This window comes from Schistocerca gregaria, chromosome 2, assembly GCF_023897955.1.
Source record: "Schistocerca gregaria isolate iqSchGreg1 chromosome 2, iqSchGreg1.2, whole genome shotgun sequence".
Lineage (NCBI taxonomy): Eukaryota > Metazoa > Arthropoda > Insecta > Orthoptera > Acrididae > Schistocerca > Schistocerca gregaria.
The window spans coordinates 760,864,809-761,006,559 of record NC_064921.1 but is presented as its reverse complement, the minus strand read 5'-3'; the positions used below and the strand labels follow the sequence as shown (position 1 = coordinate 761,006,559).

The window sequence follows — 141,751 nt, the reverse complement described above, 5'->3', positions numbered from 1 at the left end:
AACACATTGCCCCCATTGTGATGCCAAATGACTGAGTGAGAAGCCATACCTCTCCATCGGTGTCAGCACTTTCTTCAAGGTCGGCTGAGTGAAGCACGCCCATAAGATAATGGTCAAAACGCGATGTCCAACATACATACATAACATTTTAAAAGAATCTCCGTCAGCCATAAAATTCTCAAACCCTGAACATTTCTGCAATTCCGGACACTTCCCCAGACAGTCAGGGCTAATTCCGGAATTATAGTAAGCCTATAGGAGGTTCGAGTCCTCCCTCGGGCATGGTTATGTGTGTTGTCCTTAGTTTAAGTTAGATTAAGTAGTGTGTGCGCCTAGGGCCCGATGACCTCAGCAGTTTGGTCCCATAGAAACTTACCACAAATTTCCAAATAGTAATTCTATACTTGGATCGTATCATTGGAGGAATTGGAGACGTTGTTTGGTATCACGTACGCCACAAGTGCTTTCTGCCAAACATGTTTCGTTGAATGTCCTTTGGTCGCGTTCTTGGGGATAAAACGGCGAGAAACGGATTCCGTAAACTTATCAGATTTCTCCGCTTCGTTGAGAAGTCATTTCGGGCTCAACGCATCCCAGCTGACATGTTCACACTTTTGAAGTATGGAAGAACATCGCTCAAAATGACCAGCATTGTTAACAACCTGGTGAAACTGTAACAACTGGTGAGTAGTTACTTTCAAGAAAAGCAAGGTCCAGGTTTGCCCACTTTATGCCAAACGAACATGACAAATGCGGATTCATGTTTCGGATAGCTGCAGATATGGTATCCAAATACATTTTCAATGCCTTCCCGTACCTTGGTGAGGCGGGAGGCCGCCCAGACCACCAGCAGTTGGGAAAGTGTGTCGTTCTTCGCCTCACATAATCGTTTATAATTCAAAGAAGGAACATGACAACAGACTACTTCTTTGCATCCTTCAGCTTTCCAAGAAAGTTCAACAGGAGAAAACGTTATCAGCTGGAACAATGACAAGATTCTGCGAGAAGTCCTCAACTGCGTGATGAAAACAATTCTGTCTTACATTCTATCATCATCTTGTAAAATACCGATAAGCCAAAGTACAACGTGAGAGTGTATCAAGAGGAGGAGGATAAAGATGTAATTATACTCAGCACAATACATCCTGAAGTATCAGCGAGCAAAGAAGGGGGGAAAAAGCAGAAACTCTTCTACAGCACCACAAAGTGTGATGTGACGTCATTGACCAAATGATTCGTAAATATTCAGCTAAGGTTGCTTGCAGGAGATGGCCGATTAATATATTTTACAATATCCTAGAAATATCTTAAACATGTAAGCAACAAATCCAAGGGTGATCTACAATTAAATAACCAAAAATAACCTGAAGAGGAAAGCTCCTATTTGCAGCTGGTAAATAAACTCACGAACTGTAAACAACAAAGAGTGAGACAGGAGCAACAAAACCAGTCGAACAAAGAAGCGGCTATAGGACTGCTCAACTGAAAAAAAGCGAAAGAAGTGGCACAATGGAATGTGACAAGAAACAAAACCAACGACGTATGTCAGAAATGCAAAAAAGCAGTCTGTAGAAAATGTGTACGAAATATACGAATAATCCTCTGAAACTATGATATCAATGTTTAGAAACAAACAAGTGAAACCTTATAAATACGCCACATTTCTGCGTAGAAATGAAACGTTTTGCTTCAAAAACAGTAATCTAAAAGTATGGGAACTGCGAGGTAAGGCTTTGACTGAAATGTGTGTATGACATGGAAATGAGTTAAAAAATAAATAAAGATCTCACTTTAACCCTACAGTAGAATTTCTAATGGAAATCTCATTAGGGGTCAAATGATTCTTTCCCGCTGTTTAAGGATGTCACATTTTCTGCTGTTCTAGTGTTTAAATTGCAACACCAGTAAACATAGCAACAAGACAAACAGAAAAGAAAGGAAACCGTGCTCCTCAGTTTGCATCACGAGGCCAAGTGTACCTCAGTCCAGTCCTTGCGCCAAGGAAAAATCCCAGGTAGCACTAGGAATCGAACTTGGGTCCTCCATATGAGAGTCTGTCATGTTGGCCATTCAGCCTCAGAGGCGGACCGGAAGGGTAACAAATAACAAAGCGGGAGAATACGTTATTAAATTTTTAGTGGATTTGGGGGTATATGCGTACTACATTTAGTGAAGAGAATTCTATTTCGGCCGGCCGGAGTGACCGAGCGGTTCTAGACGCTACAGTCTGGAACCGCGCGACCGCCACGGTCGCAGGTTCGAATCCTGCCCCGGGCATGGATGTGTGTGATGTCCTTAGGTTAGTTAGGTTTAAGTAGTTCTAAGTTCTAGGGGACTGATGACCTCAGAAGTTAAGTCCCATAGTGCTCAGAGCCATTTGAACCATTTGATTCTATTTCGAGGCACATAGACTCCCAGCAAGGCAGTACTGCGCCACGGGTTGCCTATCCCCGAGAGTGCAGATGTCACGACAACGCAAACAAAACAAAATGTTTAACCACGGCAGTCACAGCAACAAGCCATATTCTGGAGAACATTTCTGGTCGCTACCACTGCAGCTCCGGGCGTTTGTCTCTCCAGCAGACAGCAGCAAAACCACTCCTAGGAGGCACAGTTAGCGGAGATCTATTTGCCTCCGAAACGAGATTTGGCTGCAAATACACTGGACAACAAAATTAAAAAATCACTTTTTCGAAACTCTTTAACTATCTCCCATTGTCACCTATAAGTTTGAAATTTGGCTCAGAGGTGCCTACAATCCACTGCAATGGTACAAAAGCTTGGCGTCATGTGACGTCACCCTTGCTCTCGGCGACGATTCACAACACATGAGAAAAAAAGGTTATAGCTCAGAATGAACCCGTGGTCTAGGGGTGCCGGCACGGTAGCTCAGCGTGTTCGGTCAGAGGGCTGCTCACCCTCTGTAACAAAAAATTGAGTAAAGGAATCAACGATCAACTTGAACGGATGTCTTGTGACGTCCGCCCAGACCAAACGCAACGAACAATATCGAACAAAATGAAAGAAAGAAAAAAAAGGGGGTAGCGTCTATGATTCGGTCCCGAGTTTGAATCACGCCGCTACTTAAATTTTGGCGGACGAAGACTTCCGGCATAAGAAGTCACACTCATTCTGCCAACGGCCTTGTCAAAGAGGGCGGAGGAGCGGACAGAGGTTCAGGACACTCTCTTGTCCTGGGGGTGGGAAATTGCCCCTAAAGGTGGAAGAATCAGCAATGATCAACAGCATGACGATGCAGAGGGCAATGGAAACCATTGTATTAAAGACACGTAACTTGTATCCACAGGACATGTGGCCTGTAATTGAAGAAGTGTCATGATGATCTCACCATTGGTAAAAGATTCCGGTATAGTCCCCTATTCTCCGGAGGGGGCTGCCAAGGGGGAGGTTACCATGAGAAAAAGACTGAATAACCAACGAAAGGATAACGTTCTACGAGTTGGGGAGTGGAATGTCAGAAGCTTGGACGTGGTAGGGAAACTAGAAAATCTTAAAAGGAAAATGCAAAAGCTCAGTCTAGATATAGTACGGGTCAGTGACGTGAAGTGGAAAGAAGACAAGGATTTCTCTTCAGATTCGTATATGGTAATATCAACAACAGCAGAAAATGGTATAAAGGGAGTAGGATTCGTTATGAATAGGAAAGTAGGGCAGAGAGTGTGTTACAGTGAACAGTTCAGTGACAGGGTTGTTCTTATTAGAATCGAAAAACCAACACCGACAACGATAGTTCAGTTATACATGCCGGCGTCGCAAGCTGAAGATGAAGAGATAGAGAAAGTGTATGGCGATATTGAAAGGGTAATACCGTAGTGGGATGAAAATCTAATAGTGAATACTCTGTTCAAGAATCACAAGAGGAGGAGATATACTAGGAGAAGGCCGGGTGATACGGGAAGATTTCAGGTAGATTGCATCATGGCCAGACAGAGATTACGAAATCAGGTACTGGATTGCAAGGTATACCCAGGAGCAGATATAGCCTCAGATCAGAATATAGTAGTGATGAAGAGTAGGCTGAAGTTTAAGACATTAATCAGGAAGAATCAATACGCAAAGAAGTGGGATACGGAAGTGCTAAGGAATGACGAGATACGATTGAGATTCTCTAAGGCCATAGATACAGCAATAAGGAATAGCTCCGTAGGCAGTACATTTGAAGAGGAATGGACATCTCTAAAAGGCGCCATCTCAGAAGTTGGGAAGGAAAACATAGGAACAAATAAGGTAACTGCGAAGAAACCACGGTTAACAGAAGAAATACTTCAATTGATCGATGAAAGGAGGAAGTGCAAAAATGTTCCGGGCAACTCAGGAATACAGAAAGACAAATGGTTCAAATGGCTCTGAGCACTAAGGGACTTAACTTCTGAGGTCATCAGTCCCCTAGAACTTAGAACTACTTAAACCTAACTAACCGAAGGACATCACACACATCCATGCCCGAGGCAGGATTCGAACCTGCGACCGTAGCGGTCGCGCGGTTCCAGACTGTAGGACAGTCTCGTATCTGGTAGTTGCAGCCAGCCAACCTAGGATCGCCACCTTCTGGAGCCACATGGAGCTGCAAGAATTCATTGTCTTGGCTATGCCGAGACTTGGTCTCTGGACACTCACTCGTTACTGTGATTGGATTAAGAGACAGTCCTCCCACGATGAGGTCCATAAGACTTTGACGCTGTCATATAGTTCGTGACTTGGCAATTCTAGGCGAATAGTTAAACGTTGATTTAAACTATAACAAAGAGTTTAGTAAGACAGAAACTTAGACTGATAAACTATTTTTGTGTCCTTGTGAATTTATGCTCCAGGATAGAGAACAGTGAATTTGTGTTATTATTAATAAATCTATTGTTTATTGACTACCTGGTTGTTATTTTTCTGCACCAAATCCCGGCATGGCCACTTCACAGAGAATCAATGGTAGCAACAATAGCTGAGGATAGCTAGCCGTAGATTAGCTGTGAAGACAGCCAATCATTTCCTCTTATACAGTGAGCCATTTATTAATTGGAGCACTCATTTGCTCGGTTTCTCATTCTCCAAGATTTCTATGGTTTTCAGCAATGCCGGATCTTCCCTTTGTGCAACAGCAATGTCTTTTAGCGAAGTGGTGACTGAGATCTCATCCACAATACAATATTCTACAATCATTGGAGGAAGCGGTAACAAAACGACTATGTTGATGTGCCAAATATATGAGTCTGGCAAAATACCGTCAGACACCATCCACACAATTCCAAGACCCGACAAATACGAGAATCATCGCACAATTAGCTTAACAGTCATGCATCCAAATTGTTGACAAGAATAATATGCGGAAGAATGGAAAGAAAAATTGAGGAAGTGTTAGATGACCACCGGCTCGGCTTTAGGAAAGGCAAATGCTCCAGAGAGGCAGTTCTGAAGACTAAAGAAAAGTCAAGACACATCCATAGGATTAGTCAACCTGGAAAAAGCGTTTGACAATGCAAAACGGTGCAAGGTGTTCGAAATTCTGAGAAAAATATAAGTAAGATATGAGGAAAGACGGTTAATATACAATATACACAGGATTTAAAAGGTTATAATAAGAGTGGATGACCAAGAACGAAGTGCTCTGATTAAAAAGGGCGTAAGGGATGTAGTGTTTCACCCCTACTGTTCAATCTATACATCGCAGAAGCAATGACAGAAATAAAAGAAAGGTCGAATTAAAGTTGAAACTGAAAGGATATCCATGACAAAATTTGCTCATGACATTGCTTTTTTCTGTGAAAGTGAAGAAGAATTACTGGATCTGCTGATTGGAATGAACAATCTAATGAATACAGAATATGGGCTGAGGGTAAATCGAAGAAACACGAAAGTAAAGAGAAATAGCAGAAATGAAACAGTGAGAAACTGTGAGAAGCGAGTGATCACGAAGTACATGAAGTCAAGGAATTCGCCACCTAGGCAGCAAAATAACACATGATGGACGTTGCTAAATTACTGAAGAGTTGTGTCTGGCCCCACATGGACAATGCAATAAGAGTTTTCCCTGTAATCATAACATTGGTTAAGGCGTTATACCATGCCATAAGGATTATAGAAGTGGTGCTCCACAGTAATTTAAGTTGTTGTATTTACCTTTTTTGGCTTAAGATAATTTAAATCGCAAGTAAGCCTGTTAAGCAAAAATTCATTGGCATAACTTTATCTTAAGCTGCCCTTAGCCATCAGATAGCGCTGCACGATTTGTTTGGGTTATGATGTTTGGGCTGCTGCGACACGAATAAGTAAAGGCGTGGATTTGGAGAAGTCTTTTAAGTTTCGCACTGCTTTGGCTGGAAGGTAGTAGTTAAGGGACCGATTGTCGCATTGGATGCCAGGCACGGGCAATTGATATTTAGCAACCAATTCTGCGAGGCAGGTTTACAACACTGCTAGCTGCTGAGAAGCATGGCCTGGAGGACATTGTGTACAAGTGTGAAATAATCTGGGCAACACAGAGCACTGACATGCCATGAAGAACTCATACGTTGCAATTACAACAGTGCCTAGCACCCTGTGCGTAGGGGCCAAAGCGAGCCGAAGAAAGCTGACATTGTAATTACTAAGGAGCATTCCACTTGTCCCCTCCAGAGGAACTACATCACAGGCATAAATGAGTGAGTCCGGAGGCTCATATAAGGCAGTCATGTCACCATTCCATCTATATCTAGAACCAGTGAGAATGACGGTTATTGGAGGCCAACAATGTCAGCCTCTGGTGATGGATATCGGCAGCCAACTGGGCCACTCAGACTACCACCAACCTCCAATGCACAGATGCAACACAGCTGTGGAGGGGTGGGCCGCACCTCGGATCTGCACCGACACGAGGAGTGACAGGGCTGCAGTCATATGCCCCCTGGGTGACATCATCCAGCAGACTGCAAGCTGCCATCTGTAGGGACGAGGTTGGAGCATAAACTCACAGCCTCCTTGGTGCAGGGCTGTCTGCAGTCACTGACCGAGCTGCCCTGAGATGAAGGCCAGAGCTGCTAAGCCTCACTACAATGATGGCGGACGGCTGTCTCCCTTCAGCACTCTACATGGGGTTCACGAGTTGCACTTGGGGGAGCTATCAGCCATGTCTGGGCTACCGGCACAGTCAACACATGAGGCTGCCACTTACCCTTGGTGTGCGTAGGAGCACTATGTCTGCAAGACTGAGCCACATGACACCGATGCAGCAGATTCTGACACTGGCATTGACACTGATCCACACACACAAGCTGCGTGGCGCCGCCACTGGGAACAGCAGAATGCCAGCTGTGTACCTTCTCTGCATGCTTAGGTGTGACTTTCCCCTCTCCCCCACACCTTTCTGAGCTCAGGTGGAGGGGAAGGGTTGTAACAGGGTAGTAATGAGTTAAAGTGCAATGCTGAATGATAAGCCAGTGCAGTGCACATTAGTACTTGTGTTGTATGTGTGTGGTTTGTAGTGATTCATGTCCAGTGTGTGTATGTCCATTGTAATTGGGTCACATGTACTGTAATTCTTGTCCACAGGGCCAAAGTAATTAAATCCAGATTTTTCTCTGGTCAGTTTTATTAATGTTTTATTGAATAAAATTTTATTACTGAATGGATATACTTCAAAGATATCAGTCTGTCATGATATATGTTTTAAAATTTTCATATAAGTTATTGAGGGCTTAAAGAAAATTAAATTACTTCTGTTATTTGAACGTAATTTTAACTATCTGCAGTACTTTCATAGTTTTTCTGTATGATTGTTGGATTAACTACTCAATGCTTATGACTGGAGAAGCCACGGTGTATAGCGTGTCCCCCTGAACTGATGATGGTCCTGCAACAACTAGGCTGGCAGCCCTGTAGACACCTAAGAGAACTAGCTTCATCTAAGGGATGTTTTTGCTAATAAATGGTATTCATCTCAGTCTCATCATTTAATTGCCAACTGCAAAAAATCCTGCACACAACGTAAAATAAGTACGCTTCATAACAAAAATAGTTATAAGACCCGAAGACGACAGCAAACCAGTTGTCTCACATAAGTATTTAGGATTTCAAAGGGATTCATGTCGGGTGGTATATGTAGCCAAACCACTCACATGATTAGTCCAGAATGTTCTTCAAACCAGTCATGAACTATAGCCCTGTGACACGGTGTTTTGTCACCCATAAAAATTCCATTGTTTTTTGGGCGCAAGACATTCATGAAGAGGTGCAAAGGTACAGATGCTGCATATGATTCAACCTGATGACAGGTCAATGAGCAATTCTATTGCAATTGAGATCCAGAGTCACATTGACAGTGTCCCGGATGATCTGAAAGAGGGTGATGTTCAAGGAGAAAACTTGCTTTCCTGTGCCCAGTAAGGTAAACTGACACAATGTGAGGATTTTGGGCTCTGAGAAAGCCCACTTTAGCATGTGCAACAGTCCAAAGGTAAACGTGTGGTGTGTTCTGATTCACGACCATGTGGTCTGACTGTTATTATATGCAGAGGCATCAATAACCCTGACTGTTTATCGGGACATGTTGGAACACTTTGCAGTTCTGCAGCTCAAAGAACTGCAACTTGACATCATACTCCAATAGGACGGTGTCCCACCTTAGTGACTGATGCTCGTTAGGATGGCTTTGGATGACATATTTCCAGGTTGTTGGACTGGCACAGGAGGGCACATTTCATGGCCACAACGTCTCCAGGCATACCAGTGCCAGATTTTTTTCTCTGCAGCTTTGTGAAGGACCCTATCTACCAGGACCCAACACAGGACTTGGAGACATTATGAGCTCACATCAGAGCAGCAGTTGCACATGTAAATGAGGACATACCATTCCTGACATGGGTGGAAATACCAGAGGCGGCTTGTGATCATGCACTAATGCACTACAAATTATACCATTTACCTTTGAACGCTTGCCATAAATTGCATTAAAAGTAAGCCATTTCTCTTTGAATGCATGCTAATATGCAAGTAAAATGGACGAGAACATGTTTTGTAGTGCTCTTTCTGTGATACCTAGAAATCAGTGGCAATTACTGAAATGACTGTCTGTCACACTACAATCAGTCAGAGAAGGGATGCAGCTCTCTCTCTTTGACTGCATGTGCTCTGATGTGACATCATCCCTTCTAGCACTAAATGTTCTATGTTGTTCACAGCACTGGATCAGTATTTTTCTTTGAAAGTGCATTTAAATCTGATGAGGGAAGGATGTGGAACAGGCTCCCAGATTTGACTCAAACTATGTGAGTAGAAACAGATAGATGCCCCTTTCAAGTTCATCAAATATTTTGCCCGAGAGGACTGTAGGAACAGATAAAACTCTCTCTAAAGGTTAACAGGTAGAATATGAGGGATTTTTGAACAGTAGTTGATGGAACAGTGCTGTGGCTCAATAGCCAACCAAACATTTTTTTGAACTTTTTGGCAAGAACTGCTTTCTGTAAAGTAACTTAGCATTTTCTGAAGATATGTAAACTCTCAACATAACCTGCCCATATGGTCTTGTGTATTAAAGGCTGCTTCTGAATGGGGAAGAGCACTAGCTCCTGAGTGAATCACCATGGTGGATTAATGATGAAGGTCGGTGTACTGGCCAGCCTGGATGTAGTTTTCAAGCAGTTTCACACATCCCACTAGGTACCGAGCTGGTAACCAGGTCTCACATCAGTTAGATGACTCACAAACATTTAGAAAACTTTTATCCAGTTTCACATGAGTAACATTGCATGCAGACAATTGGTGTACACATATGCAATCCTGAGCGGGTAACAGGGTGGCGACAGGAAGTGTATCTGGTTACCCCTTGGCTAACCATGCCACATCCATTAATAACCATGGTGACACTGTGTTGAAGTGTGATAAAAGCTCAAGAAAAAGAAGAAGAAGTAAAAGTAGGAGAGATAGTGTTAAAATTGTCTCATTGTATATTTAGGGTTTCACATATCTTCAGAAAATGCAAAGTTAAATTATTAAAAGCTCGTCTGTCCAACAAGTTCAACAAAAGTTCCTGTTTTGTGCAGAGCAGCTGCAGCATACAAATTGCCATCAAAGCAACAACATAACAGGATTCTGACTCACATACCAACTCTGTGACACTCTAATTAGGGATACAGTGAAAATTAGATTATATCATAGCAACTTCAATAGCGATAAAGAAAGAGTGCAGAGGAAGACTTCTCATAGTTTACTGCCTAGTGTAAGTAGTGATGGTGGATAGCAAGCACAAATATAATATATGGATATATATGGCGCCATATCAGTGTGCACATCTCCTTGTGCATCTCTGGCCACAAAAGGGCAAGCATCACCAGTTTTACAACAGTCAGACTAAGCCTCTGATTTTGATGACAGAGGCAATCATCGAAAGGTTTGTAAATTTTACGAATTTTACATGGCAAGTGAACCAAGCAATTTTTATCCTATCCTGTGAAATTGCAAAGTTTCAAGAACCATCTTTGAGCAACGAATTTAGGAATACACTTCAACCCCCTACACATCACTCCCATAAGGATTACTAATACAAGATTAGAATACAATGCACACTGAGGCATTTAAGCAATCATTCTTCCAGCATTCCACATGTGAATGGAATGCATAGAAACCGTAATAAATGGTACAATGGGAAGTACCAGTAACACCTGTCATGCACTTCACAGGTGTTTGCAGTTTATAGCAGTAGATGTAGATCACCTGCTATGTTCCATGTTAGGAGAAGGCAAGTCCTAAAAGGTGGCAGCACTTAATTGTAGGCTGATAATTTTACCCCACAGGGAAATGGCAGCTAAAAATTTTGTGCAGTCACTGTGTATGTCTGGAGGCCAGATTCAGCATATTGAGGCAACATGATGCAACCAGCAGCAGTTTGTGTCAAACATTGGAATGAATGATGTTTGCAATCTGTCCTCAGAGATCATATATGGGTCATTCCAGTGTCTAACAGAAAAGATTGAGAGGATCAGCCTGGGTCATGAAATTTCAAAAAAGCTCACACACCACAGAATGGTCCACAGAAGTGACCATCTCTTCACAGTTCATAGTCAAATGGAAGGTTTGGACAATATACATTGAAGGTTCTGTGATGAGCCAGGTTTCGAATTTCTCAAGTTCCCCATGTGGTTCAGAACTTAAACATCCCCCTTCGTGGCTCAGAGTCTGTTACTCAGGTTGCTAACTCTGTAAGGTGTGCACACAAAGGATTTTTAGACTAGGCAACTCACAAACTAGTCCAGCTGTGAGAGTGTGAAGTATTTGTGTATGATGTGTCACCATTCATGAGATTATAAAAATCCCAGTGATTAACTGCCAAAGCATAACAAAGGGCAGGAGTTTGAAGTAATCCTAAAATGCAGCAAAGCTTGCATATTACTAGGTACTGAGAGCTTGCAAAACTCCAGAACTAACAACAGTTACATTTCTGTGGTTGAAATCAAAAGGATAGACTAATGAAAATGGTGGTTGTGTATTCAGTGTGGCAGACAAAAAACTTAAATCCACTGAGATGGCAACTGAATCTTAATGTAAGACTTTTGGGGCAAGGCTTGATATGAAGGGTAAGTATAAATTTGTAACTTACTCTGTAAACTGTTTCGAACAGATAGCTCCAAAGCCCACTCATGATAGGAATTTATGAGATCTACTGGCTCTAAATAGAGCTGAACTCTTCATCTTCATATCTCAAGAATGTAATTGAAGCATTTAGCTCATGGCAGAAGTAAATACACAACATTTACATGGAGTTCCAAAATCTGGTTGTTGTGAAACAATTTCTCTTCAGTGCACCTGGTTGGTCGTGTAAACATTCCAATACTGATTTGGCAATGTGGTTCTAATACTCAATTTCCTCTTCCACAGCCAACATTTGCCCACATGTAAACATTTCACCATTTGGAAACATATTTGGTTCTCAGGATCCTATTTGCTTTAAAAGTGTCAGATTGTCTTGATGGATAGAATTTTTGTGAAGCAAAGGAGAAGATATATTGGACTGAACAAGAAATTATCAATCTCATACATTTAATTGAAAAGAAAAAACTATTGTGTTAAATCATAATGTGGAACAACTGATTACCAGTCTGTAAAACAACTGAAGATCAAAAACTTGATGTTAGACTGAACTTGTGAGTAGATAAACCCATCAGTGAAAATCAGTTTTCAAAATTGGTTTTTGACTTCCACAACCTATGTTAACTGCGTGGGTAGTAGTAAAGTATGGAGGCTTAAGTTTAGAATATTATTTGACCAAGCTCTGAATATATACGTACATAGTAGAGCAGTTTATGGTAGGATGGTCCCTCCATGGTATTCAGTCTCTGTAAAGGAACTTTTAAGGAGACAGTAACTATTGCACAATAAGTGTAAAACAAAGGGTAGGGCTGCAGATAGAGAGATGCTAAGTGAAATATGTTCAGCTGTCAAAAGGCCAGTATGTGAAATTTGTCCAGGTACTCATGAACGAGATAGATACTGAGATTGAGGGTACCAAAGCAAAGGCACAAATGCTGAACTCTGTTCTCAAATGTGCCTTCAATGAGGAAAATCCAGGAATACTGCTTTAGTTCGAAAGTGAATGAAATAGATATTAGTGTCAGTGGCTATGAGGGATAGCAGAAATTGCTAAAACAGAACCTAGCTCCAAGGCCCTATGGAATCTCTATCACATTCTATACAGAATTTGCATCTGAGCTAGGTTTCCTTTAAACCATAACATATTCTAGATCTCTCTAACAGGAATCTATGCTCAGTAGTTGGAAGTGTGTGTAGGTAATGCACATCTATGACTACTGTACCTACTAGTAGTAAAGTGACATATAAAAGTAACATACAAATGTTGTATCTCAAATAGAATCGCTTACTCCATTGCAACCACCACTTATGCTGAAAATATCAGTTATACAGAACTGAACTCATCTTTTTCTTGCCAGATGTTCTGAAGATCAAAGATAAAAGAAATCAGGTTGACATAGTATTTGTTGACTTCCAAAAACCTTTGGACTCAGTAGGACACCAGTTATTATGAATGACACAATGTAAATTTTAAGTGGACTGAGGATTTCTGGGTAAGGATGAAGAGTCAGTGACAGATATAGACATAAATTCAGGCATACACCAGGAACTGTATTGCAACCCTTCCTGTTCATCTTGTATCAGTATATTAATGATTTACCAGCCAATATTAATAGTAACCTCAGATTTTTCAGAGATGATGCAATTACCTATGTGTAATGAAATACCATCAGATAAAAGTTTCAGAAATATTCAGTCAACTCTTTATAAGTTTTCAAAATGGAGCAAAGATTTACAATATGCTTAAAATGTTCCAAAATGTGAAATGGTGCTCTTAACAAAATCAGAAAAATGTAGTAACCTATGACTGTGCGGGGACATAGATCCATCGGTCTACCCCCCCCCCCCCCCCCAACCCCACCACCCCCCCCCTCAATAATATCACTGCTGTACCACAACAAGAACAACTGTATCTTTGCGAGATCAGTTGTCTGTAGTATGTACTCTATGCCACACACATTATGTATATGCTGCAAGAATAAAAGTATTCATACTAAGTGACAAGAGTGTGAGTTATTATTTATTGTTGTAATTACCCCACCCACTCCTCTCTACCTATGGTGGTGACCCCATTATTTTCTTTTCAACTGCGTCATGAAATACCGAGTATAACTCGGCATGCCACCAATCACCGTGGGTTAAAAACTTCATGCTATGAAGAATACACCCCACGACAGTGCTTGATCACATGGCATTTATTATTTATTATTATTATTATTTATTATTATCATTTGTGTATCTATTTGGTCTTCTTGCTAATTCCCAGACGATATAACCAGTGCAACTATGATTCTTGAACGGTCGATGATATTCCCATTGTTCCAACAACTGCTGAACCAGGACATCGTTACCTCTCACCAAAAGGATGTACATACTAAATCGCAAATCAAGTATGATGTTATGAATGAAGGTGATGAGATGAAGCTAGCCTCTTCTTTAATTAACTGTGCTACATCAACAGTGGTTTTGCACAGTGAACAATGGCTGCCTGCTGCTGTCCCCACCTCCCACCTAACCAGTGCTACTAATATACAAATCAGTGACAGTGCTAATGAACTACACCACACTCCTTTTCATTCAAATGACAGTGTGTATCGACATCCCATGTGCAACATACCAAATTACAGACACTTTCCAGAGTACTGCAATTGTTGACAAACAATCACCACCATATATGACTGGCTTCCACCAGTATTTATGGGTTATTGTGGACAAATCCATCCTACAAATGACTTTCTTGTGCCAGTCCATGTTTTTCCATAGCCTACACCTGAAATTTACATCCTGTGCGATACCATCCATCACCTGTGTGATGTCACATTTGTTAGAGCCACACCGTGACCCGTGTCACATCATCACAACGGCATCACATCGACAACAGCCCTGCAGTGCTACGGGCCACACTTGCCACGTGACATCACTCAACAAGCAGGCACACCATGTCTATTTGCAACTGCACAGGGTTTTCACATCTTGCGACCACAGCACACCAATATGGCGAGCCTAACTGCAACTACAATCCACGTATTGTGGGAGCACGAGGAGTAGCAACAACAGCCACCATACTGGGTGACATACACTGATGTGCCATTGGCCATGATTGCCACCAACCAGGATCTGTCCACCACACTGCATTTCTCGGTACCACACTACGATGCCATTCTCCGCGACACTGACACACCAGTACCACGTCTCATTATAATTGGTGATGACACCAACATTACTGACACACCTACTGTGACTACTGTGCCATGACACCAGCTGCTACCTCCATCAGTGCCACCGGACGAACCATGTACTTCGCATGATTACAACAACCTCATACTGGTCCTGGCCCCTTAGCACGAGGCAGATTACCACCAGCCACACACCAAGTTACATCCGGCACCACTAAAAGTTGATTCTCTGCAAATATGGTTCACACTCTGCAAGTGTATGAAGCATTCTGCCAAGATCACAGCTCGCAACAACAAGTTTTTGGTGTTTTTGAACCACTTCCATACCAACTGCGATCTTATTAGCGACTTCCTATTGCATGCACCAACCAATGACAGATATGAGACAGAGGAGATAGTCGTACTACAGCACCTGTGACATTCACCTGAACAACAAATCCACCTAGCCACGCTAAGATGTCATTGGGCCATGATACCCTGTCCGTGCTCTGGCACAGGTTACACCTCCGAATCAACACAAACCTCTTACCAGATCGTGCTCTCTGGTCAATATGGCTTCTCAAGCTGCTTGAAAATGGACAGTCAGCCATAATGATGATGATGATGATGATGATGATGATGATGTTTGGTTTTTTGGGGTGCTCAATTGTGCAGTCATCAGCATCCTACAGCCATGCTAATGCACAAGGACAAACCACTGGAAACCCAGTTATGCCTTGATGCCCCCGCACAATATCATGCCTCGATAAACACTCACATTAGCTCCAGTACTGACATCAACTCCAGTTGCATCTACAATCAGCTGAGGCCAGCCTGCATGCCAGCAGCACCCATGGAGACCACAACGCAGCATTCACTGTGCAGTGCCCAGTTAACCGAAGGTCACCGAGCTTGTTCAACCTCAGCTGACCCCTACCATGCTGCAACTGCACAAGCCTTGCAAGGCTCTGCTGCAGCAAGGCACCAACAATCAGATACGACAATGGACCCAGGTGCCGCATTTGTAGCAAAATGTAAACAACCATCTACCTCATTCACACCCAGCCATCAACCCGTGCCTTCCATCATAACAACTCACACAGCCAGGCTGCTGTGCGTACTTGGCACTGCACCTGCTGGTTCCACGCACACTTCAGTGCCGATGCATGCCGCTGCCATCCACCCTCAGCTACACAAACTAGTACAGCAGCCTGATACAGGTGCACCAGATCACTCTCCTGCTTCAAGCTGCCTCGCTACAAAACATGACTACACTCATCATATCCCGCATCTACATTCCAACAGCACATGGCTCTTTGTATATGACAACCATGTTAGAGCATACTTTCTAGTCAACACTGGCGCCAATATTAGCACAGTGCCTCCTCAGATGGCACCTGGAAAATGTACACCATCTGCTATACAACTACACACTGTGAACGATTCAGTGATTACCGTGATAGGCATGGCCTCTATCACAGTTCAACTGGACAACCGCACTCCTTGCCCACGGATGTTTTTTGTGGCCAACACCATAGAGCCAATGCTGGGCGCAGATTTTTTGAGGCATTATAATCATCTTATAGACTTGGGTAGGGCCTTACTACTACATCGTGATGGCTGCACACCAATCAGTGCAGTAAACAGTGACCACCTACCGATGGATGAGACTCCGCTGTGTGCTCCTCCTACTTCTGAAACAGCACTGGACCTTACACTAAACTTCCAGGTATTGCTCAAGGAGATAGAACCGTGACTACTGCATACACCAACCTCCACAGAACAAATGTCAGCTAACAAACACTTCCACAACCACTGCTCTGAGTTCACGGCACAACTACACATCACATGGCAAGAGATGTCATCATGCTAGTAACAATGAGAGCCACCCGCCTGATTTGCCGCCAGGCCCTCAGAACCACAGGTCAGTCCAGTGCCTCTTACTTCTGGTGATGATGCTCCCATGAGCGGGCCATCCAAAAAAAGTGATACTTCTCCACCACATCAGCCCCTTAAAAAGATTAACATCATACATGATGATACTGTACACAGAATTAAAACTACTCCTGGTCCACCAGTCTGATGACGGTCCCACCGCCTTCCCCCTCACAAACTAAAGGTGCCAATGACACAATTGAGGTACTGTTATGTGAGGGCACTTCAGGCCATCAGACCGTGCATCGGCCTCACCAATTACTATGAGAATGAAAAAATATAAAATGTAGCCCTGTGCGGGGACTATACACATTTGAGCATGCGCACTACCATTGATAGTTACCCCATGCCTAATATTAAGGACTGGCTGGTGCAACCATCTTTAGTGTGATCGACTGCAAAAGAACTTATTCTGAGATCCGAATGGCCAAGGAGGGCATTCTGAAGATGGTAATAACTACACCATTGAGCCTATTTGAATTCTTCTTTATGCCTTTCAGACTAAAGAACACAGTCCAGACTTGGCAATGGTTCATTGACGGCTTATTTTTTTTTACCATGCCCTTTTGCTATTGTTACTTGTATGATGTAATTATCTTCTCAGAAACAGCTCAAGATCATGACAAACACCTTCAAGTGTTATTCAACAGAACATGGTGTTCTGGTCAATAAGGACAATTGCCAACTCTGGCAATAATGTGTTACATTCATAGGCCACCTCGTTTGCTTCGGGCATCTGGCCCACCCCGGAAAATATAGACCAAATCCGCAACTTACCACTCCCAACAGACTCTCAAGAGTTGTGACATTTTTTAGGTGTAATTAATTTTTACCAACACAACGTCTGCTCCTCACAGAGTCACTCTGCAGCAAGAAAATGTCAGGCAAACATAAGTTCACTTGGACTGCTGATATGCAGGCAGCTTTCAAGAACATCAAAACCGAATTCACTCAGACCACCACCCTGGCATTCCCTTCATTAGACACCCATATGCTTATAATGGCCGATGCCAGTGACCATGCAACTGGGGCAGTACAACAACAGGAAGTCACTGGTGCAACCCAACCCCTACAGTTTTTCCCATGGAAACTTATAGACTCCCAGAAAATGTGGTCAACCTTTGACCATGAGCTTTTGGCAATACAAGGTGGTTTATACACCCCAAATGACATCGAGGGCTGGCCACTTACTAGCTACACAGTTCACCGCCCTCTGGCTGGCACTATTAAAAAACTGCCAGCCAATACCTCCCCTCAATGATTGTGCCACCTTGACTTGATTTCACAATATACTATGGACATCTGTTATGTACGGGGAGCAAAAAACACTGTGGCTGGCTACCTCTTAAGACTCACTACCAAATCGGCATGCCCTGACTTCAACCAATTAGCAGAAGCACAAGCAGCTGACACCGACCTTCGAAACCTGCTATCTCGACATACAATGGGCCTCCAGCTCAAGCAGTGCACCATCGTAGGCATGACCAAACTAGTTCGGTGCAATGTATCACATGGTAGGCAATGACCAGTCATCCCACAGAACTTCAGAAAAACAGTTTTCAGACTCCTCCACAACTTGCTTCACTCTGGAGTATGCCCGACACTCAAACTCATGATGGGACATTTTGCTTGGATGAACATCAAATGGAACTGCATTACGTAGATGAGAGCCTCCATCCAATGCCAACAGGCCAAGACAGGATGTCATGCCTAACTGGCCTTCAGGAAATTCATATCCTGAAGGGCCATTTACAACATGTCCACATACACCTGGTGGGGCACTCCGAGATTCAAATGGATTCATCTTGTCAGCCATAGACAGATGTGTGGAGATCACACCTCTGACTGATATCTTGGCCAACACTGTCATCCGAGCTTTCATCACACTATGGATTGCACGCTTTGTCTTCCCAGAGTCCATGACAATTCACCAGGGCTGGCAGTTTGAGTTGGCCCTGCTCTCTGAGCTCTGCCGCCTCTGTGGGTCCCACAGTTCCACATGATGACCTACCATCCTCAATCCAAGGAACTTGTGGAACAGTGGCATCCTACCCTGAAGACAGAGCTCATTTGCCATGACCAGAAGCAGTCTGAGACCCTACCCTATGGTGGGATTTTGAACTGTAACATTTCTCTCACCACGATGGGCCATAGTGCTTATCACTTCATTTCCCATACTCTCCACTGAGATGACACAAAAAGAGTAGAACAAGCTATACTGCTATTTGCTTATGGCAGAAAAATAAGGTCTGACATGCTGGATTTATGCGATTTCACCATATTCAACAGTTTTCAGTTTCTTTCAACAGGTTATCAATTTTTGTTAATTTTTAGATGAAAATAAAATTAAAATACTCTTAAAACTGCTTGCTTGTAGATGTGACTTATTGTGGTCAGGAAGTTTCATATCAGCAGACCCTCCGCTGCAGAGTGAAAATTTCATTCTGGAAACATCCCCCAGGCTGTGGCTAAGCCATGTCTCTGCAATATTCTTTCTTTCAGGAGTGCTAGTTCTGCAAGGTTTGCAGAAGAGCTTCTGTTAAGTTTGGAAGGTAGGAGATGAGGTACTGGCAGAAGTAAAGCTGTGAGGACGGGGTGTGAGTCATTCTTGGGTAGCTCTGTGGTAGAGCACTTGCCTGCGAAAGGCAAAGGTCCCGAGTTCGAATCTCGGTCTGACACACAGTTTTAATCTGCCAGGAAGTTTCATATCAGCACACACTCCGCTGCAGAGTGAAAATCTCATTCTGGAAATTTTGTTTTTGATTTATGTTTCATTTCAGTAATAGTACCAAAGGATGCTGATCCTTACCACAATAAGTCACATCTACAAGCAAGCAGTTTTAAGAGTATTTTAATTTTATGTGTTCCACATAAGCAAGAGTTCGAGTCTCAGTCTAGCACACAGTTTTAATCTGCCAGGAAGTTTCAAAAACAAAATTATTTATTTAGGTATACCAAACTATAAGATAGCTTTGTGGCCTGCCCTCTTCCCACACATGACAGGCCCTGTGGGCATGGTAATTACAACCATGTATAAGGGGTGATTAAAAAGTTTCCATCTGAGGACAATGCTGCAGTGAATATGCAATGTAGCACAACTCCAATGCAGGTATATACGAACCAACATATAGGATAGGGATTAGTGTGGCATTTATGTCTTTCCGACATGCTAAAATGTGAAGTATGGCAAGATTATTAACAAATGCATCCAAACAGTACAAACACACTGTTATTTTTTCTTTGCTGCCAAAGGGCAGACATCTGTAGACATCCATCATAGAAGAAGAACATGCATGGAGTAGCATGTCTGGCGAAAACCACCATTGTGGAATGGTGCAGCAATTTTCATGCTGGTCATGATTCAGCACCAACCTATCAGAACTCCGGAGATGGGAACTTGCCCTTCAACATATTCTCTCTTCCCGTTACCCACCAGGCCTCAACCTCCACTAATTTCAAGTTGCTTCCCCTCATACCTCACCTGTCATTCAACAACATCTTTGCCTCTGTACTTCCGCCTCGACTGACATCTCTGCCCAACCTCTTTTCATTTACATATGTCTGCCTGTGTGTATATGTGCGGATGGATATGTGTGTGTGTGTGTGTGTGTGTGTGTGTGTGTGTGTGTGTGTGTGTGTGTGTGTGGGTATATACCTGTCCTTTTTTCCCCCAAAGGTAAGTCTTTCCGCTCCCGGGATTGGAATGACTCCTTACCCTCTCCCTTAACCCACATCCTTTTGTCTTTACCTCTCCTTCCCTCTTTCCTGATGAAGCAACCTTGGGTTGCGAAAGCTCAAAATTTGTGTGTGTGTGTGTGTGTGTGTGTGTGTGTGTGTGTGTGTGTGTGTGTGTGTGTGTGTGTGTGGTTTTATTGTTTTTATTGTCTCTATCAACATACCAACTTACATAAGTTACAGCTTCTTTGTTTTTAGATATAATAACATATTTACTCTTTTATGATATAAATCACAAGCCAAGTGTTTTTGATGAATTGTGATCAATAGCCAAAGTACCCAGAAAAAATGTGAAGCAAACAATTTTTTGTTAATCTTATATTATGCATACTTGTCATTTATATGTGTCAAAGTACATGAATGTGTCAATGTATATGAATAAACTGTCAAAACTTTACATACCCAAAGAATTGATTTTATATAAGCAGCACACCTTTCTGTTGCAGAAAAAAGAAGGGAACCAGCAGAAAAATGCTCATTTTGGAGCACAGAAAATGTGAACATATTCCTCTTTAAAAGACTCTGACAGAGAAGTGGGGAAATGTCACTTCAGATGAACTAGACATTCAAACACAATCTCGGTCACACTAAGTACTGCAAACCCCTTCTTGCTATCCCTGTGACAAAATGTTTTAAAACTTCCTCAGATTCTGTTCATTGTTTAACCTCCATCGAAACAAACACATGCACAGTGATTGGTCAGTGACCCTAGGATACAGCCACTGGGTGTTGGTACGCTATCGGAAATAGGTCCAACTTACATGCTATTGTTATACCACTATGAATGAAAATCTGAAACACTCTAAAGTCTAAAATTTTAAAATACTTCAAGTTTTGGTAGTCACTATTTTATTTAAGCCTTGGTTCTTTTACTTCAAGTGTTAGTGATCCCAGACACCGTACTTCCACTTCATAGATATCAACAGAAGTCACTGTAAGTTCTTGATGCTAAGTTGCCATCTGATCTCTGAGGAGTGTGAGGTGTGGAGAAATCAGGAAGGAGAACTTTGTCACTATGTTAATGAGGGATGTAAGATGGAGAATATTATCCATGTCCTACACAATAATGCCACTTTAGGCATTCATGTGCACTCATAATCAGCAGCGATGATGTAAATTACACACAGAACTAACAGTGTCCTGTTAAAGAATATCATAGACTTCTTCATGATGAAACACTCTCATTATTGCTTCACTACAGTTGAGCCTCTTAACACATGTCATTTTCTTGCTTTTAACGAGAAAATGGGTGAATTGTAATCTAATCTAGACCTCAGGCTACACTACATATCAGTCTGCCACCACAGAAAGTTTTTCAACTGTTAGGTTCGTTGGTAGCTAGCTACCAAAACTTTGCATTTTTACCTAACCTAAACCACAGTTTCTGTTACAGATCAATCTGTCACCATAGAAAGCTTTTCTGCTTTCGCATTCATTGGATTTGCTACAGATCAGTGTGTCACCGCAGAAATCTTTCCTGCTGTCAGATTCATTGGCTTTGTCAGCTCACAACCAAACTGCTGGATTACAACCTAACCTAAACCTCAGGTATGTTACAGGTTAGTGTGTCACTACAGAAATCTCTACTGCTATCCGACTTGTTGGCTTCACCAGCTTACAAAGAAAAACTGTTGCATTCCAACCTAACCTAGGCCTCTTGCTGTGCTGCAGATTAGTCTATCACCTCCATTATTGTGACATTAAGCTGTTCTGTTGATTCATGAGGTATCTACTTTCTCGGAAATTCTGGACTTCTTCCATAATGCTAAAAAAAATACATCTCTCTTTTCACTCTTCCTCCCTCTTGACATGTGCTCAATTGCCATCTGCTGGTTGCAAACACTAACATCAAACAATCACCAACTTCAGCGCACAAGTCACTGTCAGACAAAACTGTATAGAAGCGGAAGTTATAATAATAGGGTATACACCAGTACTTACCAATAGCAGATTAATATCCCCAATAGGGTCACATCCAAGAAATCAAAGCCATATATGAACTCCAAAAAACATCCTAATACTTCAAAACCAAACTTGAAACAAAATTAACTGCAAAAATTAAAATAAAAAAACAAAAAATGCATCTCCATTCCAAAATAGAAACTTAACTCTCTTTATTTGACACTCACACCCTCACCACACCTTCCAAAAAGACCTCAAACAAGCACAAATTTTGTGGAAGATTCTTCCTCCAGACATACTAATCTAAATGATTTTATAATAGTGTTTTTTTGTTCCTTAATTAAAACAGAATGATTTACAGCCAAATGTATGCACACAATTTTGTCTAATCCGTTATAACTAGTCTGCTCAACTGACATAATTATTGACCCATCTGCTGTATAACTTTTTACTAACTTAAACATAGTACAAGCTATCCTCTCTTTAAATACCTTAAAAATCACGCCTGGAGAAGAGTGATTCCCTCAAACAACTGCCCCACATGCCCATGGTCCAAAAACATAATGCTCTCTCTCATCCTTTTTTCATTTTTTGAAATTGCAATTTGTCAATTTCTACAACAAACCCCATCCCACCAATTATGCCCCCTCTCATAACAAAATCTGAAATAACTTTCTGGCAAAATGAATACCAGTCTATAACAGTTTTATGGTCTGTTTCTGTCGCATAAGCAGGAAGCCAAATAGGAGATTTTTTTAAAGAAAAAAGATTGTAAGAAAATACTTTTCATAGGAAGCCTTGATATCTTAAACCATGTTCCTCTTGGAATAGACCACCACAAATGACATTTTGCACAGTGCCACATATACAAATCGCTCATGCATTTCTTCGAAACCTTGGACAATGTCATGTCATTGCCACAAACACTACACTTACAATAGCAAGCCATTAGATTGTACTGTCTGGCAAGACTAATGACACCCATTGGCTCCTTCAGTTCATCATCCAATTTCACAACATTGAGGAATATGTTGGATTCCCATTCCCACTATTTTCCACATCTTCAAAATATGAAGCAGAACTTTGCCCCACGATCACCTCCATATTTCATGATGCTAATAATAATTGAAAAGTAATTTCAAATCCCATGAAAAGATTAAAAAATTACTTTCTATATAAACCAATGAGATTAATATTAATAGGATGTAAGGCTACACAGAAATTCAATTCAAGATACGCATCAAAATGTGACATCATAGCAGCCATTACATCACAGGGCAAAGCCAACAGCTATTATCAAACATTCCTCTAGACTTGCCCCATCCAATAGCTACACCATCTCCATTGCCATTCAGTTAACATTCACATACAGAGAAACCCCATGTGCAACACAAATGTCCCACCTTATAAAACTACATTAAATAAATTTTCTTCAGCAGTTGATGATCATCATCAATTGGTCCTAAATACATTGTGGTACACACAACTCCAACAAAGTATCATCTTGCACTAAACCAGATATTTCTGATTGGATAGTGTTGAAGTGTTTTACTTTCCTGTCTGAAGTTTTATGTAAATGCTGGCTCACTCCTTGTAGCTGAAGCTGAGTCAGAACACTTCCTGATATCTGTCAGTCGAAATAACATCTGACATATTTATCTTTTTATTTTAATTTGGCCGTTGTAGCTGATTCTCTTCAAGTAGAGGTCCTGCTACTCAGTCCCTTTGAAATCCCATGTGTAGCCAAGGAAAGGTTTGACTTCTTTAAGTTCTGCAGCTGTTATTGGAGCAAATGGTTCAAATGGCTCTGAGCACTATGCGACTTAACTGCTGAGGTCATCAGTCGCCTAGAACTTAGAACTAATTAAACCTAACTAACCTAAGGACATCACACACATCCATTCCCGAGGCAGGATTTGAACCTGCGACCGGAGCGGTCGCTCGGCTCCAGACTGTAGTGCCTAGAACCATTATTGGAGCAAAAGAAGATAACTTCCACTCATATCACAAGAAAGCACGTCCACTGTTTTCCTTTCGCAAACAGATATTTCTTTAAGTGGTACAGATCATTAGTGTAACTCATGAATTTGAATAGAACACGCCTTTATATGACATACACCTTCAAGGCACAACATAACAAAACAGATTACAATATATTTCATTTGACACAAAACTATCTTGTCTTTTCTTTTCATTCTTGGAGAGTGTGGTTGCTCTTTGACAATCAAGCCACCACCAAGTCGCGATGCAAAAATGTAAAACACCCCACCCACAGCAGGTGAAGCCCTTTATTTGTCACTGCTTCTTGATGTTTTCTCATATTCCACACCTCTCATTTGATGTCAGCACATAAGAAAACAAACACCTGTGCATAGTATATGTTCTACAACTTACTCGCTAGTTAATATTATTCTGTCACTATCATGTTTCCTTGTACTACACAACAAGTGGAAATGTTGTTTGCCACAATGGCACGTAACACTTCAATGTGCACTACAGTACCCTAAATATCACTCTCCTAGGGACCCAGAATACAAAATGAGATCACTTAACAGCACACACAGAAGCATTTAGACCATTGTTCTTCCCAAACTCCATATGTCAACAGAACAGTAAGGAATCATGGCACCATTTTAAGTATTATCTACTATGTGCTCCACATCAATTTGCAGAGTTTGGATTTAGATATAGAGCATGCGACAATCAGTAAACACCCATCTCCAGTTCTTTAAAGAATCAAATATGCCAGTATAAAACATCATTTCTCCTTATTTGTAGTACAGTGATATAATTTTGCAGGTACATTAGTGGTATATGTGGATTCTGTCTTCAAAATGTGTTGCAAATAGAACTAGTAGTAAAGAAGTAATAAATTAAAATGTCATACCTGATGTTGCCGTTTTAATGCACAAACAGAACTTTTTTCCTACCATCATTTTGTAAAGTTAGTTTGTGTCATCAGTTGTAAATGAGAATCTCCATTTATTTTAAAGATATAGTTATGGTACACACACAATCACTCTACTCATACTAGTGATAACATTCATTTAACAAGTCATAGAGTCAGTAAATAAAATAGCAGTGTGAGGCACATCATGTTATTAATTTCTCTGCCCAGTCAAAGTAATTAGAACTCATTCAGGGAGAACATTCTTAAATACTGGACACAAACAGTCTGGGTAATTTTCACATTGTGGGTTATGCTGCCTCAAGATATATACAAAGTTTCTAATTGCAATACTCAATCTATTACGTGAAACCTTTAACATAAGACTATAGCTATTAATGAACTGACAATGACAGCAATTTAAATTTTTAAATTTGGTCAATAACTGTATGAAACATTGAAAATCAAATCTGGAAACCATTAGATAGGCTACCTGCAACTGGAAACATGCCTCAGGTTAGCCGTTTAATAAATATGGATGTGCCATTCCTCTGCAGACTGTCATCTTGCTGTTAAGTCAAACAATAGCTTGCAGCCGGAGGATGAGGACTGGCTGGTGGAGATGGGCAACAGGTTGTGGTCAGTCAAACCAACTGTTCAGTCTTAGCATACCTTACACCAGATACTCAGTGGGTTGCCAGACTAACTGTAAGATACCTGTGGCAGAAGATCACACCTACCTTCATATAGTTATTTTCAGCATTGCATTTACAAACAGGCCATCTACACTGCAGCCTAGTGACTTTGCCACAAAGGTGCCTGCACCACAAAAATTTAACATATAGAAAATTTCTTTTCATTAATACCATACTATAAATGTAAAAGGTGTAGATGTGGATGTAATTATTTTGTATGGCTTATTTCAGCTGTTTCAGATGACAGTTAGTGTGAATTAAGTTAGCATATACATTGCAAAATTCCTCAAATTCCCAATGGTACCATGATACTTCAATAGGCAAAGCCACTAAGACTTTTAAAAGAATGGTTGCCAGTTTGAAAATTAAATTCAAGTATCACTATAATAAAAATTTATGTTAAATTTGCCATAAGTTGGTCTCCATACATCAAGCAGCTAAATAAAAATAATGCTGGAGCAGTAGACTAGTGATGTTCTTCCTGAATAAGTTTTAATTATTTTTGACTGGGCAAAGAAATTAATTACAAGTTGCCTATGTCCCTCACACTGTCATGGCATTTACTAAGTCTCTGGCTTGTTATATGAATGTTCTCATTAGTATGGGTATAGTAATCGCGCATACAATTATATCTTCCAAATAGGTAGAGATTCTTATTTACTCATGATTCAGTCTCTAAGACTGGGGAAAGTCAATATTCCCAGTTCCTTGAAAATTGGCTTAGTCATTGCATGAGGTGGTGACTGTGTTGTGACTAGCCGATCATTCAAAGTGCCATCGCACAATTACGCGCGTCCTCTACATGTGGCACTGTCTGCCAGCCATGCAGCAGCCACACCACCTAAGCGGCCAGCCAGGCAGCGGCCACTAGATTTGTACTCAGTGCTCATTCGAATGTTACCGTGTTCACATGTCTTGCTTTGTCAACTTGCTCAGTGACTTATATGTGTTGTGTCATTTTGAAATATATGTGTTCAACTTGACGTTATAACAGACTGTGTCATAATCATCACTATCTGTTTTTTCCATGACAAATATTTTCTTGTATGTTGACCAATGGAAAGAAATGCCATATGAAAGGAATGCACTGGCCAGAGAAATGTACACAGTTCCTATGGTACTCAACTGAAACTTTCAATTCAGTTCTCTACAACCATATGAGAGACGGCCTAATTTGCTTAGCCATTTGTGTCTGTGAATATTTCTTTGTAGTATGTTATCCATCCAAACTCAAGGAATTTACTCTTAGTATACTATTCAATAGTTTTATTTTCAAATAACTATTGGTTCTTTAGATGATTTATGGTTACTTCATGGGCAGAAGTTCATATGAGAAAATTTACTGATTTATTGATTCATCCTATAAATCTTTCCAGATTGTGGGATACAGAAAACACACACACACACACACACACACACACGAATTTTAGCTTTTTCCACAAAGGTTCTTGCAGTAGCCGCACTGTCTTGTTTCAAGTCTTCTGTATTTTAAATGATCTAGAAATTCTGCTACTGAATAGAAGCAATGATGAAGAGATTAGCCAATTCAAGAGCCCTTCACTGCTATTGACTACATGAGAGAAATGTTATAAGAGAGGTGGTTTCCATTAACCATGTGTTGCCATAAAAGTCTAAGAACCACTAGATCACTGAAGAGTTTTCTGCAAGATGTTTCATTGTAGACATTACAAAATAAACTTACTGCATACTTCTCTAGAATAAACACTTTTTTGACCTTAGTTTTACAGATTCAAAATGTTATGGTATATGACAGCATTGAGTGAAAGTATGCTAGCAATCCTATCTGCAGAGAACCTAACTTATCCACATACTGGTGCCACCTCGATTTGTAATCCATCTGGTTGCTTAGGAATTTCACACATGTAGTTTTATCCAGTGTGTTCCCTTTGATCTCTGCTACTGGTGACTGTAAGTTGTCTTTAATGTTTTGAATTGCATAATATGAGTCTTTGTAAAATAAGGGTTAATTTGGTTACTATAAATGAATTTTATGATTTTTCATTTATTATGCTGGCTCAGTTTGATTTGGGTCCTTCATCCATATACTTGTGTTGCTAGCAAACATTACAGTTATGATCGGGCCTTCAATGAAAGTAGTCCTATTCCTATGGTATCATCTGTTACTTTGGGCCTCTGTTTTGCATTATTAATACACTGCCTGCCAAAAGGTGAAGCATCCAGGAGGAGAGGAGGAAACAAAATGAAACTTCATGGATTAAGAGGATATGGGATTATGTTAGTAATTAAAAATAAGTTAAATTTACAAAGAACTTGGCAGTATGAGGACACTTATCAGTATGGCATTGCACTCCCTCTGGCCTGGTCTTACGTACTGATTTTGATGGGAAAGGTGTCATACAGCTGTCGTATCCTTTCCTGAGGCACATCAGTCCACAACTGTTGCAACTGGTCCTTGATATCCTGGATACAGGCAATGGGATGGTGTTGGTATCTCAGGATTCACGTTCTATTCGGGACAGATATGGGGATCTTGCTCGCCATGGGAGTACCTCAACACAATACAGACAGTAAAAGAGTAGATGAGCATCCTGTTAAAAACTGACTTATGATATTGTCGCTTGAGAGGAAACACATGAGGCCGCATGAATTTTGTGACATACTATTGTGTAATCAGCATTTACTCAATCACTACCAGTCATGACCTGAAGTTGTACCTGATGACTCCCAGTATCATTGCCCTAGGAAAAAAGAAGGACTCGTTTGGAAGGAAGAAAGAGTAGAATTTAGTGTCAGTAGTTCAGTCATTAGAGATGAAGCACAAGCTCAATTTACAAAAGGATGAGAAAGGAAATTGGCCATGCCCTTTTTTTAAAAAGAACATCCTGGCATCCATGCTACCCTGCTTTGTCATGACCCTAGAGTAACACACCTGCACCTCTGCAAAACATCATTAGAAGGGGACCTCTCACCAGATCACCCCCATACTTGCTGACAATGGTCATCTGGGTAAATGCAGAACCATGATTCATCACTGATCAAATTGTGACATCCATGCTTCCTGCTCATATAACCAATCCAAATGGAGCTATTTGTGTTGTGGTGTTAATGGTAACCTACATAGTAGACAGTAATTCTTTAAGCTGGCTGCTGCTAGTCTCTGACAAATGGTGCTGGATGACAAACAATGTCACATGGAATCCTGAACTTTATTCTTAGATGGCAACATGAATGTAAAGGATTATAACGTGCTTAGTACTCAATGTGGTGATCCTCCCTTGTGGTTGTCAGATGTGGTCAACCTGAATCTTGATGATGAGGATGTCTGTCCTCACATTTCCATGCAATCCAGTATCAAAGGACTGTCACATCTGAATGCCCCCCAAAGCCAGATACTTACGATTCCATAAGCTGGTCAAATGAAGACACACAATGCACCCCCCTGATAGCACTGTCTTGCAAGAGTAGTGGCTTCTCCAAGTCCTTCAGTGATCATTCAACACCTGACACTGTTCATGCCCCATATATACCCTACCAGGGTTGAATATATTAAAAACAAAGATTCCAAGACTTACCAAATGGGAAAGCGCCGGCAGACAGGCACATGAACAAAACACACACATAGAATTACTAGCTTTCGCAACCGATGATTGCTTCTTCAGGAAGGAGAGGGAAAGACGAAAGGATGTGGGTTTTAAGGGAGAGGGTAAGGAGTCATTCCAATCCCGGGAGCGGAAAGACTTCCCTTAGGGGAAAAAAAGGACAGATGTACACTCGCACACACACACACACACACACACACACACACATATCCATCCGCACATACACAGACACAAGCAGACATATTTAAAGGCAAAGAGTCATTGCCTTTAAATATGTCTGCTTGTGTCTGTGTATGTGCGGATGGATATGTGTGTGTGTGTGCGAGTGTACATCTGTCCTTTTTTTCCCCTAAGGGAAGTCTTTCCGCTTCCGGGATTGGAATGACTCCTTACCCTCTCCCTTAAAACCCACATCCTTTCGTCTTTCCCTCTCCTTCCTGAAGAAGCAAACATCGGTTGCGAAAGCTAGTAATTCTGTGTGTGTGTTTGTGTGTTTTGTTCATGTGCCTGTCTGCCGGCACTTTCCCGCTTGGTAAGTCTTGGAATCTTTGTTTTTAATATATTTTTCCCATGTGGAAGTTTCTTTCTATTTTATTTACTACCAGGGTTGATAACAACACTAAACATAGACAGCACTAATGCAATCTGGTAGCCATTCTATACATCACAGAGAACTGCAGCTCTAATCAGTTAGATGTCAGTGGATGGTACATTCATGTATGAAGTTACATTGAGATCCAACCATGTCTTCTTTCTGGCTCCTTCACTTCTTTTATAAGGCAGTGTTTATGACTGTCATACAAGGGAATACCTGTAATACCATAACATTTTATTTTACATAGAGACTTTTATTGTGTGGTAACTTAAGGCATTTTTTCCCAATTCCACAAGAACTGGATTTGTCAGATCATTACTGTTTTCCAGTTGAGAAGTCTTTAAAGAAGTCAAAAGGTTATTTTTAGAAAGATGGTTTAATATTTGTGTAAGCTGTCTTCTCAAAAATGTTTGAGAATGAGTGAAGGAGGGAGATGCATCTATAATTTGAGATCTCTTTCTGATCTCCACTTTTATAAATGGGTGTTATTAACATGTATTTCAGTCTTCAGGAAATACACCTTGACTATAAGTTACAAAGACAACTCACAATACAAGGTTTTTGTACTTTTATTGAAATAGTTATTATTTTTCTGTGACCTGATAACTTTTGTGATCTCATTTACAGTTTATTTGCTAGAACTGATGTCTCCTGATGGAGTATGAAGTATCTGTCTAAGTCCTTGTATAAGGCCCATTTTGATTTGATTTGACTGTCAGTGATCTGAGTACAACACAATCTGTTTTGCTGCTATTGTAATCAGGGCATTGAATAAAATTTATCTCATCATATTTATTCTTTAGTGCCTAATAACACTCTAAACTGCCTTTGTTTCGCTCTTGTAATTTTGAATTTTTTATGCATAGTACATGGTTCTTGACACTTATCTGTGATATGGTGAAGAATCTTGCAGTACTGTTTGTAGCACATCTTTTAGTGTTGATTGTTTAGAAACAAATTCTTTCTTCACTGGAATAAGACAATTTCATACCAAATGTTAATCATCCTCCTATTGCAGCTTCACTATAATTGTGGCAGACAGGGAGAGAGAGAGAGAGAGAGAGAGAGAGAGAGAGAGAGAGAGAGAGCTGAGGGATTCTGTATCATAGGTGCAATATTTTGTAGTTATATGCCTTCCACATTTGATTATGAAATTTGGAACACTTTTCTGTCATACATGTAGAATGTGATACTTAAAATAATGACTTCTCTTTCTACAAACAATACACTGAATGGAAAGATGACACAAAGATTATGGAGACACAAGTCTGAATATTTATGTTTCTTTATTCTTCAGAAATTGTAACAAATTTTGTACTTATGACTGAAGTGACAAGTTAAAGGGTTCATCAGCCAGCCAATCTCTCTAATGAGTTTCAAATGGCAGCATCATTGTAAACTTGGCTTCAGTCAACAGAACAAATTTACGTATCACATTTCTTCTCTTTGAGACAGCATTTTTATACAACAGTTGCAAAATTGTTTAACTATTGTAAAAATTCACAGAATATGAACTGACTTATTAAAAAAAACATTCTTCATTATTTAGCATAGGACTTGAAATTTTCATCCTTCAACTACATGAATTGTGAACTCCAATTATAGGCAATATTCCTTCAACTACATGAACTGTGAATTCTTCTAAATTACTGATCTCTTACTGTGTTGTAGTTTTAACTTCTGTTGCCTGAGGTTTGGTTATCTCCTTTGAAGTCTTGTTACCTGGATGAAAGACAAAGAGGAAGCACTTTTAAACAAAATACAAGTAGTGTACATGTTATTGTATCATCATAATACTGAATGAATACCACAATTACAATGCTACCATAGGTACAAACTAAAACAACAGTGGCAGAGTGTTAAACAATTGTAATTCAGTATTATATAAATCGGAGACGTTTTGGTTTGATATGGTGTACAGTGTTGAATAGATTACAGTCGACAGTATGCAAACAGCCATTGCATTAAATTTACAACAAACTATAAATGGCTTTTGGCTACACAATTTCATAACTGCTTAAATTTATGATGGAGTGGTTATACTCTAGCGAATATAAAAACACAAAACTTGTTTATCATTATACACTAATCAGCCTGAACATTATGACCACTGACCTACTATTGGTATTAACATAGCCAGGTGATAGCAGCATCAGCTGGCAATGAATGACAGCTAGTCAGACACATTAATAGTATCAGTGAGTGTGCTGTTTGTGTGTAGAATGGGGAAGGCACACAATCTATCTGAGTTTGACCAAGAGTACATTTTAACAGCCCAGAGGCTCAGCACGAGCATTTCAGAAGCTGCACAACTTGTTGGGTGTTCAAGAGTGCTTTGATGAGTGCCTTCAACATGTGCTGGAACCAAGGTGAAGCCACATCCAGATGCCATGGGGCTGGATGAACACTCCTCACTACACATGTCTCACATCATAGGCTGGGCAGACTGGTAAATCAGAAAAAGACATCTGTTTGGTGGGATGGAGACTATCTGGTGGCTCTGGGGAACATTCACATGAGCATCCATCAGTCCAGGGGAGCTCGTACAAGGCTCCATGATAGCCAAGGAGTACATCTACATCTACATTTATACTCCGCAAGCCACCCAACGGTGTGTGGCGGAGGGCACTTCACGTGCCACTGTCATTACCTCTCTTTCCTGTTCCAGTCTCGTATGGTTCGCGGAAAGAACGACTGTCTGAAAGCCACCGTGCGCACTCTAATCTCTCTGATTTTACATTCGTGATCTCCTCGGGAGGTATAAGTAGTGGGAAGCAATATATTCGATACCTCGTCCAGAAACGCACCCTTTTGAAACCTGGCGAGCAACCTACACCGTGATGCAGAGCGCCTCTCTTGCAGAGTTTGCCACTTGAGTTTGTTAAACATCTCCGTAACGCTATCACGGTTACCAAATAACCCTATGACGAAACGCGCTGCTCTTCTTTGGATCTTCTCTATCTCCTCCGTCAACCCGATCTGGTACGGATCCCACACTGATGAGCAATACTCAAGTATAGGTCGAACGAGTGTTTTGTAAGCCACCTCCTTTGTTGATGGACTACATTTTCTAAGGACTCTCCCAATGAATCTCAACCTGGTACCCACCTTACCAACAATTAATTTTATATGATCATTCCACTTCAAATCGTTCCGCACACATACTCCCAGATATTTTACAGAAGTAACTGCTACCAGTGTTTGTTCCGCTATCATATAATCATACAATAAAGGATCCTTCCTTCTATGTATTCGCAATACATTACATTTGTCTATGTTAAGGGTCAGTTGCCACTCCCTGCACCAAGTGCCTATCCGCTGCAGATCTTCCTGCATTTCGCTACAATTTTCTAATGCTGCAACTTCTCTGTATACTACAGCATCATCCGCGAAAAGCTGCATGGAACTTCCGAGACTATCTACTAGGTCATTTATATATATCGTGAAAAGCAATGGTCCCATAACACTCCCCTGTGGCACACCAGAGGTTACTTTAACGTCTGTAGACGTCTCTCCATTGATAACAACATGCTGTGTTCTGTTTGCTAAAAACTCTTCAATCTAGCCACACAGCTGGTCTGATATTCTGTACGCTCTTACTTTGTTTATCAGGCGACAGTGCGAAACTGTATTGAACGCCTTCCGGAAGTCACGAAAAATAGCATCTACCTGGGAGCCTGTATCTAATATTTTCTGGGTCTCATGAACAAATAAAGCGAGTTGGGTCTCACACAATCGCTGTTCCTGGAATCCATGTTGATTCCTACAGAGTAGATTCTGGGTTTCCAAAAACGACATGATACTCGAGCAAAAAACATGTTCTAAAATTCTACAACAGATCGACGTCAGAGATATAGGTCTATAGTTTTGCGCATCTTCTCGACGACCCTTCTTGAAGACTGGGACTACCAGTGCTCTTTTCCAATCATTTGGAACCTTCCGTTCCTCTAGAGACTTGCGGTACACGGCTGTTAGAAAGGGGGCAAGTTCTTTCGTGTACTCTGTGTAGAATCGAATTGGTATCCCGTCAGGTCCAGTGGACTTTCCTCTGTTGAGTGATTCCAGTTGCTTTTCTATTCCTTGTACACTTATTTCGATGTCAGCCATTTTTTCATTTGTGCGAGGATTTAGAGAAGGAACTGCAGAGCGGTCTTCCTTTGTGAAACAGCTTTGGAAAAAGGTGTTTAGTATTTCAGCTTTACATGTGTCATCCTCTGTTTCAGTGCCATCATCATCCCAGAGTGTCTGGATATGCTGTTTCGAGCCACTTACTGATTTAATGTAAGACCAGAATTTCCCAGGATTTTCTGTCAAGTCAGTACATAGAATTTTACTTTCGAATTCATTGAACGCGTCACACGTAGCCCTCCTTATGCTAACTTTGACATCGTTTAGCTTCTATTTGTCTGAGAGGTTTTGGCTGCGTTTAAACTTGGAGTGAAGCTCTCTTTGCTTTCACAGTAGTTTCCTAAATTTGTTGTTGTACCACGGTGGGTTTATCCCGTCCCTCACAGTTTTACTCAGCAGGTACCTGTCTAAAACGCATTTTACGATTGCCTTGAACTTTTTCCATAAACACTCAACATTGTCAGTGTCGGAACAGAAATTATCGTTTTGATCTGTTAGGTAGTCTGAAATCTGCCTTCTATTACTCTTGCTAAACAGATAAACCTTCCTCCCTTTTTTTATATTCCTATTAACTTCCACATTCAGGGATGCTGCAACGGCCTTATGATCACTGATTCCCTGTTCTGCACATAAGAGTCGAAAAGTTTGGGTCTGTTTGTTATCAGTCGGTCCAAGATGTTATCTCCACGAGTCGGTGGTTCTAGACCAGTACACCCTCTCATGACAATTGTGTTTCCTGATGGCAGTGGCATTTTGAACAAGATAATGCACCATGCCACAAGGCCAGGAGTGTGATGGAGTGGTTTAAGAAACACAGTGGCAAGTTACAGTTGAAGTGCTGGCCTCCCAACTTGCCAGATCTGAACCCGATCAACCACATCTGAGCTGCAATTGAGTGTAGCATCAGAACTCATCATCCTGCTCCCCAGAATTTATGGTGATTAGGTGACTTTTGTGTGTGCAGATGTGTTACTAACTCCCACCAGTGACCTACCAAGATCTTATTGCTTCCATGTTATGATGTGTTGTCACTTATCCATGCCAAAGGTGGACGTACTCACTGTTAAATAGGTGGTCATAATATTAGGGCTGATCAGTGTAAGTATTATTGGTAAATATTACCAATATCATTTGTAGACAGTAAGTATTATAGGCACAGACAAGTTTGGATAGTAAAAAAAGAAAAATCAGTAAAATCAGCAAATAAAAACATGTATGTGTAAAAATTGTTTTGAAAAAATACTATTCAGATGGAAATCCCATAAGCTATTCATCTAAATGTTCTGTAAGTTTTTGAGGTAACTGTACCACTTATGAGAGAGCTTTCCTGCCTGACACCACTTTGCATAAGTAGTTACATGATTTAAATCAAAAAACATAAATACTGTATCAAAAATAATTTTATATTCAACCATACACATACTCATTACAAAGACAAACGAATTTTTTTTTTACTTTTCTTTTCCTTTGATAGCTGATCCTTGTAGATTTTTATGAGATGAATCCATATCTAGCCTTAGTTTTTTGTATCACCCAGAGTTTTCGAGCAATACACTTTTTATTATATAGTATAAAAATCCTATGCTATATGGTAAATGGGGAAATTAATGAAACACTTTGTTACAACATAAGCATGGCTTGTATTTACAGTAAGCTGCTTAAAACAATGATATGTGTTAATAGAGGTTTCACTTGTCTGCTGGAATTGGTTTGTATTTTCTTTCTCTTTTTTCTTTGAAGCTTCTTGTGTAGCTTTTTCTACAATGAGTCGCTTGCTGAACTATTCGGCGAAGTGACCAACAGTAGTCCCCCATCATGTTGGTGTTCCAGTGGCCTTGGTAGCATTTTTCCATCACTTTAATGTCCTGGTAAAAATGATCTCCTTTCTCCTCACTAACATCTCCCATATTATCTGGGAAGTAATCAAGGTGACTGTTCAAAAAGTTAACTTTCAGGCTCATTAAACATCCTAAAGTTTTAAACTTCTTTAACATTGTAGCTATAATAGAAACATATTCTTGGTCTTTTTCATGTCCTAAGAACTTTTTAATGACTTGCTTGAATGATACACATGCTTCTTTCTCATTTAAGGTCATTGTAGATTCAAAGTTAACATAAAACATCAATTTTCAAATGTCAGGTCCGACAAAGATGCCTTCTGAAAGGAGTGGAAGCTTTTGGTAGAGATACTTAAAACATGGCCCATCTTTAGACAAATCCTTTACAAACTGTTTCATTAGGGCTAACTTTATATGTAGAGATGGTAGGACTATGTTTTTTGGATCTACAAGGTTTTTGCGTAGAATGTTCATGTTGTTGTTGTTGTTGTTGTGGTCTTCAGTCCTGAGACTGGTTTGATGCAGCTCTCCATGCTACTCTATCCTGTACAAGCTTCTTCATCTCCGAGTACTTACTGCTACCTACAGCCTTCTGAGTCTGCTTAGTTTATTCAGCTCTTGATCTCCCTCCATGATTTTTACCCTCCATGCTGCCCTCCAATGCTAAATTTATGATCCCTTGATACCTGAGAACATGTCCTACCAACCGGTCCCTTCTTCTTTTCAAGTTGAGCCACAAACTCTTCTTCTCCCCAATTCTATTCAATACCTCCTCATTAGTTATGTGATCTACCCATCTAATCTTCAACATTCTTCTGTAGCACCACATTTCGAAACCTTCTATTCTCCTCTTGTCCAAACTACTTATCATTCATGTTTCTCTTCCATACATGGCTACACTCCATACAAATACTTTCAGAAATGACTTCCTGACACTTAAATCTATACTCGATGTTAACAAATTTCTCTTCTTCAGAGGTCTCGCGGTTAAGACACTCAGTCCGGAACCGCGCGACTGCTACGGTCCCAGGTTCGAATCCTGCCTCGGGCATGGATGTGTGTGATGTCCTTAAGTTAGTTAGGTTAGGTTAGTTAGGTTTAAGTAGTTCTAAGTTCTAGGGGACTGATGACCACAGATGTTAAGTCCCATAGTGCTCAGAGCCATTTGAACCATTTTTGTCTTCTTCAGAAACGCTTTCCTTGCCATTGCCAGTCTACATTTTATATCCTCTCTACTTTGACCATTGTCAGTTATTTTGCTTGTCAAATAGCAAAACTCATTTACTTCTTTAAGTATCTCATTTCCTAATCTAATACCCTCAGCATCACCTGACTTAATTCGACTACATTCCATTATCCTCGTTTTGCTTTTGTTGATGTTCATCTTATATCCTCCTTTCAAGACACTGTCCATTCCGTTCAACTGCTCTTCCAAGTCCTTTGCTGTCTCTGACAGAATTACAATGTCATCGATGAATCTCAAAGTTTTTATTTCTGCTCTATGGATTTTAATACCTACTCCGAATTTTTCTTTTGTTTCCTTTACTGCTTGCTCAATATACAGATTGAATAACATTGGGGATTGGCTACAACCCTGTCTCACTCCCTTCCCAACCGCTGTTTCCCTTACATGCCCCTTGATTCTTATAACTGCCATCTGGTTTCTGTACAAATTGTAAATAGACTTTCGCTCCCTGTATTTTACCCCTGCCACCTTTAGAATTTGAAAGAGAGTATTCCAGTCAACATTGTCAAAAGCTTTCTCTAAGTCTACAAACACTAGAAATGTAGGTTTGCCTTTCTTTCATTCATATGTACAGAATGTCCAACAGGTATAGAAGCATACATGTTATCATTGTATAATAAAACAGCATTTAAACTAGTTTTGGATGAATCAATAAACAGCCTCCAGTCTTCCTTTTTGTATTCAATAACAAACTCATTCATCAGACCAGGAATGTCTGAGCAGTACACTAAATCACCTTGAAAAAACTTGGAAAATTGCTGCTCTCTCTTTCTATACATGTATATGCTGGTTCCACTGCCAATAAGTTCTTTTCTTTTAATCTAGAGCCAAGCAATTCGGCTTTTTCTTTCATTAAGCCCAGATCCCTAACAAAATTGTTAAGCTCAGCCTGAGTAAACAATTTGGGCTCTAGACTTTCTGTATTACAATGGAATTCATCATCATCTGGTTCATATAAATCAGATTGTACATCAGAAAATACTTCTGTTGGAACAGAAATTAAATCATGTGGTGGTTCAGGAACCGGCAAATCTACATCATGCCCTACTGGTCGGATGGTGATCGGAAGGTTAGGGTAACTTATTACCTTCGTTTTTTTCGAATTATGACCAGCAATATCAACACCACAACAATAGCAATCATTGGAATAATTTCTTGGCTCCCTCCATATCATAGGAACAGAAAATCTAAAGGCTTTTTCCTCCTTTTTGGACCATTTTCTCAAATCTTCAACACACACATAACATACCTTATGTGGTGCCCGAGATTTATCTTGATCACCAAATTTAGGTCCAAAGTATGACAGATAAACCTTTTTCACAAAGTCTGTAATGTTTCTTTGGTGCTTTTTAATCACAAATTCACCACAAATATAACAAAAACTGACAGCAGAGTATTTACAATCATGATTAGACATTGTACTCAGCACATGTAAAGGAAATGGGAAAGTGAGGCTAGGTTAACTGTAAACAAAGCACCATCAGTGCTACTAATGTCAACCACATTCATTACACCTCCTTTTTAAATTATTTTAACTATATGAAAGCTGTTAAATTCTTTAAAAACCGCTTAATTTAATAAATTTAACTGTAAAATGTGAAGAAATGGTGGGTGATACAGTTTTTAAGTATCATATTTAGATTCCCCACCCTAAGAAACATAAGAATAAACTATTTTCAGCAAAAAAGTTTTTCCATCATTCGCCTGTATTATTTTTCTTAAAAAAAAAAAAAAGAGTAAATTTGAGTAATATTCATCTAATGAAAAATCATCAAGGAAAATGTTTTAAGTACAGAACAATTAGTATGATACTTATGAGTGCAGTATTGACAAGAAAAACTGTACTTATAAACACCAAACACCAGGGTTGCAGTCAGTACAGATCAATTACCTTTTAAATCCCCTAAATCTTTTTAATGAATTATTAACAAGAATGGCACAGACAAGAAGCACACAGCAGGAGGAGGAAGCCTAAATCATTATTTCACTAAAGCCTGGTCTCACTTATCACTATGGCAGTCCAAGAAAAGCTTATGAAAATTATCAGTATGATCAGTACCATTTAAAAAATCTGTTATTTTTACAGTAATACTGTGGAATTCCTGTATTAGTATCTATCTTCGAAATAAAAATCTTGAAGTCTATATTTTAGATAAACAATTCATATCACACCACTAAAGAAAAGGAACAGTATACATTTCCCTCCAAATGCCTTTGTCATACAACCAAACATGCAGAAGACAATGGATCGCTACTCACCATACTCACCAACTAGGGGAGGCAGTAAGCTGCAAGCACGCATGTAAAAAAAAATTTGAAGTCTTACAACAAAATTCTTTGGCAGAGCTAGCAAAAAATTGCTGACTAGGGTAATTACTGATTGTAGACTGGATGGGCGGTGGTGATATGGAGGGAGTAGGGGTATGGAGTCAGGGAAAGGACTGGATGAGATAAGGAGATTCAGAGGCTCGTGTTTGGATGGGAAAGTGGATGGATGAGGGGGGTGGGAGGTGGGGGGAGGAGGGTTGTCAGATTTTTGCTTCAAGTGTAGTGTGTACATTAAGATCACATGTAAGGGAGAGTAATCACAATACTTAGGTCGTATGCTTCCACATTTTCTTTTTCTGACCTGTGAGAAAGGATTTTCTGCTCTAAATATAGGTTAATGACTCACAATTCTTTGTTGTATGAAACTAAATTTTGTATAGAATCCAGAGAAATATTCTATAACATAAAAATCACTTACGTGCACATCCCACGTACTCTGTTGCCTGAGTAGATGCATCCTGTGACTAATAACTTCAAGAATTATTCAGGAGAACCCTAATACAGCAGGTCAAAAAAAATTGTATCCAGAGTCATTCCAGAATTGACAGAGCCTTTAGTTATACCTTCCACCTGGCTGCCCACCATTAGACTCCAGTCAGTCCTGGGGATAGTACCATAAGCTGAGAAACTGTAGTTGCCTTCACTATTTCTCACCAAGTGAGGTGTAACAGTGTTAAGGAGAACGCCATGATGAGTCCTTTCAAACGGACACAGCAAATTTCATTCCCTACCCTCCCCAGTCTGAGCTAGTGCTCGCCATAAATGGGATGTTAAATGTAACTCTTTTTTCTTTTAAAGCCACTGAGGAAAACGAGCCAAGCAAGATCTCTAAATGCAGATGAAAAGCAGCAGCCAGAAGAGCCCTACATCTCAGATGAAACATGCTGCATCCTATACTCTCTGACTGATGTTTACCTTCACCTCAGAGATACTTAATCCATGAAAAGTTTGCCATTCACCCCTATGTCATGACAAATCCAGTGAGATCAGAAACAATGGACAATGTAGAAGCATCAATGGTGATATCAGCAGCCATCCTCTCAAAAACTAGACTGCTGCCATATTCCACCAGTTAGCTGGTCATGGTCAATGCTGCTTCCAGCTGCTCACATACAATGGTGAGTGTCCACTACATACACACACATCAATCACCATCACTAAGCATCTGTCACTATCAGATACAACTAATGCAGCAAGGGAATTTGAAAGCTCTACATCAGTCTCATATGAAATAAGAAACTGACAGGTGATTTACCAGTGAGCACAAAAACAGTCTAACTAAGGCTAAAGTTGCTAAGTACCTGTGCTCACCTAAGATTTTAACGTACAACCTAGCCATCATAAACACAAAACAAGTAAATAAGAGGTAATAAGTTGAACAATGGAAAACAAGAAACAATCTCAAATGCACTCACAATGAGCTACCCTACAAAATAAGAAAACTAAATTGGATTCAGAGAATACATTATTCCATTATCCACTTGTTTTCCCTATCTTGCATCAACCAGAAACCTTAGAGTTAGCAGTGCAGATACACATATTTGTACCTGACTAAAACAATGTCTGGATTTATACAAACCATTTTTATTATAACATTTATTTTATTTATAAAACAATTATGCAAAAAATCAAAAAGTTCAAAAGAACAAGAAAAAATAAAATAGGAAAAAGGACAAAGAGGAACAAGATGTAAGGAGTTAAAAACTCTGATTCCGCTTACCATCAATTCTACAATTTTTTGGTTGGTTTGTGGAGGTATGTGGCATCAGATGTCTGCACAAAAGTCATGTAATTCCCATAATAATGGGCTGCTGATTTGTGTACAAAGTGATAGCACCAAATAGTGAGATCCAGAACGGTTCCATTGAATTCACATCAGGCAAATTTGGTGGTCAAGACATCAGCATGACTTCACTACCATGGTCTTCAAACCACTGTCGCATGATTCTGGCTCCAAGATATGGACAATTATACTGCTGAAAAATGATATGACCATCTGGGAAGACATCAAGCATGAAGGGATGCAGGAGGTCCACAGATGAAATGTCTTCAATTACCACCACAAGTGCAGGAGAATGTTTTCCATAGTACAATACTGTTCCCACCAGCCTGTGACCATGGCACAGTGCATGTTTGAGCCACCATTCACCTTGATGATGGCGTTTGTGGAGATAACCATCAACCTGCTGTAGCAATAAACATGATTCATCTGAAGAGCTGATATGTTTCTAAAGATCCACAGTCAAATCTTGATGTTCCCGTGCCCACTGCAATCTTAATTGTCAAAGTCATTGGGTCAGCATGTGAACATTCAGAGGTCATCTGCTGTGGAGTTTCATGTTCAACAATGTACCATGAACAGTGTGCTCCAGAACACTTGTGCGTGCCACAGCATTGTGGTCTTTCAGCAGATAGACCACAGATCACCACCTATCCCACTTTACAGAGCAGACAAGCCTTCAAACTCCACATTCTGTGGATAATCATGGACCTCCAGTCATTTACAGCCTAGTGGCAGTTTCACTGTCCTTCTGCCTCTTTCCATAAATGTTCATGACATTCGCCCAGTTTCACCATTTTCGAGATAATTGTTAACAGGCTCTGCATAATAATAATCTGTCCTTTGTCAGAGTCACATGTCTCAATCAATTTCTGCATTTACAGCCCTTATCTCTGCCAAAGTGATCCCCCATCTGTCAGCTCTGCTTACATACTTTCCGTACTGCATCACGTGCCCATAGTGCCACCAGATGGCATCCAACATCGTAGTGAACAGTGGTCATAATTTTTCGGCTGTTCAGTTCATATAGATCAACTGAAGTACAGGATATAGATTTTACATTTTTTGCCTTCACTAGTACAAGTATTCTATTCTTCAGATGACCTATATAGGTCAACTGAAGTACAGGATACAAGTTTTATGTTGCCTTTTCTGACATTCACAAGTACTACTATCCTATTCTTCTTTTTATTTGCTTTCACGGGCATTAGTATCCCACCTTTCAGTTGATGTATATATGTCAACTGAAGTACAAGATACAAATTTTATGTGTATTACTTTTTCTTACTTTTAGCAGTACTAGCATCCTAGTCTTCTGTTGATACTTGATACTAGTACTAGATAAGGTAAAAAAAAAAAAACTGACATACATAAAATTTGTATCCTGTACTTCATTTTTGCTAGCACTAGTATCCTGTCCTTCAGTTGACCTATGTAGATCAACTGAGGAACAGGATACTAGTACATTCTACTGTGAAAAAAAGTGATATGTGTAAAATTATGTTCGAATTATGGATATATGAATAGTACCCTAGTACCTATACGGATAAGTCTCAGATACATTTCCCACTCTTCATTTGTGATCCTGTATATCTATTACTTATAAACATCTTAAGTTTTCAGTAGTATATTTTCTGTATGTACGCGTATAGAGTCTGTAATACTTAACTTTGTATCATTTATTTTTTTGTGATTTTAATTTGTAATGTTAATCTAAGCCATATAATTTTAATATGAATAATAGCAATACTTACAAAATACCATAAAAAGTTTGTAAAACTGACACGTTCCTTATCCTGTGATGTATTCACAACATGGATCACCAGAACACGAAATAAATAAATAAAATAAATAAATAAATACGTCTATGATCCGTTTTCTCTGTACTACATTCCTTTGTTTCTCAACACTCATCTGTCTTTGTAATCCATGATATGTGGTAACTTGTGACATCATTTTCCAGAGTTGACGGGTTGTATCCCATTCTTCAGTATTTCCCAAATTTTTGTATGGGAAAAAAAATTGTGAACGAACCTATGTTGACTTATTAGTGCATCATGTAATAATTAAACACACACCCAATAAAGGTGTTTGATGCACAGGCAATGAAATTCTGCTCTAGAAGAAGCATTAACAGGAGCAAAACCTTTGAAATGTGAGATGCAGCACACCACAATTTTGAGGAAACCAGTGAATCTTTTGTAAAACTACTTAAAATGTTGAAAGCAGCAAAGCAAAATTTTCACAAAAGCAAGGTGGAGTCTGTATAACAGCGTTCCCATTCACACCACAGCAAGTGTGATCTAACTCATCAGGTTCACTTTTATATCCTACTCTGCATAGGTAGAATACAGTTTTGGTCACGTGCAGATGTGGGAGACCACACATTAATAAGGCTGTGTGCATGGGTGGTGGGCCCACTAAGCCAGGTGTAAAATTTCAGCCAACCTACATCCATATACAGGGATGAACTGATACCTGGTGAGAACAGAGTTGGCTCTTGCCATTACTTTGTGCATCTACATTTTGAAGGTCCTGACCATTTGCTCAGCTTCCAAATTGGTTGCAGGATGGAAAGGGGCAGTGGTTGGGTGCTTCATGTGATTGTGTTGATAGAAATTCTGAAACACAGATGCCTTGAACTGAGGGCCATTGCTGAAAACAGGGAAAGAAGATGCCACTGCCCCATCTATTGAAAATATTATGAATAGGGTGACAGCCATCTGTGTCACACAGGGAAAGTTAGAGAGGGCACTGATAACTAGCAACTCCTCAGAACAGTCCAGTGATATCAACATGCACTCTTTGACAGGTGCAGTCATGGCACAGCCATAGTTTAAACACTGTAGTGGGATTGATTGAGCATGAACACATGCCCAGCAAGTCTGGATGGTATGTTGTGACGTAAACACCAAGTCAGTATACATGACTCCACATTATTGTCTTCATTATGCACATTCCTGAATGAACATTGTGGAGGAGTTTCAGTATGTGGAGGAACTACCATCTGGCATTCAGGATCATCTGTAGCCAACAATATGACACAATCAGTGATGTTAAGCCTGTACCATAATGAAAATTGTGTGTGCCAGGCAGATGTTGTGGACAGCTCCACTATACAGCAGACAGTACCATGTGGAGTAGTGGATCATGGCCTATTTCTCCTAACATGTCATAATTGGGAATTGATTGAGGGTACCGTATATTGTTGACTGGCTTCCAAGACAAAACACTATGTGCCTGTCAAGCTCCACATATGGGCCACACAACAAGCAGGAAAGTGTGTCTGCATTTCAAAGCTTTGTAGTGAGCTGATAATTGGCCTTTCAGGTATTATTGCTCTGAACAATGGCCACCACTACAATCACCATGTCATCATATCAGAAAGTTTTGAACGGAGTCCAAAAATCAAAATAAGAGCCTTCTGATTGGCAATCAGGTGAAACTTAGTACCATAGAGATACACACAAAACTTCCCAACACTGTACAATACCCAACAGCCAACCCTTCCATCTAAATTTTCAAATAATTTCTCTGTGTTACATTTAACACTTTAGATGCAAATGTCATCAGCTTATCTGAAGGATAGCATGGCACCAACACCACAAACTCATGTACCACTGGCAAATGCTAAACATGTGCCAGCGTGGTATGTTGCAAAACAAGGTGCCACCCTAAAGCACTTTATAAATTACACAGAAGCTTCCTGTCACATCTCTGAATTAACACATTTTTTTTATAATTTAACACCTTTTTCTGCAAATTATTAAGCAGGTGGGAAATCTGGACCACATTGGGAATAAATTTCACATAATAATTGGAGTTATTCGAAGTTTTTAAGGAGCCTGTAAATTAGTCATTGCATCCACATAATCTTGTGTGGGCATAAGCCCTTCTTTGCACAAGACATTTCCCAAGCATTTGACACTTGGCTCAGAGAAATTGCATTTGTCAATGTGATAATGAAGACCATGGTCTTGGTGATGCTCAAGCAACATCTGTAGAATGAGCTGCTGTGTGGCTCTGGTAATGAGAAAGTCATTTAAATAATTAACACAACTGGAGATACCTTGGACGAGTTGATCAAGATATCTCTGAACTATTGCATGAGCACTTGTGACCCTAAAAGGCAACATGTTATAATGATTCATGCTGGATGTCATAATAATAACTAAAAACTGTTTCTTCTGATCATCTACAGGTAACTGAAAGTAGGCATCAATATCTATCTTTGAAAAATAATGATCCCCTGCTAATTGTGCCAACAATTCCTCCAGCCTAAGAAATTAGCATTAATGGCAGACTTAAAATCACCACAAATTCAAAGTGGCACATTTGGTCTCTTAACTACTGACCATGAGGATAGCCTGTTGGGTAGATAATGCTGGGAATATAGGTATCATACTCTGTAATCTATTGAGTTCAGCTTTAACTTGCCCGCACATGGCAAAAGGCACTAAATGAGCTCTACAAAACAGGCATTGCCAATTTGATTTGCAGCTCCCTGTATTAGCCGTGTTCGCACATCCAACAATTGCCAATACCTTTAAGGGTAGGTGGTCCTGGAACCTTGTTGTGTGACCTGCTGCAGGTGCAAACAGCTGTTTATACTGCACACATAAAATGTCCAGTTGTGTGTCAGTTACAACAGCTGAAAATAGTTTCACTTAGTCCTGAATCTGAAAACCAAAAAGTGTAAAAGGTCTAAGCCAAAAATGTTAGTTGTTGTCAAAGAACAGACTATTAGCAGGATTAGTTGCTGAGCTACATTTTTATACTTCACTTGACTACGATCTCACACAACAATGGGTTCAACAGGACATTGCACATCACCACTCTACACTGAGGGGACCTCAGCAGTGGGGAACCAATGTGCCAGTGTGTGTCCTCATTAATCAGAGATACTGGTGCACCTGTCTCCAGCTGGAAATCCACTGCTTCTCCATTAATATCAACTTGCAACATGAGCCTATCCATTCCATCTGCTGCTGCTGTGGGCAGTGGCAGGATAGCATGCAGTGCACTGACAGGCTACATTTCTGTTACCAGCCAGCTGGCACTGACACTCAGTAGAAGCCCCAGTCTGTAGTGTGCAAAACAGGTGGTGTCACAGAAAGGGCAGTGATGCTGTGGGCCACTACCTAGATATGGTTTGACAGCACAAACTGTTTGGCAAACCTTTGGCACTGACGGTGAGGAAACCATTGTCTGAGCCTCTGCTTGCTTTACAACATGCCAATGGCAAACAAAGCAATTCTGTTTTTTGCACACCTACCAATGATGAGGTGGTGGATTTTTAACTACTGCACTAAATCCCATGTCACTGGACTGGCAGATGAATGGGTGCTTGGTAAATTGATTATAAGTCATGAGCTGATCATAGGGCACAACAACAGCACCAGAAGAATTGTGAAAAAGAACTGTGAAACACTGCTTGTGCTGACACAGTTACTTTGTGAGCTTTGACATGTTTTAACACATCACTCTGGGTTGGATCAAATGACGCTCAAGTCTTCCCACTAACTTCTCTATCAGGAGAAAGACATGTGATAACACCACAGACTAATGAGGTGGCATACAATGTACCACACTGCTCGCAGTAAAAAGATCACATTTGTGTGCTAAGCCTTGCATGTCAGCAGCCCATATTGTGATACGTCTGTTGCATTGTTTTGAGGCAACTTGCAACTACGAAGGTTTGGTGACTGTAATAATCATTCAGCAAATCATAAGCATAAGGAAAGCTCAAACTGCTGGAGTCCAAGAGTGGACATAGTTTTTGCACATATAGTTTATTGCTAAAGTCAGTAAGAGTGCACACTGATGTTTTGGAACAGTTACTTGATTTGACTTGAAGTGAAGAACAAAATGATGTAAATTGCCCTCCCAACTGTCATCTGTCTGTAGACCCATTCCTCCACCCCAGCTACAAACAATCACATGAGTAACCTTGGCAGTTATAACAGCAATTTCTGCTGCTTCCCATGGAAGTCTCACTGCTGTTCTTATTACTAATGTTCCCACTGTTTTTGAGCTGTTGTTGTTTTTGCTGCTGTTGCAGCTGTAACTGATGTTGTAAGAACTTTACAAACTCAGGATCCACGCCTTACAGGAGTAGTTGCACGTGGTGAGAAAGTATATGTCACCACTTTTCTGTCCTACTCTGCATAAACAGAACACAGTTCCTGATCACTCGCACTGGTGGTAATGCAGAGAGTGGTAGAACAACACACACAACATGCAGTTTCAGAGGTCAGTGATGACAGAGTTCATGATGTGAACAGCTAACTAAAAACAGGTCCTAAGGGTAGCAAAGTCATATTAACCATACAGAACAGACCAGAGAGCAATTCAAATCACAAACGTAGCACAAATAAGGTCAAAACTCTACTGTTCAATGGCACATATCTAAAGGCCTCAAAGACTAGTGAGAGTCTGACTGGCTAGTGCTGGCCACAGTATTTACAGTTAGCCTCACATCAAGGGTTGGCTCTATGTGACACACTTGCCACAATGGTGCCTCATGTTGTAGCAAGCCACAGCTGGAGTATGTAGCCCGAGTACCTCTGACTTGTTCTCCATGCCAATAACTGGGCTGGGCAGGGAATCTGAATCACCGTCAGATACTAAATTCATCTTTGTCATCCAACTCAGAATTGAAACCCAAACATCCTTTTAGTGACAAAGCCCAAACAACAGATCAGTAGCAGCACACATTTGAATCACAAGCTTCATGCAGCCACTCTCCAACAAAACCTCACCACTCCAACAGCAGGAAGTGGTATCCATGGTGTCCAGATTGTTTTACCAAACATATGTGCATTCAATGCTGAATAAAGGATGTCTGCAAAAGTGGTACCTTGTTGCACTGACTGTGCCCAACCAGCGTAAACATTTTATAGTCATAGTTGAACACTTCCACAAGATAACTTCAAAAGTTTTCTCTCATACTAATGATCAATAATCATAAAGGTTACTATTCTATAGCAAGCACCACATACTTTTGTGCAGTAAATGCATTGTAATTGCATTGCACAAAAAAAGAAAAGGATAATCAGCTGTCAGGGTCCTTTCTCAGTTGTGCCACCACATCAGTCACTACACATTTTTTGGATGGATGCTTTATCAACTTTTAGGTTTGAAATAGTAGATGACACCACCACCTACATAGCAGTTGTCCCATTTGATGATATTGATTCAATGTGCAAAGAATTTTCAGATCTATTTTCAACAGGCTTAGGGCATACAAATAATTATGTAGTTCAAATTCAGTTAAAGTCTCCTGCAGCAACTTGCAACTTTAGAGCTAGACCAGTGCCAGTAGCACTGAAAAATGACCTCATGTCCAAAATAGATTGTTTGGTGCACACCCATCATGTACAGTTGATGGGATCACCACCGATGGTATTATGAAATGGAAATGGCACTCTATGTGTAAGTGATGGCTTTACATCAACTATAAATGCACAGTCACAGATTGACATCTATTCTGTTCCTAGGGCAGAAGATCTCATGCTGAGACTTTCAGGTAGACAGCTCTTATGTACAATGGATCTATCTGAAGCTTATTTACAAGTGCCGGTAGACAAACAATCCCATCAGTTCATTGTCATCAACACTCCATTTGGACTGCACAGGTACAACAGGTTGCCTTTCAGAACTGCTAAAGTACCAGCAATTTTCCAATCTTTTTTGTTATTATGGTTTAACTTCCCAGCCATTTATGCCAGCTTGTGCTTGATAATGGTCATTTGACTCAAACTAGTAGCAAATTTAATTTTGGAAAATAAAGGACAGCTGAAGGTTCACAATGAATTTTAACTATTTTTTGGAGCACCTTACTCTAATTATTCTGAACACAGTCAGTTATCTGAACAATATATTAGTAAGTGGCTTTACAAAAGAACAACATCTTATGAACTTATGTCTACTGTTCCAGACACTAAAGCAAAATGAACTAAATTGCAAGCTACAAAAGTGTGACTTCTTTCAAGAGCACCATCCAAAAATTCTATACATTTCTTTATGGCACATAATTTCACCACACAACAAACCATAAACCATTAATTGCCTCGTTCAGTTCTAAGAGTCCCCTTCCAGAAAAACTGCACAAAGTCTACAATGCTGGGACCTCTTTCTCAGCAATTACAGTTACTTAATTTATTATTAACTCACAGCATAACATACCAATGCCACTACCCTGTCCGGATTAGCTGTAGGACCAGATGCCACTTTTGTTTCTCAAGAAACATTATGCTTTCAAATGGATTACCCCTTACAATACCATCTACAAGGGTTTGCAGTCACTGCATCCATAATTGCAAAGGCTACAGCTGAGGACCTTATCCTAAACCAAGTTATGAAATACACTGACCAAGGTTGGCCGGAATTCCTCCCACCCCACTCTCTCTTTCAACTCTCTGCACATATATTCCCCAACAAAACAGGATCCAATTAGTACAGAGAGTACACAGGATGATGATGATTGCTGGCTGGTCATCCTGCTGCCACTGCATCAGTGTGCCATAAACCTACCACATACTGACGACTGTAAGATGGCACCTATAAAGGCACCCACATGGCGGTATGCCTTCTGGCCCGGTATCATACAGGATATCAAAAGAGCCCACTCATGCAAGAACTCATGCCCATCCATACTGCACCCATGCAATGGTTACATGCCTAGGCAATGTAACATTGCCCTTGAGAGTGTGTCCAAATGTACTTTGCTGGCCCCTTCCTCAGAGAGGAAGTCATAAACTCATTTTCCAGTTTTAATGTAGTTTGAATCTCAAAGGCCACAGCAAGGGAAACAATAAGTGTCTTGCAGAATATATTCACCATTGAAGGGTACCAGAAACAATCACTTCAGACAGTGGCCCTCCATTTTCATTCAGCCCCAGTGGTGATTCCAAATGGTTCATCCTCACCTCTAAGGTGTACATGCAAAGGATGCTGTTAACTGCACCCAGAGCCGAGGCTCTGACCCAGCTCCTCTCCTCCTACAGCACCACACCAATACAGGGTCACAGTACTGCATGGCCCCTGACAGCAGACCCTCTGGGGCCTCCTGAGGCATACAACATGCCTACACCAGCCCAACTTTCACCCTCTCTACTGCTGGACACATAGGTTTGATCCTACAGGATGGTCACAACATGAGTACCATGTGTCATCAGAACCAATTGGGAACAACAAATATTCACAGTGGATACCAATGTTGCCTTGTTGGTATGATATGTCAGCCAGCTGCCTCCACACTTAGAAGTTTCCACCTGGAGACTATAATTCCTGTCCCTAGAGCTCGTTCAATATGACTTCAGACACCTAGCAAACTCACATACCCAAGTTCAATGCCACTGGAGTTGGTCCCCAAAGTAATGATATCATTATCCCCTTCCATGCCTGCTGACTTACTGCAAGGATCCAGAGTCTGGAACATTAGCTCCAGCATCAGCACCACACTACTGCCACAGCAGAGGATCGATAGTGAACTTCTAGCTGGCTTGCTCATTCACACCTCCCCCCTATCAGTCAGCGATCACATTACCAACAGGAACACTTCCAGCCCTATATGCCAGTGGGTGGAAGAGAGGAGGAGGAACCTGTATCTGACGAGGTCAACAACCAGTGATGTCTATTTTCAATGGCTCCTTTGGTGGCCAGCAAGAGATCTCAGTGGGGCATCCTATGGGCGTGGCTGCTGACATCAAGCTGGAGTGTCGTGGAATAAAGACTCATGGCATCTGTTGGAGTTGTGTTAAGACTGTAGATTGTGCTGCCCTCTCTAGTGGATATATAACTTCTTCACTGTAAATGGACGTTGTGAAAATAAATGTGTGTGAGCAGAAGTTTTACTGTGTTGATTCCTTGATTTCACTAGGGTATAGTAACTTTTTGGTGCTGAAAACCAGGAGTAAATTTGGTCCCTTCTCAAGAGCATCATTCCACGATAGAGACTCTGGCTCATGTGAGGATGCATTGAAGACTGTTCTGTAATTCACACTTCCACCGCTGTGTTTCTTCACGATCTGTTGTGGCAGGTAGAATGTGTTTCCAGCAGTACAGTCCTCAGGTGCTAACTCTACCTTATCATTCTTAATATACTTTGACATGGTCTCATTGTAAATTACCTTCAGCTCCTCATTCCTTTGCAGCTTGTTTTGTAAGGAGTGAAGGCGCACTTCAGCAGTTGTGCAGTTGTCTTCTTTTGGGCTGATATTCCACACAGTATGACTCTTGGAATTCTTGATAAATAGGGTGGTCCATGAGTGTTAATGCCTGTTCTTGACATTCTGTAATCCTGATTGTCTCCAGGTCCCAAAATCGGTGCACTGACTCATCAAACATATCACTGAAGCTTCCCTGAATAAAGTTGGTGGTTGCTCTGCTGATGGTGGTACTAGATCTGTTTCTGCTGAGAACATATCCGAATATTGTTGGTAGAAGAACCAATCATGGTGATACCTGGATTGGTTGTTCCAAAGTCACAATTCTCCAGTAATAATCAGCTCCAACCAGGATCTCAATAGGTAGATTCTCAGTGTCTCCTCTAGGATCTGCCAGCAGTGTACCACCCCTTAAGGCCACATCTCCTACATCTTGTGGCATTCTTGATTGCGGTGAACAATTATTTGTGCTTTCAAAGGTTGTCACTGATATGTGGGAATTAGTGGAGCATCCCATATATTAAACTGCACCTTCCTCCTTGAGAGAGATGAACTGTAAGTGGATTCGAAAGTTGTTATCTCCAAAGTAGTGCTTCCAATAACACTTAGTTGGAGAGATTCAGTCAGTGAATGGTGAATGAAACTCAATTGACTCCCTGTGTCCAGGATAGCACATGTTTGTCTGCTCTTACCAGTTGGTCCTATGATAGTCACACAAGCAGTCTGCAGGTATGTGAAGTTACAAGTCATAGTTTCAATTTTACTTACTGTTGCAGTATGGCTACTACAGATGGAAATGTATTGCTCACCCTTACATTTTTCACAGGACACCTTTCCCCAACAACAACAACAACACCAACAACAACAACCATTCCCCATTTGAAACACTGGTTTTTGTTGTGGCCACATCTAAGGCATAGAAAGCAACAGTTCATTGTCTTGGGGTCATCTATTCTTGCCTGCAAGCTTGCACTCTTTAGGCAGTCTTGGCCCCAGTGCCCTCTTTTGTAGGAATACACACAGAAGGGCTCTGAATTTTGTTGTTTCTTCTTCTTGTCCCCCTTTGTTTTAACCTTTATATGGAAGGTAGATGCTGTTGGTGCATAATTTTCATGTTGAACAGTATCTCCACTAATTTTGTGCGTGCTGATAGCTCCTTCCATCCCTTCATTTAAGAACTCCATAAGGCATGTGAGGTTCCCTTCTTCAATCTTTTGCCTTTGGGCATCCACAAGACAATTTTTGCAAATTTCTTCAGGAAAGGCTCAAAGAAGTTTGGGTGCAAGCACTTTCCCATAAGAGTCCACATTTTCTCCTAGTGCTCATAGTGCTTGATGCACTTATGGCACTCACTGTAGGTGGAATTAAGATCATCTGGACTGCCTGAGGTTGAAGTGTTAAGATTCTCCAAGAAATCCAAGTGACTATCCCCATATTTGGGTTACAAAATTTGCTTAGTCTGCTCATATGTGTCAGTTGTAACCACAATGCTGTGCCCAACATGGAATCACTTGGAAATTCATACCACCATGTGCAGCTTGGTGGGGAGGCTGGTGGGAACACATGATAGCCTCTGTCAAGTGCTGCTTGAGGAAAGGACTTGGTCACTCCCAGGTTGATGAAGAGAGCCTGAATACCACCTTGATCAGCATAGAAGCTGCAATAAACTCACAACCCATCACTCAAGGAGAGAGCAATACTGCATTGACACCAGCCCACTTACTAAATTGTGGGAAATTAGTAACAATTCCATGTGGGCCAGAGCCAGCACCTAGAGGGGAATCTGCCAAGGAGTTCTGACTTAGATGAAAGGTCAATGAGGATATTTAGCATAGGTGGAAGACCAAATACCTCCTGCTGCTAAGACAATACCAGAGGTGAAGGGATAGCCTTTGCAAAGGAAACCGAGAATTGGAGAGGTTGTTCTGCTCCAAGAAGACAGCAAACCATGGCACTTGTGGAAGAGGGCTGTGGTGGAAGAAGTGCCGCATGGCAGAGACAATAAAATATGGTGCATTGTCCTCCACCAGCCAGATGGTATGAAAATATGTCAACCAGTCCAGCTGGTCATCCCGCTTGAGATGGACCAGGGTGGGGAGGATGTCAGGGAATAAAAACTCTTACACCATCTGTTGCAGTTGTGTTAAGACTATAGATTATACTGCCCTCGGCAGCAGATATATAACTTCTTAACTGTAAACAGACGTTGTGAAAATAAATGTGTGTGAGCAGAAGTTTTACTGTGTCAATTGCTTGACTTCACTAGTGTGTAGCAACATTTTGTTCTTCCTTGCTTAGGTAATACTTTCATGACTTAGCTTTTTACTGGATTTCAACTGGGCTATATTTTGAACTGCTGTGCTACAGATTGTGGATGGATTTGCTTGACCCTGGCTTCCTGTATTATTTTCTTGGTGTGTTCTATAATTTACAATGACCTAGCATGGACTGGAATTGTGAATTATCAAGTAATTACAGTGTATCAGTATTTTCTGTGTAATAAAGTGTGTGTTCAACCATAGTAGGTGTTTTTATTAGTTATACTGGGGGCTCTATTTTGTCTTAGGTGGAACTCCAATATGGCATGGACTGGATTTTTTTTTGCTTTGGTATACAGACTTAAAATAACTTGTACTGTCTCCATGGAGGATCTTGTTGTTCATTAACTGTTGAGAGTCCCCACTAGTTTCGTGTGTAATTCACCTTTTACAAAACTAATCAAATAAGGTAACAGTTGCATAAGTACTACAGTGATATTTTTATGTTGTATAGCAGATGATGCTTTAGGAAAAATAGCTTTTCTGACAAAAAGGATATCTATCATATCTGTTGTCTATATATAGCAGTGTGTGCCTGTATACGAGTATGTGCATGTTCGGGCTCTCCTGGCAAACCCCTGGATCAATTTCAACCAAATTTGGTAGAAACTGTAGGCATTACATGTATCAGCAATGTGGGGCCTATAACCTCCTAGTCCAATAGGAGCAGAGATACAGGCAAAAATGTGTTTTTTCAGCCTCTGGTATATAGGCTGCCCTGCACAAAGGCGTATTGTGTGGGAACATGAGCATGTCAAAACAACCTAATTAGGAGGACAGCCTACAATCAGGGGCAAGGAATTGGGTTTTATTTTATTTTGTTTTATTTTATTTTATTTTATTTATTTATTTATTTTCTCCGAGCCCTGACATGTAGGCTGCTTTGCATGACATGATGCCTTGGAGTAGTATCGGCCTTCCTCATCAACCGGCTTTGTAGAGCAGCCAGTATGTCAGTGCCAAATAAATGTTTTTCAACCCCCTGATGTACAGCCAGCTCTGCATGATATATGTGTTGTGATGAGAATGGCTGGGGACAGGTTGAGACGGACAGAGGAGGGGACTGACTGAAAAGGGAGGAGGAGGAAATGGGCAGAGAGAGGGGAGAAGGGGGAGAGGCATGAGGCAGGTGGAGGATGTAGAGGGCTAGTTGGCTGGTGCAAAAGGAAGAGGGGATGACAGAGATGGAAGAGAGAGAGGGAGGTGAATATGGTCAGAGGGAGGGAGAGGAAGATATGGTCAGAGAGAGGGAGCTGGAGGAAATTGGCAAACAGAGGTGGAGAAGGAGAAGATACAGAGATAGTGAGGAGGAGGAGATAGACAGATAGAGGTGAGAGGATGAGGTGGACAAACAGAGGGAGGAAGAGGTGGACAGAGAGAATGAGAGGAGGAAGAGTTCAATATACATGTTGAATGTGTACACAGGCAAAGCTGCTAGCTCCCATTGAGGTTGGGGGTGACACAGGAGACGGACAGAGAGAGGAGGATGAGTAGGTGGACAGACATGAGAACAGGCAGGAGGAGATGGTGAGAGGGAGGGAGGGACAAAGTGGAGACAGAGAAAGAAGTGGAGTATGAGATGCAGAGAGAGATTGGGGGTAGGGTGAGGAGATGGACATACAGAAGGGGAGGAAGAGATGAACAGACAGAGAGGAGGGAAGAGTATATGGGTAGATAGAAACAGGCTGGAGAAGGAGATGGGCACCACAGAAAGGGGAGGGAGGAAGAGATGGACAGATAGAGGGGTAAGTGGAAATTGACCAGGAGAGGGAGGAGCATGAGTGTCATAGAGAGAGGGACAGAAAGAGCAGGGGCAGGAAGAGATGGGTAGGAAGAGGGGAGGAACGGACAAGAAAATTGATCGAGAAAGATAGGAGGTGTTGGACAGAGGGAGGAGACAAGAGGAGATGGACAGAGAAAATGACAGGAGAAGAGGGCAGAGGAGAAGATGGACTGGAAGGGGGGGGGGAGGAGAAAGGATGACATGGATGAGAGAGGGGTGAGGAAGAGATGAGCAGAACAAAGGGGATAAGGAGACGGACAGTGAGAGGGGAAGAAGGAGGTGGGCAGAGAGAGGGAGAGGAGGAGGATGTTTACTGAGAGAGGGAGGGAAGAGCAGATGGACAGAAACAAGGGGATGTGTAGAGAGGAGGAGGAGGAGGAGGAGGAGGAGGAGGAGGAGGAGATAGGTGGGAGGATGAGGTGGACAGAGAATGGAGGAGGAGGAGGAGGAGGAGGAGGAGGAGGAGGAGGAGGAGGTGAAGAGAGAGGGGGTAGGAGGAGGAGGAGGAGGACAGAGAAGGGAGGAGGAGGAAGTTGACAAAGAAAGGAGGAAGTAGGAGATGGACTAGTAGAAGATTTGAATAAATAAATACCTGGGCAATATCAGCTAGTAATAAAATATATATGGAGCAAATCACATGGATGTTCTTATATTCTGATATAACAGTCCTTGTGAAACATAACTGCATCTAATTCATATGATCTAGTAATGTACCACATATCTAAACTGAAAACTTGTACCACACTAATGGAAATACTATTGTGAGGCTACTTTAGTGCCTTCAAATGTGTATCTGGCCGCGTACTGATTTTGTGTATTATCTCATCCTTTCATTCAATGATAACTATAACGTTGAGCACTCATAAAACAAAACAACAACACAAACACATGCAAACTTATAAAGTCCATTAATCGTAAATCATTCTGAAGCCATGAGGTGGGTAATAGATGCAAGCACTCACTAACAGTTCTATTTTTCTCTGTTTGTAGTACAAAATCCTGGCCATAAAACCAAACAAACAGAGTCCATTTTCTGTAAATGTCTTAAACTTCTGACAGAATGTAAGCCATTCTCATGAGTTATGTGAGGATTTTTTATTTTCATTTCTATTTTTCTTGGATGTAATTATTAAATTTCTCTCTAGAAAATGTTACATGCAACACTTTCATTCTTACATTCATATAGATTCCTTGTGAAACAAAGTATCACTGAACCCAACACATACAAGACTCTTGTTACATATAACTGAGACGAAAACACAATGAAATTTACATCACTCAGCTTCAATGAATTTTCAGACTGTTTAAAATATTTGTGAGTATTTACCTCTGTATTTCTTTTTTTTTTAATAAAAGATAAGTAAAGTACTTGATTGCATCACACACAGCTATTATCAATCACTGCAATAAATCTAAAGTCAATTTTGTAACCAATAGTTTGCCAGTACACTGTAAAAGGAGCATTAATTAATCACAATCTCACTTACTCTCAAGTGGAATAAACTTCAAGGAGTGACTGAATATTCAGAAACGTGATCCACCATCCTCTCTGTCTTTTTGAAATTCATGGCCCAGACTGTTTCCACATTTACCACATGATACCTGAGAAGAAGACAATTGTGAGTCAAAGTAATTAAATATAATGTAATTAAAATACATATAATATAATTAAAATACAATTACATATTTTCAAATTTCTTTCCCATATCTACAGTAGACATAAACATGAAAAGAGTAAAAAATTCTGTTAAAGGGGGGAAGCTATACTTAGATTTTGGACTTATCATTCACCATGTAAAAATGCTGTAATTTCCTTAAAATATGAATAAAATTTCATACAAGACATTTAACACTGGCTTCAAAAAAGGCATTCCAAATACACTGCTGGAAATTGAAATAAGAACACCATGAATTCATTGTCCCAGGAAGGGGAAAATTTATTGGCACATTCCTGGGGTCAGACACATCACATGATCACACTGACAGAACCACAGGCACATAGACACAGGCAACAGAGCATGCACAATGTCGGCACTAGTACAGTGTATATCCACCTTTCGCAGCAATGCAGGCTGCTATTCTCCCATGGAGACGATCGTAGAGATGCTGGATGTAGTCCTGTGGAACAACTTGCCATGCCATTTCCACCTGGCGCCTCAGTTGGACCAGCGTTCGTGCTGGATGTGCAGACTGCGTGAGATGACGCTTCATCCAGTCCCAAACATGCTCAATGGGGGACAGATCCGGAGATCTTGCTGACCAGGGTAGTTGACTTACACCTTCTAGAGCATGTTGAGTGGCATGGGATACATGCGGACATGTATTGTCCTGTTGGAACAGCAAGTTCCCTTGCCGGTCTAGGAATGGTAGAACGATGGGTTCGATGACAGTTTGGATGTACCGTGCACTATTCAGTGTCCCCTCGACGATCACCAGAGGTGTACGGCCAGTGTAGGAGATCGCTCCCCTCACCATAATGCCGGGTGTTGGCCCTGTGTGCCTCGGTCGTATGCAGTCCTGATTGTGGCGCTCACCTGCACGGCACCAAACATGCATACGACCATCATTGGCACCAAGGCAGAAGCGACTCTCATCGCTGAAGACGACACGTCTCCATTCGTCCCTCCATTCACGCCTGTCGCGACACCACTGGAGGCGGGCTGCACGATGTTGGGGCGTGAGCGGAAGCCGGCCTAACGGTGTGTGGGACCGTAGCCCAGCTTCATGGAGACAGTTGCGAATGGTCCTCGCTGATACCCCAGGAGCAACAGTGTCCCTAATTTGCTGGGAAGTGGCGGTGCGGTCCCCTACGGCACTGCGTAGAATCCTACGGTCTTGGCGTGCATCCGTGCGTCGCTGCGGTCCGGTCCCACGTCGACAGGCACATGCACCTTCCACCGACCACTGGCGACAACATCGATGTTCTGTGGAGACCTCACGCCCCACGTGTTGAGCAATTCGGCGGTACATCCACCCGGCCTCCCGCATGCCCACTGTACGCCCTCGCTCAAAGTCCGTCAACTGCACATACAGTTCACGTCCACACTGTCGCGGCATGCTACCATTGTTAAAGACTGCGATGGAGCTCCGTATGCCACGGCAAACTGGCTGACACTGACGGCGGCGGTGCACAAATGCTGCGCAGCTAGCACCATTCGACGGCCAACACCGCTGTTCCTGGTGTGTCCGCTGTGCCGTGCGTGTGATCATTGCTTGTACAGCCCTCTCGCAGTGTCCGGAGCAAGTATGGTGGGTCTGACACACCGGTGTCAATGTGTTCTTTTTTCCATTTCCAGGAGTGTAGCTAGTATTGTTTCCTTGGCACATGCCCTAATCAGAAAAGAATAACAAATGCTTATATTCATTAACCAAATAATTCACACATCTACAACAGAAATATTTCCATGAAACTAACCAGTGAATAGAGAAGAATTCAGTTGATTGTATACAAGCAACCACCTCAGTATGCAACTGAAGAGCTCTATAGAAACTAGAGAAGAACTGAGTCTACAAGGTCAGATCAGAACAGAATAATAAAAGCACTTTTATCATACTTGAAGGATAATTACATTTTCCATGGCCACTATTGACAATTATATTAATGGAAGGAAATTACAAATAACTGTGGGCCACAGAAAAGATGACCACAAAGGCTATATTACAACTGCAGGTTAAGGGAACAAAACTTGATTATATCACTTAGACAATGTTCTTCACCAGCATTGCCTCTATTTTCTTTGGAGTAAGTTTATTTCATCTAGTTTTTTGTTGTTGTTGTTGTTGTACAGGGTCTCTACACTGATATGTTACAGACTTGATTATGATTCTTGGCCTAAGTTATGAAACACTTGTCTACAAACGGCTTTGTTAAAATGGTAAGACCAACTTTAACAATACACTGTAGATGTTGTAAAGCTCCTCAGAGGGTACATCCCTGTAATCATGACTAGAAACTAAAAACAGATGCAGCCAAGTGTGTGCATACTGTTGTGCTGTCATGAGCAGGTGCGGCAAGGCCTGTGTGTGTTTTGACAGCTAAAGGGGCTTGGAGGCTAAGCCGGGCGCAGCTCAGTAGTAACAAGAGTCTCAAAGTGTCATCAATAGGTGGCAGCATACTTTCAGCTTCAGTAATTGGCAGACACTTGGTGTATGAGAATTACCTAGGCCATAGGACGACGGTAAGGTAAAAGCATGCTCCGGGCTACGTGGTCGGAAAAACCAAAGTACTAGGCTGTTGGTGAGAAACTTTGAGAGGAGAATCACTATGACTGACTAGTTACAGAGAAGCCAGTAACATGATTATGAATATAAAAATAAGACAATTTATTGGGTGAAAATATGATCTCAGTCTAAAGACTAGTTTTTAAGTTAGTTCATGTAAAAATGTTTTATGTAAAAAATGAACTTGAAAATTGATAAGCGATTTTCACAAACAAAGAGTCTACAGTTCTGATACTGTGCCACATGTCATTTTCAACCAATGGTTTACTACAACACTCTACAGAAAAGCCGCACTTTCCTATCTACATCCTCTTTGGTGATAATGACTATTACACAGGAGATATTTCACAGAGTACTTAAGCAGGGGAAGTAAGAGTCCTTTTCCAATAACATTGAGAAACTATCAGCCAAAAATATTTACAGTAATAGTGAGAAACTATCTTCAAAAATTTACAATTGACCTGATAGTATAATAAGTGATTATCTAGTAGTCTAGTACCTTATCTTCAGCAAATTACAAAGTATATATAAGCAATGTTCTCTTGAAAATAATTAGGTTTTTCCTTTACTTCTCCATCCCAGTGAGAAAGTTCAGACTATTTCTTGCATAAATTTATTTATGTTGTAACATAGTTCTGTCAGTTCATTTGTTGACTTTAAAAGTGTCATATAAGCACATAAGGAAATGTCTGGCCAAATTATCAATAAACTGCCAAATTAAAATTATTTGGGGTAATCTAAACTGAATATACATCAGAATGAGAATCAGAATTTTATTGTCTCATTACATATGTACAGGATGCGGCACATAAAAATGGATAGATTTCAATTTGAATTTCCCACTATATCGTAGTTCCACCAGAGGTCGCGATTGGCATTCTTGAAAGTCATAGGCATCTAGTAAACAGCCAGAACCTCAAAATGGCCACTATGTTATGGACAAGTGAAGAGTATAACTGAAGAGCAAGGATTATTGAAAGTCTTTGCGCTGGGCATTCACCAACTGCAGTAGTTCGATTCTTCAGGTACCCAAGATCAACTGTTTACGAAATTGTGGAGAAGTATAATGCTTCAGAGAAGTCTGGGGTTCATGTCCTAGGTGTTGTGTCCAGTGAGGGTGATATCATGCCACCAAATTTCTTTGAAAAGGAACAAACTGTCATAAAAGAAGTTTATCTGCAAATTTTGACAAATTTTGGGAAACCGTGAATGGTAACTGTGACCTCAAGGAAACAATATGTCTTTCAACAGGATGGTGCACTGACTCATACAACCCATTTAGTCCAAAACTGGCTCTTTGATAACGTTGACATGTTCTAGTCAAAGGAACTCCGGCCCCCGACTAGCCTGGATTTGAACCCCCTCGACCAGTATGTTTGGAGCAAAGTCAAAAGAGCTACCAATAATATGAGGCACCCTAATGTGACATCTCTATGCACCACTACCAAAGTAGCATTCAGAAATATGGACAGCACTAGATTAAAGAGTGTGTGTGATCGCTTGAGGAGAAGACTGGAGGTGGTCATTGTTGCAGAAGGGAGTTACATAGAGAAATGTTACTCTTAAAAAACTATCTCTACTTATATGTAAAAGGATTTTCATTTGTATTTTGTTTTAATAAATTTGCTTTGAAAAGAAGTTTCATTTGTCCAGATTTAAGTACTGCATCCTGTATATAAATCATTGGTTTAATGTGCAGGAGACTCATCTATGTAATATAATTGAGACATATACAAAATGTAGTTAGTCTTGATTCACAACCTTAGAGGTACAAGGAAAATGCCCCCTCAAAGATAATGAAACAGTTGGGCATACCCTGAGCAATGGCTGAATCTTCCACCACTAAAGACACAACAATGGTGCACTTAAAATGGCACTAATAACAGTCTCCATTAATACTGAATTGATTTCAGCATAGAAGGAAGCACCAATGTCTGACATTTGCATGAAACATAACTGTGACGTGTTAGTGGTCCAACAAACACACAGAGGAACAAGCAACCATTGACCGAGCGTGAATGGAATGTATACACCATAGAGAGGCTTAATGAGCAATATGGGAATGCAATTTTTACAAAACTGGATACTAATGTACTGTCTGCATATATGAACTGTGTAGACCATATCGAGATACTAACAGTAGAAATTCGATCTTGCACTATTACATCTGTCTCATCACACATCAGAAATGCAAATTTACAAAAGCTTGCAATTTTGACTCTCAGCCAACTCTTTTATTTTAATCCAGGGGAAGGGATAGCAGAGTAGGGGTTGGTGGGTGGTAAAATGCTGCTTGTGGGACTAGGTGCAGTCAGGAGGTTAGACAGAGGGTGGGGCGGAGTGGAAAAGGAGAGAGGAGAGAAGTAAACAAGGAAGGAGTTAGGTGGGTCAGGACAATGACTAATGAAGGTTGAGTGCAGGAGGTTTACAGGAACATAGTATATATTGCAGGGAGAGTTTGCACCTGCACAGTTCAGAACCACTGGTGTTGTTGGGAAGGATCCAGATGGCACAGGCTGAGAAGCAATCATTGAAATGAACACTGTTGTTTTGGGCAGAGTCCTCAGCAATGGGCTGGTCCAGCTGTTTCTACATCTACATCTACATATACACTCCGCAATCCACCATACGGTGTGTGGCGGAGGGTAGCTCGTAGCACAACTAGCATCTTCTCCCCCTGTTCCACTCCCAAACAGTTTATCAGTGGCCATTCATGAGGACAGACAGCTTGTTGGTCATCATGCCTACATAGAATGCACCACAGTGGTTGCAGTAATGCCCATTTAAAATGCAGCACAGTGGTTGCAGCTTAGCTTGTAAATCTCTTGACTGGTTTCACATATAGCCCCACCTTTGATGGGATAGGTGTTGTTTGTGACTGGACTGGAGTACGTGGTGGTGGGAGGATGTATGGGACAGGTCTTGCATCTCCGTCTCTTACAAGGATATGAGCCATGAGGCAAGGGGTTGGGAGCAGGGGTTGTGTAGTGTTGGACAAGGATACTGTGTAGGTTTGGTGACTGGAGGAATACCACTGTGGGAGGGGTGCGAAGTGTAGTGGGTAGAAGATTTCTCACTTCAGGGCATGAGGAGAGGTAGTCAAAAACTTGGTGGAGAATGTGATTCAGCTGCTTCAGTCCTGGGTAGTAGTGAGTCATGAAGAGAATTCTCTTCTGTAGCCGGATGGTGAGACTTTGGGAGATGGTGGTTGACTGGAGAAATAGGGCATGGGAGATATGATTTTGTCCAAGGTTGGGAAGGTAATTACAGTCTGCGAAGGCCTCAATAAGACATTCAGTATATTTTGAGGGGGTGCTCATCACTACAGATGCAACAGCCATGGATAGCTAGGCTCTATGGTAGGGAGTTCTTGGTGTGGACTGGGTGGCAGCTGTCAAAGTGGAGGTATTGCTAGTGGTTAGTAGGTTTGATATGGACAGAGATACTGTTGTAACCATCTTTGAGGAGGATGTCAACATCAAGAAAGGTGGCTTGTTGGGTTGAACAAGACCAGGTGAAGCAAATGAGGGAGAAAGAGTTGAGGTTCTGCAGGAATGTGGATAAGGTGTCCTCACCCTCGATCCAGACCACGAAGACAACATCAATGAATCTGAACTAGGTGAGGGGTTTAGGATTGTGGGTGTTTAGGAAGAATTTCTCTAGATGGCCCAGAAGAGGATGACATAGGATGGTGCCTTGTGGATGCCCATAGCTGTATACAGGATTTGTTTGTAGGTAATGCCCTCAAAGGAGAAGTAATTGAGGGGGAGGATGTATTTACTCATAGCGACTAGGAAGGTTGATTGGGAATCCATCAAGTATTGAGCAAAGTAGTGTTCAATAACAGCAAGGCCATGGGCATTAGGGATGTTAGTGTAAAGGGAGGTGGCATCAATAGTAACAATCAGAGCACCATGTGCAAAAGGAACAGGAACTGTGGAGAGTCAGTGGAGAAAATGTTTGGTATCTTTTGTATAGGAGGGTTGGCTGTGGGTAATAGACTGAAGATGTTGGTCTATAAGAGCAGAGGCTATCTCAGTGGCGGCACAGTAACTGGCCACAATGGGGTGTCCTGGGTGGTACGGTTTATGGACTTTAGGAAGCATGTAGAAGGAAGGAGTGTGGGGAGTGGTAGAAGTGAGGACAGAGATGGACTCCATGGAGAGATTCTGGGATGTGCCTAAGGTTTTGAGGAGAGACTGGAGATCCTACTGGATTTCTGCAATGGGGTTACTGTGGCAGAGTTTTTAGATGGATGAATCTGACAGCTGGCACAGTCCTGCTGCCATGTAATCATTGGGGTTCAAAACAACAATAGAGGAACCTATGTCAGCAGATAGGATTATAAGGTTGGGATACATTTTTAGGTGGTGGATTGCAGTTCTTTCTGTGGCTGTAAGGTTGGTTTGCATGTTGAGGGATTTTGGGAATTATGGTGAGGTAAGGTTTGATATTAAGAAATTCTGGAAAATTAAAAGGGGGTGATTTGGGGGCAGTGGAGGTGGATTACAGTTGGACTGAGGTGTGAACTGAGTCAGGCAGGGTTCAAAATTGATCTTTGGTTGAGCCTGATTGCTAGGACTGGTGGTGAAATAGTGTTTCCACTGTAGGGACTGGGAGAAGGAGAGAAAGTCTTTAACAGTCCTGCACAATTGAATTTGGGAGTGGGGAAGGTGAGGCCTTTGGAAAAGACTGAAACTTCTGTGGGGTTAAGTCTTTCGGAGGAAAGGTTCATGATTGTGTTTTGGGTCTGTTTAGGTTATGGATTCTGTAATGTGGTGAAGAGAGTTTTTGAGGGTGGAGTAAATGTATTAGGTCTGCAAGACAGGTTTTATCAGCTATGAAGGGATGAGGGGGAGGTTTGGAATTTGTAGAGGAGGTGGATAGTGGCAGTCCAAGGTTAGATTAGGAAGTGAACACAGGGGAGAGTTTTTTGAGGTGGCATTGTGCATGTTGCTCTAGTTCCTGGAGGCCAAGAGTTTCAATGTGTGATATGGAATCCAGGAATTTGGGATTGCATAGCAGGAAAATTTTATGAGTGGAGAGAAGGTATTGCAAGGAGGTTTGAGCCTGACTGATATGGATTTAAAGGAATATGTTGGTTAGGATTAAGGATTGGCAGAATCTGAACAGATGGAAGTCCCTGTGGAAGGAAGGGTGGCAGCCGAAGATGGGTAATTTGATGGCAAGGCCAACTGGGGGATTCCATGAGCCAAGCAACGATGCAGGGACAATATGTGGAAGTGGGTTATGGCTAGGGATAAAGAAACTTTTCTATATTGACACAGATTTAAGGAGCAATGGTCCATGGTAGTGGACAAAACACACAAAAATATGTAAATAACATAAAATTATGTCCAAAAAAATATGTCCAAACACTTGGGAAAACTCAAGAAAAGAATGAAATGGATGAAGTAAGGGGAAACAAGATGAGATCTGAGGGAGGAGGCCGATAGTGAAAGGCGAAAACCAACTGAAATTGATGTGAAGACGCAATGAGATCAAAGGAAACATAAATAAAAAGGTCTGTGGGTGGACAAGTGTGAAAAGGGGGATGGCAAAGGTGACTAGTATTGTTGATATTCCAACCTGGAGTTCCCACTGTTTGATTTTGAATCAAAGCTGCCCTATTCCTTTACTAGTGGATGACAGAGGAGGGGCTACAACCCACATAATATTTTGGCATCTGAATATATTGCTCACCAAATCAAGAAGCACACTGCAAAACCATTTCCAAGAACACAACACAGAGCTCTTACATGTACTGTGGAAGTAGTAGTTACATGAGAAAAAGTTGTATTCAGAAGACAAGTCCAACTTCAGAAAAGTTCAGTGGGATCAATTTTCTCAGAAGTGGATGAAGAATCCAGGTCTGATCCAGAAAATTATGGTGGCTTTTTGCAGCTAGTGAAGACCATTTCTTGTAAACACATTCCACGATGATGTAGAGCTGTGTAGTTACCTGGACTTGATAAAGACTTAAATATGCTTCTTACGAGGTACGTACAGCTTTTCAAAAATGATCCTTTCTCAGAAGAGACAGTACAAACAGGAAAAACAACTTATCCAAGCCATACCCACATCACAAACAGAAAAAAATGTAATCTCCTTGAACATTTGGATATCAAATGTAGTAGTTGACAAGCCTGGAAATTATTGAGAAACCTTAAAGTGATCCTACAGTTTTACCCTCATGAGTGAGCAAGATCACACCTGACCAAATAGCGCACCGATTGCTGCTGAATGGTGAAACCACAAAAGAGCAAAAGTAACAAAACTTGAAACATGTGAAGAGGAGAATGATCATCTTGGCACTCAACATATGAAAAACTGAGGAATGCTATTCATTGGATGAAAAGTAACAAAGATGTAGGTTTGGATGACATAAGATCAGAGCAAATAAAGCACTTTGGCCTTGTAACTATATATTGGATCCTGAAAATTATGGACACTTGTGTTGCTGGAATGATAATCCCAAAGATCTGCTACCTGGTGCAAGGCAAAAGTGGTGGCACTGTTAAAACCAGGCAAAGAATTCAATAACCCCAAAACTTCAGACCTGTATCACTTCTTTGCCATCTGTTTAATGTTCTGGAGAGAATAGTTTTGAATCAAATTTCTGAGCCTGTCAACAAGAAGACAATTAAAGAATAGTCAGGTTTCAGACCAGAAAAGTCAAGTACCAGTCATATACTTAATTTAACCCAGCACATTGAAGAAGAGTATGAAAGAAATCAGACAACTTGAGTTGCCTTTATTGAACTTACAGCTGCTTACGACATCATGAATCATAAGAAACTAACAAAGACACTGCACAAAACAACTAAGGACTGCATTCTGACATATTTTATTGACTGTCTGCTGCAGAACAGATGGTTTTTCGACACACTAACTAACAAAAAGAGTCAATGGATAACACAGAAGAATGGTCTTTCCCAGGGAAGTTTGCTGGTTCCAATATCATATACCATAAGTAACAATGATCAGCCACTCAATGCTAGAACCCAGTCCATAGTCTATGCAGATGACACAGCTGTTACTTCTCAGGGAGTGACATTTGAAGAAGCAGTAGCCAATCTAACATCTACTCTTGAAGGACTTGCCATCTACTATGATAACCAACTGAAACCCAACCCAGATAAATTCATGTGTGTGTTTCACCTACACAGTAAGAAAGCAAGAAGTTGTTGTCGTAATTGCCATCTGCTTCACATCTCCTGTGCAGCAAGCTACATAAATTTAAGTGTTAACTAAGTTTTTCTTACTTGTCACTTCTTTTTCCATGTGTTTTTGCTTTTAGGGATCTTTAATTTTTTAGTACTAGTAATAGTGTTCTATAGATTTTGTGTTTGTTTTGAATACTGTCAGAGAGAGTCCCTTTAGTCAGCTGTAGTGCCAGTACTGCCAGTGTCAATGTAACTGCCATCTGCTTCACATCTCCTATGCACCAAGCTACGTAAATTTAAGTATTAATTGTGTTTTTCTTACATTTCACTTCTTTTTCTGTGTGTTTTGGCGTTTACGAAGCTTTAATTTTTTAGTACTAGTAATAGTGTTCAATAGATTTTGTGTTTGTTTTGAATACAGTCCAGAGACAGTTAGTGCTTATTTTCATTGTTTCCAACAAGAAGTGTCTAGTAACCACAGATTAGTCAGCTATCAGCTGCCTTTAGTGAATTAGCAGTCTAGTTAAAAGTTGATTTCTTAACTCTCTAGAGTAAATTGTTGATTTCTTAGGATGGATAGGATGTGTGACTGCTGTGTATGGATCCAGGAGGAGTTGGCAACTGTTCGCGAACAGCTGAATGTGCTGATGGCCACGGCCAGCTGTCTTCAGGTTGTTGCCTCGGAGTGTAGCGGCAGTGGGGAGTCTGCTGCGTCGCATGTCACACCCCAAGTGTTACATGCTTCACCCACGATCCCTGCTGTCGAGACACCTTCAGGGGGTATCAGGTGCGGTTGGACCACGCTCTCCCCAAGGAGAGTGGCACTAGGAGGGTCAATGTGGAGGCTGGCTGTGTGGTATTGCTCGCTCTGCCTGTCAGTGGACATGAGGCTACTCCTTCAGCAAGGTCCAAGCAGGCACATGGGGGGAGGAGTTTATTAGTGATTGGGAGCTCCAATGTTAGGCACGTGATGTGGAGCCCCTTGGGGAAATAGCGGAAAGGTTGGGGAAGAATGCCAGTGTTCACTCTGTCTGCTTGCTGGGGGTTCTCACCCAAAATGTGGAGGAGGCCCTGCCGGTGGCGATAGAGAGCACTGGGTGCACCCGACTGCAAATTGTTGCTCATGTCGGCACCAATGACTCCTGCTGTCTGGGTTCAGAGGCCATCCTCAGTTCGTACAGGCGGTTGGCAGAGTTGGTGAAGGCAGAAAGCCTCGCTTGCAGTGTGGAATCTGAGCTAACTATTTGTAGTGTCATTCCCAAAACTGATCGCGGTCCTCTGGTTTGGAGCCGAGTGGAAGGCTTAAACCAGAGGCTCAGACGATTCTGCGGAGATCTTGGGTGCAAATTTCTCGACCTCCGCTATCGGGTGGAGAAGTGTAGGGTCCCCCTGAATAGGTCAGGCGTGCGCTACATGCTGGAAGTGGCTACAAGGGTAGCGGAGTATGTGTGGAGTGCACATGTGGGTTTTTTAGGTTAGAGAATTCCCTCTCTAGGCCAAACAAGATGCCTCCTGAGACACAACAAGGTAGCAGTAGGCAGAATGAAACAGAGAATGACAATAGTAATGTGGTAATAGTAAACTGCAGGAGCATCTGTAGAAAGGTCCCAGAACTGCTCTCATTAATAAACGGTCACAATGCCCACATAGTACTAGGGGCAGAAAGTTAGCTGAAACCGGATGTAAACAGTAATGAAATTTTAAACTGAGATTGGAATGTATACCACAGAGACAGGCTGGACAATGAAGGGGGGAGGTGTGTTTATAGTGATAAAAAGTGCAATAGTATCAAAGGAAATTGACGGAGATCCAAAATATGAAATAATTTGGGAGAAGGTCATGGTTAAAGCAGGCTCAGACATGGTAACTGGATGTCTCTATAGACCCCCTGGCTCAGCAGCTGTTGGGGCAGAACACCTGAAGGAAAATTTTGAAAATATTTTGAGTAGATTACCCAATCATGTTATAGTTTTCGGTGGAGATTTTAATTTACCAGATATAGACTGGGAGATTCAAACGTTTATAACAGGTGGCAAGGACAAAGAATCCAGTGAAATTTTTTTAAGAGCATTATCTGAATACTATCTTGAGCAGTTAAACAGAGAACCAACTCGTGCTGATACCATATTAGATCTTCTGGTGACAAATAGACCCAAACTATTTGAAACAGTTAACACAGAACAGGGAATCAGCGATCATAAAGCAGTTACAGCATTGGTGATTTCAGCCGTAAATAGAAATTTTAAAAAAGGTAGGAAGATTTTTCTGTTTAGCAAAAGTGACAAAAAGCAGATTACAGAGTACCTGACGGCTCAACACAAAAGTTTTGTCTCAAGTACAGATAGTGTTGAGGATCAGTGGACAAAGTTCAAAACCATCGTAAAATGTGCATCAGATGAGTATGTGCCAAGCAAGATTGTAAGAGATGGGAAAGAGCCACCATGGTACAACAACAGAGTTAGAAAACTGCTACGGAAGCAAAGGGAACTTCACAGCAAATATAAACATAGCCAAAGCCTTGCAGACAAACAAAAATTACATGAAGCGAAATGTAGTGTGAGGAGGGCTATGCGAGAGGCATTCAACGAACTCAAAAGTAAAGTTCTATGTACTGACTTAGCAGAAAATCCTAAGAAATTTTGGTCTTATCTCAAAGTATTAGGTGGATCAAAACAAAATGTCCAGATACTCTGAGACCAAAATGGTACTGAAACAGAGGATGACAGACTAAAGGCCGAAATACTAAATGTCTTTTTCCTAAGCTGTTTCACAGAGGAAGACTGCACTTCTCCAGATGACAAAATGGTAGATATCAAAATAGATGACAGAGGGATAGAAAAACAACTAAAATCGCTCAAAAGAGGAAAGGCCGCTGGACCTGATGGGATACCAGTTCGATTTTACACAAAGTACGCGAAGGAACTTGCCCCCCTACTATGTAGGAATCAGCATGGATTTCAAAAAAGATGATCGCGTGAAACCCAGCTCACGCTATTCATCCACGAGACTCAGAGGTCCATAGACACAGGTTCCCAGGTAGATGCCGTGTTTCTTGACTTACGCAAGGCATTTGATACAGTTCCCCACATAAATTTTATGAACATGGTTGGGTGTGGGATTGAAGGGACCAGACTGCTAAGGTCATCGGTCCCTTGTTCCACGATAAAATCACATGAAATAAAAACTGTCAGTCGTTAAAAACGGAGAACTGAGACAAGGGACAACACAATACAAGAAAGACAGACAAAGACCAGACAAACGGAACTAAAATCACACCGAGTGTGAAGGTGGTTGGCCGACCATGAAAATAAGGAAAAGCCAACCACCAAATGACATTAAAACCCACAGTTTAAAACCACAGGCCAAAGGCCCAAGTCAATACAGGAAATAAAAGGACAAACACTCAAATCATACGATAAAAACCCCGTGCCCGAATAAAACTCAACACGAGGTCCGCCATAGCAACGTCATCACATGAAAGGGCAGGGAGGGTATCAGGCAGCGCAAACGTCTGCCTGAGTCCTGTCAAAAGCGGGCAGTCCACCAAAATGTGGACCACCGTCAGAGCTGCCCCGCAGCGACATAGTGGTGGGTCCTCCCGGCGCAACAAATGGCCGTGCGTCAGCCACGTGTGGCCAACGCGCAGCCGGCAGAGGACGACAGAGTCCTTCCGAGAGGCCCGCATGGAGGAGTGCCACACACCGGTCGTCTCCTTCACCGCCTGAAGTTTATTGGGCGTGGGCAGGGTGCGCCACTCGTCACCCCAGGCACCAAGCACTTTCTGGCGCAAAAGCGACAGGAGATCACTCTCCATAAGGCCGAGTTCCAGAGCCGGTGAACTCACTGCCTGTTTAGCCAGCGTGTCAACCTGCTCATTGCCCGGGATGCCGACATGACCTGGGGTCCAAACAAAGACCACGGAGCGGCCGCAACGGGCAAGAGCATGGAGCGACTCGTGGATGGCCATCACCAGACGGGAACGAGGAAAGCACTGGTCAAGAGCTCGTAAACCACTCAGGGAGTCACTACAGATGACAAAGGACTCACCTGAGTGGGAGCGGATATACTCTAGGGCGCGATAGATGGCAAACAACTCGGCAGTGTATACACTGTTCCCGGGTGCCAGCGACCGTTGCTCACAATGATCCTCTAGAGTAAGAGCGTAACCAGTGCGACCAGAGACCATTGAACCGTCGGTATAGGCCACGGCAGATCCGGGAAACTCGGCAAGGAGAGAAACAAAGCGGCGGCGGAGGGCCGGAGGAGGGACCGAGTCTTTCAGACCCTGTGCCAAATCCAGCCGAATGCATGGTCGGCGCACACACCAAGGGGGCAGACGGAGATTGGCCCAGAAAACAGGCAGGAGAGGAAAAAACTCAATCCCACACAGTAGAGCCCGGATGCGAACCACGATCGTACACCCTGACTGGGGCCGCCTGTCTGGAAGATGGACGATCGAGTGCGGGAACAGGAGACGGTAGTTGGGATGCCCTGGCAAGTTACAAACGTGGGCAGCATAAGCGGCCAGAAGTCGGTCACGGCGGATCCGCAATGGAGGAACACCAGCCTCCACAAGTAAGCTGTCAACAGGGCTTGTCCGAAATGCTCCTGTGGCAAGTCGGATCCCGCAGTGATGGATGGGATCCAGCAATTGCAACGCTGATGGCGATGCCGAACCATAAGCCACACACCCATAATCAAGGCGGGACTGGATCAGCGCTTGATACAGCCGGAGAAGGGTGGACCGATCGGCACCCCATCCGGTGTGGCTAAGGCAACGGAGAGCATTTAAATGCCGCCAGCATGTTTGTTTAAGCTGCCTAATATGAGGCAGCCAAGTCAACCAGGCATCAAATACCAGTCCCAAGAACCGATGCGTCTCTACCACAGCAAGAGGTTCACCGTCAAGGTAAAGGCGTGGCTCAGGGTGAACCGTGCGACGCCGGCAGAAATGCATAACGCAGGTCTTTGCGGCCGAAAACTGGAAGCCGTGCGCTACAGCCCATGACTGCGCCTTGCGGATAGCGCCCTGCAGCTGGCGCTCAGCAACTGCAATGCCAGCGAAGCTGTAGTAGAGGCAGAAGTCGTCTGCATACAACGAAGCTGCGACGGACGATCCCACCGCCTCAGCGAGCCCATTGATCGCAATTAAAAACAGGGAGACACTGAGGACAGACCCCTGTGGGACCCCGTTCTCCTGGACCCGGGAGGAACTATGGGACGCAGCAACTTGCACGCGGAAGGAACGAGACGACAGAAAATTCTGAATAAAAATCGGGAGCGGGCCCCTAAGACCCCACCCATGAAGTGTGGCCAGGATGTGATATCGCCAAGTTGTATCGTATGCCTTCCGCATGTTGAAGAAGACGGCAACCAGATGTTGGCGGCGTGCAAAGGCTGTACGGACGGCAGACTCTAGGGAGACCAGATTATCGACGGCAGAGCGGCCTTTACGGAACCCACCCTGAGATGGAGCCAGAAGGCCTTGAGACTCGAGGAGCCAACTCAACCTCCGGCTCACCATACGTTCTAGCAACTTGCAAAGAACGTTGGTGAGGCTTATGGGGCGGTAGCTGTCCACCTCCAGCGGGTTCTTGCCAGGTTTCAACACGGGGAGGACGATGCTTTCTCGCCATTGAGACGGGAACACATCCTCAACCCATATGCGGTTGAAAACATCTAGGAGGCGTCGCTGGCAATTCACAGAGAGGTGTTGCAGCATCTGGCTGTGGATGCGGTCTGGCCCAGGAGCCGTATCAGGGCAAGCAGATAGTGCACTCTGGAATTCCCAGTCGCTGAAACGAGCATTGTACACCCCCCATGGCGCGTGTGAAAGGAAAGCCTCCAACTTTCCAACTGCTCTTTCCGGGAGCGGAAGGCCAGTGGGTAATTCGTAGATGCGGAACACTGAGCAAAATGCGCTGCTAACCGGTCCGCAATCTCGTCGGAGTCAGTACACACCACTCCATTCAGCGAAAGTCCAGGGACAGAGACAGGCGGCCGATAGCCATGGAGTCGCCTAATCTTAGCCCAAACCTGCGATGCAGAGGTACGGACACCAATGGTGGATACATACCGTTCCCAGCACTCCTGCTTCCGTTGGCGAATAAGGCGTCAGGCACGTGCACGGAGCTGTTTAAAAACGATGAGGTTCTCCAAGGACGGGTGTCGCTTATGGCGTTGAAGAGCCCGCCGGCGATCTCTAATCGCCTCTGCGATCTTGGGCGCCCACCAAGGCACAGTCCTCCGCCGAGGGGACCCGGATGAACAGGGAATCGCAGATGCCGCCGCAGAAACGATGCCGGTGGTGACCGACTGAACCACCACATCAATGGTGTCAGGGGAAGGAGGTGCGATAGTGGCGAGAGAGGAGAACAAGCCCCAATCAGCCTTATTCAGAGCCCATCTGGAGGGGCGTTCAGAAAAGTGACACTGTGGTAGTGACAGAAAGATGGGGAAATGGTCACTACCACATAAGTCGTCATGGACACTCCATTGGATGGATGGTGAAAGTCCGGGGCTGCAGATAGAAAGGTCCATCGCCGAAAATGTGCAATGGACTACGCTGAAATGTGTCGGCTCTCCCGTGTTTAAGAGGCAGAGGTCAAGCTGCGAGAGAAGAGTCTCGACATCTCTACCCCGGCCAGTAATCGCGGCGCTACCCCACAGGGGGTTATGGGCGTTAAAGTCGCCCAGTAACACAAAAGGAGGAGGCAGTTGTGCTATCAATGCAGCCAACACATGACGCGAAACATCACCATCTGGCGGAAGATACAAACTGCAGACAGTAATAGGCTGAGGCGTCCACATCCTTACAGCGACAGCCTCTAAAGGTGTGTGAAGAGGTACCCATTCGCTGTAGACAGAGTTAAGGATGTAGACGCAGACTCCACCAGATACCCTCTCATAAGCTGCCCGGTTCTTGTAATAACCCCGATACCCACATAGGGCAGGGGTCCGCATTGCCGGAAACCAAGTTTCCTGTAGGGCAATGCAGAGGAAAGGGTGACTGCTGATGAGTTGGCGAAGCTCAGCAAGGTGGTGGAAAAAAGCGCTGCAGTTCCACTGGAGTATCGCTTTGTCCATGTCCGAAAAAGGCGTGAAGGGGCCGAGGAGGCAGATCACGCCACTGGGTCACCTGCTGCCACCGATGGAGGACCAGTACAATCTGCTTCCATGGTGTCTGAGGGTCTGGCGAGATCCAGGTCCTCAGCGGACGCCCGGATCTCCACCTTATCCTCGGACGCAGAGCCTGTAGGGAGCAGTGGGGTGGATGCCACCGCGTGGTCCTTGGCCTTAGAGGTCTTCTTCTTCGCCTTGTCTCTCTGGTCCTTGGGTTTCATTGGCTGGGAGGGCTCCAGCGAGTCAGTCTCCGGGACGGAGGAGGAGCGGGAAGCCCTGCGACCAGCCGCTGGTCTGCTTTTCTTCCATTGGCTGACGTCACCCTTCCCAGAGGCGGAAACCTGGGAAGGAAGGGACCCAAGGGACCCTTTCCGTGCTATTCAAGCCGGGGAAGTTTGAGGCTTCCCCAGCTTAGAAGTGGGGACTGATGTCCCCGATGGTTGGGGGGTTGCTGCTCCTGAGGCAGGTAGTGCAGGAGCAGCAGGGAGTGAAGTGCCCCCCACCATCAAGGGGGCAGGTGTAGCATTCCGGCTCTGAGAGGTGGCAGTCTGAGGGAGAGCTAATGGGGCCATAACAGTAGTAGCCACGGCGTAAGAGGCAGTCATTCGAACAGGATGGAGGCGTTCGAACTTCTGCCTGGCCTCAGTGTATGTCAGGCGGTCCAGGGTCTTATACTCCATGATTTTGCGCTCTTTCTGGAAGATCCTGCAGTCCGGCGAGCAAGGCGAGTGGTGCTCTCTGCAGTTTACACAGATGGGAGGCGGAGCACATGGAGTATTGGGATGTGATGGGCGTCCACAATCTCGACATGTGAGGCTGGAAGTACAGCGGGAAGACATATGCCCGAACTTCCAGCACTTAAAGCACCGCATCGGGGGAGGGATATATGGCTTGACGTCACAACGATAGACCATCACCTGACCTTCTCAGGTAAGGTATCACCCTCGAAGGCCAAGTTGAAGGCACCGGTGGCAACCTGCTTATCCCTTGGACCACGATGTACGCGCCGGACGAAGTGAACACCTCGCCGCTCTAAATTGGCTCGGACTGCAATAGAAGGTCCCGATGGAATATTATGCCCTGGACCATATTAAGACTCTTATGGGGCGTGATTGTAACCGGAACATCCCCCAGCTTGTTACAATCGAGTAACCGGCGGGACTGGGCGGAGGACGCCGATTTGATCAAAACCAAGCCCGAGCACATTTCGGACAAGCCCTCCACCTCCCCGAACTTGTCCTCTAAGTGCTTGACGAAGAACTGAGGCTTCATGGATGTAAAGGATTCACCATCAGCTCTCGTACACACCAGGTAGCGGGGCGAGTATGGTTCGCTGGCATCCTTAGTCTTTCGTTCCTCCCATGGTGTAGCCAGGGAGGGGAACGATTTGGGATCATATGTAGCTGCGTTGTATTGAGCCCTGGAACGCTTAGAGACTGTTGGTGGCTGGCCGCCAGCAAGAGATAATGTACCACGCTTCATTGCGGCTCATCCGCCCTGATGCCACCTACTCCGACCAAGGGCCCTCCCCACGGGCGCCACCCAGCCTCAGCAACGACCACCTGGCAGGATGGCCATTGCCGGGAGTCCCAATGCCCCAAGGAGATAGGCATCTACTCCTTGGCATACGTGGGGAGTTAACGGCGCTGGCATCAGCAGAGCGATCCCTGTGTAGTCAGGGGGCTACAACCAACAGGGTACATGGTGGCCCCACCACAACGGACTGGCTACCGTGCTGGATTTCAGGTGATGTAGTCCAATATCGTCATTGGCGCATAAAGCGATACAGCATAGCAGACTGCAATAAACTGCACCCAAGAACAAATCCACGCCCAAGAGATGGTAGGTGAGCGGGACTGCTAAGCGATGACGACAAACCTGGCTAGAGATGGTAATGCATGATGGACACATCGCTCCTTGTAAGGCGCCCTTCCCCAATCGGCTCGCTCTTCGGAAAATTTAGAAGGATGGAGGTCAAACCCGTTAGGGGACCATCTCACAAGGCCAAAACGTTTGAGACTCCTTTTAGTCGCCTCTTACGACAGGCAGGAATACCGTGGGCCTATTCTTACCCCCGAACCCACAGGGGGGAATTTTATGAACAAAGTAAGAGCATATGGACTATCAGACCAATTGTGTGATGGGATTGAAGAGTTCCTGGATAACAGAACACAGCATGTCATTCTCATTGGAGGGAAGTCTTCCAAAGTAAGAGTGAGTTTAGGTGTCTCACAAGGGAGTGTCGTAGGACCATTGCTATTCACAATATATATATACACATAAATATGAACTTGTGGATAACATCGGAAGTTCACTGATGATTTTTGCAGATGATGCTGTAGGATATCGAGAGGTTGTAACAATGGAAAATTGTACTGAAAGGCAGGGGGATCTGCAACGAATTGACACATGGTGCAGGGAATGTCAACTGAATCTCAATGTAGACAGGTGTAATGTGCTGCAAATACATAGAAAGAAAGATCCTTTATCATTTAGCTACAATATAGCAGGTCAGCAACTGGAAGCAGTTAATTCCACAAACTATCTTGGAGTAGGCATTAGGATTGATTTAAAATGGAATGACCATATAAAATTAATTGTCAGTAAAGCAGATGCCAGACTGAGATTCATTGGAAGAATACTTAGGAAATGCAGACCGAAAAAAAAAAGGAAGTAGGTTACAGTACGCTTGTTCAACCCCTCCTTGAATACTGCTCACCAGTGTGGGATCCATACCAGATATGGTTGATAGAAGAGAGAGAGAAGATCCAACGGAGAGCAGCACACTTCGTTACAGGATCATTTCGTAATCGCAAAAGCATTAATGAGATGACAGATAAACTCCAGTGGAAGACTCTGCAAGAGAGATGCTCAGTAGCTTGGTATGGGCTTTTGTTGAATTTTCGAGAACATACCTTCACCGAGGAGTCAAGCAATATATTGCTCCCTCCTAAGTATATCTTGGGAAGAGACCATGAGGATAAAATCACAGAGATAAGAGCTGACAAAGAGGCATACCGATAATCTTTCTTTCCATGAACAATACGAGACTGGAATAATAGTGAGAACCGACAGAGGTACTCCAGGTACCCTCCGCCACACACTGTCAGGTGGCTTGCGGAGTGTGGGTGTAGATGTAGATGTAGAAATTGAACATCACCTAGACAGAACACAATCTAAATCACTGTACCAAACCCCAATACCAGTGTTAAAGTTGGATCATGCCTTAACCTACTAACAACAATCTATAGACACCAGACAAATGGTATGCACCATGAACAACCTTATCCGCATGGTGGCAAACACCACATGGAGAGTGCAGCCCATCATTCTCCACACATCCACACTTTCTCTGTGTTTCTGTGCTGTGGAGTACACCACATCAGTATGGAAAAACTCTGCACATGTTAACCATGAGGCAGACGTCATAGTCACAGCATGCCTACAACCAAAACCAATCAATAACTCATAATAGTAGCAACTCGAGATGAAAGAAGACAGGTAGTAGCAGAAATGAAGAGAAAAATCAAGAATAAGAATCCAAGGCATCCATTGTTCAGAATTCATATCTATCCAGTATGACTGAAATCAAGAAGCAGCTCTCTGCTTACAACTGCACCAGTTCTAAGTTCAGCACAAGGCCACTGAGATGAGCTGTGGAGAACAAAGTGTCCTGGAGGATTCTGGACAGCAAAAGAGAAGCTACCATCAGGCAGCCATCTCCAATAGGGGACCTGGAAGATCCTCAACAGGTTGGTGACAGAGGTGACTAAGTGCAACACCAATTTGAAGAAGTGGAATATTGTTATGATCAGTGTTCTATATGTGGTGCATGGAAGAACTCTTGAACACTTGTTGGTCTGAGTCAGTCCTGTGACATGGAAGATTTGTTTGTTGTGAATAAACATGCTATTCTTGTTGCTTAACACTGGACTCAAAAAGTGTGAAATTCTCTGTGATTAACATTAGGTTGTAATTTTTATTATATTGTATTTTAGTGTCCTTTGGACACAAATAAATAAATAAATAAATAAATAAATTTACAGTCATCAGTAAAAGTTTGTGACATCACTTCACAAAGATAGCTCTAATACAATTTAAAAATTCTATGAGTTACTAACAACATTTCTGAACAAGAATGGCATGTAATTTTGTCTTCAGCAAACTTTCATAACCAAGTACAAAAGAGTCTAGGAACAGAGTTTTCACCTACAATATCTTAACATGAAATGTTCTTATTTTATAGTATCCTATATCTTTTGAAAATGGTTCCTTCTAAATAATTCTGATTTTTATGCATAGAGATAATACATGAAAAGAAGGCGTTGGCTGAAAGTTAATGTCTGTGTGTCTTTTCCTTGTGTCTGTCTGCAGCTCAACGCGCCATCTTTATGGTGAGCAGCAATCTATCTTTCCCTTACACTACTGAAATAGTTAAAATATTAAAATTCTTAAATAGCATGTAGCAAAGGCTCAGGTGAGGACGATCCAGGTAAAATGATTGAAACCACGAATGTAGAATTGCTGTTGTTGTTGTGGTGGTCCTCAGTCCTGAGACTGGTTTGATGCAGCTCTCCATGCTACCCTATATTGTGCAAGCTTCTTCATCTCCCAGTAATTACTGCATCCTACATCCTTCTGAATCTGCTTAGAGTATTCATCTCTTGGTCTCCCTCTACGATTATCATCCATGTTTCACTTTCATACATGGCTACACTCCATACAAATACTTTCAGAAATGACTTCCTGACACTTAAATCTATACTAGATGTTAACAAATTTCTTTGCCAGTCTTCATTTTATACCCTCTCTACTTCAACCATCATCAGTTATTTTGCTCCCCAAACAGCAAAACACATTTACTACTTTAAGCGTCTCATTTCCTAATCGAATTCCCTCAGCATCAACCAACTTAATTCGACTACATTCCATTATCTTTGTTTTGCTTTTGTTTATGTTCATCTTATATCCTCCTTTCAAGACACTGTCCATTCCATTCAGCTGCTCTTCCAGGTCCTTTGCTGTCTCTGACAGAATTACTATGCCATCGGCAAACCTCACAGTTTTTATTTCTTCTCCATGGATTTTAATACCTACTGTAAATTTTTCTTTTGTTTCCTTTACTGCTTGCTCAATATACAGATTGAATAATATCGGGGAGAGGCTACAACACTGTCACTCTCCCCTCCCAAACACTACATCCCTTTCATGCCCCTCAACTCTTATAGCTGCCATCTAGTTTCTGTACAAATTGCAAATAGGCTTTTGCTCCCTTTATTTTACCCCTGCCACATTTAGAATTTGAAAGAGAGTATTCCAGTCAACATTGTCAAACGCTTGCTCTAAGTCTACAAATGCTAGAAACGTAGGTTTGCATTTCCTTAATCTAGTTTCTAAGATAAGTCATAAGGTCAATATTGCCTCACGTGTTCCAATATTTCTAAGGAATCCAAACTGATCTTCCCCAAGGTCAGCTTCTACCAGTTTTTCCATTCGTCTGTAAAGAATTCATGTTAGCATTTTGCAACCGTGACTTATTAAACTGGTAGTTTGGTAATTTTCACATCTGTCAATGCCTGCTTTCTTTGTGATTGGAATTATTATATTCTTCTTGATGTCCAAGGGTATTTCACCTGTCTCATACATCTTGCTCACCAGATGGTAGAGTTTTGTCAGGACTGGCTCTCCCAAGGCTGTCAGAAGTTCTAATGGAATGTTGTCTACTCCCGGGGCCTTGTTTCGACTCACGTCTTTCAGTGCTCCTTCGAACTCTTCTCGCAGTATCGTATCTCCCATTTCATCTTCATTTACATCCTCTTCCATTTCCATAATATTGTCTTGAAGTACATCGCCCTTGTATAGACCCTCTATATACCCCTTCCACCTTTCTGCTTTCCCTTCTTTGCTTAGAACTGGGTTTCCATCTGAGCTCTTGATATTCATACAAGTGGTTCTCTTCTGTTGAAAGGTCTCTTTAATTTTCCTATAGGCAGTATCTATCTTACTCCTTGTGAGATAAGCCTCTACATCCTTACCTTTGTCCTCTACCCATCCCTGCTTAGCCATATTGCACTTTCTCTCAATCTCATTTTTGAGACATGCATGCTCCATTTTTATATTTTCTCCTTTCATCAATTAAATTCAATATTCCTTCTGTTACCCAAGGATTTCTTCTAGTCCTCGTCTTTTTACCTGCTTGATTCTCTGCTGCCTTCACTACTTCATCCCTCAGAGCTATCCATTCTTCTTCTATTGTACTCCTTTTCCCCCATTCCTGTCAATTGTTCCCTTATGCTCTCCCTGAAACTCTGCACTACCTCTGGTTTAGTCAGTTTATCCAAGCCCCATTTCCTTAAATTCCCACCTTTTTGCAGTTTCTTCAGTTTTAATCTATAGTTCATAACCAATAGATTGTGGTCAGAGTCCACACCTGCCCCTGGAAATGTCTTACAATTTAAAACCTGGTTCCTAAATCTCTGTCTTACCATTATATAATCTATCTGATACCTTTTAGTATCTCCAGGGTTCTTCCATGTATACAACCTCCTTTTATGATTCTTGAACCAAGTGTTAACTATGATTAAATTATGCTCTGTGCAAAATTCTACCAGACAGCTTCCTCTTTCATTTCTTACACCCAATCCATATTCACCTACTATGTTTCCTTCTCTCCCTTTTCCTACTATCAAATTCCAGTCACCCATGACTATTAAATTTTTGTCTCCCTTCACTACCTGAATAATTTCTTTTATCTCATCATACATTTCATCTATTTCTTCATCATCTGCAGAGCTAGTTGGCATATAAACTTGTACTACTGTAGTAGGTGTGGACTTCGTGTCTATCTTGGCCACAATAATGGGTTCACTATGCTATGCTTTGTTTGTAGTAGCTTACTCGTTCTCCTATTTTTTTTATTCATTATTAAACCTACTCATGCATTACCCCTATTTGATTTTGTATTTATAACCCTGTATTCACCTGACCGAAAGTCTTGTTCCTCCTGCCACCAAACTTCACTAATTCCCACTATATCTAACTTTAACGTATCCATTTCCCTTTTTAAATTTTCTAACCTACCTGCCCGATTAAGGGATCTGACATTCCACACTCTGATCCATAGAATGCCAGTTTTCTTTCTCCTGATAACGACGTCCTTCTGAGTAGTCCCTGCCCGGAGATCTGAATGGAGGACTATTTTACCTCCAGAATATTTTACCCAAGAGGACACCATCATCATTTAACCATACAGTAAAGCTGCATGCCCTCAGGAAAATTATGGCTGTAGTTTCCCCTTGCTTTCAGCCGTTCGCAGTGCCAGCACAGCAAGGCCATTTTGATTAGTGTTGGAAGGCCAGATCAGTCAATCATCCAGACTGTTGCCCCTGCAACTACTGAAAAGGCTGCTGCCCTTTCCCTTCAGGTCCCTTCAGGACCCACGGTCAGTCTGGCCTCTCAACAGATATTCCTCTGTTGTAGTTGCACCTACAGTACGGCCATCTGTATCGCTAAGGCACGCAAGACTCCCCACCAGTGGCTGGGTCCATGGTTCATGGGGGGCGGGGAGAACGTAGAAAATTGGAAACAATACATTAAATCTCATGCTCATACGACAATAGCTCATTCATTCCAAAGATCATTCTGCCACAGAGCTGCACTGCAGATGCAGTGTGTTTTCTACATCAGCCAATATAATCACTGTTGGGCTGTCACAACTGTTAGGCATGAAACCGTAGGTGTAATATTACATATTGTAATGTGCCAATCTGTACAATTTGTTAATTTATACTTGATTATTACTTGCTATATTCTGGCTGCTTTTACTTTCATAAGTAGAAAGTTCTGAAGTGTGAACTCACTCTAAAGGTATATGTGGTGCTAACTAGAGTTCTGGCCACTGCCTATGATGCATGCCCTATTTATTTTCCCACACTGTTCTACAATTCAGTGCCTTCCAAAATAATGTAGGAAAATTTTTGTATGACTCAGTTAATTTATTTCAGTTCAGTTTCAAGTATCACATACCTACTAGTACTGATCCCACTCGCACTACAATTAGACACTCATTTATCACTTGTGTATATGAGTTTACCATTGTTGATTTCTGACAGTATGGTGTCTTTTAATTATATAACAAGTTTCTCAGTACAAAATTAATCCTGTGCTTCAAAATTATTACTTTAACCATGATGATTTTTTTCAAATGTATACGTGTTCTACTCACACAACGGGTTTAGCATGGCTTCCTCACTCCCTTGCACCAAACTATTTCCAGGTGCCAACCTGCCCTTCTAAAACTATTTGACATCCCCATCAATGATGCCACTGTGCTGTACCAAAGAAGCTTAAGAATAGCTTCAATCTGTAAAGTACAGGATCAACACCTCTACCCTTACAACATAATTCTCATAATGATGTTTGTATTAATAATATCCTATTTACACTAATGGTATTCCCCCAAAAGATTATTCCATATCTTACAACAAATTCAAAGCAGTTGCATATGACACTTGCATATAACAGTACTGTCACTACAAAAGCAATAGTGCTTAATATCTTTGCCGACTAGCTTATGTGAGAAACCCGTGACAGTTTATTTATTTTTTCTGCAAATATCCTTAGCAATTTGACAGTATCTGCTCCAGTAAGTTCCTGATTTTTGTAGAAGTTATTTGATTTTGACTGTTTAGTTTTAATCTGTGTCAGTTGGGTCTTTGTCATGTTTAATTTTAATCTATTTAGAAGCAACTAATTTTTTATGCTTACTAGGCTACAAATGCCTCTTCAAGGAATGTGTTTTGTGATTTCAGTTTCATGAATACAGATTTGTTAGCTGCAAAAAACATTATATTAAGAGAAAATCATTCATATAAATTAAAAAACAGCACTGGCTTAAAATGTTGTTGTTGTTGTTGTTGTTGTTGTTGTTGTCTTCAGTCCTGAGACTGGTTTGATGCAGCTGTCCATGCTACCCTATCCTGTGCAAGCTTCTTCATCTCCCAGTACCTACTGCAACCTACATCCTTCTGAATCTATTTAGTGTATTCATCTCTTGGTCTCTCTCTATGATTTTTACCCTCCACACTGCCCTCCAACACTAAATTGCTGATCCCTTGATGCCTCAGAACATGTCCTACCAACCGATCCCTTCTTCTAGTCAAGTTGTGCCACAAATTTCTCTTCTCCCCAATCCTATTCAATACCTCCTCATTAGTTATGTGATATACCCATCTAATCTTCAGCATTCTTCTGTAGCACCACATTTCAAAAGCTTCTACTCTCTTCTTGTCCAAACTATTTATCGTCCATGTTTCACTTCCATACATGGCTATACTCCATACAAATACTTGCAGAAACGACTTCCTGACACTTAGATCTATACTCGATGTTAACAAATTTCTCTTCTTCAGAAACGCTTTCCTTGCCATTGCCAGTCTACATTTTATATCCTCTCTACTTCGACCATCATCAGTAATTTTGCTCCCCAAATAGCAAAACTCCTTTACTACTTTAAGTGTCTCATTTCCTAATCTAATTCCCTCAGCATCACCCGACTTAATTCTACTACATTCCATTATCCTCATTTTGTATTTGTTGATGTTCATCTTATATCCTCCTTTCAAGACACTGTCCATTCCATTCAGCTGCTCTTCCAGGTCCTTTGCTGTCTCTGACAGAATTACTATGTCATCGTCAAACCTCAAAGTTTTTATTTCTTCTCCATGGATTTTAATACCTACTCCAAATTTTTCTTTTGTTTCCTTCACTGCTTAAAATGATACCTAGTGTGAATCCCTATTAAATAATTTTCCAGTTAGAGAAAAATTTGCCATACCTAATGGTACAACAAACCTTTGCTTTATCTCTGTTAAACATGCTTTTAACCATTTTAAAGCACTGCCATTAATTCCATATCTTTCTCATTTATGGGGCAGCCACGAGTGGTTTACTACCATTACACAAAATTCCTGTGACTTTTTGGGACTTGTCCAAAGATAGGTAAATTTTCTCATCAAATTTGGTCTTGGCACATGTTGTAAAATGAATTATCTACGCACATGATTGCAGTAGGAATATCATTCCAGACATTTGTGATAAATGGTGTCACATTTCTCCCACCTGCTGATCTTGTGTTTTGCACTTTCACCCCTTAAATCATTTAGTAATCATCTCTGTCCTCAAATCTGAACTGCCTACACATAAAGCTGCATGAAAATATGTTGCAATGCTCACAGAAGGATACACCATTCTACATGAATTACGGAATGTCTCACCATGCTACTACCCACAAAACTTGTGTTTTGCACATTCTATATATCAAACTGTGTCTCTTTATCATTTTCCTGATGTCGTTCACTACAGAATCCATCTTTTGTGTGTCACAACATCTAAATTTATCCTTGTTTCTTAGCTTTGTCTTATCTGTAATATGAACAAGCACAAAAAGCCCACTACTGTATATAATAATTACATTTCTGCACTATTTCTAAATTGATCCACTTTGCTCCTATAAACTCAGTGTTGGACTTCATTATGTCTTTCATGTCTACTATTTTGTGACAGTCTTTTTGTTGCACTTAGCCTGCGACTCAGCATCTCTGCTACATGGTGAGTAGCAACTACCCATTTTATGATATTGTTACATTCCAGCCTGGGTTTTCCATTGTTTGATTTTGTCTCCATTTTGGTCTATTATTCTCAGGTTGGGAACCCAATATTTCCCTTATTCATTTCTCTGCCTCCCCTCCCCCCCCCCCCCCCCACATGTTCTTAACACCACAGTCTAAATGATACTACTCTGATTTAAATACTTACAGATGAATATCATGCTCCTCACCCCTGCAACCCACCTAAAAATGAAAAGAGCAAGAAACTAACATGTAATCAATGTGTTCTTACCTTCAAGGCCAATGGACGTCCAATTTCTGGAGTTTTTGATAGAGAGTTTTCATGAATAGGCTGGGTAAATGCTGGCCAGGGTGTTTCATGTTCATACTTTGACAGACTTGTGAAAAGTTCATACCCACATTCTGAGCAAACATAAGTTCCTGTGCAACAAAAAGTATTTAGAAAACATTAGAATTCTAGCATTTGAGAAACAATTAGCCATGAAAAAGTCGTAACTTTTAAATAAAATCATAAGTTCAAGGAATTAAATTTAATAATAAAATAAAATCTGATATGAGAGAATTTTTATGACATATGCTATAAGAAGTGACAAAAAAGTAAGAGAGACTGATTTCATTGTCTGACACTCATGCTTTAAGTTATTTGCTGGACTGGAACTGACACTGAAACTGGATCACTGTCTCTCAGTGCAGCATACAGATAACAGCCTCCTGCATGAATGTACTTCCTACACCATGTTTGCCCATACTAAAACATGTAATGTTGATATCTCCTTATCTGGTGCTTTAAAAGTATTTCATAGTTGAGTACCACTTCAATAAAAGGTCTTAATGTCTTTCCTTCAGGGACTAAAGTAGACAAAAGTAAAAAGATTGAGATTATGTTTAATGATGCAAAATATTTTTCACTCAATTTTTGACTTGAGGGCATAATGTGGGCAATAATTGTCCTGATAAATTTTTAACTGGCTGGACTATGAGTTCTTGATGGTATGTTATGACACAGGCATACATATGTAAAATTTACATATGTAAAATTTACATATGTGTTCCTGTGGCTGTATATGTGCGGATGGATATGTGTGTGTGGCTGAGTGTATACCTGTCCTTTTTTCCCCCCTACGGTAAGTCTTTACGCTCCCGGGATTGGAATGACTCCTTAGCCTCTCCCTTAAAACCCACCTCCTTTCATCTTTCCTTCTCCTTCCCTCTTTCCTGATGAAGCAACCTTGGGTTGCAAAAGCTTGAAATTTGTGTGTGTGTTTGAGTGTTTTTTATTATCTCTTTCTGGTAAGTTACAGCATCTTTTTTTATATATATTTTTCCCACGTGGAATGTTTCCCTTTATTATATTCATATTTAAACTAAATGAATGTTAGAAATGAATGACAAAAATTAAATTCAACAAATTACTTGCATCCCATAAACCTAATATAGGTTGTTGGACATACATGCATATTTTAATATTTTATAAGAATTGTCTGCCTGAACTTGGAATTGACAGTTACATGGTTTTTTGTCAAGTTTCAAATTCAGGAAGCACTAGTGCAGAAATTTCATTGCCTTGGTTCTAGTTTGACATGTCAAGGGGATGAGTAGTGAAGGGCTACTGCATTCTGCCTTTGATGATTCCTCATGCCAATTATTATGCTTATGTCTGCTGGAGTTAGGCAAGGATATGGACCCGTAATAGGTCATCCAAGCAGATGTTACAGAAAGGTTGTAAAAAGACAGTTATATTAATTTTTTGGAATAGCAATTGAAACTGTGTTCTAGTTGAGTAACTGAACTCTAGTGTGATTCAGGACAGTCAAGATTAATTGTGATGCATTCAAGTCAATGAACCAATGAATTCATTTGAAATGAGTGGGTATGCAATTATGTGTAGACAGTGTGGAACAGTGATGCATAAACAGTGATTATGCGTGTATCATGAACTTTATGTAGATGTGTCATGAGAACAGTGTGAGTGACACAAGTATGAACTGCTGTGTGGACTGAACCAGATTTTGATCTTAAAGATACTATCTTGCAATTTTGAAATTCTCTTGATGATAGTTACTGTGAATTGAACAGTATCATTCACAAATACCTCTGCTGTGTATTAATCCATTCCCTTGCACTGCTGCAAATTGATTTTATTTTGTAATTGTAACATTTGAAGGCTTCATGTACTTTGCCATCATCTGCTGGATGACGCCTTTCTGAGCCAGTTTCTTCATCTCTGAGGATGTTTGCTGACTGCCTCACCTCATAGCTTTGGCTGATACTCACTTCGCTTATCCCAATACTCCACATACTGTCTCATCATTCACTGCACCATCAATATTGCTGACACTATTTTTATGTCACAGTTGGGCTACTATTGTCTCCAAGATCAGAAGAATAATACAATAATACGAAAGATGGTTTTTTTTTTTTTTTTTTTTTTTTTTTCTTCCATGCTGCCAGCAAATGTACTCAAACTTTACTAATCTTCCACTTATATCAAGACAAAATGAACATAATACATAACACTCATGCACATGTGTTATGCGCTGAAAGCAATAATTATGTTATTATGTTACTAAGTTTTTCAGTTTCATGAAATACCTGAAACAAAGTGCATCTACAATAAGTGTTGATAGGCAACCAAAATTAGTTGCAATGTTTTGATAATATGTTCACTGCTTCACCTGACAATATTTAATTTTTTTATTTACTATATTCAAAACAAGTGTAAACACAAATTATTATAGCAATAATGTAACTCAGGGCTGTAGACTCAGTGCTTTACCATGAACTTCCCTTGAGATATGCCTGAAGGGGTAAGCAAGTTGTAAGATTCCAGAAAGTGAAGGTATCCAGTCTTGAGCAATGTAATTGTGTGTAAAGGAATTGTTGTCAATGTCAAAGTATATAATATTGAATGAAAACAACATCAAATGATCTGTACACAACAACAAATAGATCTATATAGCAAAACATGCAAACTCTTTAAGATCAGATGTATACAGGATATGTCACAAAAGTCCCCAGAAATTTTTTAAAACTATTTATTCATTATCAGTTTGCAATCTTTTCAGTGCCTTTCAAAGTATTCTCCCCCTTGATTTGATGCACCATTGCCAAGGCTTCAATGATTGAAGGTGCCCTCGGAGTTGTCAATGGGAATCTCCTTCACAGCATTGTCGAAACTGCTTTTACTGCCTCCGGCATCCTATGCTGAGTTCCTTTCAGCTTTCTTTTGATACTTGGGAACAAAAAGAAGTCCATTGGTGCCAGATTGGGGCTGTATGGTGTGTGAGGCAGCATTGCCATACCCATTTTGGCCAGCATTTCAGAGGCAATAAGCGCAGTGTCAATTAACATGTTGTCATGGTGCACAATCCAAAGATCATGAATTTCCTTTTGGAAACGCTGAATCCTGAAGTGCAACAACTCCAGTGCTTCACAGTGGAACTCCTTGTTGACTGTTTGTTCTTGTGACATGAATTAACTGTGAACCACACTTTTCCAGTCAAAAATTTAGTATTGCCTTAATTTATGATTTGCTCACCCTTGCTTTTTTTCAAGTGAGGGGACTGCTTAGTGTGCCACTCACTGCTCTGATGTTTTGTTTTGGAAAATGCTCAAAAATCCATGTCTTGTACCCTGTGATCACTCTGTCCAAAAATTCTGAGTCCATTTTGTAACACTCATGCAAATCCTGGCACTTCAACAAACGCTGCTCCTTCATTTCACTCATCAGGACTTTTGGCACCATTTTTGTGCATACTGCAATCATCTGAACAATTAATTGTTAGACCTCATTCACAATATGATGCACTTTCTGCACCAAGTCATCCATTTGTGGTGTCAATTTGCATCCCATGTGGGTGTTGTCATTGAAGGACTCCTAACCTTCCCAGAACTTCTTGTCCCATATGAAAGTTTGGCTTTGTTTCATTGCCCCATCACCATATGGCATATCATGTTTATATTATGAGTTTACTGTTCTCCAGAGTAGCTATTGTCTGTGCGGTAGCAGTCTTCTGCGCTCAGTGCATATTGTTCTCTCTGCCGCTCATCATTTGGTCAGAGCCCATTATGGCATTAATAACTGAATTATGATATATTCTGCTCTGGTTCGATCAAGAAGTGGGGCATGTGCATTCTTACAGCACTGAGATCACCATTTTGACCATTAAGAATATTGTAATGATATTTGTGGATTATTGGGAAGATACTAATAAATGTCTCCACCATCAAAGCGCAAGGCTTAAGCTTCTATTTACATGCTCGAGCAATTATTCTCACACAGTATAATTATCTGTTTTTTCCCATCAGAGAATATTTCTTTTATGGAAGCTCAAAATTTAGTGCAGACTTCAATGTGAGATGCTTATAATAGTTTCCACACCAAAACTTTGTCCCAAAAACTAACAGAAAATCCAAAGAGATTCTGGTCATATGTGAAGTATGTTAGTGGCAAGACACAATCAATGCCTTCTTGGTGCGACAGCAATGGAGATACTATCGAAGAAAGTGCTGCCAAACCACAGCTACTAAACACAGCCTTCTGAAATGCCTTCGCAAAAGAAAATGAAGTAAATATTCCAGAATTTGAATCAAGAACAGTTGCCAACATGAGTAACATAGAAGTAGGTATCCTCAGAGTAGTGAAGCAGCTTAAATCACTTATTAATTAAGCAAGTCTTCTGTTCCATTCTGGTTCCAATTAGGCTTCTTTTGGAGTATGCTGATGCAATAGGTCCATACTTAAAAATCATATGCAACAGTTCACTCAACGGAAGATCCATACCCAAATACTGGAAAGTTGCACAGATCACACCAATATTCAAGAAAGGTAGTAGGAGTAATCCACTGAATTGCAGGCCCATACTATTAACATATATGAAACAGGATTTTGGGACATATATTGTGTTCAAACATTATGAATCACCTAAGAGAAAATGGTCTATTGACACACAGTCAACATGGATTTAGAAAATATCATTCTTGTGAAACAAAACTAGTTCTTTACTCACTTGAAGTTTTGAGTGCTATTGACAGGGGATTCCGTATTGATTGCATATTTCTAGATTTTCAGAAGGCTTCTGACATTGTACACAGGAGCAGCTTGTAGTGAAATTGCGTGCTTATGGAATATCTTTTGTTTTGTGACAGGATTCGTCATTTCCTGTCAGAGAGGTCACAGTTCATAGTAACTGACGGAAAGTCATCGAGTAAAACAGAAATGATTTCTGGCATTCCACAAGGTAGTGTTATAGGCCCCTTGCTGTTCCTCATTTATATAAACAATTTGGGAGACAATCTGAGCAACTGTCTTAGGTTACTGACTAGTGAAGTCATCAGAAGATCAAAACAAATTGCAAAATGGTTTAGAAGAGATATCTGTATGGTGCAAAAATTGGCAACTGACCCTAAATAACAAAAAGTGTGAGGTCATCCACATAAGTGCTAAAAGGAATTCATTAAACTTCAGTTACATGACAAATCAGTCAAATCTACAGGCTGTAAATTGAACTAAATACCTAGGAATTACAATTATGAATAACTTAAATTGAAAGGAACACTTAGAGAATGTTGCAGCAAAGGCTAACCAAAGACTTTGTTTTATTGGCAAGACACTTAGAAAGTGTTACAGATCCACTAAGGAGACTGCCTACACTGCGATTATCCACCATCTTTTAAAATACTGCTGCATGGTGTGGGATCTTTACCAGATAGGATTGAGAGAGTACATCGAAAAAGTTCAAAGCAGGGCAGCAAGTTTTGTATTATTGCAGAATGTCACTGAAATTATACAGGATTTTTGATGGACATCACTAAAACACAGGCGTTTTTTATTGCAGAGAAATCTTCTCATGATATTCCAATCACCAGCTTTTCCTCCAAATGCAAAAATATTTTGCTGGTGCTGACCTACATAAGGATAAATGATACCATGATAAAACAGGGGAAATCCGAGCTTGTATAGTGCAGGGAAAGAACTAACACCTATATCTTTCTATACAAGATTGGAATAATAGAAAATTGTGAAGATTGTTCAATGAACAAGCACTTAAATGTGATTTGCAGAGTATCCATACAGATGTAGATGTAGACATGGTATGGTGGATATTACCAGTTTACTGTCTGGAATCACACAGCATGCAGTTTGGTGATGAATTTATTTCAGTCTTTACTGTTGAGTATTTCAAAATTTATCCGTGCTAACCATCATCTGTACAATTAAGCACACATTGCGCCATGTGTAGCTCCATACCAACTACTCAAAAGAGAAAAACTGCTACAATGAAAGTAGGGAAAAGGGGTTCATTCAAATATAAATATTAAATTCTTTGTTAGTAATATATTTTTATACATCTTGAATGTCCCTTCAGTGTTATCCAGTCTGTACTTTTAGCACACAGTAAAAGAAACGAAGAAGAAATTCAGAATAGGAATTAAATGAGAAAAAATTACTTAAAGGTTAAGAGGATATAAAATGCAAACTGAAAACAGCAAGAAAAGAATTTATGAAGACAAGAATTTGTTAACATTTAATACAAAAAAAAGTGTTGCCAGTAATAAGTATTTTCTGAAGGTGTTTGTCTAGCTGGCAGGCTTGCAAGGAAGTGAAATGTGGATGATAAGAAGTTTAGGAAACTAAATGTAATGCTATACTAGATGTGTAGCTCAAATACCTAAAGATGAGGTACTGAACCAGATTGTGGAGAAAAGAAATTTATGGCACAACTTGATTAAAAAATGGGATTGTTTGCTAGGATGCATGCTGAGGCATCACAGACTAGTCAATTTGGTAATGGAGACAAATTTGGGTGTGAAAAATTGAAAAATTGTAAAGGGAGACCAAAACTGAATACAGTAAATAGGTTTCAACAGATGTATTTTGCAGTAGTTATTCAGAGATGAAGATCCTTCCACAGGATAGACTAGTTTAGTGTGCTGCATCAAACTAGTCACTGGAGGAAGGATGCAAAAATGAATTAATAATTGACTTGGCTCTGATCAATTGAATGCTGCCTTACAATACAGTAAACCACCAAAAACTATTACTCACACACTATGATATTACTAGGGATCATCAGTGAGTAAAAATTATAGAATCTTTACTGCACAACCAACAATTCTACATCACTCTGGAAGGAGAAAAAAAGTCTCTGGAGAAAGTAGCAAATGGTCTTGCTCAAGGAATTCTTCTAGCTCCCATCCTGTTCAGAATATATACAAATGATCAGCCAATACCCAAAGATATGAGACATTTTCTCTATGCTGACAATTTGGGTATCACAGAATGCGAAGAACCTTTGAAGAAATAGAGGCACAGTTGGAGAATACCTAAAGTGTGTCAACATATTACAATGATACCTCCCTCAAATCAAATCCCACTAAAATGGAAGTTTGTGCTTTTCACTCGCACACAAGCCTAGCAAATAGAAGGCTGCACATTAACTGCAAATGATCTACCCTTGAACCAACATATCTCAGAGTGATGCTTGACAGGTCCCTCACATACAAACATCATTGTGAAAAATAAAACAAAAAAACGGTAACTGCAAGGAATAATATCCTTAAAAACCTAACTGGCAGTATTGTGCTAAGAACCACTGCTTCAGGACTTTGGTTTTCCACAGCTGAGTATGTGTGCTCTGTCTGGTCTAGATCAGTGCATGCAAAAAAATTCAGCATAATTCTTAATGAAACCTGTAGGCTAGTAACAGGGTGCATGAAGCCCACTCCAATGAAAAGCTCCACAAAGTTTCAGGTTTCAGCAGTCGCAAGTCTTTTAAGGTAGCTCATGAACATAACAAGTAGCTCAAAGAGATAGTTTATGAGCATCATTCACTAGACGGTAGTCTTTATGGATTAAAAAGCTAAAATCAAGATATCAGTTCCTTAGTTACACCTTGGATGAAACCCCATGCGCGGCCACTCCATTTCAGAACATCCAACAAGTTGTGCTGAATTAAGCTACAGTTTATGGAAAATGCTTAACTGTATCAGTACGGTGTCGGTGCTGTAAAAATTAATCTGACAAAATGGGGTCTACTAGAACCTGATGAAAATAAGTACAAATGTGGAGAAATACAAAACATGGAGCATTTTCCAACATGCCAAAATTGTCCTGCACGTTGCTTCCTAGATGATCTCTGGCTAAGTAGGCCTGAAGCTTTTAACTTAGCACATTATTGGGCCGAAAAAGTAACAGCTCCAGACACAAAAAAGTAAAATAAGTATTGGACTAAAGACCACTGTGGAAACAACAGAAGATTATGGGTACCTTGGCTCTCTTTCTAAACTCCCAAATCAAATCTAGCATTATACAGGGTGGGGCAAATGAAAATGGCCCAGGAAAAGGAGTCCCAGGGGGAAAAAACGCAGCAGAGGAAAGGAAATACAGTACTAGCCATATTTTTAAAGTGGCCATCATTCATTTCTTAGCAGTTCTGGGCATGTTTCGAATGCCTTTGATTTGTTCAAAACAGATTCTTTCTGATACCATTTTTGGACTAAGTGTTGCACAGCAGTCTTTGCTGGCACTGACTCCATTAAATTTCTCAGCAAACAACTGACCATACCATTTCCATGACTTTGTTGTCACATAACTTTCCACAATGAACATCTGCTGCTCCACCATGAGTACTATTATCTCCTTTGCACCGCTCCACTCACATTGACATAAACCACACTATGTTCTGAACTGGTATGGATCACATTGCAGGCATACATGTGGTGTGCACATCATGGAATGTTGTTATATGCATACATTCACGTCCAATCGTATCCACTCCTTCAGGCCACTTTTATTTTCCTGACCCTGTATTTATACTTTGTGCCCAAATTAATAAAACTTTTCTAAGTTATAATCTTCCATTCTTATTTGTCTACACATTTTCATACTTTGGCATGTTGTAATGGATGGTCTTCTTATCTAAATAATTTGTTTACTTAAGATCAAAGTGCTATTATGGTTTCATTTACCTAATTTTCTCTCTTTCCAATATTTCAGCATTTTATTAAGGCATTTTGTAACAAATAACGAAAAAAGACCACTGTTAAATGACCTTACAAGTAAGTAGAAATATTGCAACAAGAAGTTGCACACACACAATGCTTTAAATTCTTTGTTGTAACATTACCTGATTCAAAATGATCTCGATAATATTCTTCACCCCTCCATGAGCAAAATGCCATTTTTGATTATATCTGAAAACAGCAACAAATTTTAAATTACAATCATGATCATCATTGGTGGAACAAATTTTAAAGACATGATGACTGCCATACAACAGCAAAAACGATTACTTAAAACAATAATGCTAAGGTCACAACACTCTTCCAATACTCTTAAATTGGCCCACAATGGTTTGATTATTAATGTGTTTGCTTGCAGAGTATAATTGTCCTGGTTTTGAAGCTAATTTAGCGCCTATCCTGATTGAGTGACTCATCCACAAGGCAAATTGTTCATAAAAATTTGAAATATGTGTACTGCAACAATTACAACAAGGAAGCATATGCATCAGGCTGAAATATTACACAACAAATAAAGAGTAAAACACAAACATACAGGATCTTGGAAACAATATCACATAATTTTCAATTCAGTAAAATGACAGAGTAAAATGAGGCATATCATATTCAAGCCATTTTTCCTTTTACTGTGTATCATTTAAAGATTTATTCAACATTGTATAGTTTTGATCATTGACTAAATGGTAAGCAATATTAAATCTACATCTACATAGATATTTCACAAGCCACCACATGGTGCATGGTGGAAGGTACCCTGTACCACTACTAGACATTTCCTTTCATATTCCACTCGTTAATAGAGCAAGAGAAAAACAACTGTCTATATGCCTCCGTATAAGCCCTAATTCCACGTATCTTATCTTCATGGTCCTTATGCTCAAAGCATGTTGGCAGCAGTAGAATTGTTTGGCAATCAGCTTCAAATGTGGTTCTCTAAATTTTCTCAACAGTGTTTCTTGAAAAGAATGTCACCTCCCCTCCAGGTACTCCCATTTGAGTTCCTGAAGCATGTCTGTAACACTTACAAGTTGTTGAAACCTACTAGTAACAAATCTAGCAACCCGCCTCTGAATTGCTTCGATGTTTTCCTTCAATCCGACCTGGTACTGATGCCAAACACTCGAACAGTACTCAAGAGTAGTTCACACCAGTGACATATATGCGGTCTCCTTTAAAAGTGAATCACACTTTCCTAAAATTCTCCCAATGAAATGAAGTTGACCATTGACCTTCTCCAATACAGTTCTCACACTGTCATTCCATCTCATATCACTTTGCAACATTACGCTCGGATATTTAAATGATTTGACTGTGTCAAGCAAGACATTAATAATACTGTATCCAAACATTACTGGTTTGTTCTTCCTACTCATCTGCATTACCTTATATTTTTCCACATTTAGGGCTAGCTGCCATTCATCACACCAACTGGAAATTTTGTTTACATCTCTTGCATCTTCCTATAGTCACTCAACTTCAACACCTTACTATAGGCCATGGTATTATCAGCAAACAACTGCAGATTGCTGCTCACCCCATCCACAAAATCATTTATTATATAGAGAACAACATCGATCCTATCACACTTCCCTAGCGCACTTATGACGATACCCTTGTGTACGATGAACGCTCAATGTCGAAGACAACATACTGGGTTCTATTACTTAAGAAGTCTTTGAGCCACTCACATAACTGTGAATGTATTCTACATTCTCATATATTCATTAGCAGCCTGCAATGGGGCATCATGTCAAATGTTTTCACGAAATCTAGAAATATGGAATCTGCCTGTTGCCCTTCATCCATAGTTTACAGTATATCATGACTGAAAAGAGCAAGTTGAGTTTTGCACGAGCGATGCTTTCTAGAACCATGCGGATTCATGGACACAAGCTTCTCAATCTTAAGAAAGTTTATTGTGTTCGAACTGAGAATATGTTCAAGGATTCTGCATCAAACAGAAGGGGGGATATTGGTTTGTAATTTTTATGGTCCTTCCCATATACTGGAGTCACATGTGACTCTTTCCAGTTGCTTGGGACTTTGTGCTGGGTGAGAGATTCATGATAAATGTAAGCTAGGTAATGGGCCAATGTCATAGTGTAGTATTTGTAAAATCGAACTGGGACTCCATCCAGACCTGTTGATTTATTTGCTTTCAAATCTTTTAGTTGTTTCTCTACACCAGGGATGGTTATTACTATGCTGTCCATGTGGGAGCCTGTCCAATGGTCAAATGATGATGTGTTTGTGTGATTCCCTGTATGAATGTTTTCTTGAACATGAAATTTAAAACCTCAACTTTCATTTTGCTATTCAACTGCCACATGACACAGATCAACAAGGGACAGATTGAAAGCCTTAGACCCTCTCAGTGATTTTATATAAGACCAGAATTTCCTTGGGTTCTCTGCCAGATCTTTTGCTAAGGTGTGACAGTGGTAGTTGTTGAATGCTTTGTTCATAGATCTTTTCACAGACGCAAAAATCTCTACTAACCTTCACTTGTCAGCATTTGTTTAATGTGTTCCCTTTTGAACTGAGAGTGCAACAGCCTCTCTACTTCCTCAGCATCCTCTGAATTTTGTTACTGAACCATGATAGGTCTTTTCCATTCTTTATCCACTTACTAGACACATAACTCCAGACCAAGATTTACAATCTGCTTAAACTTTGTCCATAATTCCTCTACACATCTTTCATAGAACCATTCTTCAACATGTTCATATTGAGAAGGTTAGTGTTATAAAAACTGATGCTTTTACAAGAATGATATTCCTATTACCATTCCTTCAAATTAGCTGTCACAGTAAATAGAAAACTTTACCTGAGTCACAGAAAGGAACAAAACAAACACAGTGTGTGTGTGTGTGTGTGTGTGTGTGTGTGTGTGTGTGAGAGAGAGAGAGAGAGAGAGAGAGAGAGAGAGAGAGAGAGAGAGAGAGAGAGAGAGAGAGAGAGATATCTATTGTTGACGAAAGCCTTAATGGCCATAAGCTTTATTTGTGAGAGCCTTTTGGTTTGCCTATCTGCAACTCAGAATCTTCACTATACTGTTAGTAGCAACTTCCCTTTTCATAATATTGTTACATTCCATCCTGGATTTTCCATTGTTTGAAAGCTTTACCTGCTTATTCAAATGTAGTTGTGAAGCACATTTTAGAGATGTATACAACAATTAGTACAAACTAAAACTGCAAACATCTAAATTAGTATGTAATAAATATTTAGATAGTAATTAACATGTATTTCCATGCTAAAAAGTAGGGCACAGTATCTCAATTACTTTTGCAGTGAAGTTCTATTGCAAAACTTCTAATATAACTACAAGAAACTTAGTCAGCTATACAGCTGTTAGTACAACAAAAATTCATGTTCAGAAATTTGTTAATTATACATGGGTTGAATTTCAGATTTAGGCATTTACTATATCTATTAACCAATTGATAAATTCCCACTACATAAAATTTTAGCACCTGAGAGTTTGGAATCCAACAAGTACATAAATTCTGGTACCCGATCTCTGGTGTCAAATTCAGGTAACACACTCCAAAAAATCTGCTGAAAACTATCCAGCAACTGAGATATTGCGAAACTCTAGTCCTGAGAATTTTTTTCTCCCAATTTTCTGTACCAGATAATTGCTAACCACAAACAGACACTCCTCTTATCATAATGAACAATCATATTTCCTCTCTCAAATACACAACAACACTGATACACATACCATCACTCATCACATTTGATCTACATACACTACTAACTTTGTGATTACTTAACAGCTCTGATTTTCTTTTATTAGTATAAACTAAATTACAGAATCTATTTCACATTTGGTGGGAATTTCAATTGCTTGTCTTTAACAGGCAAACATGAGTCAGTATGACTTTCTTGCTATCTCATCTTTAAACACACTGACCTACTGCAAAATTCAGTGTAAAGATTGTTTTATATGCCCCATTACTTCCGCAATGCACAAAAACAGAGGGTCCTTTTCAGACAGCTCTCATGTTTACAACTTTAATCTCTTACAGTGTATTAATTTTGCTATTTCTTTCATAGGAACTCTCAGAGGGTGGGGGATATCAAAATACAGTGCCAGAGGAAAAAATATGCAACACAGTCAAAAGCTGTGTTCTGTGACACCAGAGTATAATATGTGCATAATGATGGGTCTTAGTGTTAATGGGTCAGTTGACACTGTCATCAGCAATCAGATGACACTCAGGAAGTCTGTCTCTGCACCATTGCTTTGACTCTGTAAATGTCAAGTTCAGCAGTGAATAGTATTTGCAACATTCATTCTAGGGTACAACCACACACCACCGATAAATATATACTCCAGCTGGAAAGCTTTTAACAGGGTCACATTGCAGGCCTGCAGGAAGCTGCATGGCCACATCAGTGGATTGCTGTTCACTTTAGGCACACTCCATCAGTGGTGTGTAGCTACTTTTAACAGTGGTGTGTGGAACACTTCCACGCCTCTAATCCAGGTACTGGCCTTCAGCGAAGTATAGGTGCACGTCAAAATCAACCCATTCTGTAAGTGGTGACCCAACTGGATATCAACCAGGGACAAAATCTGGGCAAATTTTGCATCTGCTGTATCATTGAGAACCATCTGCTAGCAGCAGGATTAACATCACGTGTGCCTCTGGCACGACTACCCTGGTGTCATTGAAGAGGCGACTCACAGGTGGAACAGGCTCTATTTTCTTCAGTGATGAGAATAGGTTAGGTCTGTATGTTAGTGATGGACTTAGACATGTATGGTGTAGGCATGGTGAGCTGCCATTCCACAGAGCATTCACCTTCGATACGGTGTCCCATTCCAGGCTGTGGGGTGGCATGAGGTGTTTCTGCAAGGTCAAGTAACCAGTACCCACTACATGGTACAGATTGTTATCCTCATGCTACAGCCATTTCTTTGACTGGAAGGTGACAGGCTGTTTCAATGGGACAATGCACATCCACATATGGCTACTGCAGTGCAACATGCTCTTCGTGGTGTACAACAACTGCCTAGGCCACTAAGATCACCAAATCTCTCGTCAATTTGGACGTGGTGAAATGGGAACTTACTCATTCTCCAGAGCCTGCAAGAACCATTGTCAAATTGCAAGAAAAGCTGCAAGATGTACATTTATGATAGTTTTCATATGAGAAGATGTGCCTGTGTTGGCACCAGAGATGGGTACTCTGTATGTTTATTCACTTCATAGGCACACTTTACTGTGATGCGTGTCTTTCATTCAGTCTGAATTTGTTATCACATACTCCTGCAATGATGAACTACCTGTCACCTAAATTTTCAACAGGTAACACACATGTACAAGAAGGGCAGCTGAACTGATCTACAAAAGGACTATCTAATGTCCTTGAAATACATTTGTTGTAGAATCTTCAAAAATATTTGAGCTCAAATGGAATGAGGTATCTAAAAAATAATGATCTTTCTCATCCCAGCTAACATGGATTCTCAAAACATCACTCAAGTGAAATCTGACCCCCACTTCTCTCACAAGACATCCTGAAAGCTGTGGGTCAAGGCAATCAGGCATATGCAGTGTTTCTTGACTTCTGAAAGGCATTTTATTCTGCACAACAAACACACTTATTACTGGAAGTATGATAATATTGGGTACCAAGTGAGGTTTGTGATGGAACTGAGGATTTCTTGGGGAGGACACAGTATGTTATCTTGAATGGGGAGTCACTGACAAAAGTAGAAGTAGCTTCAGGTATGCCCCAGGGAAGTTTACTGGGACTCTTTCTGCTGACATTGTGTAGTAATGCTAATGACCTTGCACACAACATTAACAGCAACCCCAGACTTTTTGCAAATGACACAGTTATCTACAATGATGTACTTTCTGAAATAAGAGCCACAAATATCCAGTCAGATCTTGATAAGATTTTAAAGCAGAGCTCTTTAAATGTTCAGAAATGTAAAACTGTGCATTTCACAAAATGAAAAAAGTAGTATCCTATGACTGCAATATCAATTAATCAGAGCTAGAATCAGTCAACTCCTACAAATATGTGAATGTAACAGTCTGTAGGAACATGAAATGGTATGATTGCATAGTCTCAGTTATTGGTAAAGCAGGTGGCAGCCTAATCCACTGGTAGAATATTAGGGAGATGCAATCACGGTACATAAAATATTTCATTCATAACACTCACATGACCCATCCTACAATATTGTTTACATGTTTTGGACCTGTACCATATACAATAACAGAGGATATTTAACAGATAGCAAAAAAGGGCAGCATGAATGGTCACAGGTTTGTTTAGCCCCTGGAAAGTGTCAGAAAGACGCTGAAATGACTGCAATGGCAGACACTTGAAGATAGACATATGAAAGCCTACTTAGAAAGTTTCCAGAACCAATTTTAAGTGAAGAAGCTAGGAATATACTACATCACCTGTGTATCACTCCCATAGGGAGGTGATGACCATCAGTATACCAAAGCAAGCACAGTACATTGTTGAGGTTACACACCCGGAGTGTGCCCCATGCCATAAGGTCATCAGATGAATTACAAGCTTTTAGCACAGGAATGTACCACTGTATTCATGCAAAGTGAAATATCTGTGTATTTCCATCCCCATTACACTTATGTAAAAATGCTGCATTCATTACGTGTCTGGCAAGGATGGCATAGTACAGTGTGTGACATGGCTGAACAGCATTGACACATCCCAACACAAGACCTGAACACCCTCTGCAACTCCTCTACTGCAACACACATGAAGACGAAATCACATGCCAATAGGTCAAGTGTACCCCTGCACCAAATGCAAAACATGTTATGTATGCAGGAATGTCCTGAGGATATGGAATGACATAACACTCATATGCAATCAACTGCAGCAACAAGCAGAGCATTCGTGCCTGCCGACAACTGTTCTGTGTAGATTCAACATCTAAGACAGTACACCCTCACTCAAGAGCATATGAAACTCAACTACAGCATGAGACATGTCTCAAAAACATGAAACACCATCAGGAAGAGGCACTTCTACACCTCTCCATACTGACCTATCATTACATGCCATGCAAGACATATGCAGAAATACCATTTGTTTGTGTGGTTGAAATATCAGCATTATGTTCCAATTGTGGCTCAAATGGTTTCCTGCTGAATCACCTGGCATGTGTTATAGAAATGGCCAGGTTAAACTGGTCGACCACCAGCTGAATTACATGCATTTACACAAGGGGATATGCCCCAGTCGAGACATTTCTCACAGCACGTAAAAAAATATAATGTATCATCACAGATATGCAGTTTGGTACAACAGCACCATGGACACACACCAAATTCAGCACACCTTTCAACATCAAGGGGCAGATATATCGCCAGGTAGGGTCATTGTTGCCACCTGAAAGCAATGCACCAAAATACCTACAACTGAATGTCCCAGAATAACAAGGCCATCAAGGCAGCCAGATGAGAATAAAATCCTGTCCCACATCATGAGATCATGACTACATTACAAAAATGGTTGTCCACAAACAAACACACACACACACACACACACACAAATGAATCGCATAATTTAAAACTGCCTTAGAATGTATGCCAAGTTATAGTACAAATTAATAATACGAATATAATAGAGGGAAACATTCCACATGGGAAAAAATATATCTAAAAACAAAGATGATGTGACTTACCAAACAAAAGCGCTGGCAGGGCGATAGACACACAAACATACACACAAAATTCAAGCTTTCGCAACCAACAGTTGCTTCTTCAGAAAAGAGGGAAGGAGAGGGAAAGACGAAAGGATGTGGGTTTTAAGGGAGAGGGTAAGGAGTCATTCCAATCCCGGTAGCGGAAAGACCTTAGGGGGAAAAAAGGACAGGTAAACACTCGCGCACACACACACACATATCCATCCGCACATACACAGACACAAGCAGACATTTGTAAAGGCAAAGAGTTTGGGCAGAGATGTCAGTCGAGGCAGAAGTACAGAGGCAAAGATGTTGTTGAAAGACAGATGAGGTATGAGCGGCGGCAACTTGAAATTAGCGGAGGTTGAGGCCTGGCGGATAATGAGAAGAGAGGATATACTGAAGGGCAAGTTCCCATCTACGGAGTTCTGACAGGTTGGTGTTAGTGGGAAGTATCCAGATAACCCGGACGGTGTAACAATGTAACAAGATGTGCTGGCCATGCACCAAGGCATGTTTAGCCACAGGGTGATCCTCATTACCAACAAACATTGTATGCCTGTGTCCATTCATGCGAATGGACAGTTTGTTGCTGGTCATTCCCACATAGAAAGCTTCACAGTGTAGGCAGGTCAGTTGGTAAATCACGTGGGTGCTTTCACACATGGCTCTGCCTTGGATCGTGTACACCTTCCGGGTTACAGGACTGGAGTAGGTGGTGGTGGGAGGGTACACGGGACAGGTTTTACGCCGGGGGCAGTTACAAGGATAGGAGCCAGAGGGTAGGGAAGGTGCTTTGGGGATTTCATAGGGATGAACTAAGAGTTCACGAAAGCTAGGTGGACGGCGGAAAGACACTCTTGGTGCAGTGGGGAGGATTTCATGAAGGATGGATCTCATTTCAAGGCAGGATTTGAGGAAGTCATATCCCTGCTGGAGAGCCACATTCAGAGTCTGATCCAGTCCCGGAAAGTATCCTGTGACAAGTGGGTCACTTTTGTGGTTCCTCTGTGGGAGGTTCTGGGTTTGAGGGGATGAGGAAGTGGCTCTGGTTATTTGCTTCTGTACCATGTTGGGAGGGTAGTTGTGGGATTCGAAAGCTGTTTTCAGGTTGTTGGTGTAATGGTTCAGGGATTCCGGACTGGAGCAGATTCGTTTGCCACGAAGACCTAGGCTGTAGGGAAGGGACCGTTTGATGTGCCTCCTGCCACACACCGTTGGGTGGCTTGAAGAGTATGACTGTAGATGTAGATGTAGATGTGGAATGGGTGGCAACTGTCATAATGGAGGTACTGTTGCTTGTTGGTGGGTTTGATGTGGACGGACGTGTGAAGCTGGCCATTGAACAGATGGAGATCAACGTCAAGGAAAGTGGCATGGGATTTGGAGTAGCACCAGGCGAGTCTGATGGAACCAAAGGAGTTGAGGTTGGAGAGGAAATTCTGGAGTTCTTCTTCACTGTGAGTCCAGATCGTGAAGATGTCATCAATAACTTTGGGTTGGCAGGCCTGGGTAACCAAGAAGGCTTCCTCTAAGCAACCCATGAATAGGTTGGTGTACGAGGGGGCCATCCTGGTACCCATGGCTGTTCCCTTTAATTGTTGGTATGTCTGGCCTTCAAAAGTGAAGAAGTTGTGGGTCAGGATGAAGCTGGCTAAGGTAATGAGGAAAGAGGTTTTAGGTAGGGTGGCAGGTGATCGGCATGAAAGGAAGTGCTCCATCGCAGCAAGGCCCTGGACATGCTGAATATTTGTGTATAAGGAAGTGGCATCAATGGTTACAAGGATGGTTTCTGGGGGTAACAGATTGGGTAAGGATTTCAGGCTTTCGAGAAAGTGATTGGTGTCTTTGATGAAGGATGGGAAACTGCATGTAATGGGTTGAAGGTGTTGATCTACGTAGGCAGAGATACGTTCTGTGGGGGCTTGGTAACCAGCTACAATGGGGCGGCCGGGATGATTGGGTTTGTGAATTTTAGGAAGAAGGAAGAAGGTAGAAGGTAGGGGTGCGGGGTGTCGATGGGGTCAGGAGGTTGATGGAGTCAGGTGAAAGGTTTTGTAGGGGGCCTAAGGTTCTGAGGATTCCTTGAAGCTCCGCCTGGACATCAGGAATGGGATTACCTTGGTAAACTTTGTATGTGGTGTTGTGTGAAAGCTGGCGCAGTCCCTCAGTCACATACTCCTGACGATCAAGTACCACGGTCGTAGAACCCTTGTTTGCCAGAAGTATGACGATGGATCGGTCAGCCTTCAGATCACGGATAGCTTGGGCTTCAGCAGTGGTGATGTTGGGAGTAGGATTAAGGTTTTTTAAGAAGGATTGAGAGGCAAGGCTGGAAGTCAGAAATTCCTGGAAGGTTTGGAGAGGGTGCTTTGAGGAAGAGGAGGTGGGTCCCGCTGTGATGGAGGACGGAACTGTTCCAGGCAGGGTTCAATTTGGATAGTGTCATGGGGAGTTGGATCATTAGGAGTAGGATTAGGATCATTTTTCTTCGTGGCAAAGTGGGGTGTTGTGGTTCCAGATTGTGTTGATTGGAAATTTGAGGTTTTGGAAGGAGTACTCTCTGCTGGAAATATCACTTTGCCACGAAGAAAAATTATGTCCAGCTTCACAAGTCCGTCCACATCAAGCCCACCAACAAGCAACAGTATCTCCATTATGACAGCTGCCACCCATTCCACATCAAACGGACCCTTCCCTACAGCCTAGGTCTTCATGGCAAACGAATCTGCTCCAGTCCGGAATCCCTGAACCATTACACCAACAACCTGAAAACAGCTTTCGCATCCCGCAACTACCCTCCCAACCCGGTAGAGAAGCAAATAACCAGAGCCACTTCCTCATCCCCTCAAACCCAGAACCTCCCACAGAGGAACCACAAAAGTGACCCACTTGTCACAGGATACTTTCCGGGACTGGATCAGACTCTGAATGTGGCTCTCCAGCAGGGATATGACTTCCTCAAATCCTGCCTTGAAATGAGATCCATCCTTCATGAAATCCTCCCCACTGCACCAAGAGTGTCTTTCCGCCGTCCACCTAGCTTTCGTGAACTCTTAGTTCATCCCTATGAAATCCCCAAAGCACCTTCCCTACCCTCTGGCTCCTATCCTTGTAACTGCCCCCGGCGTAAAACCTGTCCCGTGTACCCTCCCACCACCACCTACTCCAGTCCTGTAACCCGGAAGGTGTACACGATCCAAGGCAGAGCCATGTGTGAAAGCACCCACGTGATTTACCAACTGACCTGCCTACACTGTGAAGCTTTCTATGTGGGAATGACCAGCAACAAACTGTCCATTCGCATGAATGGACACAGGCATACAATGTTTGTTGGTAATGAGGATCACCCTGTGGCTAAACATGCCTTGGTGCATGGTCAGCACATCTTGTTACATTGTTACACCGTCCGGGTTATCTGGATACTTCCCACTAACACCAACCTGTCAGAACTCCGTAGATGGGAACTTGCCCTTCAGTATATCCTCTCTTCTCGTTATCCGCCAGGCCTCAACCTCCGCTAATTTCAAGTTGCCGCCGCTCATACCTCATCTGTCTTTCAACAACATCTTTGCCTCTGTACTTCTGCCTCGACTGACATCTCTGCCCAAACTCTTTGCCTTTACAAATGTCTGCTTGTGTCTGTGTATGTGCGGATGGATATGTGTGTGTGTGTGTGCGCGAGTGTTTACCTGTCCTTTTTTCCCCCTAAGGTCTTTCCGCTACCGGGATTGGAATGACTCCTTACCCTCTCCCTTAAAACCCACATCCTTTCGACTTTCCCTCTCCTTCCCTCTTTTCTGAAGAAGCAACTGTTGGTTGCGAAAGCTTGAATTTTGTGTGTATGTTTGTGTTTGTGTGTGTGTCTATCGACCTGCCGGCACTTTTGTTTGGTAAGTCACATCATCTTTGTTTTTAGATATATAGTACAAATTAGTTACATAATCAATTAAATGATCTCCATGCAAACACAAACACTATTTTAGTTGTTCAATCCACTCAAGTTGCCTGAAATTGCAGTGCTCATATCCATAGACAGCGCTAACATTGGGGACATCATTCTATGCCAAAACAACACAGGAGTTATGGTATATCTGAATTCCACTGACCATAAGTCAGTCTGCAGTACCCACTCATTTTCTCCCATGGAGATGATCACTATCATTCCAGCCTTCTACATAATGAACCAGTGAATCCAGGCCAAAGAAAGTGACCACAATGAAACTGTATGTGTACCAACTTATGGTTCACACCAACGTCTCCAGCCACCTATTAAACTGATGCCAATTATTGCAACTATTCTTGGTATGCAAAAATTGGGATTGAAAACCTCCAATAAATATGCAGCATCAAAGATGTTTGTGTGTTGAGCACTATATACATCTTAAGAACACACATCCAAAAGATGGGAAAACTGATAATCTACATCTACACGGTTACTCTGCAATTCACATTTAATGCCTGGCAGAGGGTTCATTGAACCATTTTCATACTACTTCTCTACCATTCGACTGATGATCATTTCTCCCTACAGAGGTGGGTGTCAACAAAATATTTTCGCATTCAGAAGAGAAAGTCGGTGATTGAAATTTCATAAATAGATCTCACCACAAAGAAAACCGCCTTTGTTTCAGTGACTGCCAGCCCAACTCGCGCATCATATCAGTGACACTCTCACCCCTATTGTGCGATAACACTTTTTCGATGTCCTCCATCAATCCTACCTGGAAAGGATCCCATACCACACAGCAATATTCCAGCAGAGGACGGACAAGTGTAACGTAGGCTGTCTCTTTAGTGGGTTTGTCGCATCTTCTGTGTGTTCTGCCAACAAAGCACAGTCTTTGTTTTGTCTTCCCCACAATATTATCTATGTGGTTGTACCAATTTAAGTTGCTCATAATTGTAATTCCTAGGTATTTAGCCGAATTGACAGCCCTTAGATTTGTGCGATTTATTGTATACCCAAAATTTATCGGATTTCTTTTAGTACCCATATGGATGACCTCGCACTTTTCTTTGTTTAGTTCTAATTGCCACTTTTTGCACCATACACAAATTCTCTCTAGATCATTTTGTAATTGGAATTGATTGTCTGATTATTTTACTAGACAGTAAATTACACCGTCATCTGCAAACAGTCTAAGGAGGCTGCTCAGATTATCACCTAGATCATTTATATAAATCAGGAACAGCAGAGGGTCTATGACACTACCTTGCGGAATGTCAGATATCACTTCTGTTCTACTTGATGATTTACCATCTATCACTATGAACTGCGACCTCTCTGAGAGGAAATCACAAATCCAGTCGCACAACTGAGACAATACTCCATATGCACACAATTTGATTAACAGTCACTTGCGAGGAATGGTATCAAAAGGCTTCTGGAAATATAGGAATATCGAATTGATCTAAGATCCCTTAGGGCTTATTACTTCATGGAAATAAATTGCTAACTGTGTTGCACAAGAATGATATTTTCTGAATCCGTGTTGGTTATGTATCAATAAGTCATTTTCTTCAAGGTGATTCATAATGTTTGAGTACAGTATATGCTCCAAAATCCTACTCCAAATTGAGGTCAGTGATATGGTTCTGTAATTCAATGGGTTACTCCTATTTCCTTTCTTGAATATTGGTGTGATCTTCCAATCTTCAGGAACAGACCTTTTGTCAAGTGAGTGGTTGTATATGATTGCTAAGAAAGGCGCTATTGTGTCTGCATACTCTGTGAGGAACCTAATTGGTATACTATCTGGACTGGAAGACTTGCCTTTCTTAAGTCATTTGAGTTGTTGCGCAACACCTAAGATATCTACTTTTATGTCACTCATGCTAACAGCTGTTCTGTTTTCGAATTCTGGAATACTTACATCATCTTCTTTCATGGAGGAATTGCAGAAAACTGTATTTAGTAATTCCACTCTAGTGGCACCGTCATTGGTAACATTTCCATTGCTATCACGCAGTGGCAGTATTGACTGTTTTTTGCCACTGATATACTTTACATACAACCAGAATTTCTTTGGGTTTTCTACCATATTTTGATACAATATTTCATTGTGGAAACAATTAAAAGCATCTCGCATTGACGTGCACACAAAATTTTGAGGTTCCGTGAAACTTGGCCAGTCTTGGTGACTTTGTGTTCATCTGAATTTGGCATGCTTTTTTCATTGCTTCTGCAACAGCGTTCTGACATTTTTCGTGTACCATGGTGGATCAGCCCCATCTCTTATTAACTTATGCGGTATGAATCTATCTATTGCTGTCAATACTGTATCTTTGAATTTGAGCTATATCTGGTCTACACTGACATAATTAGCTTGGAAGGAATGGAGACTCTCTTAGGAAGGCATCAAGCAAATTTTTATCTGCTGTTTTAAATAGATATATTTTGTGTTCATTTATAGTGGTTTTGGTTGATATGGTTTTGAGCCTCGCTGCAATGACCTTGTGTTCACTAACCCCTGTATCCGACGTGACACTCTCTATTAGATCAGGATTATTCATGGCTACGAGGTCAAGTGTGTTTTCACAACTATTTACAATTTGTGTGGGGTCATGAACTAATTGTTCAAAGTAATTCTCAGAGAAATCATTTAGTGCAATTTCGGAAGATGTTTTCTGTCTACCACCGACTTTGAACATGTATTTTCGCCAACAAATCGAGGATAGATTGAAGTCTCCACCAATTATAACTGTACGAGTGAGGTACTTATTTGCAATGAGATTCAAGTTTTCTTTGAAGCATTCAGCTATTATATCACCTGAGTCGGGGGGTCAGTAGAAGGAGCCAATTATTATTTTGGTACGGCTGTTGAGTATAACCTCTACCCATAGTAATTTGCAGGAACTATCTATTTCAACTTCACTACAAGACAAACTACTACCAACAGACACAAAAACACCACCACCTACTTTATTTAATCTATCCTTTCTGGATACGGTTTGCACCCACGTAAAAATTTTGGCAGAATTTATCTCCGGCTTTAGCCAGCTTTCTGTTCCTATAACGATTTCAGCTTTAATGTTTTCTACCACTGCTTGAACCTCTGGTACTTTTCCAACACAGCTACAACAATTTATAGCTACAATACCGACTGTTGCTTGGTCAATTCTCGTCGTTTCTTTGTCCTGTACCCTTTGAGACTAGAGCCCTTCTTTATCTTTCCCAAGACTGTCTAACCCAAAAAAACCACCCAGTCCAGGCCTCACAGCCCCTGCTACCCATGTATCTGCCTCCTGACCTATTCAGCGGAACCCGAAACCCCACCACCCTATGGTGCAAGTCGAGGAATCTGCAGCCTACATGGTCGCAGAACAATGTGAGCCTCTGATTCAGACCCTCCACTCGGCTCTGTAACAAAGGTCCACAATTGGTCCTGTCAATGATGGTGAGCTCTGCCTTCATCTCGCTAGCAAGCGTGGCGGTCTTCACCAACTCAGATAGCCGCCGGAAACCAGAGAGAATCTCTTCCGATCCAATGTTGGTGCAACAGTAATTCCACTGGCTATGATCATTGGTAGCCTCTGCCACATGTATGATTGTATGCAGGTTGCCTTGATGTATGTCAAGAAATGTGATGGTCCAGACCTGTTTATCACATTTACATGCAATCACCAAAGGCCTCATACTATGCAGTTGCTTACAACTCAGTCAAGCTTCCAGTGATTGTCAGGACATTGCAACACAGGTATTCCACTAAAAGCAGTTGTAACTGAATTATGTTACAACAAGACGCAATGTATTTGTCACAGGACACTGCTAGATGCAGAACACTGAGTAGCAAAAACATGGCCTACCAAACAGTAAGTAAACAGAATCCCTCAGTCCTGTATTGACCATTTCCAGCAAAGTACTGGAGCTTACATATGATTCACCACTATATAAACTGGTCACAAAAAAAGCTAGTCATATGTATGTCTGCTTAGGAACTCTTCCCAGGACCCTGACCAAACTGGACCAAATTTGGCATGCAATGTATTTGCCCTGAGAGCACAAATGTGTATGTGTGTGTGTGTGTGTGTGTGTGTGTGTGAGTGTGTCGGGAGAGGCGGGGGGGGGGGGGGGGGGGAGGGGAGTTATAATCCTCTAACTCCACTATTTAAGAAGATACAGACATTTGAAGCCTTTACCAGGCCTCTGCCATATAGACAGCCCTGTACGACAGGTGTCTTGTGTGGAAAAAATAGTCCTGAGATGCTTTATGGCAGTCTACCCATCAGGAGCAAGAAACAGTTTTCCAGCTCCCAATATATGGGCTGCTCAGCACAACAGGGTTGTTGTGCTTGAGTAGTACCAGCTTACTTTATCTGCCTGCTTTTCAAGGCAGCCTATACATCACAGTATTAAAAAAGAAAGGGGGGGGGGGGGGGGGTGATCCAAGCCTTTGCTACTTAAGCTGCATTCCTTGAGAGGTGTGTTGTGAGGAGGAGAAGGAGATAGACAGAGAAAGAGGGGGTGGAGAAGATAGAAGAAAAAGGGGAGGGAAGAGGATGGGGCGAGGAGGTGGAGCAGGAGATGTGTGCACTACATGTGATGTGAATATACGTAGGATAAGCTGCAGGGAAGAAGGGGGTACAGCAGAATTGCTCAACACATGGGGCGTGAGGTCTCCACAGTACATCGATGTTGTCGCCAGTGGTCGGCGGAAGGTGCATGTGCCCATCGACCTGGGACCGGACCGCAGCGACGCACGGATGCACGCCAAGACCATAGGATCCTACGCAGTGCCGTAGGGGACCACACCGCCACTTCCCAGCAAATTAGGGACACTGTTGCTCCTGGGGTATCGGCGAGGACCATTCGCAACCATCTCCATGAAGCTGGGCTACGGTCCCGCACACCGTTAGGCCGTCTTCCGCTCACGCCCCAACATCGTGCAGCCCGCCTCCAGTGGTGTCGCGACAGGCGTGAATGGAGGGACGAATGGAGACGTGTCGTCTTCAGCGATGAGAGTCGCTTCTGCCTTGGTGCCAATGATGGTCGTATGCGTGTTTGGCGCCATGCAGGTGAGCGCCACAATCAGGACTGCATACGACCGAGGCACACAGGGCCAACACCCGGCATCATGGTGTGGGGAGCGATCTCCTACACTGGCCGTACACCTCTGGTGATCGTCAAGGGGACACTGAATAGTGCACGGTACATCCAAACCGTCATCGAACCCATCGTTCTACCATTCCTAGACCGGCAAGGGAACTTGCTGTTCCAACAGGACAATGCACGTCCGCATGTATCCCGTGCCACCCAACGTGCTCTAGAAGGTGTAAGTCAACTACCCTGGTCAGCAAGATCTCCGGATCTGTCCCCCATTGAGCATGTTTGGGACTGGATGAAGCGTCGTCTCACGCGGTCTGCACGTCCAGCACGAACGCTGGTCCAACTGAGGCGCCAGGTGGAAATGGCATGGCAAGCCGTTCCACAGGACTACATCCAGCATCTCTACGATCGTCTCCATGGGAGAATAGCAGCCTGCATTGCTGCGAAAGGTGGATATACACTGTACTTGTGCCGACATTGTCCATGCTCTGTTGCCTGTGTCTATGTGCCTGTGGTTCTGTCAGTGTGATCATGTGATGTATCTGACCCCAGGAATGTGCCAATAAAGTTTCCCCTTCCTGGGACAATGAATTCACGGTGTTCTTATTTCAATTTCCAGGAGTGTATATAACTCTGTCCAGGTCCCTGGACTGAAGGAGTCCAGATTTGACACTCAAACTCCTTTCCTCAAGACGATCATCACAGGTTGGTTTATAATGCTCTAGTTCTAACATATATGGAGATGTGAACACACATGCTTTTATATGCCCCTGTCATATGGACTGCCCTGCAAGCCAGGTATGTTGTACGGGAACAGTATGGACCTGCCTTATCACCTGCATAGCAGGGCAGCATAAACATCAGGTGCAAGAAATGTTTTTCCATTCACAATATGTAGACTGCTCCACTCAACAGGCATGTTGTGTTGGGGTCATGTTGACCTGCTTTGTTGGCCAGCTTTGCATGGCAGCCCATACATCATGAATTCCAAGTTCTTTCAGACAGTCCGTGCTGCATGAGATGTGTGTTGTGGGAGAAGTACCAGCCTGCTTTTTCAATTTCTTTTCAGGGACTCAACATGTGGATGGGCACACCTGGTGAAAGGTTGAGATGGATAGAGGAGGAGATGGAGAGAGGGTGGCAGGTAGGGGTGTGTAGGGAGAGAGAGGGGAGCAGGAGGGGATGTACAGAGAGAGAGAGAGAGAGAGAGAGAGAGAGAGAGAGAGAGAGAGAGAGAGAGAGAGAGAGGAGTGGAGCAGATGTACAGAGAGAGAGAGGAGTGGAGCAGATGTACAGAGAGAGAGAGTGGAGTGGAGCAGATGGACAGAGAGAGAGAGAGAGAGAGAGAGAGAGGAATGGAGCAGATGGACAGAGAGAGGGTGAGGAGGAGTCGGAAAGGGGGGGGGGTGGGAAGGGGCAGGAGGATTAGGCAGAAAGAGGGAGCAGGAGGGAATGCACAGAAAGAAGGGGGCAGTAAGAGATGGGAACAAAGGGGGTAGGAGGAGATAGGCAAAAAGGTGGCGAGAAGGGATATTCAGACAAGGGGTTAGGAGGGGATGGGTCATAGAGGAAGGTAAGAAACGTATGGTTGCTGGTGGAGAAGGGTACATACACAAGCAAAGCAGCAGGTAAAGCATTTATTTAAGGCTGAGCAAATGTATGTATGTGTAAGAACTCCTCCCAGGCTGCTGAACCAAACTTGGCCAAACCCTAAATCTGACACACAAACCCCTTGATCCGTGAGGAACATTATGGGGAGGGGGAGGTTGCAATGCCAGAGGTCCAATACTTATAGAGACACAGATGTGTGTCTTTCAATCCCTGCCATATAGACTGCCCTGCATGGCAGCATGACTGGCATGTTGAGTGGGAATATCGACCTGACTTATTCAACTGCTTCACAGGGCAGCCTACACATTGGGAGAAGAAACAAGTTTCCTACTCCCAACAAGTAGGTACCCCAGCACAATAGGTGTGTTGTGTTGGCCTAGTATCAGCCTGCTTCATCAGTCTCTTTGCATGGCAGACAACACATTTTGGAAGAGAACCAGTTTTGAAGCCCATGACATGGCATTGCTGCATGAGAGACATGTTGTGGGAGTAATAGCAGCCTGCTTTGTCAACCTCTTTTCTTTTGCAGTGACCATACGTGTGGATGGGCCTACCTGTGGGAAGGTTCAGGTGGATAATGCAGGAGACAGACAGAGGGGGGGCAGGAGGTGATGTATAGAGAGAGAAAGGAAGGCAAGAGGGGTGGGTAGTGAAAGAGGGGGCAAGAGGGGACAGGTAGAGGGAGAGGGAGTAAAGATTTACAGAGGAGGAGGAGTGGATTAGGTGGACAGGGAAAGAGGGGAAGAGGACACAAAAATGGGAGAGAAGAGATGGGCCAAGAGATGGAGAGGAAAAGAGACAGACAGGAAGACCAGAAAATGATGAGCAGAGAGGGGGTGGCGGAGGTGGACCAAGAGTTGTGAGTATTTTATGTGACATACATGCACACAGGCAAACACCTGGGGAAGAGTCTAGTAATATATATAAAGCTAAGAATATTTATGCATGTATGCATAGTACAGGAGTGGATGGACAGAGACTGGAAGGGAAAAGGAGATGGACTGGAAGAGAGGAAAGAGGATATGGACAGACAGAAAGGGGAGAAGATGTGTCAGTAGTATCGGCATGGTTGCAGGGGCTACAAGTGCTGGTGTGCATGGCTGACCAGAGAGAAGTGGAAAGAGATGGATACTGAGAGAGGGGATTCTATGAGGTGAACAGAGAGAGGGGTGGGAGTGAATGGGCAGATAGAGAGGCAAAGTTGAGATGGATGGCAGAGAGAGCTGGCAGGCAAAGAAGGGGGTGGCGTAGGGGATGGATTGAGGACAAAAAAAGAGGCTAGTATATATTTAAAGCAGCATGTATAAATGCATCTCCAGGAACATTTCCAAAACCTGATTCCTTTTAATCCAAATTTGCAGGCAAAGAGCACCCTTCACGAGTGTCAGCATTCTAGGGTTTCATCTGCTATTGTGTAGGCTTTATTACCCTTATTTGCAGGGTGATCTACACCTCAAAGCATGTAATAATTTACAAGTCTTCGGCATGTAGGCTATCCTGTGTGAAACACAGGTGTGTCTGAGTAGCAGTGGCCTGCTTTATTGATCTGCTTTGCAAGGCAGCCTATACATTATGAGCAAAAATTGGTTCTCAACCCAAGACATATAGGATGCCCTGCAGGACAAGCGTGTTGTGGCAGTAGCATGGGCCTGTTTCTTCGACCTGATGTGCAGGGGCTACACATACAGATAGACATGGCTGGAGCAATGTTGACATCGGTAGAGGAGGGGATGAAAACAGTTAGGGGACAAGAGGGAATGGACAGAAAGCAGGGAACCAGGAAGGAGGCACAAAAAGAGGAGGAAAAGAGATCGATAAGGTGAGAGAGAGGAGAGGAGGCACAAGGAGGTGCATGGGGAGAAGGGTGCAAGAAAAAATGAACAGGGTTGTTGGGCAAAAGGAGTTCAGAGAGAGAGAGAGGCATGAAGACGAGGTCGACAGAGATGTGAGAATCACGTGGACATACAGATGGGGGAAGGAGGGGATGGTGAAAGAGAGGGGGAGGCGGAAGGCAGAGGGAGGAGAAGGAGTGGTGGAAGAGAAGATGAGAGCTATATATATATGTGTGTGTGTGGGTGCAGCTGTGGGGATGTGGGGAAAAGGCTAGTATTGCTACAAAGCAGCATTTGGGTGTGTATTTCCAGCATCTCCTCCCGAACTCCAGGGTCAACTTTGACTAAATTTGGAACACAAACAGCTCATTTCACAAGTATCAGCACTGTGGTGATTAGAACCTCCTAGCTGTCATACGAGTGGAGATACAGACAATAATGGTTATTCAGCGAGTGGCGTGTAGTCTACCCTGGATATCAAGTATGTTGTGTTGGAGTAGTATTGGACTGCTTTTCATGGCAGCCTATACATCAGAGGCAAAGAAAGAATGGTTCTCAAGCAGTATAACAGGCATGTTGTGGTAGAAGTATCAGCCTGTTTCATCAGCTGTTATATAGGGTGATGGTTGAGATAGGTAGAGGAGGGGATGGATACAGAGAGGGGCAGAAGAGATCAATACGGAGAGAGGGCAAGAAAGAACTGTGTGGGGTGAGGGGTCCTGGAGGAGATGGATAGAAAGAGAGAGGTGGAAAGGGTAAGTGGGGATAGGAGGAGATGGACAGAAAGAGCAGAGGAGGGGAGATGAACAGAGAGATGACAATGATGTTTGGTTTTTAGGGCACTCAACTGTGCAGTCATCAGTGCCCGATGGACAGAGAGAGCTGAGGAGGGGAGATGGACAGGGAGAAAAGGGGATGAGGTGATGGGCAGAGAGGGGAGGAGAATATGGACAGAGAGAGGGAAAAATATGGACAGAGAGAAGGGAGAATGTGGACAGAGAGGGGGAAATATGGACAGAGAGAGGGGAGAATATGGCAAAAGAAAGGGGAGAATGTTGGCAGATAGAGGGAAAGATGGACAGAAAGAAGGGAGGAGGAGATGGGCAGAGAGGGTAGAGAAGAGGAGATGGACTGGTGGAGGGGGGGGGGGGAGGAAGAAGGCATGTTGTGCAGGTAGTATCAATAAACTTTGCAGGGGCTACACATTTAGATGGACATGGCTGAGCAGAGTGGGGGGGAGGCAAAAGGATAGAGTGAGAGAGGGGAGGATGAAGTGGACAGAGAAAGGGGAGGAAGAGGTGGAGTGTCAGAGAGGGGGACATGATGAACAGAGAGACAGAGGTGGAGGGGATGGGCAAAGAAGGTTGAGGTGAAGAGAGGAGTCAGAAAGACAAACAGAAGGAGGGGCGAGAAGGAATCAGAGGAGACAGACAGAGAGAGGGACGAGGACAAGTCAGAGGAAACAGACAGAGAGAGGGGTGAGAAGGAGATGGAAGGAAAGAGGGAAATGTACAGATTATGGGGGAGGAGATGATCAGCGAGAGGGAGGAGAAGATGGACAGAGAGGCAAGTGGCAGCAGGATGAACTGAGGGAGGGGGGGGGGGCGTTATAGGCAGAGATAGGGGTGGAGAAGATGGACAAAGAGAGGCAGGAGGAGGAGATGGAGAGACAGAGAATGATAATGAGAAAATATTCAAATAGCAATAGAAGGATGAGGTGCACAAGAGGGTACAGGAGGAGATGTGTGGGTGCACATTGCCTTTCTTCGACAAAGGCCTTGTTGGCCAAAAGCTTATTTTGTGACAATATTTTTGTTGTGCCTATCTACAACTCAGCATCTCCACTATATGATGAGTCGCAGACAGGCACAACACATATGCTTTTGGCCAGAAGGCTTTCTTCTGAAATAGACAAAGCACACACACATGCACACAAAAGCAGCTCATACATACATGTTAAATGACTCTGACTGCCAGGACCAGACTGCAAGCAACTGTGCAAGATAGGAGAAGCAGTCTAGGTAGTGGGAGTAAGGAGGATGCTGGGGCAGGGAGGGGGAAGGAGAGAAGGGTACAGGTGAGGGATGGGAAAGTGCAGTTTATAGGAGCATACAGAGACAAGGTGGAGAGAGGATAGGGCAGCTATGTGCAGCCAGGAGGTTAGTTGGAGGGTGGGGGAGAGGTGTGGAGGCATAATAAGAGAAGTAAAAAGACTATGCATGTACTTATTTAATAGAAGTCTGTAGAGGGGGAACAGGGAAGGGAATAGGTGACTGAAGGACAATGACTGAAGAAGGCTGAGGCCAGGAGGGTTTTGGGAACATAGGATATATTGTAGGGAGAGCACCCACCTGCATGATTTAGAAAAGCTAATGTTGATAGGAAGGATCCAGATGGCACAGGCTGTGAAGCAGTCATTAAAATGAAGAACGTTGTGCTGGGCAGCATGCGTAGCAACAGGGTGGTCGAGCTGTTTCTTGGCCACAGTTTGTTGGCGGCCATTCATGTAGTCAAACAGCTGTTAGTTGCCATGCCCAAGTAGAATGAAACACAGTCGTTGCAGCTTGGCTTGTAAATCACATGACTGGTTTCACAGGTAGCCCTGTCTTTGATGGGACAGGTGATGCTTGTGACTGGACTTGAGTACTGTAGTTGTGAATTGCTGAGTTCATCCTAAATTCACTCTTGTTATTGACCTCTAATATGGTTAGCGAGTATTTGTATTGGCATGTAAGTGTAAGAATCCCTAGGTCCGTGAAGAGGCTTCTGCAAGACATTCAGTAAATCAACTTTACACAATATTGTTATTTTATGCTTCTCTAGAATACACAATATTTGCACCTTACTGCGATGCCTCGGAATATTATACCACAAGACAGATCTGAGGTATGACCTGGGAACTCAATTTCATTTCCCTTCCACAATTTACTTCTTAGAGTACTTCATCATAGAGTGTAAGTAAGAGGAGTTTATAGCTTGTTATGTCTCATCTGATAACATTCCATTCAATTCTCATGCACTGAATTGGAACTTTGTTTCCAGACAGGTTTAGAAAATTAAAAAAAAAAAAAAACACTATTTTGAACAGCAGCTATCATGTTTTAATCCTGCTGTGTCACATATTTATTCACAACTTGTCTGAAGTTGAACTTAATTACACTTTCTTACTCTTCATAGTTTTCATAACTCCGTAAACAATCTAAAAACAAGAACCTCCAAAATTGTTGATGGCAACGAAGATCGTATCTTTGTCTCGTCACATGGCAGCTATCTTTATTGCTCATATATTATTGTTATGAGACGTGTCGTAAAAAGAGATAAAACATTAAGTTTTAAAAATAATTAAAAGATTCTTGAACCCGTAAATCAAAAGCATACGAAGTTACTCTCTCTCTCTATCTCTCTCTCTGATACTGGACCTGACACACACACACACACACACACACACACACACACACACACACACACACACACACACACACACAAGAACCAATACATGTGACAGTTCTAAAACTATCATTAAGAAAAGAAATGAGACAGTCAAAAGTCAAGACAGTGCACAAAACTTTAAGAGTTTTTCCACACTTGACTCATAATTCATAATTAATAATAACAATAGCAATTTTACTGTCATTTGGCCATTGTAGCACTAGACATCAGGCATATAATACACTATAACTGTTAATACAAAGAAAACAAGAGGCATTCATTAATACTACAAAATTATATTACATTTGAAACAATCATTTATGTTATAGAATGGGTGAACAACTAGCCATTCATACAGTTTTTGTTTGAATGCTTGTCCAGGTAGTTCTTGTACATATTGTGGAAGCTTATTAAATAATTTTTGCCCCATCAGTTCATAGCTGTTAAGTGACTTTGACAGTCTGTAGTAAGAAATATAAATGCATCTGCTCCTTCTCGTGTTGTAGAAATGTATATTTTCTCTACATTTTGCTTCCAGTAACTTATTTTTTGTGTGGATTAAAACATAGTAAATATATAGGTTTATTACAGTCATGATTTTTTGTTCACAGAACAATGGTTTGCAGTGTGCTTTATATGGAGAACCAGCAAGTATCCTAATGCTTTTCTTTTGCAGTATTAGGAAGTCATGCACTGAAGTTGAGTTCCCCCATAAAATAATACCATATGTTAGGGTGCTTTGGAAAAATGCAAAATATGATGTTCTAACATAATTTTGAGGTACACAGCCCATAAGTCGCCGTAGAAAATACATCACTCTAGACAATTTATCACTAATATATTGTACATGTTGACCCCAGATAATTTTTCATCTATACATACCCCTAAAAACTTAACACAACTAGGATCATCCGATGGAGGCTTGACTTTCAGACTAAACACCATCTGCTGTGTTTTGTTATCATTCAATAGGAAGCCATTTGCTTTAAGCCAATAGGATGCTTGAGCCATTGTCTCTGCAACACAAGCTTTCAGGCTACTGAAATCATTACTACATTGAAGGAAAGTGTATTATCTGCATATAGTACTGTCATGGACTCGATGAATAATGGCAGATCATTAATCATTATCAGGAACATAAAAAGCCCCAGTACAGATCCCTGTTGTACACCTATTTTAACTAATTCAATACTTGACTTTTCTTCACCTACACAAACAGTGTGCTTGCGATCCTGTAGGCATGATTTTAATAGTTTAAGGCTGTTACCTCGAATGCTGTAGTACTCCATTTTTTCTAGGAGCCAATAGCCTTACGTAGATCACAAAAGGTGACTTGAGCAAATCCTTTATTCTCAAACATATGATGTATGTGTTTGACTACTGAGTCTATACCATCAACAGTTGACAAGTTTTTCCTACAACCATACTGTGATTCACTAATTATTCCTGAATTTTATAAGTACATGGATAACTGTTGGTGCGTTAGACATTCAAACAGTTTAGAGAAAGCTGGGACTATGGAAATTGGTCTGTAACTTGAAGGTTAGGCAATATCTCCTTTTTTATATATTGGTACTACCCTAGACACTTTAAGCTTATCAGGAAAATATCTGTCATATATAAACTTATTTAAGCAATATGTTAAAAACACAATACAATCTATTACTTTTTTTAGAATTTTACACAAAATCTCATATGTCTACACTTTCAGATGATTTCAGATGTTTAACTATTTTTAGGACAAGGCTAGGTGGGACCTCAGAGGAGGTAAATATACTTGTATTTACTAGCAGTTTACACACCTTTTTTGAAAGACTCTCAGATGAGCTAATGACAGGTTTTGTAATAGCATTTCCTACTTCTTGTACTGATTTAATTAAGAAATCATTGAATTTCTAAGGGCATAAACCGATTTTTTTATTTCTTTCATCTTTAGTAACACTATTTATTAGTTTCCATGCAGCTTTGCATTTATTTGTGGAATTCTCAATAATGTTGAAGTTGTGTGATCTTTTGGCTTACACAATGGCTTTTTTGTACTTATTCCTACATTGAACATAGGCTAATCTGGCACAGTCAGTCTTCAGATTTTTATGTATACTGTGCTCATTGTGCAGTATACCAACGGTTTTGTTTGTTTATACTCTTTGTCTTTGAGACCTTTGTCGATTATTTTGCATGTCTTTATTGGAATGCAGTCACTGAATTGTGTGAAAAATGCTTTGAAAAACCTTTCAAATATTAGTTTAGCTGATAGACCTTTACATAGACTATAACTGGCCAAACCAGTCTCTATTAGTAAGGCACTTACAAAACCTGTCAATTTTATCATTTTTGGGACAGACTTATCAATGTTCCTCTAGCAGCACAGAGCCTACTTATGTAATTTAATGATACAGAATCATTATCTGAGAATTGGAATACTGTCACATCACATGATTATTTTGTAGTATTGAAACTGACAAAGATATTGTCAAAACATGCTTCATCTTTTATTGATAAAGTGCATATTGTACTGTCTTATAAGATTTTTTAGCTCAGTGACATTATGTTTAGCTGTTCTGACATTAAAATCTGCATTGAAATCTCCACCTATTACAATGTCACAATGTAACCATTTTGTCTTTCTAAATACATCAAACAGAATGTCCAGTTTTTCTAAAAATACACTAATGTTACCCTTAGGTGATCTGTATAAGGCTATTATCACTAACTTAAAATTGTCACTACCAGTGGCTTCAAAATTCTGTTCATCACACAAATACTCTAGATCCAACCTGTTGATGGAGTGGCTGAGTGATTGGTTAGTATACAGTACCAAACCACCTCTTTTATGCACTTTTCTACAGTAACCATTTGCTATTTTATAGTTATCAAAGTTGATAGCTCTAAGTTCACTCTCTGTTGCCCAGTGTTCACTCAGACAAAAAATATCAAATTTGTTCTCTAGTCCAAAATTATTTACAATAAATTCTTTGTCTTTTACTCCTTGAATATTCAGATAGCAGATTGTTATTGTCTTTAGAATGAACAGTTTGGTTAGGAGCTATAATTGTCACCTAAAATAAATCGCATGCAGCCACTTAAATTTACAGCTGCCTTCCTGTCAGAATATAAAATGTGTTCTATTAAAATGAATATAACATAGGTGCTAGAAATGGACTGGTAATTGCACTGCATCAAAAAGGCAAAAGTAAATTCTATTGAAACAGATGAGTGAGGTCACCTCATGCCTTTATGACTGGAAGGACAATCACTAAGGATGGATAGTTAATATACCGTCCACTGCTTATTGCAGCACACCTTTAACTACCCTTCCTCCCACTGATGTATTAGCAATGGCATGGTTCAATTCAGCAACTTCTACAGCTCTTCTTCGCTGCTGTGTTAGCTTGCTCATTTTCATTTATTCCCATGTGCCCTGGTGCCCAGCAGAATACTATTTATCTCTCATGCTGTTGCAGCAATAGAAGACAATATTCTGCATAATATTTTTCTGCTCGGTCCATTTGTTGATGGTTTTGCAGGAAACTAAGAGAGTTAAGGCAGATGAGAAATATTTTCTACTGGTCTCATCTCATCTACACCAGCACATTCAGATCTACATACAACTCAGTGTGGTATACTTTAAATGTAGTGGCTAGCAGGAATGCCTGCAGGTTTGCATGTCAGTATGGGCAAAACATATTCCCAATACATGTGATTTACAAATTTTGGGGTCATTGCTACCTACTCATCTGCATAAGCGCAAGAATAAAATTATGTTGGATCCAACTGGGACAACGTTACACAGAGTCTGCCCAATGAGTATGCAATGATAGTGCAACCAATGTCAGGACTCATAAGAACTGAAGTACAGACAAGCCATGAGCTCACTGCCTCAAAACATGCAAAAGAGAATGACAGGAACAGCTGATTCAGCTCTTAGATGACAGTGTAGAGCACAATGTTCTTCCGTAACAGGACTATATGTAGTAATTTCACCTAGGAATGACACAAAAATGCCTTTCATGCTGCAAGCTTAAACTTAAATATTAGGCTAGCGTAGAGTGCTGACAGTATCAGAAAATGTGAGAACATTCTGTCACCAGTAGGGGAGGGGGTGGGGGAATCACCTCATCGACAGCTTTAAAACCCTTGCTTGTTTTCCATTCACTCTCACAGTCTGGCCACTCCATCTGCATCACTGATACTAATGGAAGGCCAGCTCTGCTAGTTGCAGTATGACTGGGTGAATATGAGGAAGAGTCACCAGCCACCGCCAGCTTGGGGTCCACAGCTACAAATGCACAACTGTCCTGTTGTGGAGGGAACTTCTGTGAGCTGCATTCCTGCCGGTCACACCTGTGACTATCCAAAGATAAGGTACAGGCTGATCTTCCGTCAATGAAGAACTGATCTGCCGGTCTACGAGATGTTCAGTTTGTGAGCAGAAACCTCCACTGCCACTCCTGGTAACCTCCACTGCCACTCCTGGTCAGTACAAGCACTGCTTTACCGGCTACAAACTGAGACCTTCATGTTGCTGTTGGGTCTAACACATACATGTCATCTCATCAACAGACAGCAGGGTCATGCAGCTTTCTGGTGCTGAGCCTGAGTGTAACTTCACCCAAAGAGTTTGCTGAAGTTTAGCTACACATCAACAGCCAAGCCAGGCAGCAGTGATGTGCCAGCCAGCATACCTCCTACAATAGAGCCGCAGCAGTGACCTCAGACAATGCCACGGGACTGCGCCAGCAGATTCCTCATCAGTGTTGACATACTACCCTGAAACTCAAAACGTGGGCTCAGCGTGGCCCTGCCAGGACACACTTGGAAGAAGACATAGTGATTGAAAATCTCTTGGAAAGAAATGACTGTTAATTGAATGATGTCTCAATAGTGTCCCTGTGCTCCACAGAATTCCACCACCACACCTCCACTACACTCAGGTAGAAGGAGACAACTGGCAAGCCCCTACACTCCTATTAGTTTCTCAAGTGTAATTTTAATATATGGCCAATAACAATAAATGAGCCTTCTAACAAACCCTCTTTACCAGGTTCTGGCTAAAAAAGTATGATTAACATACTCATCAATTATGTGTCTGTGTTAAGTTCAATGAAACACTTGGAGTGGGTACGTGTATTGGTAGTTTCGACAAATTTTCTCCACTAATTCAATGTTAATTGTTTCACTGCAGAAATCCCAAGAGACGATGTGAAAAGTCGATGATATTACATAATTTACACCAACGCACAGTTTGCATTTTGTGTTAATGTTTCTATGGTTCCAGAACACTCTTACAATGCAAATCTTGAAGAAACTGATTTTACAGTTCATGTATTCAAACTACCTTCAAATTACTGCCACTCTGCTGTCTCTTCTAATCCCAAGCTCTAAGGCTTACATAGTTTCTTAAAAATATTAGTTCTTTGAAAGTATTGTTTAATAAAGTCATTAATTAGTAAAGAGTTACAATTAAAAGCAGTTGTTTGATAAGAAATTACAGCTACAATTTTGAAGGTAATAAATGACTGATTACAACAAATGTGATTTCTAAAACTGTTTTTCGAAGTTAGGACCAAAATAATAATTGATACAACAGGAATTTTGATGATAACATTTTTTGGAGTACTTTACATAATGTGGCAGTACATGTTGACGTTCAAATTTTACATAATAATCTTCTTTCGACCAAATGATCGAAATAATAGTTTGTTTATGACAAAGTTCTTGAACTCATAATTACAGAATTAGTTACAATGAATCTGATTTGAGTTTCTATATTAACAATCTCTTGAGTGTGAACATAACTTTCAGTGCACCAGTTAGCCAGAAACCTACCCAAAACAATAAATTTCATATTTTATGAAATAATCGAACTCTGACTCTTAATTTCCCATTTAATGACTGAACTGATCTTAACACTAACATTTCTATGTGATTATTATCTGATAGTTACACAAATGAAATAATTAATGTTTCAGTAAATTTTGTAAAATTTATGGGTACAATAAGATACTTTTCCACTAATTAAAGGTTCTTCTTAATTGCACTTAAATGAGCTGTAGTTGACCAAATGAGTGTGTTACATTTTACATATCTTGTGTACAATGCCACTTGATACAATACAGAGCATCAAAAGTTGGATTCTAACATTTGCTACATTGTGAAATGTGCATCATATAATGTGTAAAGGTGTGGTACGAAACATTTCATATACTTGTAAGAGTCCCCATAATATGTCCTATTGCAGCTTATAGTACAATTATAGCAAAATATATTTTAACATTCCTGTACTTTCCACTCGAGCCCATGTTCACGCACAACTTATATGCTAATGCATAACATAAAATTTTACTTCATTTCTTATACAATTGTGTTTAACAACCATTTAATGACACAATAAATCATTCTTTTAATATTGGCAACAATAAGCAATACCCAAGCCTCTAGGAGAAATGTAATAATATTGCTAAAGAATGTCTTTTTAAATGTTGAAAATAAACTGATGGTTCATCCACATACTGATATTGTTGTGTCACTTACTGTTGTTAATTGTACCATCTTTGGCTATTAAAGCAAAAATATTGGTAGTCTGTATCATTATTGTACCAAATGTAATACGCCCATTTGCGAAATAACAGTATTTGTGTGTCAATGCTTCCTTTGTTACAGCAAATGTAGAAATGTTTTCTAATTACAGTCATACATGGGAATTGTCCATGGGGTGTTTAAATAGGAATTTGTAAATCTTCAAAGACTGTGACTTCTTAAGGAACAACTTAGTCACTTTACACTAATTACTCTTTTTTATTATTTTAGTTCCAATCACCTATAAAGTTTCTCCATTACTCTAGTTCATTCTATATCTCACTTTATAAATGTTTTATAGCAGCCTCCCTAGCTGAAGTCACTAATGCATGCCTGTGCAGTGAAGTTCACCTTGGAGTTGAGCTGGTTCGAATCCTGGTGGTGGATGAAATTGTCATTGAGTATCTGGTCAACGAGGAGAGGAGAGGGGGTGACAAAAAAGCTTTTGATCACGTCTTTGCACCAATGCCCTGGATTAAATGCCAAACCTTTCCACACTGTATCTCATGGAATGAGGGCAAGTGAGACTGTTGATGGCGATCCATCTTGCAGATGGAAACATTAAACTCAGTGCTTGTCGAGAGGTAGGCTATATAACAGCACTGGATTCCACTGTCTTCCTTCCCTTAATTTATAGCAACACAAACACAAAACTACACTAGACAAGCACTCACCACAGCCATCTGCACGACACACAACACACTTAATAATATGATTCTTACATTCTTACATCTGCTTTCCTCCTCTCCCCCCCCCCCCCCCTCCCCATGCTCATTCCCCGAGGAAGGGACTATTCATTTATACGTACATTTTACATCATTAATTTTTCTGTCATTTTATCAATATTTTCAAGCCATTTTAGTGGTAATTTTCAATGTATTTTTGGTCATAAAAATCCCAACCCTGCAGTTACAACTTGTTTTTCATATTTGTCAATGAAAATTCTCACTTGGGGCAGCTGCTACCAATGGCTCTCCTACTCCCTCTGTGTGTGCCCCTTGCAGACAGCTGACAGGCAGACCCCGAAGACATGATGAAGTATAATTATTGTAACTATTGAGAAGCCAAGTGGTTCTGTCGGTATTGACCTGTCTATATAAATATTCTCAAAACTTTGGTGCTCATTTAAAATATTATCAAACAAATATCTATAAAGTGAAGTGTTTTCTTTTCCAAAATTAGTTCAATTTAAAAGAATTCTGGGATAAATTGAAATTTACTTCATCTTGGCATAAAACTTTAATATTCACCACCACCAATTTCTAAAATAATGCTCTTTGAAAAGATCCCAAATGGCCTTGATGCTCATATTATTCAAAAGTAGCTACATGAATATTCAGGTACCCGGGGTGTGGAAAGTATTTTGTATACTTGTCATGCCATCACAAGGTACCTGGAATGTGAAAACTATTTTGTATACTTGTCACACCTCGAATAGCTGCTATCCGAGATGAAGTGATGACTCACCACCCTCAGTTCATAGGCTGGAAATGAGACTAATTCTCTCATGGTGCATTGTATCCATTATCTTAAGGTAAGATGGTCAGGCGCAACTGTACACCATGTATCTACAGCACACTAGGTCCACACAAAAGCTCTACAAAACTGGAGCAGACAGGCTCAGTTTGCTGCCCAAACTTAAACTGCAATTCATTTTAAAATATGTATGGCTTTGACGAATCACACTCTCAAATCTTCAGATGTGATAGTGATGTAAGCTTCTGATCAAAAGTGAGGCCCAGGTAACTCACTCACTCTCCTCATTTTGCAAGTGGAACAGGAAAGGAAATGATTGGTAGTGGTACATAGTACCCTCTCCCATGCAAAATATGGGGACTTGCAGAGTATGTATTTTGAAGTAGATGGGGTGATACCAACTGAACTCATACAGCTCCCTAGATTCAAAGATCCAGGCAAGGTAGCAGTTCACTATACGCTTCAAGGTGTTTCCCCATGCTGTTGGTGACAGCAACACTGAAATAGTACTTGGGCACAACCATCTGGTGTAAGAAAGGGAATTAAAATATCTTCCTTTCATGAGTTTGGAAACTGCCCAGTTGCCCACATTAAGTAAGAAAGTTTGATGAATAGATGGTGCAACATACCACAATGGATTTTGTAGTGACCCAGTGCTTGGTAACAGGTTACAGGTAAAGTTGAGTCCAGCTCCCACATACAGAATGGACAATTATACACTTCAACACTGGTGGAACTAATGTCCCAACTACCCCTCTCAGCAAGAACACAGCAGTGACAAAAAGCTGTATCTTGGTTGCCAGCACTGGTGATTTGAGTGAAATTCTCTGCCATGTTCAGTGCAATACCACTCTTGCTGATCAGGAGACCCCATTCTTCATTACAGCATTAACATGGGGCATCTTCCGCCTCTTCCTGAAATTCTGCTTATTGCTTCTAATTCATGAGTTGGTCAGTGGAATGGCTGATGGAGTTCACAAACTGTCACCTGAAAGGCTGTGAGGTTCCAATCACATGGCCTGCACTTGGACCTCTGCAGAGCTGCATGTCTGTCTCTGGTTGCACAGGCATTCGTCATTCCAAACAACAGACAGTTTTTGTAGCTAATCTGAAACTTTGACAAGGATGTATCCGCATCATGGTGGATCACTTTTATTATTGTGGTCCACCTAGTCCTAGACTCTGCCTCCACATTTAGACATAACCAGATGTCTGTAAAGTGACCAGTTTGCATTGTTGAGCACGCATCTAGACAGCATTCCCTTGGATACTGCTCTGTCTGGTAGATATATCCAGTTTGGAAATTGGTAACTGGATTGTAGGTCATTCTCCCTTCAATCTGAGTATTTTGTGATATGGTTAGTGAGTGTCTCTTGGTAAACAGGTTCACGACGACAGTGGCAGACACAGGAATAACTCTACAGTGTACATAATTGTAATAGCAACTGGTTGTAGTCTGGTGTTCATAAGAAGAGGCGAGTACTCATATGTGTCTTCTACTAATCCTTAAAATTCTCACCCCACTTACCAGTAGGCTTTACTTTAGGTGGAGACGATATCCCTTTAGCAGAAAAGCATCAGGAAATTTAAAATGTGTTTCCTCTAATCACAAGCACAAATGTCTGCTAAATGTTTGACTACCTACAAACCTTTTGAACCTAGCTATGCACTAACGATATTTTTGTAGCAGTTTGCAACACTCTATTGGAAGTACATGAGACTTGTGATTGTGAATGTTTATTCTATTTCCTTGTTTTCCAGCTACACTGGTATTCTTGTGTGTCTGAAGATTTGAATCAATCAGTAGAAAAAGACAGAAATTTAGAACAGTACTCTGATTAAAGCTTTTACCTATGTATTACAGGGCCTGTATGATCAATGCAGAGTGTGTATGGCAAAAAGGGAATGTAGATTGAAAATTAATATGATGGCAATTTGTAACTTAATTTTATGCTTAATTTTGAGGTACTGGCAGTCCTGAAACATAATTAACATACCATGTACCTTAAGCACCATGGAATGTACACTACTGGAAATTGAAATAAGAACACCGTGAATTCATTGTCCCAGGAAGGGGAAACTTTATTGACACATTCCTGGGGTCAGATACATCACATGATCACACTGACAGAACCACAGGCACATAGACACAGGCAACAGAGCATGCACAATGTCGGCACTAGTACAGTGTATATCCACCTTTCGCAGCAATGCAGGCTGCTATTCTCCCATGGAGACGATCGTAGAGATGCTGGATGTAGTCCTGTGGAACGGCTTGCCATGCCATTTCCACCTGGCGCCTCAGTTGGACCAGCGTTCGTGCTGGACGTGCAGACCGCATGAGACGACGCTTCATCCAGTCCCAAACATGCTCAATGGGGGACAGATCCGGAGATCTTGCTGGCCAGGGTAGTTGACTTACACCTACTAGAGCACGTTGGGTGGCACGGGATACATGCGGACATGCATTGTCCTGTTGGAACAGCAAGTTCCCTTGCCGGTCTAGGAATGGTAGAACAATGGGTTCGATGATGGTTTGGATGTACCGTGCACTATTCAGTGTCCCCTCGACGATCACCAGAGGTGTACGGCCAGTGTAGGAGATCGCTCCCCACACCATGATGCCAGGTGTTGGCCCTGTGTGCCTCGGTCGTATGCAGTCCTGATTGTGGCGTTCACCTGCACGGTGCCAAACATGCATACGACCATCATTGGCACCAAGGCAGAAGCGACTCTCATCGCTGAAGACGACACGTCTCCATTCGTCCCTCCATTCACGCCTGTCGCGACACCACTGGAGGCGGGCTGCACGATGTTGGGGCGTGAGCGGAAGACGGCCTAACGGTGTGCGGGACCGTAGCCCAGCTTCATGGAGACGGTTGCGAATGGTCCTCGCCGATACCCCAGGAGCAACAGTGTCCCTAATTTGCTGGGAAGTGGCGGTGCGGTCCCCTACGGCACTGCGTAGGATCCTATGGTCTTGGCGTGCATCCGTGCGTCGCTGCGGTCCGGTCCCAGGTCGCCGGGCACGTGCACTTTCCGCCGACCACTGGCGACAACATCGATGTACTGTGGAGACCTCACGCCCCACGTGTTGAGCAATTCGGCGGTACGTCCACCCGGCCTCCCGCATGCCCACTATACGCCCTCGCTCAAAGTCCGTCAACTGCACATACGGTTCACGTCCACACTGTCGCGGCATGCTACCAGTGTTAAAGACTGCAAAGGAGCTCCGTATGCCACGGCAAACTGGCTGACACTGACGGCAGCGGTGCACAAATGCTGCACAGCTAGCGCCATTCGACGGTCTACACCGCGGTTCCTCGTGTGTCCGTAGTGCCGTGCGTGTGATCATTGCTTGTACAGCCCTCTCGCAGTGTCCGAAGCAAGTATGGTGGTCTGACACACCGGTGTCAATGTGTTCTTTTTTCCATTTCCAGGAGTGTATTTTGGGTGTAATGATACATTGGGGACATGCCTGAAAAATTTGCATTTTGCCTGTATGCCAGAAATAATGGTTTCATGTCCACTGCAGTCTGAGGTAATGGACAACAGAAGCAGTGGCATGCTTGTCATCAATCCTGTCGACAGCAGATGACATCATTCTGTTGGCAAAGCCAGCTTGCTCTACACTCTCAGCAATGCTCTAGCCTCAATCTCCATGAGCTCTATTACTTGTAGTAATATTCAGATCTCGGCATAGAAAATGGTAAATTCATCCTCAGGAAGAGCCCTTAAGTCACACTATAGAAAAAGAAAAGTCAAGCCACCTTGTGTTTAAGAAGTCACTGTACAGTACCGTAAAATCATCTTGGTCATATTTAAGATTATACAAACATGGTATATAAATTTAATGGGAAGTGCTTGCTTTTAAACACTGGTATTCTATCAAATCTGAAACAAGCAAAGAAATTCTAAATAGACAGTATGATAGTCTACTCAGATCTCTGCGAAAATGGAAATTTTTTGATAATCTGCCTATTCAAATTATTGTTTCACCTAATCCACCATACATTGGATAAACATGAAATAAACCATTTCAAAGCATTCCACTGCAAAAAGATTCTCTAAAGTAATTATTGTTCAGCATTTAACAGATTTTACGGATGCATGAATGTTACTGTCACTTATTCTCCTATCAGAATATCTCTTGCTCTTTGTAGGATAGTTACAGGAGTGGCAGAAAATTTTGCTTAAGACTTCCATCACAGGTGATGGAACTTTGGCTAGAAGGAAAGTAATAATCATTACACAGAACGTTGTGAGAATGTTACACCAAGTTTCATGGGTGAATGTAAGCTGTTTTTGAGTGTGTTAGTAACTTTGTTATGAAGTCATGTTAGGACAATAATTCAACATATTCCAACTTTTGTGAATAAACATTTTAACAGATTCAAGGTCTGCTGGGTATAATGTCACAGTGTAACTACTTATTTAACAACAGTTGCAGTTTTGGATGACAGTGAACTCTATTTCTCTTAACTTGTCCTGTTTTTATATTTAAATAGTTCTGCTTTCTAATGCACTTTTATTCTTCATATATAAAAGCGAAATGTTTTAAATTTTCATTACTTTCTCTTCTTCCACTATTGTTCCTTATTCCCCTGTCTAATAGCACTTGTATAATCTGTACTATATACTAAAGCTGTACCAATAAATATACAATACAATACAATCGTAAGTCTTTCATCTAATCACACCATACCTGTATCAGTTAGTTTATCTTCATCCTGAATGTCATTAATTTATAATATTGATTAATTTTTGTGTTCTGTTCGTCTCTGTATCTGCTGCATCTCCTTGTCCATCTTTCTAGGTGGAACATACCCACTTGCCTTTTCTGTGAATACCTACACCTTACATTACTCTAGGAAAACATTTGAATATCTGCCCTTTGTTTTGCTTTTTGTAAATAGCTACACTGTCTATGAATGAATGAATAAACAAGTCAATAAAGAGTAAGTGATGAAGACAGAAAACTGCCTTTATTTCTGATGTTGCAGAGGATCTACTTATTACCTGGAATCATAACACACAACTGGGACAAGAATTAAGTGCAGTTCATTTCCTTGGGATAACAAACTATTCCAAACTATCTTGGGACAATCACATAGAAAAAGTGGTACGTGAAATTAGTGAAGGTATATTTGCCCTAAGAAAATTACATGTTTGAGTTGTTACTCCAGTGCTGAGAGTCGTCTATTATTCCATAACACACAGTCACACATCACGGCTAGGGCCAGAAATAAATCCAGTAGGATTTTTTACCAAGTTCCTAATCATGTTCAGATAAGATAGATTAAGCACAGTTGGTGGTAGAGTGTTTATTGCTACCAGAAATAGTTTACCTTGTAGTGAAATTGCAGTAGATAGTTCCTGTGAGTGTGGGTGGAGGTTATACTTGACAACTGGAATAAATTAATAGTTGGTTCCCTTTAGCGTCCCCCAACTCAGATACTGTAATGCCCAAATCCACCCAAAATAAATGTGAAGTAGATCTATTTAAATAAAGCAGATAAAAATTTGCTTGACACCTTTCTAAGAAACTGTCTCGACTCCTTCCGATCTGACTATGAATATGTAGACCAGATGTGGTTTGAATTCACAGAAATACACTCCTGGAAATGGAAAAAAGAACACATTGACACCGGTGTATCAGACCCACCATACTTACTCCGGACACTGCGAGAGGGCTGTACAAGCAATGATCACACGCACGGCACAACGGACACACCAGCAACCGCGGTGTTGGCCGTCGAATGGCGCTAGCTGTGCAGCATTTGTGCACCGCCGCCGTCAGTGTCAGCCAGTTTGCCATGGCATACGGAGCTCCATCGCAGTCTTTAACACTGGAAGCATGCCGCGACAGCGTGGACGTGAACCATATCTGCAGTTGCCGGACTTTGAGCGAGGGCGTATAGTGGGCATACGGGAGGCCGGGTGGACGTACCGCCGAATTGCTCCACACATGGGACGTGAGGTCTCCACAGTACATCGATGTTGTTGCCAGTGGTCGGCGGAAGGTGCACGTGCCCGTCGACCTGGGAGCGGACCGTAGCGATGCACGGATGCACGCCGAGACCGTAGGATCCTACGCAGTGCCGTAGGGGACCGCACCGCCACTTCCCAGCAAATTAGGGACACTGTTGTTCCTGGGGTATCGGCGAGGACCATTCGCAACCGTCTCCATGAAGCTGGGCTACGGTCCCGCACACCGTTAGGCCGTCTTCCGCTCACGCCCCAACATCGTGCAGCCCGCCTCCAGTGGTGTCGCGACAGGCGCGAATGGAGGAACGAATGGAGACGTGTCGTCTTCAGCGATGAGAGTCGCTTCTGCCTTGGTGCCAATGATGGTCGTATGCGTGTTTGGCGCCTTGCAGGTGAGCGCCACAATCAGGACTGCATACGACCGAGGCACACAGGGCCAACACCCGGCATCATGGTGTGGGGAGCGATCTCCTTCACTGGCCGTACACCTCTGGTGATCGTCGAGGGGACACTGAATAGTGCACGGTACATCCAAACCGTCATCGAACCCATCGTTCTACCATTCCTAGACCGGCAAGGGAACTTGCTGTTCCAACAGGACAATGCACGTCCGCATGTATCCCATGCCACCCAACGTGCTCTAGAAGGTGTAAGTCAACTACCCTGGCCAGCAAGATCTCCGGATCTGTCCCCCATTGAGCATGTTTGGGACTGGATGAAGCGTCGTCTCACGCGGTCTGCACGTCCAGCACGAACGCTGGTCCAACTGAGGCGCCAGGTGGAAATGGCATGGCAAGCCGTTCCACAGGACTACATCCAGCATCTCTACGATCGTCTCCATGGGAGAATAGCAGCCTGCATTGCTGCGAAAGGTGGATATACACTGTACTAGTGTCGACATTGTGCATGCTCTGTTGCCTGTGGTTCTGTCAGTGTGATCATGTGATGTATCTGACCCCAGGAATGTGTCAATAAAGTTTCCCTTCCTGGGACAATGAATTCACGGTGTTCTTATTTCAATTTCCAGGAGTGTAGTATCAACGCCAACTGAGAGATATATACCAAATAAATTATTAAGTGATGGTACTGTGCCCCCATGCTACACAAAAAGTGTCAGAACACTGTTGCAGATACAATGAAAAAAGCATGCCAAATTTAAAAGAACATAAAATCCCCAAGATTGTTGAAGTTTTACAGAAGTTCAAAATTAAGCACAAACTTCAATGCAAGATGCTTTAAACAGTCTTCATAACAAAGCTCTGTCTTGAAATTTGGCAGAAAACCCAAAGATATTCTGGTCATATGTAAAATACATCAGCAGCAAGAAGCAATCAATACCTTCACCGCATGATCATAATTGTGATGTAACTAATGATAGTGGCACTAGGGCGGAGTTACTAAACAATGTTTTCCAAAACTCCTTCTCCAAAGGAGATGAAGTAAATATTTCAGAATTTGAACCTAGAACAACTGTCAACATGAGTAACTTAGAAGCAGATATCCTCAGTGTAGCAAAGCAGCTTAAATCACTTAATAAAGGCAAGGCCTCTCATTCAGATGGTGTACCAGTCAGGTTCCTTTCAGAGTATGCTGATACAATTGCTGCATACTTATCAATCATACAAAATAGCTCGCTTCTCAAATGCCTGTACTTAAAGACTGGGAAGTTGCACAAGTCACTAATACCCAAGAAATGAAACAGGAGTAATCCACTGAATTACAGCCCTATATCACTAATGTTGATTAGCAGTACATTTTTGGAACATATACTGTGTTTGAACATTATGAATTCTCTCAAATAAATTATTTATTGACAAATAGCAAGCACAGATTCAGAAAATATCCTTCTTATGAAACACAACTAGCCTTTTATTCTCACAAAGTAACGAGTGCTATCAACATGAGATGTCAGATTAATTCCATATTTTTAGGTTTCCAGAAGGCTTTTGTACACTGTTACTCACAACCAACTTCTAATCAAATTGTGTGCTTATGGAGTATCGGCTCTGTTGTGAGACTGGATCCACCCAGTCAAAAGAGTCATAGTTCGTAGTAATTGATGGAAAGTCACCGAGTAAAAAACAGAAGTAACATGCGGCATTACCCAAGGCAGTGTTATAGACCCTTTTCTGTTCCTAATCTACATAAACAAGTGACTTCTACAAGGCGTTTGATACAGTTCTCCACAGTCGTTTAATGAACAAAGTAAGAGCATATGGACTATCAGACCAATTGTGTGATTGGATTGAAGAGTTCCTACATAACAGAATGTAGCATGTCATGCTCAAAGGAGAGAAGTCTTCTGAAGTAAGAGAGATTTCAGGTGTGCTGCAGGGGAGTGTCATAGGACTGTTGCTATTCACAATATATATATAAATGACCTTGTGGATAATGTCGGCAGTGCACTGAGGCTTTTTGCGGATGATGCTGTAGTATATAGAGGTTGTAACAATGGAAAATTGTACTGAAGTGCAGGAGGATCTGCAATGAATGACGCATGGTGCAGGGAATGGCAATTGAATCTCAATGTAGACAAGTGTAATGTGCTGCAAATACATAGAAAGAGAGATTCCTTATCATTTAGCTACAATATAGCAGGTCAGTAACTGGAAGCAGTTAATTCCATATATTATCTGAGAGTAGGCATTAGGAGTGATTTAAAAGGGAATGACTATATAAAATTAATCGTTGGTAAAGCAGATGCCAGACAGATTCATTGGAAATGCAATCCAAAAACAAAGTAAGTAGGTTACAGTACACTTGTTCGCTCACTGCTTGAATACTGCTCACTTGTGTGAGATCCGTATCAGGCAGGGAAGATATAGAAGATCCAACGGAGAGCAGCACACTTCGTTAGAGGATCATTTAGTAATTGCAAAAGCATTACGAAGATGATAGATAAACTCCAGTGGAAGATTCTGCAAGAGAGACCCTCAGTAGCTCGGTACAGGCTTTTATTGAAGTTTCGAGAACATACCTTCACCGAGGAGTCAAGCAGTATATTGCTCCCTCCTATTTATATCTCACGAAGAGACCATGAGGATAAAATCAGAGAGATTAGAGCCCACACAGATGCACACTGACAATCTTTCTTTTCACGAACAATACGAGTCTGGAATAGAAGGGAGAACCGATAGAGGTACTCAAAGTACCCTCCGCCACACACCGTCAGGTGGCTTGCAGAGTGTGGATGAAGATGAAACAACATAGGCAACAATCTGAGCAGCCCTCTTAGATCGTTTGCTGATGATGCTGTCATTTACTGTCTTGTAAGGTCACCAGAGGAGCTAAACCAAATGCAAAATGATTTAAACAAGATATATGTATGATGTGATAAATCGAAATTGATTCTAAATAATGAAAAGTGTGAAGTCATCCACATGAGTACTAAACAAAAGCCACAACATTTTGTTACAAGATAAGGCACACAAATCTAGAGGCTTGAATTTAACTAAATACTTAGATTACAATCACGAATCAACTTAAATTGGAACAATAACATACATAATGTTGTGGGGCAAGTAAACCAAAGACTGTGATTTATTGGCAGAACACTTAGGGAGTGCAGCATGTCTACTAACAAGATTGCTTACACCATGCTTGTCCACCCTCTACAGAAGTATTGCTGCGTAGTGTGGGATCTGCATCACATGGGTCTGACAGACCACATCAAAAAATTTCAAAGGGCAGCTTGCTGCATATTATCACAAAATAGGGTAAAGAGTGTGCTATGGACATGATACGGAAAATGGGGTGGTAATAACTGAAATAAAGACTTTTTTATAGTGACAGGATCTTCTTGTGAAATTTCAATCACCAACTTTCTCCTCTGTTTGTAAAAATATTCTGGCGGTGCTCACCTACATAGGGCATAATGATCATTACAGTAAAATAAGAGAAATTAGAGCTTGCAACTAAAGATTAACATGCTCATTTTTCCTGCATGCTGTTTGAGAGCAGAATGGTAGAGAAACAGCTTAAAGGTGGTTCACTAAACTTTCTGCCAGACACTTGGTTGTGAATTGCTGAGTAATCACATAGATATAGAATGTACGTAAATTTCAAAACAAGGCAGTGAGGGTAATATGCAGCATAGCAAGCACAGTTCACTGTAGCTCTAGCTTCAGAAAACAAATATTATGATTCCAGCATTGTTACATATCTTGCAGTCAGTAATGCACACAAGGGAGAATTATTGTAAATACCAGCAGTAGACATATACTGTAAGCATAACAACAGGAACAAACATGACCTGATATCATTCCACTGTAACTATTAAAAAACATGGAATTGCTTTTTAACCTGACTCGCCAATTGAAGTACATAATATATTTCTTTAATATACATCCCTATGTATTATAACTTGATTGCACGAACTTATATTTGTGAGCATGCCTACCTTTTCAAAGTTGCTCAAGTGCAAGGTTGCAAAAGGCCAATGATGTTCACGGCATCTGATGCTCCACATATTGTCTGCCATGCAACCACAATACTGGCTGTTAATGGCAACAAAAGAAGCAGCACTGGACGTATACAATGGTGAGCACAACACAACACTACAGAGTGTAGTTGATCTGCTCAGTCAACGAGTTTTTCACAACAGTGCTATAGTGCTAGTGGTGTTCATACAAAGCAGAAAAATGGCAACTATAAATGAAGCAAACATTGTATTATATCAATAATAGTTGCCAAAGTTGACATTTCATCAGAAAGGAATACAAGGAATTTGGCAAAGTGAGAAAGAAGTGAGGGTTGGGTTGTTTGGGGAAGGAGACCAGACAGCGAGGTCATCGGTCTCATTGGATTAGGTAAGGACGGGGAAGGAAGTCGGTCATGCCATTTGAAAGGAATCATCCCGGAATTTGCCTGGAGCGATTTAGGGAAATCACGGGAAACGTAAATCAGGATGGCCGGACGTGGGATTGAACCGTCGTCCTCCCGAAAGCGAGTCCAGTGTTTAACCACTGCGCCACCTCGCTCGGTGAATTGGTAGGTGAAATATTAACATTTCTGCAAGATGAGTCAGTGGAATGAGTGTCGTATAGGCTCAACCGTGTGCACAATGTACACATGGAGTACAATGATGACAATATGTGCCTAACAAGTGGATGTGATGCTGAAACTGGTGTTGACCCGTGTTGTCCATTATATATATATATATATATATATATATATATATATATATATATATATATATATATATATATATATATGGCCGGGGAAGGAAGTCGGCCATGCCCTTTGAAAGGAACCATCCCGGTATTCGCCTGGAACGATTTAGGGAAATCACGGAAAACGTAAATCAGGATGGCCGGACGCAGGATTGAACCGTCGTCCTCCCGAAAGGAATATATATAAAATTATGAACACATTTCAAATAACTCCGCTGCAATATTACCGTGTAGTGCATAATGAACGTGCACTTATTACAAAAACTGGTGTTTGAGCAATCCAAGGATTCTCGGTACTATTTACAGGATGTGCATGATAGTGATCTATTATGTTATATTCATCAAACTGCTTGTGGCATAGATTACAGTGATTTCAAAGGAAGCATAACTTCACACTGTGCTACAAAAGTGGAAGACATAAGATAACAAAATTTCAAACAAAGTGTCAACCTGACAATGCACAGGAATGTGTGGAATTGGTCAAAAAATTTGTAGATGACATAAACAACCTAATCTCCTTGTTCAATAAGGGATTCATTTTCAACTTCAACCAAGCATGATTTGAAGAGGAAAAGCATATGAAAGGATCCCTGCAAATTAGAGGTACCAAGAGAGCTGTATCAAGATCAACTAACATATATTCCTTAACACACTTGAATACAATTAAGCTGACTATTAATCTGGATGGTGAATTGTATGGAAAATTATTTATTTTCCTGTCAGAAATTAGAAGTGCTCTGCCCCCTCCAATTGCTTCTCATGTGTGTGTCCCTGCAAAGGCAGTAGGAAATATTTGTGTTGCAGCAAGCAAGAGTGAGAAAATGGATGTAAGAGAACTACAATTATGGTATAATCACTGTTTTCAGCCAATAGCTGGTCCAAATAACTTGCTTTTGCTCGATTTCTAGCCTACATATAAAAATCATACTCCCTAAGAGCAAACTACCCCTCCTGAAAAGTGTGTGACATTACAACTCATACTACCTGGAAACACTGGATAAAACATATTATACACTATTTGCAGCTATGCCTCAAAGGATAGCCATTTTCACAACAGATTGTTTTGCATTTGGTTGCATGCAATCACATTCCACCATTTCTCATCATCCTGTGACACCACTAGGATTCTATATGTATTCTTTAAGAATGGATACCTAGCTGAACATCCTGCAAAAACTGTAACTCCCAAGGAGTTTCCCTTCAACATGCTGGAACTGGAGGTGCGAACCTTTGTAATCCCTTTTGCACACCAATTTTCATTTGATGTTCACAGTGCAAGTTAATGGTTTGTTTTGAACATTCCATGAATGTCAACAGTTTCCATTTCATGGAGTGTAATACATCCCATGCAAGGTTGATCTCTGCACCTCTAGACACTCAATTTCTGACACCCTCCTGATGCGCATGGTGAGTCTTCAGCATCTTTTTTTTCTGTCATACTGCTAACACAACAGTTTCAAATGAGCCTTACTTAAGGTTGAAATTGCAACATTGAACTCAAGGGGTTCCTGGTCTGTTGGAAAAGGTCATACTTGGTAACTATTTTCGATAAAATATAATGACCATCTTCAGATGTTAAATAAAATATTGATAAAAAAATATTTTACTATGTAACACATATTAAAAATATTTAAAATTTATTATTTTTAAAAAATTGTACCTGAATAACCAGATAACAGTAACTGAAATTAAAATTCTTAGATTTGAAAGGCATTAATCATGAATTGTGAAAAGTCAAAATACTTTAAAAAGAATGTAGTCAGAGCTGTAGAACAAAGTCTACATACAGTACATCCACAGCATCTGGCATTTTACTATGCCCACTATGCATCAAACAGAACCATATGTCATAAATGATGGTTAAGGAAGGGAGGAAGTTGTGAGGGGAAGTGGTAATGTACTGATATTGTGTGCTATTAAAATGCATGGAAGAACTGTCTAGATAATATAATACAATTAATTTAAAACTAAGAAATTATTCATACAAATATATCACATTGTAAATGTGATATTTTGGGTGTGTATAACATTAATATGTGACGATTGTCATAAATGTTATATAGCTCTGACTGGTAGAACTTTTGAGACCCAATTAAAGAACACACTGCAGTACCAAATAATAAGACAGCAATTGGATATAATGTAAGAAATTTTATACCAGTGCCTATGTGACTTCAAGGGTGACCTTAAAGAATTTTTTTTAAATTGTACTCAGATGCATTGTCCATGATGCCATGAAATATTAACACAAGTGAGTTGTGCTGTTATCTTTATTTTACAGCTCTGACTGTGATTTTAAAGATTTTTGACTTTTTATAACTCGTGATTAATCATGTACAATTTTAGGAATTTTAAATACTGTCAATCTACATTACCTGGTTATTAAGATACAACTAAAAAATAATAATTTTAAATATTTTCTATGCTGAAATAGTTGTTTATTAATATTTTATTTTGTATCTGAAAATAATCATAATGTGCAACCTAAATTAGGTATCAAGTGTGACTATTTGCAACTGAGAGGGTTATAATAAATATTTCATCAAATGTTTTAGTTTGGCCCAGGTACATGCGTTTCAAGTTTAAAGGTCTTATTACAGATAATAACAGTTATCCTATGTGTTAGGTGTTAGCAGAAGCAGACAGACATGAAGGATTCATTTGTTATATCTGCACTGATTGATTTGATACTACCACTGCTATTTTTCAACGGGCACATATAAACAGGAACATTTTTCTCTCGCATTTATGTATGATCCCACTGATTTTCACCTCAGTTGTAGGCGGCAGCAGCAGCAATGTGCATGTTAGTAAGTTCTGTGTTATTGGATTGCACATTTTTGGAGTTTCTTTTGTAGTTTAGTTGCTATGTTACTAAATATGAATATGAAAATTATTGTTTACATAAGTTATGAAGAAGAGGCAGCTACATGCAAATTATGGAAATAACATCTTATGACAATGCAATTTGCAGTTAGAAATGCCTGCAGACCACACACACAACTTGGAAGAGATCATGTACATCCAACTATCAATAAATTTTATAATTAGCAATATGTATTAATGCTGCTAATATTCATCTCTTTTAAGATGGGGAACATTATGTAGGATAATCCTTGGAAGATCTGATGATACACTAGTAAGAAATGTAACTTCTGTTATAAGAATTACCACTGCCAATATATCAGATTTACAGAATTTAAGCCTCTCCTGTAGTATTTGTAAATTATTGGTTCATTTTCTTTCCTTTTTGAAAACTAGATCTTGTCATTTACAGTAACACTTATCATACTAAACTGTCTTGTGATAGTAGGAGCCTATCACCACTAAATTCTAGAGGCTAGATTCTTCTAAGAATCAATATCACATGGTAAGTTTTTATTTTCTCGAATAACAATCAGATTTAAATGGTATGGGCTCCATCTACTGCAACATTGGCCCTGCATGTCCAGTAGTAGCAGTTAGTAGTATTCCACTTTCATTTTCCTTACTTTGACCTCTGCAATAAAGCACAACAGAAAAATAGCAGCAACAGAACAACTTTGAAAACGGCTGAGTAAAATCACAAATTACAAGCTTTATGGTAATTTCCTTTTCTTTGAATGGGCGAATAACTTGCACAATTTTAGTTTCGCAAAAATAATAGTTATTTACTCAGTAATGGAAACGGTATGCAATCACAGTCAGCAAATTCAGTACAATTCAAACCTGGCGTTAATATAAAGGAATGGTTTTGGCATGCCTTGTCACAAAGCGCAATTATAGTATTGAGAAGAATTTCATCACAGTCCTGAACTCTGATCAGTAGTCTCCTCACTCCGATTTCGAGAGACTACGCAGCATTGCAACATACTTAAGTTTTATGAGGTACATTGCAGTATCATTGCATTTCTTGTGTGAAACGGAAACAGAAATTAGTAACTGTGTACCTTGCAATACAACCACAGTCACTTCGCCAAAACCGGATGAAAAACTTCCAAACTGTCTTGATACCGAAGAGTTGATTCCGTCCAAGTCTGTGCCAGCAATGAATTTGCAAATACTTTATCATCTTACGCGTAACAGCTGATAAGGCAAGTTTCAATAACGAAGCAAAGAATCGTACGACTTTCATTCATTTTTAAGGCACTAGATAAAAACAGCTTTATTTCCGATACCGAACTTTACTGGTAGGCTTAACAGCAAGAAGCATGCATTCCAATTTGACTTCGTTGGGGTTAGAAACGCAACATCTCCGCGCTTGTTTGAAATATTAAATTTAATTTCACTACTTCTTGCACAGAGAAATTCACTAATTTAACACACAACCTAAGAGTGGTGCAATCAGTGCGCCTGTTGGTATGTACACAAGAGGAGAAAAGTATAAAATCGACTTCACAGCAAGCGTTGACCTCAGAAACATTATTCAGTTCTCCGAGACATTCAACGTTTTACACTAATTGATTCAAACCCTAGTCCCATAAGATTATCAGTCTCACTAACTCGTGCAATAATGTCATCATTGAGTACATTCTATGAATCCAAGCGCGGATGCACTTCAGTCAAGGTTGTTAAACTAGCGCGTGTATGACACGATGCACTCTCAGTCCCATACATTTCGGCTCCACTGAGCTACGCGCCGTATGCTATGTACAAACAAATAAATTGCATTAGGTAGTATTGCTTGTATGTAGTTTCATTTAAACAGTGTGCCACACAACAAAACTTCATACAGTTGTAAAGAATATTTCGCCCGCTTTCGGGGTATTACCCTATACAGCGTTAAGAAAGGAAGGAGGATTAGGGTTTACTGTCGCGTCGACGATGAAATCTTGAGACACGAAGTACAAGGTAGGATTAGGAACAAGGTATAGAAAGAAACTGAGCGTTTCTATTCAAACGAGTTAAATCACTTGCCTTAAGTCATTAACGAAAACTGCGGCAAATTTAAATTTGGATGATCGAACGAGGATTTGAACGGCTCTCCGAATCGAGTCCAGTCTTTTTATAGTTCTTTTGGTGTTTGCTTTGCAGAAGTTCCGCGAGGACTTGGATTTTTTGTTACACGCATTCTTTCACAAAAGCCACCAAATACCTGAAAGCGCAAAACGCCTACACTGTGCATAAATAATGT

The 141,751-nt window shown here is 41.4% G+C and overlaps 1 long non-coding RNA gene across 1 annotated transcript; it reads right to left on the bottom strand.

Moving 5' to 3' along the window:
• Positions 1 to 31,328: 31,328 nt before the first annotated feature.
• LOC126334971 (uncharacterized) lies at positions 31,329 to 141,239 on the bottom strand. Its single transcript, XR_007564793.1, has 5 exons — positions 140,568 to 141,239; positions 93,915 to 93,981; positions 85,058 to 85,206; positions 57,137 to 57,251; positions 31,329 to 31,781 (listed from the first exon to the last, which is right to left on the bottom strand). It is a non-coding gene; the product is annotated as an uncharacterized LOC126334971 (long non-coding RNA).
• Positions 141,240 to 141,751: the final 512 nt, after the last annotated feature.